Source organism: Salvelinus namaycush, chromosome 23 (assembly GCF_016432855.1).
Source record: "Salvelinus namaycush isolate Seneca chromosome 23, SaNama_1.0, whole genome shotgun sequence".
NCBI classification, from domain to species: domain Eukaryota; kingdom Metazoa; phylum Chordata; class Actinopteri; order Salmoniformes; family Salmonidae; genus Salvelinus; species Salvelinus namaycush.
In genome coordinates this window covers 30,528,982-30,673,160 of record NC_052329.1, presented here as the reverse complement: position 1 = coordinate 30,673,160, position 144,179 = coordinate 30,528,982, and the positions used below count along the sequence as shown (strand labels likewise).

The window sequence follows — 144,179 nt, the reverse complement described above, 5'->3', positions numbered from 1 at the left end:
CAACACATGACAACACAGCATGGTAGCAACACAACATAATAACAACATGGTAGCAACACAACATGGTAGCAGCACAAAACATGGTACAAATATTATTGGGCACAGACAACAGCACAATGGGCAAGAAGGTAGAGACAATAATACATCACACAACGCAGCCACAACTGTCAGTGAGAGTGTCCATGATTGAGTCTTTGAATGAAGAGATTGAGATAAAACTGTCCAGTTTGAGTGCAGGTGTGTAATCAGTGTGCTGGAGGCGTGATGGGGGATGGTTGCAGTAATTAGGAGGAAATGTGACTGGCTACACTGGGCTCCCACTCAGCACCAGCTGTAAGTCAAAGCTTGTCCTCTCTATCTCTATTTCTTATCTCTATTTTACTCTCTCCTCTCTTTCTTTCCTTCTCTATCTCTCTCTCTCGATTTTGCCTTCTCTCTCTCCTTCTACGTCTTTCAGTCTCACTCCTTTGTCCTCTGCCTTTCACCCTCTCTCATCAGAGAACTGAAACCGTAAGGTTTTATTTTTATATCTGTCTAGACTGTCATTGATTGAGGTTGTAATGTCTTGTAAAGTTATATTGGGTTTACATGTCGGGTAATGGGATGAGTGTGTCTGTGTATAGGTACCAACACTGGCGCTTCACTTTGGTCCGTCTCTGGTTTAGTGTTCCTCTGAAGTAAGCTCCGCTAGGCTCATATCGCAGTTGATGCTTAGATGCTTGGACACACCACACACACCACACACACACACACACACACACACACACCACACACACACACACACACACACACACACACACACACACACACACACACACACACACACACACACACACACACACACAGTCTCCACACAAACATGTCCTGCCCCCAGCATCCCTAGCAGATGCTTAATAGTTTTGATCTGATAAAGGACAGTCCATATCTCCATTGAAGGAGACAGTTTGTGTTGCTTGACCAGCACAGACAACAGGATGCCTGGGGAGCCCTGGCTCTGGACATCTGCTCCTGGCACACAGCACACTGTCTCTGACTCACACACTGATCCTCAGTAGCAGGTAGAGCTGCTGTTAACAGTTTTTTTAAATTGCTAACATGCTTTGGTCAAAACTGAAGTCACATTATCAAAACTCTTCACACATTCAGCAAAACAGAAGTGTATGTGGACCAAACTGTGAATCATTTTTCATTGCTTTCACACAAAATACATTCAATGACCACATTCTCTGAAATCCATGAACTCTTTTCTCATTCATACTCCACCACCTGTTAAACTATATATTTGCAGCACATGTTTTCAAATGCTAACACACTGTTTCCAAAACTCTTAAAAACACATTCAAAACAGAATGATGGCAAATGTTGTGCATTTCTGCAGTAACCAGATTGAAACATATAGAAAATCTCAGCAGAATATTTAATCATTCTAAACACAGCTGATTGCAATTTCAGCTGAAAGCCTACCCAACAGACAAAAGAGGACGGCTTCGGAATGATTTAGTTTGGAAACATGGATAAAGGAAGACAGGTTGGTGGGGAAAGAAGAGTGGCAGGGAGAGGGAGAATGTGTGGAGGACAACGGAGAGGAAGACAGGTTGGTGGGGAAAGAAGAGTGACAGGGAGAGGGAGAATGTGTGGAGGACAACGGAGAGGAAGACAGGTTGGTGGGGAAAGAAGAGTGACAGGGAGAGGGAGAATGTGTGGAGGACAACGGAGAGGAAGACAGGTTGGCGGGGAAAGAAGAGTGGCAGGGAGAGGGAGAATGCGTGGAGGACAACGGAGAGGAAGACAGGTTGGTGGGGAAAGAAGAGTGGCAGGGAGGGAGAATGTGTGGAGGACAACGGAGAGGAAGACAGGTTGGCGGGGAAAGAAGAGTGGCAGGGAGAGGGAGAATGCATGGAGGACAACGGAGAGGAAGACAGGTTGGTGGGGAAAGAAGAGTGGCAGGGAGAGGGAGAATGCGTGGAGGACAACGGAGAGGAAGACAGGTTGGTGGGGAAAGAAGAGTGACAGGGAGAGGGAGAATGTGTGGAGGACAAAGGAGAGGAAGACAGGTTGGTGGGGAAAGAAGAGTGACAGGGAGAGGGAGAATGCGTGGAGGACAATGGAGAGGAAGGCAGGTTGGTGGGGAAAGAAGAGTGACAGGGAGAGGGAGAATGCGTGGAGGACAAAGGAGAGGAAGACAGGTTGGTGGGGAAAGAAGAGTGGCAGGGAGAGGGAGAATGTGTGGAGGACAAAGGAGAGGAAGACAGGTTGGTGGGGAAAGAAGAGTGGCAGGGAGAGGGAGAATGCGTGGAGGACAACGGAGAGGAAGACAGGTTGGTGGGGAAAGAAGATTGACAGGGAGAGGGAGAATGTGTGGAGGACAAAGGAGAGGAAGACAGGTTGGTGGGGAAAGAAGAGTGGCAGGGAGAGGGAGAATGCGTGGAGGACAACGGAGAGGAAGACAGGTTGGTGGGGAAAGGAGAGTGGCAGGGAGAGGGAGAATGCGTGGAGGACAACGGAGAGGAAGGCAGGTTGGTGGGGAAAGTAGAGTGACAGGGAGAGGGAGAATGCGTGGAGGACAACGGAGAGGAAGGCAGGTTGGTGGGGAAAGAAGAGTGGCAGGGAGAGGGAGAATGCGTGGAGGACAATGGAGAGGAAGACAGGTTGGTGGGGAAAGAAGAGTGGCAGGGAGAGGGAGAATGCATGGAGGACAACGGAGAGGAAGACAGGTTGGCGGGGAAAGAAGAGTGGCAGGGAGAGGGAGAATGCGTGGAGGACAACGGAGAGGAAGGCAGGTTGGTGGGGAAAGAAGAGTGGCAGGGAGAGGGAGAATGCGTGGAGGACAACGGAGAGGAAGGCAGGTTGGTGGGGAAAGAAGAGTGGCAGGGAGAGGGAGAATGCGTGGAGGACAACGGAGAGGAAGGCAGGTTGGTGGGGAAAGAAGAGTGGCAGGGAGAGGGAGAATGCGTGGAGGACAACGGAGAGGAAGACCAAGAGCGGTGGTCTCTGATGAGATAAGGGCCACTATTATTGACTATGTTGTAAACTATGGTCTCTCTTTGAGAGTGGCCGGTTTAAGGGTGCAACCAAATCTGCAGCGTTCAACAGTTGCATCAATAGTACGAATGTGCATCCTTCAATGATATTTGAACTACATATTACAGTGCAATACAGTATGTTCACATTTTTACATGTACTGACATTTTGAAATATATAGATTTTTTGGGTGTTTTTCAGTCGGATCCAAAGGTTGCCTCCCACAGGAGGGAGAGGCAGAATATTATCAGATGTGCAGGAAATTGCCATTGTTGACATGGTAATTGGCAACAATGCAATAAAACTGCGGGAAATTCGGGACAGAGTGCTGGCAGACAATATCACTTTTGGGAATGTGAATACAGTCAGCACAACGACAGTTGCCAGAGTCCTAGAGAAACATTAAATAAGGATGAAGCAGTTGTACCCTTTGAGAGAAACGGTGAAGTCCGGTATCAATATGTCCAGGTAAGATGTCTGTTCAATAACCAAACAGGGTACTTACACAGCTATGCATAATGTAAAGTACTGTAAAACTGTGGATTTACTGTATTTGAGTGGGTAATGGAGATGGAAGCCAGGCAAACTGCACCTACATTCATCTTTGTGGGTGAAGCTGGATTCAACCTGGCAAAAACACGCCGCAGGGGAAGAAATGTGATTGGACAGAGAGCAACCGTGGATGTCCCAGGCCAGAGAGGAGCTAACATCACAATGTGTGCAGCACTGTCCAATGATGGTTTGCTGTTACACAAACCACTCATTGGCCACTACAATACAGATGTTCATTTCTTTTCTGCATGACCTGCATAATCGACTTGTGCCAGCGGAGGAGAGGGGCAAGAAACTCCCCTACCTTCGTTGTTGTGTGGGATAATGTGGCACCACTCTGCTGCAGTCACAGACTGGTTTACTACACATCCCAGGATGTCAGTACTATTCCTGCCTCCATACTCCCCCTTCCTAAACCCCATAGGAGTTTTTCTCTGCGTGGAGGTGGAAGGTTAATGACCACCATCCACATGACCAGATGTCCTTACTGGATGTCATGAATGCGGGGTGTGGAGACACTTCTCCTGAAGACTGCCAGGGTGTGGAGACACTTCTCCTGAAGACATGCCAGGGTTGGATTAGACATTCCAGAAGATACTTTCCAAGATGCATCGCCAGAGAAGACATAAGATGTGATGTTGATGAGAACTTATGGCCAAATGCAGGAGGGGGAGAACTAGAACCCTCACAGTACTGTACAGTATGAGTGATTATACTATACATGTTGGTGAGAACTAGAACCCTCACAGTACTGTACAGTATGAGTGATTGTACTATACATGTTGATGATGTTTTTTTGTTGTAATTATTATTGCAGCCCTGGAATTTCAGGAATTAGATTTTTGTTTCAACTTTTTATTTTTCACAAGTAAATTACTATATGCAAAGATATAGAAAAAAATAAAGGCTATTGAAGCAAATTGCTGCATTTCTGATTCATTCTTGTTACATATATTTTAGTACAGTCAATAAAGTGAAAAGGTGCTATTCTTATTCTATAATGAAATACTGATTTATGTGAAAAATCATTCAAACTTCAAAGAGAAAAGTGAATAATTTATGTAAGTTCTTAGTGTTTTTTAGGTCAGTGTGTTATGAGTGACAACGTACGCTTTCTGAGGGAGAATTGTTGCCAGTGTTATGGTCGAACAAGCTTATTTTGAGACATGTATGGAGTGTTTTGGTGGTTTGAGTGAGTTTTGGAGGTGAGAATAACTGTTTGGCCAATATGCATGTTGGTAATGCAGACTGTGTGAAGAGTTTTGAGGAAGTGGCTTCAGTAATTGACCGATGCTTGTTAGCAATTGAAAAAAAACTAACACACTGTTACGCTGGAGCCCAGAGGCAGCAGCCGACGTGGATGGGTTGAGATGGACTCTGGTCCCTTTACCTAAGGGGGGAGGAGGGGAGAGGAGAGAAGAGCGGTTAATTGATGTTAGGGAGAGAGCTCACCCTTCTGTCCCACTAGAGCAGGGATCATCAACTACATTCAGCCGTGGGACGCTTTTTCTTCAGCTGATATTCAGGGGGCCGGAACATAATCACAAATCATTTGTAGACTGCAAATTGACCACAAGAAGCCCAAACAGATACAATATTTGACTACATAATAATTTCAAAACTTGCTTACATTTGTATACCTTCACATATTTCTATTATGCGTGGGAATACTTTGGAACAGATTTCCAAAATTAAAATAACTATTTTGCTGGTGTTTTTACAGTGTTTTATGTCCAACATTTATTTAAGTTTTTGTTTGCTCCAAAAACTTGGGGGGCCAAATAAAATCACCAAACTGACGAGTTGGGGAACCCTGCAATAGAGCATCAGTCATATGCTGCTGGACAGGTTAAACATCCTTTCATTGTAGTTTGACAAGGTTTTGGATGTGTTTGTGGAGAAGACAATATTGTGAGTGTGTGTGTGTGTCTGTGAATGTGTGTGTGTGTGTGTGTGTGTGCTTGCCTGTAGAGAATGTGTCTACATGTGTATTTTATGAATGTTGTCCCATGATCTACACACACATATTGTGGTCTGACATAATGGTTTTGATTCATCATAGATGAATTCAGTCATGTCATCAGTCGTGTCGTATGTGTCAGATCCCATTTCAAACAACAAATAGTTGAAGACTTGCTACCTGGATAGAGAAGGACTCAACTTCCGTCCCAGAATAGGGTAGACCTGTGTGTTAGTTTAAAGGATCTCTCTCTCTCTCTCTCTCTCTCCCTCTCTCTCTCTTTCTCTCTCTTTCTCTCTCTCTCTCTCTGATAAACACTCATTCCCAAGAACATTATTAGAATTTTAATCCATAATAACAAATGGTGTCTCTCCGGGTTAGCATTTAGCCAACCCACTCCCTTGCCAAGAGAATCACATAAAATCCAATAAGTATTTGCACTGAGGCACTGAGACGTGGACAATACACATTACTGGACCCGTATCAGATGTCAACACAAACACATAAAAGGAAGAGAACACAAACAAAGCAAACAACAGGAGGGTGGATGGTAAATTCAACTCTTTAGAGGACAGAACAGGGAGTGAGTCAGCAGCACGTCGGACAGATGTTCACCTCAGATTAATATTCTAACTCCCTGTGTGTGTGTGTGTGTGTGTGTGTGTGTGTGTGTGTGTGTGTGTGTGTGTGTGTGTGTGTGTGTGTGTGCCTACCACGGACTCGCTATGTTGTCTGATTTCATGCCTCCTGAGCAGCGAGAATGGAAAGACCCCTCTGCTGCAGTCACGGCACTGTCACAAGATTTTAATAAATGATACTAACAAACGGGAATATCAGTCTCTCACCGGATGACGCGATGCATGCGGCAGCAACTAGGGCTAAATTTAGCTCCATTCCCTCCCTCTTGCACGGCGAACAACGGCGATCACACTGTTTACGACTGGCGCCATTTTATGATTTTTCAATTTCGTTATACATTTTTTAACTACGGAAGTCTTTAGTTCTATAATGTCTCTTTCGGGCTTCAGTTCAACCCTCCTGGCTTTGCTGTTGTTTTGTACCCTAATCAGCACGTGTCCAATGGAAAACAGCATTGAGACAGAAGTTTTTTTTAGACATCCACCACCCGCCCATTCACTGTGGTCTTAATTGATCACAAATTTGATAGCAGGCAATTAATAATTGAGCAGTGTTTGCTAATTAAGTCTTGGAGTAGGCTAGTGGAATACTCTATCCTGTTTCCTAAGGCACATGTAAATTGACACACCTGAGAAATAAGTGATGGGAGTGTTTGATTTCGATTGGCCTCAGAGTCATTTCCTCTCCTGAAAAATGCTTGATCAGATTTCAGGCTGGCGTGTGTGTGTGTGTGTGTGTGTGTGTGTGTGTGTGTGTGTGTGTGTGTGTGTGTGTGTGTGTGTGTGTGTGTGTGTGTGTGTGTGTGTGTGTGTGTGTGTGAATACAAAAATACAAACACACAAATAGATTGTGACCTCCAGCTTCATACTCTAGCTCAGACTAATCTCTCACTATTGTCTTGTGAGTGACTCTTCAGGCCTTTCAGAGTGTTACAGTCTACTGGATGAGAACTTCTATTGTCTGTAAAAGGAAACTCATTCATGTAACACATCTCAGGACTCTAAAATAAAGCCTTGTCATATCCAGACCCATTTTCAAAGCCTAATCCCTGGTCCCTTGCCTTATTCTTACCCCTTTTCAGAACCCATATTCTGGATAGTTTTCATGCTAGTGGCCTGCGTCTCAAATGGCACCCTATTCCATATACAGCAGTGCACTACTTTTGACCAGAGACGTAATAGGGAATATGACCTTTTGGGACAGAGCCAAATCTATTTTGTTGATTGCTTTCTTGCTCTGTTTAATTCTGTTTTGTCCTGTTGCCTGTAAAACACTCGCTATGGGTCTCCCATCCTCCCATCCTCCCATCCGACTGCACTCGACGCCTCTAAGCTTTTTCTTCCTGGGCAGTATTCATGTGGAACGCTTACTTTAGTCAGGGCAGACCAACCACCACACACACAACATGCACACAGAGACACATGCACTTGCTTGCAAGCACACACACACACACCGGCATGATACACACCTCCCTATTTCTCTCAGCGGGAGATTTTCGACAAAAACAAAACCTGTCTGTCCCACTAATCAGAGTAGAGGTAGGATTGATGGACAGTGAGCAGAGTGCCTCTGGTAGTGCTTTGGGCCTGCAGGTAGGCTGGCTGGCTGCTCATCGCTCTCCCTCCCTTGGCTCCATGCCAGCCCCCCTGGCACTGCTTGTATGCTGCAGGCTGCAGAGACACTGACCACTGGGCGACATACAGGGGAAGGGGGCGGGGCGGGCAGGTGATCATGCAAGGGAGCGTTTAGGTAGTTGGACGGTAGGAATGTGACAATTGTCCTACTGGAGGAGAAGGAGGTGGAGGGGGGGTATGCTCATGTTTGATAGCCATTTCTATAAGGGCATTTGGAAGAGGATGTGGATAACTTACAACTGTTTTTGTCACAGTAAAACAGAGGGAGACAGAGGAAGTGAGATAGAAATCATCATGTCGTACCATGTGGAATAAATAGACAGGCCACCCGTGATCCATGTCTGAGGACGTTGGGAGATGATGTGAAAACTGGCCACTAGAGGCAACAGTGTGCACTGTTCCCTTCAAGTAGGCTTTGGTTTTGCTAGGGCACTGTGAATGGAGATGGTGGATGGGCATAAGGACCTGTCTCTGGTTCCAAAGGATGCTTGTTCAAAAGTTGTTTCTGATATTTTTGTTTTAAGCCTACCCCAAACCTTAACCCATACCTTAACCATTTGGAGTTAATGCCTAAACATGACCTTGGAAAGATACAGAGAACTCACCAAACACTTCGAAATTGGACATTTGGAACAACTTTGAATTTTGACGTTTGAGAAACATGGGAGAAGGTTTAATTCGGACGTGAGACTGTAAGAGCTTGTTGATGCAACGTGCTAACATGTACAGTGTAATAAATATATGACTCAACTCCCTCAGAAACCGCTGTAAATGGGTCAACATTCAAGGTTTCTTAGGCAAGCACAGTGAATCACTCTATATCCTATCAGCAACAGATACCAGGCCTTGTCAGTCAGGTTACACACACGTGTACACGCACGCACACACAAACACACACATCACACACGCACAAGCACACAAATCACATATATACATACGCAGAGTCACACACACACCACCCGGGTATACTGGATATTGCATCCATCTCCAAGGATGGGGCTTGGAGGCAGCAGCAGCGCAAACATGTACTGATGAAGAAATAGCATTCATTCCTGATTAGTTGAATCATAATAACAGGAGATCGGCTCTACCCCATCCCAGCTGTGTTTCCTCACCTCTGTAACCGATAGCTATTTTACTCTTTCCAGAATGTTAACCTCTAATATGCCATAGCAATTATGCACGTTCATGTCAAATTTCAGACATGTTTATTACCATGTAGTTTTTGCAGTGCATTCAAAGACTACAGCCTAATTTGCTGTGTCTCAAATGCCACCCCATTCCCATAGAGCACTATGCACCCTGGTCAAAAGTAGGGCACTATTACTATATAGGGAATAGGGTGCCATTTGGGACATACCCCATGACTGCCTACAATATTTTAGTGAGCTTGGTTAACATTTAAAGGGAGCATTCCGTTTTCTCTTCATAATCCTTATTGCTACATGGTTGGCAGCATAATGAAACCACGGGCTGCTCATGGAAATGAAGTTGTAGCCTGTTAGAAAGATAATAATTGATTTGGAGAGTCAAAGCAACCTGGTATTCCATTTGGTTTCAATGTTGATTCTGAACCTTAATTAAGTTTTCCGTGGCTGTCTAGCGTACTTCCTCCTCTGCTTAGAAACTGATCGCTGAATGATTAGTTGATGAGGTTCTGAACTGCAGACTGAGCCCTGTTATGAACATAAGGGTTTATAGCCTCAAAGGACTTCTCACATATAACATCCACACACATGTTTAAAGACAAAGAAGCGAGAAATTGACAGAAAAGGCTTGTGTTGGTGTTTTATACCTCTGAATCATGGTAGTACACCATTGTGGGTTTGTGTTGTTGAAAAGAAAGGAGAGGGGCAAACTGTGCAGTGAAGATGAACACACTACTTGTGTATGTATGTATGTATGTGTGTTTGTGTGCATGCATGCATGTACAGTGCTTTCAGAAAGTATTTATACCCCTTGACTTATTCCACAGTCATCTTGGGTATGTCTGTATCAGCTTTACACATCTGGATTTGGGGATTTCCTCCCATTCTTCCTTGCAGATCTCCTGAAGCTCTGTTAAATTAGATGGGGAGCGGCGGTGAAGAGCAATTTTCAAGTCTTTCCACATACTTTCTATGGGATTCAAGTCTAGACTTTGGTTGGGCCACTCAAGGTCTTTCACATATTCGTCTCTGAAGCCATTCCAGCATTACTTTGGTTGTATGCTTGAGTCATTTCCACTCTAAGGTTGTTTGCACTCTGAAGCAGATTCTCATCAAGGATTTTCCTGAATTTGGCTCCATTCATTGCTCCCTCTATTCTCACCCACCTCCCAGTCCCTGCCACTGAAAAGCATCCCCATAGCATGATGCTGCCACCACTAACACGCTAGCGATGGTGTTAGACAGGTGATGAGCGTGCCTGGTTTTCTCCAGACATAGCACTTTGCATTCAGGCCAAAGAGTTATGATCTCAGAGTCTTTCACATGCCTTTTTGCAAACTCCAGGCATGCTGTCATGTGCCTTTTTTTGATGCTGCCACCACCATGCTTCACTGTGGGGGTGGTGTTCTCAGGGTGATGAGAGATGTTGGGTTTGCGCCAGACATAGCGTTTTCCTCTATGGCAAAAAAGCTAAATTTTGGTCTCATCTGACCTTTGTACCTTTTTCCATATGGTTTGGTAGACTCCCACATGCCTTTTGGCAAACACCAAACGTGTTTTCTTATTTGTTTCTTTAAGCAATGGCTTTTTTTCTGGCCACCCTTCAGTAAAGCCAAGCTCTGTGGAGTGTACAGCTTAAAGTGGTCCTATGGACAGATAGTCCAATCTCCGCTGTAGAGCTTTGCAGCTCCTTCAGGGTTATCTTTGGTCTCTTTGTTGCCTCTCTGATTAATGCCCTCCTTGCCTGCTCCGTGAATTTTGGTGGGCGGCCCTCTCTTAGTAGGTTTGTTGTGTTGCCATATTCTCTCCATTTTTTAATAATGGATTTAATGGTGCTCCATAGGATGTTCAAAGTTTCTGACATTTTTTATAACCCAACCCTTCACAACTTTGTCCCTGACCTGTTTGGAGAGCTCCTTGGTCTTCATGGTGTCGCTTGCTTAGTGGTGTTGCAGCCTCTGGGGCCTTTCAGAACAGGTGTATATATACTGAGATCATGTGACAGATCATGTGACACTTAGATTGCACACAGGTGGGCTTTATTTAACTAATTATGTGACTTCTGAAGGTAATTGGTTGCACCAGATCTAATTTAGGGGCTTCATAGCAAAGGGGGTGAATACATATGCATACACCACTTTTCTTTTTTCTTAGATTTTTTTTAACAAGTTATTTTTTTCATTTCACATCACCAACTTGGACTATTTTGTGTATGTCCATTACATGAAATCCAAATAAAAATCTATTTAAATTACAGGTTATAATGCAACAAAATAGGAAAAACGCCAAGGGGGATACTTTTGCAAGGCACGGTATGCCTCATCATAATTCACAAATCTCGACGGTCTATGGAGAGTTCCTTGGACTTCATGGTATAGTTTCTGCTCTGACATGCACTGTCAACTGTGGGACCTTATATAGACAGGTGTGTTTCTTTCTAAATCATGTCCAAATCATTTAATAGACCACAGGTGGACTCCAATCAAGTTGTAGTGACGTTTCAAGGATGATCAATTGAAATTGGATGCACCTGAGCTCAATTTGGAGTGTCATGGCAAACGGGTGTCAATACTTATGTAGATGTATTTTATTTTATTGAACCTTTATTTAACTAGGCAAGTCAATTAAGAACAAAATCTTATTTACAATGACGGCCTACCAAGAGGTGGAAGGCCTCCTGTCCGGACGGGAGCTGGGATTAAAAATAAAATATAGGACAAAACACACGTCACGACAAGAGAGACACCGCAACACTACATAAAGAGAGACCTAAGACAACAACACAACATGGCAGCAATACAACATGACAACACAACATGACAACAGCACAACATGGTAGCAACACAACATGGTAGCAGCACAAACATTGTTAGGCACAGACAACAGCACGAAAGGCAAAAAGATAGAGACAACAATACATCACGCGAAGCAGCCACAAGTGTCAGTAAGTGTCCATGATTGTTTTTGAATGTAGAGATGGAGATTAACTGTCCAGTTTGACTGTTTTTTTGCAGCTTGTTCCCGTTGCTAGCTGCAGCAAACTGAAAAGAGGAGCAACGCATGGATGTGTGTTTTTTTTGGGGGGATCTTTAACAGATTGTAACTGGCAGAATTAGAGAATGAGGGTTGCAGTAGGAATCTCAGATTGGGGGAAGTGAGACCTAAGAGGATTTTATAAATAAGCATCAACCAGTGGGTCTTGCGCCAGGTATACGTACATAGACGACCAGTTTACAGAGGAGTATAGAGTGCAGTGATGTGTCCTATAAGGAGCATTGGTGGAAAATCTGATGGCCGAATGGTAAAGAACATCTAGCCGCTCGAGAGCACCCTTACCTGCCGATCTATAAATTACATTTCCGAAATTTAGCATGGGTAGGATGGTCATCTGAATCAGGGTTAGTTTGGCAGCTGGGGTGAAAAAGGAGCAATTACGATAGAGGAAACCACTTCTAGATTTAACCTTGGCCTGCAGCTTGAATATGTGCTGAGAGAAGGACAGTGTACTGTATGAGTACTTGTATGAGGTACTTGTATGAGGTGACTACTTCAAGCTCTAAACCGTCAGAGGTACTAATCACACCGGTGGGGCAGGAGGGGGGCATTCTTCTTACCAAACCACATGACCTTTGTTTTGGAGGTGAACAAAAATGGCAGAGAAAGCTTGCTGGACACTAAGAAAGCTTTGTTGTAGAGCATTTAACTCGAAATCCAAGGAGGGGTCAGCTGAGTATAAGACTGTATCACCTGCATATAAATGGATGAGAGAGCGTCCTACTGCCTGAGCTATGTTGTTGATGTAAATTGAGAAGACAGGTGACAGGCAGTGGCTGAGACAGCAGATGTTCTGACTTTACACATTGCACTCTTTGAGAGAGGTAGTTAGCAAACCAGGCCAAACACTCCTCAGAGACACCAATAATACTCCTTAGCCGGCCCAAAAGAATGGAATGGTCTACCGTATCAAAAGCTTTGGGCAAGTCAATAAAAATAGCAGCACAACATTGCTTAGAGTCAAGGGCAGTGGTGATATAATTTAGGACCTTTAAGGTTGTTGCAGTGACACATCCACATCCGGTGAGATATTTCTATATTTCAATTTCAATAAAGTTGCAAAAATTTTAAAATGTTTTCACTTTGTCATTATGGGCTATTGTGTGTAGATGGGTGAGAAAAATAATTATTGAATCCATTTTGAATTCAGGCTGTAACACAACAAAATGTGGACTAAGGGGTATGAATACTTTCTGAAGATACTGTATGCCCACATCAGTGTGCATACAGTGGTGTCTAGGATTAAGTAGACTTAAAGTGTCCTCCTTCGTTTCTATGGCATCCTAGGGGGATTAAAGGGGACAGGCGATAATCAGTGCCGAACAGAGAAGAGAGAGAGTGAGATATAGAGAGACAGAGTCAGAGACACAGATATAGGGATAGAGAGAGCGAGGGAGAGAGAGTTGTGTGTCTTCTCCTCTGCTAACTCCTCCACTCTTCAGGAAAATGAATCTAAAAAAAATGCAGTCTCAAATGAGCGTCGTAGCCTAGTGTTCTGTTGTACTAGTCCTGACTTGGCTTGACTCTGGGCTCTGACTGAGCTTGGCCTCAGCATGAACAGCCACCAGCCGGAAGCACAGGCTGTCACCAGCCATTACCGTAATGAAACCTTTACCATCCTCTATACCGGCTACCAAAACCCCAACCCCCCACCCCTCTGACAGTCACTGTATTGTACATACTGTACCTCTCATTCACTTTACTACTATTTACCCACCAACACTCCACAGTTCCTAATGTAACTCCACCATTTACAGTATCACCCCCTGGCACCTACTGTATACCCACCGCCAACACTCCCCACCTTCCAACCTCCTGTCCCACTGCCTCTCCAGACAGGCCATTGGATGAATGTCAAATATTGACCTGAGCTTGTGAAATCAAGTTGATCCTCCCACTCATCCCAAATCCACTGTGTAAACCTTTATGTACAATAGTGACAACAGTGTCAGCAGAGACCTCTCACCCAGACCCTCATTAACCTCTCCATATGATTCTAATAATAATAATTATCATCTCTGCTAATCACATCCTCTGCTCATTATTCTACGTAAACAGGTGACTAGATGCAGAGGACCAATCATGTGAATGTGCAGGTATAACTGCAGAGAGAGGGGAGCGTGATTAGACTGATTAATGATGTCATTAGCCATAATTGCGGCCAGAATCAACGAGCTCCCATGTGCCGTTTATGTAATGCTGAAATGCACTGTTCCCTGCCACCGTGCATACATTTGGGCGTGCATGATAGGTGTGAAATCGATAGAATGGCCATAAAATGCTAAAGTCCATCTTTCGGTGAAGCTCCGATTTCATGCGTCATTGAACTCTGCGTAGAATAGTTTTTCTCTCCCTTATTTGCATATTTCTCAGAGAAAGGTGGCAGTCATTGGAATGTCAGTAATATCCATAACGGTCTTGTCTGTCAGTGTAATCTTCCATCCAGGGTGCACACACACACACACACACACACACACACACACACACACACACACACACACACACACACACACACACACACACACACACACACACACACACACACACACACACACACACACACACACACACACACACACACACACACACACCACTGTGAAACTCTTATTAATAAAGTCTTCTTCTTGTCCTTTGATGAGGGGATAAAAGCCAGATTACATCAACTGGAGAGATGTGATGGAAATAATAGTCAACTTAATACACTCCTGTTAGTCCAAGCAGTCGCAAATCCTTTTTTAACAAGCACGGCAACACACATACACACAAATAGGCCCACAAGCACTCATGTGCACACACACATACGCAGACAGACACACACACACTTTTACAATTGTCTATTTATTGCTGTTTTCCCATCCTTCAATTACTCTCTTTTTCCACAAACCACCATCTTCTGCCTACAAAACAATAACCAAATCAAACCATGTGTAACCATCTACATATTATGATATTCCATCTCTTCTAACTGAGGAAAGCTAAATATCATATAAAGACCCAGTACAGTCAAAAACATGATTTACCTGGGTTTTATATGTATTTTCACACTATGAGGTTGGAATAATACAGTGAAGTTGTGAAAAGTATAATGATGCCATTTTAGTGTAAGAGCTGTTTGAAAAGACCATCTGAAATTTCAGCTTGTTTTGTTGGGATGGAGTTTTGGCCAGACAGGCAGTAAATTAGTTAGTAGACCAATAAGAAAGAGAGTTCCACACCTCTCTGCCAACAACAGCTAGTTTTCACTCAGACCAAACCCAAACAGTCCTAGCTAAATTCTTGCTTGAGAAATTGCTCTTTGCTAAGAAGCTATTTTTGTTTATTTTTGACCAATTTAATTTAAATCAATCACACTAAGTTACTTGTTACCCAGAAATGATTTGATATTGAGATAAAAATCTCTGCATTTGATCTTTTAAATGTATAGCATTACTGTAGATGCCATTGCCATGAGCAACCACTCACCACCCAGTAAGATATTTTTCTTAGCTGTGGCCTTAGCCTTTACAGTAGCATGTGTTGTGTGTGTCCTCTGGTCCCAGGGGTGAAGGGTCAAACCCCCAGTACTCCTAATGTCCCATAAATATTTATGTCTGTGTCACAACCACTGACTCATTTTGAAACCACTGTAGTCTGTCTCTCATTATTCTCTCTCTCACCCTGCCTTTAGCATCTTTCTCTCTCTAGATACGTATATACATGTCTGCCTACCTCTTCTCTCTCTAGATACGTATATACATGTCTGCATACCTCTTCTCTCTCTAGATACGTATATACATGTCTGCCTACCTCTTCTCTCTCTAGATACGTATATACATGTCTGCCTACCTCTTCTCTCTCTAGATACGTATATACATGTCTGCCTACCTCTTCTCTCTCTGGATACGTATATACATGTCTGCCTACCTCTTCTCTCTCTGGATACGTATATACATGTCTGCCTACCTCTTCTCTCTCTAGATACGTATATACATGTCTGCCTACCTCTTCTCTCTCTAGATACGTATATACATGTCTGCCTACCTCTTCTCTCTCTAGATACGTATATACATGTCTGCCTACCTCTTCTCTCTCTAGATACGTATATACATGTCTGCCTACCTCTTCTCTCTCTAGATACGTATATACATGTCTGCCTACCTCTTCTACCTCTAGATATGTATATACATGTCTGCCTACCTCTTACATTTACATTTTACATTTAAGTCATTTAGCAGACGCTCTTATCCAGAGCGACTTACAAATTGGAAAGTTCATACATATTCATCCTGGTCCCCCGTGGGGAATGAACCCACAACCCTGGCGTTGCAAGCGCCATGCTCTACCAACTGAGCCACACGGGACCTCTTCTCTCTCTAGATACGTATATACATGTCTGCCTACCTCTTCTCTCTCTAGATACGTATATACATGTCTACCTACCTCTTCTCTCTCTGCCTCTTCCCTCCCTCTTTCTCTCGCTCTACCTCTCTCTCTCCTTTTTGAATGTACACATATTTTTCCAACCGCTACTCCAATTGTGCGTTCCTGTTATGTACCCAGCCAGGTTTTAAAATAGCTCATCTGTGACAGGGCTTTGACAGTGAGAGCACTCTCTGCCTGATTTGTTCTGATTTCCACACTGAAATGCTTTGCTCCTACTGGCTCACTCTGATGTGGTTCTGTGTTGATGATGGTGATGAGATGATTTGAGTGGTTGCTTTAATCTTTGCCGTTCCTTCGATATTTTTTAAAAGAAAAGACCTGATGGAATTGTTCCCTTTAAATGGCTTTGGGATTAGGAGACACTGAGAGAAACAGAGGGAGGGAGGGAGGGAGGGAGGGAGGGAGGGAGGGAGGGAGAAGGATAGCGATAGACAGAGGGGAAAATGTGGAGAGAAAGAGAGAGAAGAGAGAGAGTAAAGACAAGGTAAAAAGACATTGGGTCCTGTCTACTCTGAGGCAGACCATCAGTACACTCTTAGAAAAGAAAGTGCTATCTAGAACCTCTCTGGGATATGTGGGGCGGCAGGGTAGCCTAGTGGTTAGAGCGTTGGGCTAGTAACCGAAAGGTTGCAAGTTCAAATCCCCGAGCTGACAAGGTACAAATCTGTCGTTCTGCCCCTGAACAAGGCAGTTAACCCACTGTTCCTAGGCCGTCATTGAAAATAAGAGTTTGTTCTTAACTGACTTGCCTAGTTAAATAAAGGTTAAATGTAAGTCGCTCTGGATAAGAGCGTCTGCTAAATGACTTAAATATAATGTGGGATGCTTGCGTCCCACTTGGCCAATAGCCAGGGAAAATGTAGAGCGCCAAATTCAAAAAAATGATATAAAATCAAACTTTCATTAAATCACACATATAAGATACCAAATTAAAGCTACACTCGTTGTGAATCCAGCCAATGTGTCAGATTCCAAAAAGGCTTTTCGGCGAAAGCATAAGATGCTATTATCTGATGATAGCACAACAGTAAACAAAGAGAGTGTAGCATATTTCAACCCTGCAGGCGCAACACAAAACGCAGAAATAAAATATAAATCATGCCTTACCTTTGACGAATTTATTTTGTTGGCACTCCAATATGTCCCATAAACATCACAAATGGTCCTTTTGTTCGATTAATTCCGTCCATATATGTCCAAAATGTCCATTTATTTGGCGCGTTTGATCCAGAAAAAAAACAGCTTCCAATTTGCGCAACGTCACTACAAAATATCTCAAAAATTACCTCTAAACTTTGCCAAAACATTTCAAACTACTTTTGTAATAAAACTTAAGGTATTTGTAAACGTTAATAATCGATCAAATTGAAGACGGGTCTATCTGTTTTCAATACAGGAGGTCAACAAACTAACGCTACTTTTCTAGTCTTGCGCAACTCTCAAACAGTACACATAACGTTACACTGATTCCAGATGGCCGTTCTTCTTCATTGCACAAAGGAATAATCTCAACCTATTTCCAAAGATTGGTGACATCCAGTGGACGCGGTAGGAACTGCAAACAGGTTGATTAGAAATCTAGTATCCCAATGAAAACTCATTGAACAGACGGTGACCTCAGAAAAAAAAGAATCTGAATGGTTAGTCCTCGGGGTTTTGCCTGCTACATAAGTTCTGTGATACTCACAGACATGATTCAAACAGTTTTAGAAACTTCAGAGTGTTTTCTATCCAAATCTACTAATAATATGCATATCTTATATTCTGGGGATGAGTAGAAGGAAGTTAAAATTGGGCACGCTATTTATCCAAAAGTGAAAATGCTGCCCCCTATCCTAGAGAAGTTAAAAGGGTTCTTCGGCTGTCCCCATATGTAATTTATAGTTCCATGTAGAACCCTTTCTACAGAGGGTTCTACCTGGAACCCAAAAGTGTTCTACCTGGAACCAAAAAGGGTTCTACCTGGAACCAAAAAGGGTTCTTATACGGGGAAAGCCAAAGAACCCTTTTGGAATGCTTTTTTCTAAGAGTGTAGTGTCAGTTGTGTTGGGTATGTTTGAGTGGCCAGTGGGCAAACTTGTGGCCTGTGGAATTCTAAAAGGCCTATGTGAACAGCTCAATGTTCACACACACCCTGACTGTCTGTCTGACTGATTGTCAGCCTGTGAGTGACCACTGTCACTCACAGTCTAACACACAGATAAACATACACACACACACACTCACAGCTGTCACTCACAGCACTCGCTGACTGATTCGAATGCGAGGGACAGCGCTCACCGTTAGCCAATGCAGTCTAACGATCTGACCACTCTGCCACTCTGTCTGTCTGTGAAGAGGACAACACGTCTGGTCTGACTGACAGACACCCACGGCTAATGGCAGAGGGGAAACAAAGCCTGTGAACAATAGGAAGTAGCTGTATTTGAATACAAACAGCTATACTTACGAACAGGTAAGGCCTGTGTCATGAATACTAACACCTGTCTGACTGAGAGAAAGGTGTTTTTGAGATGTGTTTGTTTGGAGGGAAACATGACTGGAGAGAGCAGTAGAGATTGTGATAGAGAAGTAGCAGTCATAGGGACTGATGAGGCATTTATAGCCCTAAATCACAAATAATTATTTGGCATGGTGGAAGCGGTGTAGCAGTGTTTCACAGTGTGCGTGTGTGTGTGTTTGTGTGCTTGCGTGCGTGCGTGCTTGTGTGCGTGCCTGACTGTGTGTGTGTGTGTTCGGTCACACTGGTGCAGGTGAAAGAGAACGGAGACTGAGGGCTACATTAACTTGTAGAATACAATAACGTCTCTGTCTACTGCAGTTTGGACCACTTGTCTTTGGTAATAAAGGTTGAAGGAAAATGACTATTCCTGCAGAGTAGATGGGATGGGAGTGTGTGTGGGTTGAGGTGTGTGCTTGAGTGGAAGGCGAGACGAGGTGACTAGGGAGCCTATGTGTGTGTGTGAGAGAGAGTGAGAGAGAGAGAGAGAGAGAGAGAGAGAGAGGGAGAGAGAGAGAGAGAGGAGAGGGGAGAGAGAGGCTAGAGAGTGTGAGGGAAGGAGGGAGGGAGAGAGAGAGAGAGAGAGAGAGAGAGAGAGAGAGAGAGGAGAGAGGAGAGAGAGTGTGAGGGAAGGAGGGAAGGAGGGAGGGAGAGAGGAGAGAGAGGAGAGAGAGGAGAGAGAGGAGAGAGTGTGAGGGAAGGAGAGAGGGAGAGAGACTTCCAGTATGACTTACCCAGAGGGGAACAGCAAGGTCACTTCACACTGCTTGTCCTCTGTGCAGCCTGGGGACTAGGGAGATTGCCCCTCAGGCTATAGTACAGTTGAACATACGGCTGTGATGGTGATGAATTTGGGGACTAACAATTAGTCTTACTAGATTTACCTTGGTTTGACTGTGGCTGAGATTTATGACTGTGGTGACACTGTGATGAGGTAACTGTAGCAGCCTACGTAGAACATCCATTTACAATACAATATTTGGCAATGTAATTCATATGTCACAACTTACAAGTCTATTTTTATGTGGAGAATGTGACACATTTACAGTACACCCACTACTCTAACACATATACAACAAAACAAGCTACAGCCTGTCAGGACCCTGGGCCCTGCTCTCTACATGACATTCAACCCTCCAACACTCTCACACGCAAACATATACACACACAGGCACACACATACACACCTCCCTTTGCAGACTAATGGTCCTATTACCCTGAAAGGTCGGTTAAATATCCTAGTACAAGGAGGAGAGGGGGGGCGTATTGCAGTGGCCATCGGGTGAAGAGAGCAACATTCCATATCACTCTGGCTGCTCCGCCTGCGCTTTTGGAGTGACTGATGCACCAATTGGTATTCATGAAGAATCCTTAAGATGTTGTTTTCTCAGAATTCCCCCACTGATCATTTCAGCACGGTAATGTGTGTGTGTGTGTGTGTGTGTGTGTGTGTGTGCGTGTGTGTGTGTGTGTGTGTGTGTGTGTGTGTGTGTGTGTGTGTGTGTGTGTGTGTGTGTGTGTGTGTGTGTGTGTGTGTGTGTGTGTGTGTGTGTGTGTGTGTGTGATGGGGGTAAAAATAGGGCGGAGGCTTTTTTTATACATCAAAACGGGTAAAATTGCAGTCATTGTGACAAATAGACACCATAGCTCCACAGGGCTATTATTGTCTTTATAAAGTGAATGATATAAGAACAGTAGGGAAAGACAGGAGGGAAGGTTCGCTTGTTATTAGGATTCATACATGTATGAAAAATCAAGTTGCTACGTGACCACAAAAGCCTTAGGCCGCGTTCCTCAATTAAGGCCGAGGCGGCGCAACAACAGATGGTGGCTTGCCACGTCATCGACCGTGTCATCGACCGACAAATTGCTATAACAGCTGATACTTAAAATACCTATCCAGGCGTTGTAAGATCTTTCAGGCGTCAGCAACATCTAAGCTATAGAAGGCAGCCTTAGCTTCATCTGCTATCTACATTGAGTGAGATCAAGCAGTGAGATATTGACTGACATGGATAGGCTACTCTGATATTCCAGGCTTCTCTGAGCTCTGTCACAGAGCAGTTTCCATCAGAGCTATTAAAGTAGATGTGTCCTGTTGCCTTGGCGTCAGGTCTAGATCAAGCCCTGTTGTGATATAGGGCATATCCTGGTCAACAAAACAGATACATTTTCTGTCTGACCTTGTGCTGCCTGCTGTGGTTCAGGAGCTGACAACTATACTGACACCAGTGGATTACTTAAACCATCCTTTGTTCAACCTTTTTTTAAAGAGGAAAATACCCTTGAGGTTAAACAACTCTTTTGAGAGTGTGACCTTGTCTTAACAATGTTGCATGTAAAATAAGATTAGAACTGTAAAGCAATCTAATATTGTTCGTTTATGGTAAGTAATGAGCAAAACATAATTCAGCATACTACCAATAGCCTAATAAAATACAGAGGCTTTATTTTGTGCCCATGATGAAAATGTAGAGAAGGGTTATTTATCTCTTATCTGTAGCTCTTTTCCTTTTGTTAAGGGGAATCTATTGTGTGTGTATGTTTGTGTGTGCCTGCGTGTCTTTGCTTGTGTGTTTTATATATATATATATATATATATATATATATATATATATATATATATATATATATATATATATATATATATATATATATATATATATATATATATATATATATATATATATATATGCTGGGAGAGGCTATGCTCCCGCTCCTCTTCAAGCGGACTTTCATTTTGCTGCTGGCTGCGCGCTGTTAACGACCGTAGTATACACATTCGCCCTATGAAGTCACGGTAGCGTCACGGTAGCGCTGGAATTTCTCCTCTCCTCGTACGGGGGATGTACATCTGGACAGGACTGTGTCCTCGCGACAGCGACGCGCCGCATTCCTCCGTTCCTCTCCTACCGAGGACATAAAACCCCAGGCTCCGGTAGCTTATCTTGGACGGGATGGCCGGTGCTAAGTGCCTTCTGAAGACGCCGAGGTATGTGTACGGAGCGTGTTAATTAATACCGCGACTGTTGCGAGAGTTTAAACCAATTGCAGATTATCCTTCAATTGAATGGTCCCGTATTGACTGTAAATAAATGTTAGCCTATCTAACCTTTTTTTTTCGTTTCAATGCAATTGGTTGTTTATGTGTAAATTACAGAACTGAAATAATGTAGCCTAAATACGGCAACAATGTTTTGAATTGTATTTTTTTGTACAGTAGCCTGTATCAGCACAGCCTGCACAGAGCAGTAGCCTAAACAAGTGCTGTGCTCCAGCTCTTGAGCTGTCGACTCAGATGACATTAGGAAAAATATACAACTGAAACAGGAAAACATAAGATCGATAATAATCTAGCCAATACATGGAATACAATTTTGCCAAAGATTATGCATTTCATCTGTCTACGTATTTTAAGTATCAATGGATTTTAATAGCCTAGACTACTAAATATGTGTTATGATTATTTGAATTATGAAAAAATTGTGTAAACACTGTGTCATGCAGCTAACCAAAAATGCCCACTTTGCGTGTGCGGTGCCACGCATTTGGAGACATTAGCCTAATACTTCATGCATTAATTTGATCGGTTTGCCAGGGGCAGACTGGGACAAGAATTAAGCCTTGGCATTTTATCCACACCAGCCCACATCACTGAGCATGCAGCCAACCCCCCCCCCCTCTCTCTGGTGTCACTCTGCTTCTTCTTGTTCTCTGTCTGTCGGTCTGTCTGTCAGCTTAAACCACAATGCCTATAGGCTTACATTATAAAAGCCAAGCTAACGACTTAGGCAATGTTGTAAATTAGTGCCTTTCATATGCACTGGCGATTTTAGCATGTAAATCTTGGTGGGGCAAAAAAATAATGTGGGATGCATGCCAGCAAAGCCACTACACAACACTAAACAATACATTAATTGCGCTATACCACTGCTACACCTGGCTATCAGCGGAGCCTTGTCTGGCAGCGAAACAGTTCATTCAGCCTCATTTACTACCTTTAAAAAACATAGCTGATATGGCTGACTTGCTTAAGCAAATGTGGTTTCTACTGACAATTGAGATGTACAAACTATGGCATAAGGAGACGACAAGCGGATAAGAGGCAATCCGTAATTTTGATTAAGACAGTAATGAGTGAGCTAGGACGGACTAGTCAATATAACTATTTGTTCAGCACTTTTGAAATGTACAGTGACAGAATTCAGAACATGGGCCGTTCTTACAGTGTTCTCCCTGTACACCAAGTCAGAACCGTAGGATAAATAAAGGGGGCATATAAGCAGACAATGAAAGCTTTTACAATAATCGATGATTACATTTCTCAAAAACAGGTTATAGGCCACATGTACACCACCAAGTCAGAACAGTTGGCGAAATTAAGAGATTAAAATAGACCAAATTATTAGGGTGAGGCACATGGGCTACAAACAGCTTACTACACAACATACACGTAGTATTACATTCTTAGCTTCAGTATACATATCACATAATTTATGCAGCAGCATACAATACATGTTTGGACTCACCTTGTTGTGCTGTGCTCACTTGAACAGGAAGGTGGCACGGCGTTCCTTCGTGGGCAAATTTTGTCATCAAACTTTGTCATCAAAGTCTGGCATTCTCTGGATTTATGGTGCTTTCAAGACAACTGGGAACTCGGGGGGAAAAAAGGTTGAATCATGATGACGTCAGTGATCTTCGGGTCGTAGCTCTAGAAAGAGACCCGAGTTCCCGATTTACATTCTGATTTACATGCTGAACATATTTTCCCAGTCGAAGCTTGTTTTTCCAGAATTTCCAGTTGTCTTGAACTCACTAAAGTCAGATTCTGCAGTTCTGAGTTAACAGTTGTTTTACGTGCAGCACAAGTCATTCTTCATTGACAGCATGGCCAATGTTAAATGTTTATCATTTTAATCTTGGAAAAGAGACCCTTAAATCTTAGACTTGGGACCCCCACAGCCACTCCACTGAATAGCAGGCTAATGATTGCTTTGCAATGCTTGCAGTTAGCCATCGATTCCTTCCAAACCACTCATTGTTGAATTTCCTATTTCCAACTTGTTGTGTAATGTTTATGTCCAATGGTCGATGAGCACCGATATGTTTTATCTATAATTTCTCTTCATTATTTCTCTTCATATGACAAGGATTAAAAATGATTTGCCAGTAGATTGTCGTCTTGATTCATGATGATGACTGCTAGCTAAGATAGAAAGTATGATGTTGACGTGATCAGTCCAATCAAAGCTACTGTAGATATAACGTGATTTGACGTCATTTTATCTGTGGACAATGTCCTTGAGCCTTCTTGGATGGCCACTTCTAATGTAACTCTATGGCAGCACCCAAGGGGCTAGAATTCTAGAGATCTAACCTTAGACTTGGTGATGACGTAGTGTCCCCATGAGTGACAGAACACTGAGCCAATCATGGCGCAACGCTCCGTATTTTCTGCTGGCTTGCCCCACCACCACAGAAAGCACTGAGCTAGGCTGAAACACCTGCATTTTGGAGCTGCCTTACTCAAGAAAACAAAAAAGAGACCATGTTTGTATGCGGCTTTATTAATTCATTGATACATATATATATTTTCATTGTTTGCAAACTGATATGTGACAGGTATTAATGCTAAAATAACATGCAAAACAGGCAAGCCCCCCCCCCCCCCAAAAAAAAATAATATTTGTATTTTATTTTTGCAAAAAATGTTGGCTCAAAACAGGTGGCCCTAACCTGAATGACGGGTCCCCACTGGTCATATGTGTTCCCCTGAATCAACACTTACCCTAATTGTTAATTACTTTTACAGTGCTCCAGACTAACGTCATTCATTGTCAGGGATCGCCCCCTTCAATTTTTGCCTAAAATTACATAGCCAAATCTAACTGCCTGTAGCTCAGGCCCTGAAGCAAGGATATACATATTCTTGTTACCATTTGAAAGGAAACACTTTGAAGTTTGTGGAAATGTAGGGGTTTATGGTAGAGTGGTGAGACGGTAGCCAGTCATCAGTAAAAGGCACATGACAGCCCGCTTGGAGTTTGCCAAAAAGCACATAAAGAATCTCAAACCAAGATTGAACTCTCTGTTCTGAATTAAGCTTTATTTTTAACTAGGCAAGTCAGTTAAGAACAAATTCTTTGGCTGGCGTACACCAGCCAAACCCGGACGACGCTGGGCCAATTGTGCGCTTCCCTATGGAACTTCCGATTCGAACCAGGGTGTCTGTAGTGATGCCTCAAGCACTGAGATGCAGTGCCTTAGACCGCTGCGCCACTCAGGAGCCCCTGAATGCCAAGCGTCACGTCTGGAGGAAACCTGGCACAATCCCTACGATGAAACATGGTGGTGGCAGCATTATGCTGTGGGGATGTTTTTCAGCGGCAAGGACTGGGAGACTAATCAGGATTGAGGCAAAGATGAACGGAGCAAAGTACAGAGAGATCCTTGATGAAAACCTGCTTCAGAGCGCTCAGGACCTCAGACTGGGGGCGAAGGTTCACCTTCCAACAGGACAACGACCCTAAGCACACAGCCAAGACAACGCAGGAGTGGCTTCGGGACAAGTCTCTGAATGTCCTTGAGTGGCCCAACCAGAGACCGGATTTACATCTCTGGAGAGACTTGAAAATAGCTGTGCACCAACACACCCCATCCAACCTGACAGAGCTTGAGAGGATCTGTAGAGAAGAATGCTTGTAGTGTCATACCCAAGAAGACTCGAGGCTATAGTCAATGCCAAAGGTACTTCAACAAAGTACTGAGTAAAGGGTCTGAATACTTATGTAAATGTGATATTTCAGGTTTTTATTTTTAATACATTTGCAAAATGTCTAAAAATCTGGTTTTGCTTTGTCATTATGTTGTATTGTATGTAGATTGATGAGGGAAAAAAGCTATTTTATCCATTTTAGAAAAAGGCTGTAACGTAACAAAATGTGGAAATGGTCAAGGGGTCTGAATAATTTCTGAAGGCACTGTACTAGAACTTCATATTACAGTGTAAAGTAGTATGTTTGTACCATTTTCCATCTCAGCTGTGGACTCAGCGTTGTGTATCAGGTCCTGAAGCTCGGTTGTTGGTGAGTCGATGGCTCTGCAGGAGGGCCTTCTGTTTGAAGACAGTAGGTCACTTGGGTCTTTACAGACTCTACAGTCACTACAGACTCTGGTTCAATTCCAGGCTGAATCACAACCAGCTGTGATTGGGAGTCCCATAGGGAAGCGCACAATTGGCCCAGCGTTGTCTGAGTTAGGGTTTGAAAATAAGAATTTGTGCTTACTTGACTTGCCTAGTTACATAAATAAATTCAGGAATTTGCGTCACCAAACATCAGTCCAAAATCTTGCTCAATCTACAGACAAGACACACAAAGACAATAAAATCTCAGCTACCAGATTTCTAAGACATGGTCCTGTCGCTTTTTAAGGGTATTAGCTCTGTCAATGACCACCCTGAGACATGGTCATGCTTTGGAAAAAACAATGCATCAACATGTCATTCAAACGTTCTCACACATGCATGCTATGAAGTTGACAGAGTCCATTTCATTCAAACCATACCTGGTATGTCCAGAAACTGTGGAACACGGAGTATGTCAGAGGAGTTCTGTGAGTCATGGACGATTTTTTGACAGTAGGTTGAGGTCAGCTTCATATTTTCTTTTACGGTTGCTTCATCAGACGTGTGTATCATCAGCACGATGGCCTTTCGACACCGCCCTTCTTCCCTCAGCCAGTCTTTGTCCATGAAGGGGTCTCTGTCAGCAGCTGGTCCACCTCCAACCAAACACAAAACACTGGTATAGACAGTCCAACCAAACCCCATTACACTGAATTGTGAGAAAACCCCATAAAAAACAAGTCTCACTCACTCCCTTGAAAACACACATTCACATGCTTACACCCTGGCATGCCTGCACCCGAGCGAGCACAAACCATACACACACAAATAAAAGACTGAAGCTAATTTGTCACTGGTGCATGTTAGAATCTGGAAGAAAAGTTTAACAGTTGCAGGGACTGTGTAATGTTTAATGCTCCTCAGTCACCTTCACATACACAAAGCCTAATTAATGTGTGCAGATCCATAAGGTGAAAGCTCCACGACTACACTGCTTACATCTATCCACACCCTTCAACTCTGCGAACATCAAAGGGTTAGGGCTAAGGGGAAGTGATAGGGAGTGAATTGGTACCCAGATTTATTTTGAACTCACATAGTCAGTCTTGTTTTGTGGTCGGCTAGGTACGGGAACAAGGAAACTATTCCTCTTGCATATGCCTCCTTCACGTCGCGGGGGACTTGTTCTGAACCCCTCCAAAAATAAAAAATATTAGATTGGCAATAATACATGAATGCAAAACATTGAACTTAATGCGTAAAAAAACTTGATGGTTTACCCATGATCCTCTGTCATATTTGCAACCAATATCTTGATCATATCACGCTTGCTGCGGTCAGCCAAGCTTTTTGTCCGAGCATACTCATTCATTCACGATCCTTTCCCCTCCAGCTTTGCTCTGGAAAATGTCCTCAATCATCTAACAAAAAGCACAGCATACACAGACCCTAGTACACCAGGATTCTTTATCAAAATATGTTTTATTGATTCCTCACCTCCTTCTGAAATCCCATTTGATAAGACCTAATGTTCCTCTCCTAATTCATTGTTCTGTAGTTGGTTTTGAGAACGATGAGAAGAGGATATGAGGAGCCAAGGATTGACAAATTGAGAAAGAGCTCAGTGGTAGCCAGCCATCCTCCTGGAGAGCTACTGTGCAGGCGTTGGTTTCAGCCCTGCTCCATCACCTGGCTATATCACTAAACTGCACATTAGGATCTATCAAGATTATTTAAGTCGATTAGAGCAGGACTGGAAAAATCCTACATACACTAAGTAAATCTCTGGGAGTAAGCCAACCCAACATCACAAAGATGGAACCTCAGGAAGATCAATAAAGTTTTTAGTTATAAAAAGACAATCCTAGAAAATAATGAAAGGCTTACTTTGGCTGGACTATCTTCCTCTGCTCTCCTTTTTCTGTTAGGACTTTGTGTCAGGGTAACAGAGTCGTCAGAGTCTAATGAACCACCAACATCCACGGAGCAGCTTGCAGAAGAGTTAACAGAATCTGCCCGTTACATGAATAAATGAAAGCTCGGTTCTCAACAATGCTACAGGGATAATACAACCAAATTGCATATCTGTTTCTTTACATTTTGGTTGTTAGTCATACTCTAAACCCCATTTAGCATGCTTTAAATGTCAGGCGCAAATAATCTGCTATGAAATCCTTAACCTACAATTATATATGGGATGTTGAGATAATTTAATGGGTTCTGATGTGATCTGTGATGCCACAGAATGCGTGGTGTGTGACTCCATCCCTCAAAATCTTGGACCCCTGGCAAACTCCCCCTCCCAAAAGTATGTTTGGCATTTAAATGTCTCAGCGGTGCCCCCTGCAGGCTTTGGGGGACGGGGTGGCCCCTCCTTTACTGTACCATCCCTGCAAACACCAGACCTCCCTCTGGGTCCGGGTGCCAGACCTGGGCCAGCAGGATTAGATCTGGCCTGCCGGACTCCGGGCAGATGTGGGCCATATAATTTGTGCTAGCTGGGATTGTATGAACGAATGCATTGATCATAGCTCTGTACTGTAGAGAAATAACTCGCCATCAGAACTTGTTTCATTGGGTAAACACATTTTTAGCAAACTGAGGTCTGGTCTCTGAAAAAGATACTGAAACACTTCAACTACTTTAGTCCCAGATTCATCATTAACTTTTAAGTCCCTGGTAGGCAGGATACATTTATTGACAAATTGAAAGACATTAAACAACATTTGGATCGCTGTTAGGGTTTCTGTAAACAATTGCAATTGTGGCAATCACTCACCTCCTTCCAAAAAGTCTTTGAAAGTCAATGGCTCTTGTGAAAAAATGAACTTCTTCTCATCTTTGTATTTCACTTGTACAGCCAGCAGCCTAGTCAGCACTACCCTAACACAGCCTATATAAACACAACTACGTTCAACTTCAATACATTCTAATAAAAATAAGCTTAATGAACAACACAGGACACAATATTGATATTCACACTAATGGTTGCATGCACTACATTTGCATATCGCGTGTGGATTTCAGCATATGAGATTGAGATAAGCACCTAGCTAATTTTGCTATGGTTACATAAAATCCCTTCAACCGAACAACATATTCATTGCTTTCTCCTTGCTTTACTGTGCTGCAATTATTAACTATATATTTAGTAACATACATGAGGCAAGCACCACATTTGACTCTACAGTAGATACCGTAGATAGTACACACAAGGCACACACGCCTAGAAAAAGTATCGACAGCTGACAGTTAACAACATCATAGCTACCCAGGCACACATCCATTACTAAGCCTTTGAACTGTGTCATTGCGTTTTGGTACCTCAGGACATTAATTTCCAACGTTTGCCTTGCAGCATTGCATTGCAGAGGCCGTTGCTGTACATTCTGTGTGGTGCATACGTTGGATTTATCAAACGAATGCATCAAGTTGTATGCGTTTACTTGACAGAAAGTAGCAAAATGTGAATGTTGAATTTTTGTTGCACACATATCCAGTAAAAAAATGTGGGATAACATAATAAAAACAGTTTGACTGTAGAATTTCTTTAAATTTTTTATTAATTTATTTGCCAAGTAGCATACATATTATTCCAGAGATGGTTGAAGTCGTGAAAGCGCAGGTCTGTGTGGGTCCAGAGATGGTTGAAGTCGTGAAAGCGCAGGTCTGTGTGGGTCCAGAGATGGTTGAAGTCGTGAAAGCGCAGGTCTGTGTGGGTCCAGAGATGGTTGAAGTCCTGAAAGCGCAGGTCTGTGTGGGTCCAGAGATGGTTGAAGTCCTGAAAGCGCAGGTCTGTGTGGGTCCAGAGATGGTTGAAGTCCTGAAAGCGCAGGTCTGTGTGGGTCCAGAGATGGTTGAAGTCCTGAAAGCGCAGGTCTGTGTGGGTCCAGAGATGGTTGAAGTCCTGAAAGCGCAGGTCTGTGTGGGTCCAGAGATGGTTGAAGTCGTGAAAGCAAGCAGGGGAGTTCCACCGTCTCATTCAAGAGCTTTGACTGTTTAGAGAGGAATTCCGAAGTTACTTTCATCTGGACCGAAGCCAGTTCGATCACCTGCTCCAGATGGTTGAGACAGGATCGCCTGGATGGATAACAACTACCGTGAGCCCATCAGCCCAGTTGAACGCCTGGCGATTTGTCTCCGGTAAGCTAAATTCTAGTACATTTTTAAAGCCTTTGATACCATAATTGATTGATATTAGATATATTTTATGTGCAACCTAGCTAGCTAAAGGGCTCTCTAGTTAATAGCCCATATGTGACAAAGGGTTCGCCTATAGGGACAGCCAGAGAACCCTTTTACGTTCTAGATAGTACCTTCCTTTAGAGTAGAGTTGGCCTGGGCTACAGTTTATTGATATAGTCATAGACTGAATTGTACAGTTTCAAGGCATTGTTAATGATGGTTGATGAGTATTACAATATAATTAGTAGAGCATAATAAACTCTAATGAGGTAGCTATGTGAGTAGATATAATATATGGGTGGAATTCAAGTTACACACAATTTTGATAATTATTTTGAATTATATTTCAGATTCTTGGCGACAGGGGACTCCTACAGGACCATCGGAGTTGGACGGTCCACAGTGGCAGGCATTGTCGCCTCTGAGGCACAAGCCATCTGGTACTGTCTGGTTGGTGAATACATTCCTGTCCCCAAGGAGGAAGCCTGGAGGGCCATTGCTGCCGAGTTCCTGGAGAGGTGGAATTTCCCCAACTGTTTTGGATCCATTGACGGAAATAGTAGTAATCCGGGCTCCACCGTGCTTGGGTTCGCAATTCTACAACTACAAGCGTACATATTCAGTTGTACTCTTGGCTGTTGTAGATGCCATCTACTGTTTTCGTGTCGTCGATGTTGGTGCTTATGGCAAGGGAAGTGATGGCGGGACCCTGCCTTCGGACAGGCACTTAAAAAAAAAAAAGTTTAATTTTTATTTAACCTTTATTTAACTAGGCTAGTTGAGAACAAGTTCTCATTTACAGCTGCGACCTGGCCAAGAATAAAGCAAAGCAGTTCGACACATACAACAACACAGAGTTACACATGGAATTAACAAATATACAGTCAATAATACAGTGGAAAAAGTCTATATACAGTGTGTGCAAATTAGGTAAAATAAGGGTAAAGCAATAAATAGGCCATGGTGGCAAAGTAATTACAATATACCAATTAAACACTGGAGTGATTGATGTGCAGAAGATGAATGTGCATGTAGAGATACTGGGGTGCAAAGGAGCAAGATAAATAAATAAATACAGTATGGGGATGAGGTAGTTGGATGGGCTATTTACAGATGGGCTATGTACAGGTGCAGTGATCTGTGAGCTGCTCTGACAGCTGGTGCTTAAAGCTAGTGAGGGAGATATGAGTCTCCAGCTTCAGTGATTTTTGCAGTTCGTTCCAGTCATTGGCAGCAGAGAACTGGAAGGAAAGGCGGCCAAAGGAGGAATTGGTTTTGGGGGTGGCCAGTGAGATATACAGTGGGGCAAAAAAGTATTTAGTCAGCCACCAATTGTGCAAGTTCTCCCACTTAAAAAGATGAGAGAGGCCTGTAATTTTCATCATAGGTACACTTCAACTATGACAGACAAAATTAGAAAAAAAATTCCAGAGAATCACATTGTAGGATTTTTAATGAATTTATTTGCAAATTATGGTGGAAAATAAGTATTTGGTCACCTACAAACAAGCAAGATTTCTGGCTCTCACAGACCTGTAACTTCTTCTTTAAGAGGCTCCTCTGTCCTCCACTCGTTACCTGTATTAATGGCACCTGTTTGAACTTGTTATCAGTATAAAAGACACCTAAAGGCTATTTTGTAAATGACATCGCCGAAGTCGAGGATCGGTAGGATGGTCAGTTTTACGAGGGTATGTTTGGCAGCATGAGTGAAGGATGCTTTGTTGCGAAATAGGAAGCCGATTCTAGATTTAATTTTGGATTGGAGATGCTGGAAGGAGAGTTTACAGTCTAAGCAGACACCTAGGTATTTGTAGTTGTCCACATATTCTAAGTCAGAACCGTCCAGAGTAGTGATGCTGGACGTGCGGGCAGGTGCGGGCAGCAATCGGTTGAAGAGCATGCATTTAGTTTTACTTGCATTTAAGAGCAGTTGGAGGCAACGGAATACGAGTGTGTATGGAGGTTAGTTAAAGCTCGTCTGGAGGTTAGTTAACCCAGTGTCCAAAGAAGGGCCAGAAGTATACAGAATGGTGTCGTCTGCGTAGAGGTGGATCAGAGAATCACCAGCAGCAAGAGCGACATCATTGATGTATACAGAGAAGAGAGTCGGCCCGAGACCTGAACCCTGTGGCACCCCCACAGAGACTGCCAGAGGTCCAGACAACAGGCCCTCCGATTTGACACACTGAACTCCATCAGAGAAGTAGTTGGTGAACCAGGCGAGGCAGTCATTTGAGAAACGAAGGCTGTTTAGTCTGCCGATAAGAATGTGGTCAGGATGGCACATTGGAGATTCCACCACCTGCATCACTCCCTGGGGCTGGGACCCGCTCCCCACGTTTTCGTCGGTAACGAGCCCTTCCCTTTGATACCCAACCCCATGAGGCCCTACGTTGGACGCCAGCTGCCATTGCCAAAGCCTGTAAGGATCTTTAACAAACGACTTTCCAGGGCAAGGTTAGTTGTTGAATGCGCCTGTGGGATTCTGGCAGCCTGGTGGAGAATGTATCGTAGAGTGCTTGGTCTCAGCCCCTCAAATGTCGATGCCTGCGTGAAGGTCACATGTGTTCTCCACAACTACCTGCGGAGGTCATTCCAGGAGCCGCTCCAGATGAAGATGGGCACGCCAAATGGTCACCTACCTGATGTCACTATGGAAGGTGCCAACAACGCCCCCAGACAGGCACTCCAGGTGAGGGAGAAGCTGACCACCTACTTTTCATCGCCAGCAGGTGAAGTCCCATGGCAGTATGCCGTGGAGTGAAATCACTCTTTTAAGAGCCCCGTAACACAAAGGTTATTTTAAGAACCATCCACCATTGTCCATAAAATAGCATTTTTTCACAGATTATTTTATGTCTCATTGTCTCTCTTCATTTGGAAGTTATATTTAAGTGAAATTTGGGAGTAAAGACCACACCTTAATCCCTTCCCTCTCCCATTAACGTCAGTATTATACACACCTGGCATGGTACATCAGGTGAGCAGGAGCACTAATTAAGGTTATACGACATACAGTATGATAACAAAGGGAAAGGGTAACCTAGGGACCCTAGGTTACCCTTTCCCTTTGTTATCATACTGTATGTCGTATAACCTTAATTAGTGCTCCTGCTCACCTGATGTACCATGCCAGGTGTGTATAATACTGACGTTAATGGGAGAGGGAAGGGATACAAATAGTACAGTTTACCACCATCTTCACTGGTCTGACAAAATGCTGGTGGAATTTATTTTTTAACTTTCTTCTTGTCTTAAATCTGCAAAGGTGTATGGAAGAAATAAGCAGATTAAGTCTAATTGAGATATTAATAAAGAAATGAAACAACTGACTATGAAAACATTAGAATTGAATAAGTATTCAAGTACAGGAAAGAACATGACAGGTATGTGTGTTGTAAAAATTTTACAAAAAATAAAACACCTATTGAAAGAGGTGTGTGTGTGTGTGTGTGTGTGTGTTCATGTATGTGCGTGTAAAAATACAAACATTTATGTGAAGCCTGTAATCTGTAAGAGAACAACAAGAGCACATATTTTTGGCACAACTGCAGACAGATACAGACTACTGATAAAGCCTAGACGTAGTAGGGGAACTTCAGACATGGCCATAAAGAGAGAGAGGGCAGGGCTCTGGAGATCTGAGGTACAGAGAGGAGTGGAGGAGGTGTGTGTGTGTGTGTGTGTGTGTGTGTGTGTGTGTGTGTGTGTGTGTGTGTGTGTGTGTGTGTGTGTGTGTGTGTGTGTGTGTGTGTGTGTGTGTGTGTGTGTGTGTGTGTGTGTGTGTGTGACTTTGTCTCTGAAAAAAAGAAAGTAATGTGTAGCCATAACACGGCTAAAGAAACAAATGGCACCTGGACGTCAAGGACACGGCAGGTAGCCTGGACGTGATTGATGCAGGGTGGCAGGTAGCCTAGTGGTCAAAGTGTTGGGCCAGTAACTGAAAGTTTGCTGGATCGAATCTCCAAGGTAAAAATCTGTCGTTCTACCCCTGAACAAGGCAGTTAACCCACTGTTCCCCGTTACGCCGTCATTGTAAATAAGAATTTGTTCTTAACGACTTGCTTAGTTAAATTTAGAAAAAAAAAATATATATAGTCTTTTAAGAGACCAACAATTCTCCGGTGTGCGAGTTTCAATTCTGTAAAAACACAAATAATGAATGCTGTCCTAAGACTTTAGAAACAAATTACTTTATGAATTGACTGAATTTAAACGGAACTGACATGTGTAAAAGAAAAGGTACAATGAGGAAGGTAAAACTCCTCTTCTTCCTGTCCTTCCTGTGAGCTGGTCAGCTAAATTGACTCCATCTCTAGAAGGGAAGAGAAAAATAACACATACAAGCATTACATAATATAACACCATAAAAGGTGAGATTTATGTTAACTAAATACTGCTTGTATAGTGTAGTTAGTTGCTTAAATATTGGAACAGTGTGGTAAAGTTAGTAATTCTTGCTGTTTACTCATGGAATTTGCATTTTAGATCAAAAGATGAATATGACAGGCAAATATTTAAACAGCAAACTGTTGTTTTAGGATATTTTCTACCCCAGAACCAACAGCTATATATTTGCCTCATATTCATCCTTTGATCTGAAATACCAATTAACCTACATGAGTATACTGTAAAAATGACCTACTTTACTTCACTGTCGCAATACTTATGACACTACCTGTGTTGTGGAGAAGAAAATATTTACCATTGAACTCGGCTTTGAAAAGCAGCTGATACATTTGAACCTTGACTGCTGCTTGTCTTTGCTGAGGCAGCCTCTTCAGTGTTGGCATCAGGCTCATGGCAAAGAGGGTCTCTTCATCCTCCTTCCTGTGAGCATCAGGTTGGGCTGCCGCGAGGTTCATAATGAGGTTCATAAAAACCGTGAGGTTCATAATAATCTCAGGTGGTCCTAGATCCAGAGGTGCTTCCTCCGTTTCCTCATCTTCCATGGCTGCACCGGTGGTGGTCATACTTGTTGATGATGTAGACGTTGTAGAGGGTCTCGCTGCACCGGGGGAGGCGATGGTCTCACTTGTAGATGATGTAGAGGGTCTTGATGCACCGGTGGCGCCCACACTTATGGATGACGTAGTAGAGGGTCTGGCTGTAAAATTGCCACTCGTTGCCCTCGGCACAATAAATGGTTCCAGAAAATAAAGACTGTGGCCGAAGCGCCAAGGCTGCTGACCCAGACCTCTTCTTCTCTTTCTCTGCCCTTCTCTCTCTCTGATACCTGTCCCTGAGTCCTCTCCACTTCCTCCTACAGTCTTCTTATACATAGACATGAACATGATAAGCCAAACCATTACCATAACTATAGTTATTAGATACTGTAGCTATCATGGACATGTCACCTACTGTACACACACTGTTATCTGACCAAATTATCAGCGGTAGTATCTACCATCATTTCTATTACTATTTATCTCACATACACACTCACAGTCTTTCAAATATGATTATTTGGCCAAGTTATCAGGGGTAGTAACTAGCATTATTTATATTACTATTTCTCCTTCACACACACACACACACACACACACACACACACACACACACACACACACACACACACACACACAACACACACCTCATTGGCTAGGTTAGCAAGCTAGCTAGTTAGGTTAGCTAGCTAACTAACTAGCCACATCTAGCACAAGCTCACTACTAAACTGACCTGGCAATCCAACTATCGTGGACACTTGTCTCCAAGCAGCATTTTTTGTATTAAAGTCCCTGTAACTGTCAGCAGTTGTGTCAAAAAGACAAGGTTTCGAGATACCTGAATTCAGTATAGTTGCGTAGCTGCGCAGAATGTTATGCAGCATTGATGCAATGACGCAGTCGGTGACTTCAAAGTGTTAACATTAGCTATTAGCTAGCTACCTAGGTAACGTTAGCTAACTACTGTAGCTAAGTTACCCTGTTAGTGTTAGCAAACTGTTAGCTAACGTTAGCTAATTGCCACGGTAACATTACAAACATTTGGTGTCGAATTAACACACATTTATTGGTTTATTCAACTGTGGTGATACAAAAAAAATAGGAATTTAGCCGCTTCAAGTACCTACCTTTTGTACTATATGTCCATTCTGTCAAACTGAGCTAAAATCATTAGCTAGATAGTTAGCTGACGGTAGCTACGCTTTAAGAATGGCGCCAAGCCTGGCTTGGTTAAAAAAACTGGCTATACTATACCGATCGACTGCTAGGTAATAATTAATATTTGGTTTAATATCTAGAACTAGCTAATGATACATGATAAGAAGGATACGCTAAATGGTTGACATAGGCCACTTTTGAATTTAAAACAATATTACTTACCTGAATGCAAAGACATTCTGTCAGTGTCAGCGTGAGGAAGAAAATATAAATGGCGGCAAAATCAAAATTGAACTGCTAATCTGTGAGCAGGATCACATTGACTCTTGCAATATTTATAAACACTATATTCAAATTATTGTGAAAATTCAAAAATTGTGTTTTACCTCGACTCTAGTGGTCACAATCAGTCACTTAATTCCCAAAATAGTTAAAGCTGCTCTTTTCGAGTCAAATAATAGTAACTCTGCTGTAATGACTGCATTATTTGCTGTGCAGCAAACTTCCCCTCAAAGGAGGGGACTTACTTACCTTGGGCAAAATACAATGTAGGCACACATAAATTCTGAATGATACTGTTATAAGTAGGCTAATTTCTTTAACGAGTCTGACGCGAAGGATATACTGCTTTCTCGGGACTGAGCCCAAATCCCCATAATTTTCGCGAAGAAAAGACGGAGAAAAAGGGGGCGGTGGTCGGGTTGCCTTCTGAGAATTCGTAGGCGAGTGAGTAAACCCCCTCTACCATCAGTCCTATTAGCCAACGTGCAATCATTGGATAACAAAATGGATGCGCTCCGATCAAGGATATCCTACCAATGGGACATTAAAAACTGTAATATCTTATGTTTCACCAAGTCGTGGCTGAACTACGACATGGATAACATACAGCTGGCAGGGTTTTCGGTCCATCAGCAAGATAGAACAGCTGCCTCTGGTAAGACAAGGGGTGGCAGTCTCTGTCTATTTGTAAATAACAGCTGATCCAAGTAATCTATTATTAAGGAAGTCTCAAGGTTTTGCTCACCTAAAGTAGAGTATCTCATGATAAGCTGTAGACCACACTATTTACCAAGAGAGTTTTCATCTATATTTTTCGTAGCTGTCTATTTACCCCCACTAACCGATGCTGGCACTCTGCTGCTACTCTCTATTTATTATCTGTGCATAGTCACTTTACCTCTACCTACATGTACATATTACCTCAATTACCTTGACTAACCGCTGCCCCCGCACATTGACTCTGTACCTCAACCCCCTGTATATAGCCTTGCTACTGTTATTTTCTTGTTGTTCCTTAAGTATTTGATATTTCTATATTTTTTGTTGGTTAAGGGCTTGTAAGTAAACATTTCACTGTAAGGTCAACACCTGTTGTATTTTGCGCATGTGACAAATACTTTTAATTTACCATGAAAGTGATGATCACAGAGCCAGCTGTCTCTCTGGTCTTCATGTACCTCCCTCCTTTTTTATGTGCCAGTTTTATCCTAATTAATACAAACTTCTGATAAAAAATCTGGCGCTTTTAAACATACAAATCACAGATAAAATAATTGAATGAGGAAAATAATTTATTTCCTCCTTTCAATCCTATATTGGTTGTAAACATGCCAATGATCACCATACATTGTCTCAAGCGCCTCAAGACAAATGTGATGGCTGAGTTTACCTTTGTTTTTAGTAAAGATTCACAGTTTTTGTGTTCTTCTCATGCAATTCTCTAATGGCTGGTCCTGTACAGCAGTGGGCATGCCAGGGATGCCAGGGATCATGTCCCCAGGCGAAGTTGTTCACCCATGGGCTAATAGGCTCTCTGAAGCCCAAACAGAGGCCTTGCCCTCGGGTTGTGTACAGTGGGTCCTGACACAGACACACTTTGTTCTCCTCCTGCAGTAACTTCCAGTCGTCAGCCATGTTCGAGAGCTCTGAGTCGGCAGCCGCCGAGGGAGTCAGCACAGACAGCACCCTGGGATCCCCCGTCACCGCCTGCAAGAAGGTAAATACAGGGGGACGGTGTGTGTGTACAGTATGTCCGGTAAATATTAATGTGTGTGTGTGTCCATCTCCCTGGTGAGGGAGAGTTTGTGCCATTGCAACAGAGAGTAATGATGGAGGACCAGGCGTTTCAGTCATCTAGTTGGATTCATCATCTCACTGTGCCAGGGAGACAATGAGAGAAATGGCAAAGAACACTGGTCTCGGGAGATTACATTGAGTTTCAATTCCTCTTGAATAAGGAGCATTGTCAGTCGATATAGCTGCTTGTTCAGTCACTTCATTCGTAGACGGGTTGTCACGTTAAATTACTTCCACTGAGCCTCGCCGCTTTGCCGCTAACATACAAAAATAATATTACATCACAGGAGGTTGGTAATGGCTGGAGCGGAATGGCATCAAATACATCAAACACATGGTTTGATGCCATTCCATTGGTTCCGTTCCAGCCATTATATTGAGCCCTTCACCCCTCAGCAGCCTCCACTGTATTACATGTAGTATTGGTAATAGAAGTGTCTGCACAATGACACAAAACTGTATGGCTTCTAAGTGTGTATTTATAAAGGCAAGATTTCAACCCTAACTCTAGGTCAGGTCCCCTGACTTGACAAAGACCTAGCAATCTAAATATTGCCTGAATAAAATACATGTGGGAGAATAATATTATTTTAACTGGTGAACATTTACTGATATCAAGCTCCTGCTCAAGCTCCTGTATGAAGCTGGGTTATGTTCATTGGTGCACATCGTCGCAAAACATTTTGTAACAGAAGTAAAGGGCAATTAGTGGACAAGTTGAAATAGCACATCCCTGTTTTGGGCGGTTATCTCCCATGTTGTGCCTAATGAACACAAGCCTGCCCTCACTCCAAGCTCTGCCAAATTGTGATGTCATGACCATGAGGCCATCTGAGTGTGAGTCACCTCTACCTGGCGATGGCCCAGAGCAGATGGACAACACCAGAGGGAGATAGTGCAGGACAGGGGCACAGGGGGCATGATGGCATCAGCCTAAAAATACACTACGGAAATTATTATGATCTCCATTGTTTTGTAACCTGACTACCCATCCCATTTCCTCCCTGCTTTCAGGGAGGTTGGGTTAAATGCAGAAGACACATTTGGGTTGAATGCAGTCAGTTGTGCAACTGACTAGGTATCCCCTTTCCCTTCTTATAGAATTTCCTTCAACCTCATGGCTTGGTTTTTGCTCTGACATGCACTGTCAACTGTGGGACCTTCTATAGACAGGTGTGTGCCTTTCCAAATCGTGTGCAATCAATTGTAGACTCCAATCAAGTTGTAGAAACATCTCAAGGATGATCAATGGAAACAGGATGCACCTGAGCTCAATTTCAAGTCTCATTGCAAAGGGTCTGAATACTTATGTAAATAAGGTATTTCTGTTTTTTATTTTTAGTAAATATGCAAAATGTTTTGTCATTATGGGGTATTGTATGTAGATTGATGAGGGATTTAAAAAAATATATTTTAGAATACGGGTGTAACGTAACAAAATGTTGAAAAAATCAAGGGGTCTGAATACTTTCCGAATGCACTGTGCGTGTCCCTCTGACAAAGGTACTCTTGACTCTTGAGTGTCATTGAAAGTCGCACGTCAATAGGACTTGACACTTAACGCATAGGGTCCATTGAAACAGCTCGCAGGGGAAGAGTAAAAACACAGTAAATATGTGGAGAGTAAATAGGCTAACTGACAGGCTATTGATCCCTCTTACAGAGCGAGGTCCCACAGAGCACCTCTTGAACAAAGGGCCCGTAGAGATCTTTATTGCAAGAGGGTAAACACTAAGATTGTCAGCTGAAGGTGAATGGGGGACTCGTGTGTGTGTGTGTGTGCGTGCGTGCATTTGTATGTTATACATTCTGAGAAGGAGTTCAGTCATGTGTCTGTGTGTAAGAGTGTGAGTTATATGTGTCTTCCAGGTGCTGTGCAGTAGCAGTGTGCTGGACTCGTCAGAGTACTGGCTGAGGAATGAGAAGGCACTGTGCAGGCTGGGCCTTCTGGAGGATGACGCTGAGGGGAGATACAACACGGTGAGAAGTGTGTGCCTGTGTGCCAAGGTGCAATAAAAAAATGTTTTTAAAACATATGCATATCAGGATGATTTTAATAAAATCCTATTAAATTATTTTATTTGTAACTATATGACTGCCACCAAATCTATGACAATTTATAGAACTTTGTAGCACAGGAATTCTCCCTTTGGGACTCGACTGGTAAGGGCTGGTGTTCTTACTAAAAAACAAAGGTATCACTCCGTCTGTCTGTCCTTTCCCTCAGTCTCATTCTGTGCTCTGGGTCAATTAAAAAGCGTTTTCATCTTCCCATTGTGTGTGCAAATGAGACAGTGCCGTTTTACACAATGTGTCCAGACTGGATGAGGAGCAGGGGTTAGGTGTGTGTGTGTGTGTGTGTGTGTGTGTGTGTGTGTGTGTGTGTGTGTGTGTGTGTGTGTGTGTGTGTGTGTGTGTGTGTGTGTGTGTGAGTGTGTGAGTGTGTGAGTGTGTGAGTGTGTGTGTGTGTGTGTGTGCACCCTCTTCTGTTAACCAGTATTATCACAATAATAGGCCTGTGGGGCCATATCAGCTTAGTTAATTACAGACTCTGGGCCAGGAGTGAACAGGGTCTGTGTTAGTGAGTGTGTGGAATGCAGATTTAATACGTTTGGCTGGATATGGTATTTCTTTACTCCGCTGAGGGTTTTGGTTGGGGAGCAGGAGAAGGGTTGGTTTATTAGTGTGTTCATTTGTTTCATTTATGGAATCATCTAACATGGTCACTTTTATCAATGTGATTGTTACAATGTGATTGTTACAATGTGATTGTCATTGATTACACACTCAGCGGAAAATTCAAATTAAGCTCAGAGGTCGTGTTTACGACAGGATCAAGTTTATTGTCCCTGAAGGGAAATTGTCTTGACATTGATATGTCATCCTGGGTTGTTTCACAAAGTGTGATATCTTTATTATCCACTCATTTCATATGATGGAGACAATATGGCCACACGAACTGGTTGATTATGTGACAATGACAGTGACGTGTGTTCCTGAATAGAGACAGGAATGTGTGCGTGGAAGGCTCAGGAAGTAGAAAGGACTATGCACTCAGGAGCTCAAAGTGCTAAGATAAAAATCTTGTAAGCTCTCTTTTCACTCCTTACCAAATCTAGGTCTTGTCACTTTTGATCACTCTCTCATGTTTTAAGGCAGGGCCTGAGCTCACAGTGAGATGTTACCTAGTTGCGATAGTCACAGTGAATTTCATCTGAACACATTGACAGAGGGTAAGCAATTTGGAACCGAAGTCTTCTACACCGTTAGTTCTGCTCTGCTAGTTACAGTGAAGTTACGGAGATATGTTTCCAATCCTATTTAACATTTTTGTAGAGATGAGATCTATATCATTGTTCATCTCAGACCCCAGAACCAAATGTTCCATGCACTAATAATCTGTCACGAGAGACTAGCATTCTATGCCATCAACACATAAACTATTCCCAGTTATACTCTCTCTCTCTGCACACTGCCACACACACACACACACACACACACACACACACACACACACACACACACACACACACACACACACACACACACACACACACACACACACACACACACACACACACACACACACACACTGCTGCATCTATGTAGATAATTGAATTGTATTCAATGAGATATGGGGAGCTGAAAAGGACAATTTAAGCTGAATCTTACGGCTGATGGCTAGGACGGAGTTAGTTACAGTGATGAGATAAGATATTCCCATTTCGTATCATTCCTCACTGCTCTAATTGCCTGCTTGGTCCCACAGCAGCTATGTGTCTGCCTGTCTGCCTGCTTGTGTGCCTGGGTCTAGGATTGGGTATGACTGGAAATGGGACATCATTACCAGTTAGTTATATTATGTAATATTATTCCATATTTGGAGGCAAATGCTGAATGGAGAGTTGAACAGGTGTAGACTCTATACACATTAGTGCTGTGAATATTCAATGAGCTCTACAACTCTAATATTCCAGAACTAACTTGTGTAATTTGGTCAGCTAATTGATTTTCTTCAGTTTACGCACAATCTGTCCACGAGAGATTACCACAACCAAGACCAGCATACAGACAGTGCATATGAATAATGGAAGTGCATGTAATGTATCTTGGCTGGTGCTATTGCTTGGAGGTCAGGGGTCAGGAGCCACAGAAGGATACCAAGGATATGTTCCAAATGGCACCGTATTCCCTATTTAGTGCACTACTGTAGTGCATTATTTAGAGAACAGGGTGCCATATGAGACACAGCCAGAGACAGAGCATCCAAGTGGCTCACAGTCACAACATGGCCTGACTGTGGCGGTCTTACATAACAAACACAGGGGAACACACAGAGGATACAGGAAGAACGACTGAGTGTGCTGAGATGACAGCAGTGGGGCATAGAGAGAAAGAGAGAGACAAAGGTTAGAGAAGAAGGGTGTGAAGGTGGGAGAGATTGAGTGAGGGGGAGAGGATTTGTTGTTGAGGGAAGAGGAAGAGAGCTTAGAAGTGGGTGGAGGACGGTGTGCATGTGTGCTTGTGTGCACATGGGTGTGCGTAGCAGCCTATTGTACTACATACCCTGTGAATATTTGTAATCTTTATTGAAAATGAGTGAGACCGTTTTAAGGAGTTTCTGCTCCTGTGCTTGTGTGACCAAGCGTGTGTGTTTGTGTTGTGTGTGTGTGTTGTGTGTGTCTCTGTTGTGTGTGTCTGTGTGTGTGTGTGCTGTGTGTGTGTCTGTATTTTGTGAGCCTGGTTCGTGTGTGTGTGTGTGTGTGTGTGTGTGTGTGTGTGTGTGTGTGTGTGTGTGTGTGTGTGTGTGTGTGTGTGTGTGTGTGTGTGTGTGTGTGTGTGTGTGTGTGTGTGTGTGTGTGTGTCTGTGTCGTGTGTGTGTGTATTGCAATATATTGCACTATAGCCTGTGAATGTTTGTAATCTTTATGGAAAATTTGTGAGAGCGTGTTTACGAGTTTCTACATTTGTGCGTGTGTGTTTGTGTGTGTTCCTGTCCTGACTGTATTTGTGTAACCAGTCCTGTAACCAGTCCAGGGCTCTAACTACACACACACACACACACACACACACACACACACACACACACACACACACAAACAAACCCTACCTTAATATGGTTCTCAATCAGAGGAAACGTCAAACACCTGCCCCTAATTGAGAACCATATCAGGCAACACATTGAACCCAACATAGAAACACATAACATAGACTACCCACCCAGCTCACGTCCTGACCAACTAAACAAAGTTAAACAAAGGAAAATAAGGTCAGGAACGTGACAGTAAATGACTATTGTAGCTGGAAACGGCAGATTTTTTATGGAATATCTACATAGGCAACCATCACTCCTGTGTTCCATTGGCACGTTGTGTTAGCTAATCCAAGTTTATAATTTTAAAAGGCTAATCGATCATTAGAAAACCATTTTGCAATTATGTTAGCACAGCTGAAAACTGTTGTTCTGATTAAAGAAGCAATAAAACTGTCCTTCTTTAGACGAGTTGAGGTTCTGGAGCATCAGCATTTGTAGGTTCGATTACAGGCTCAAAATGGCTAGAAACAAAGAACTTTCTTCTGAAACTCATCAGTCTATTCTTGTTCTTAGAAATGAAGGCTAATCCATTCGAGAAATTGCCAAGAAACTGAAGATCTCGTACAATGCTTTGTACTACTCCCGTCACAGAACAGCGCAAACTGGCTCTAACCAGAATAGAAAGAGGAGTGGGAGGCCCCGGTGCACAACTGAGCAAGAGGACAAGTACATTAGAGTGTCTAGTTTGAGAAATAGACGCCTCACAAGTCCTCAACTGGCAGCTTCATTAAATAGTACCCATTGGAAGACTAATGTGCACACTTGTTAGCCGCTTCCTTCATCAAGATGAAGTCTTTTTCCAAATTTCTCCGGGAAATCCTGAGAAATTTGGAAAAATGGCCAGATATTCCATAAGAGAGCCTTAACGGACACTATGGCAAATCTTCATAGAAGATTTCTGTCTGAGAATCCAAGGCTCAATTCTTTAAACTTAAGCCATTTTGGATTGGCAAGCGAAGAGTCACAGACAGAGAAACATGTGCCTGCAAAACACATGAAAACTTTGACTTGAAGATAAAGAGGCTGCACCAGCTTGGGGTCATAGAAACATCATCCCCAAGGGACACTGTACAGGCCAGTGTGTGTAGTGACGATGACATGTCCTGCATGTACAGGACATGCAGCAATTGCAAGCATAAGACATTTTACACAACACTGGATCCTTCAACAAAAGGAAACATCCTCGTATGGGAGGAGCGGGTCACTAAATCTGTACCAATAACAAAGAAATGCAAAGATGGGTCCACTGAAGAGAAGGACGTGAGGATTGTGTTTCTTGAGATGTGGCATACCTCCATTGAAAAGCTGGTGGACCTCACACAGGACCACCTCTCAAACTTCTCCATACACATTTATAACATCAAGCACCAGTTTGAAAGACTGAGGAGATTGAGAGAGACCCTGACCCAGAATGATGTAGTGGTTCACATAGACTACAGTGAGAACTATGCTTGTAAATACATCAGGGAAATAAAATAAACTCACTTTGGAGGTGGCAACCAGCAGGTAACCCTCCATACTGGAGTTATCTATCTCGGTGGAGTCATTTGCATCGCTGTCAGCCTGTCTTCAGCACGACGCCACAGCCACATGAGCTCACCTTGACCCAGTACTGAGGAGCATACGAGAGGAGCATCCAAATGCCAGGAACATCCACTTCATCTCAGATGGGCCCACATCTCAATATCGGAATAGAACCAACTTTTATCTAGCCTCAACTGTGCCGTTCGTGCGAGGATTTAAGCATGTAACATGGAATTTCACGGAGGCGTCCCATGGAAAGGGTGCTCCTGGTGGAGTGGAAAACCTGGCTGATATAATTGTGTCCTATGGTACTAGCATACCAGATGCCAACACTCTCTTTGAACAGCTGAATCTCAATTCATCTGTGAGGCTCTTCAAAATAACAGGAGGACATCAAAACAAGTGGCAATTAGTACGTACCGCCGTACCTGAAGGCAGTACCTGGGACGATGAGAATTCATCAGGTGAGTGTTTAACTGAATGTCTGTTAAAAACAACCTTTATTTTACCTGGGTTCCTACAGGGAATATTCTGTAAACTGTAAACAAGAGATGGTTTAAAACTGAAGTAAATTGAGTATTAAAATGTAGTTAATTACTGTTTATGCTATGAATGTATAATGGGTGTTACTAAAAGAGATAAACTTATATACTTACCTGGGTTCCTGGAGGAAATATCCTACAAACTCTAAAAGAGAGATGGTTTAAGATTGAAAGATATTGGATCATTGGATTCTAGAAGTTTTGTCAGTATGTGTGTAAAGTGTAAAGATGCAAAACAGTGCTTCAATAAAAGTCTTTATTCTCTGTCTTTATACAAGCATTAGATGTTGCATCATATTAAGCCTTGAGCATCATTCTCTACTTGTGACATATTTTTGCTTTCAGTATGTTATACTAATATCAAATAATGGATGATGTGTATGTCTGAGTTTAATGTCTGAGTTGAATTTCACCTAAAATTATTATTTTCTCCTTAAGCTGACATCGGCAAAACCAGGCCTTATCCACAACCGATAAGTTTTTAAATTTTATTTATTTAACCTTTATTTAACCAGGAAGGGCTCATTGAGATTTGAAATTTCTTTTTCAAGAGCGTCCTGGCCAAGATAGGCAGTACCAAGTCATTACAAAATTACAGACAAACAACATGAAAAACTACAAGTAATCTAATAAAAACCATAGAATTCACAAGAGTATAACAAAATCATAAAACAGAAAATTAAAAAGATTGATAGGTCAGGGAATCAGTCTCAAGATCATTCATCAGTGATTTAAAAAATATCAAATCGGGACAAGTTCTTCCAGTTTAAAAACATTTTGTAAGGCGTTCCAAGACGATGGCGCAGAGTACATAAAAGCCCTTTTACCAAATCCAATTCGGACATTTGGAACAGTTAGCAGGTTAAAGTCCAGCGAACGAAGAGAGTACCCACCACATTTCTTAACAATAAAAATGCCCAAATAAAAAGGTAGTAAACCCAAAATGGCTTTGTAAATAAAAGTATACCAGTGACTGAGCCTACGAGTGACTAGAGAAGGCCAGCCAACCCTGGTATACAAAGTACAGTGGTGCGTAAGGGTTTTGCAGTTTAAAATAAATCTCAAAGCGCCATGGTAAAGGGTGTCAATTGATCTCAAACACTGAGTGGAAACATTCATATAAAATATCCCCATAGTCTAGTAAAGGCATAAATGTACTAGCCTCCTTCTGGCTTCAAAAGAAAAACAGGCCTTATTCCTAAAATCAAATCCCAATTTCAGCTTCAATTTTTTTGTAAGTTGTTGAATATGCCATTTAAAAGACAGGCCGTCATCAATTAAAATTCCAAGATATTTATATGAGGTTACAGTCTCAATCTCATTGCACTGACAGGTAATAATAGGTGAAAGGTTCAGAGGTCTATTTCTTGATTTAGAAAACACTATTAGTTTAGTTTTGTCAGTATTGAGGATAAGCTTCAATTGACAGAAGGTATGTTGAACAGTATAAAAAGCAGTTTGCAAGTTCTGGAAAGCTTTTGTAAGAGACAAGGCACAACAGTAAATAACAGTATCATCAGCATAAAAATGAAGTTGCGCATTTTGGACATTTTTGTCTAAATTATTTATATAAATAGTGAATAAGAGAGGACCAAGTACAGAGCCTTGGGGCACACCATTACAAACAGACAATTTAACAGACCTGAGCCCATCAAATTGAGTGCACTGAGTTCTATCAGACAGATAGTTAGGAGGCTATGCAACTGCATGATCCGAAAGACCTACACTCGACAATCTCTGCCTTAGTATAGCATGATCAACTGTATCAAAAGCCTTAGAGAGGTCAATAAAAAGTGAGACACAGTGCTGTTTTTTGTCAAGGGCTTCAGTGATATCATTTAAAACCTTCATGGCTGCTGTAATTGTGCTATGCTTCTTCCTGAAGCCCGATTGGTACATTGATAAAATAGAGTTAGTAAATAAAAACTATTTTAGCTGTTCACTCACAAGGGTTTCAAGTATTTTCACCAGGGGTGACAGCTTTGAGATTGGCCTACAATTATTTAAAAGAGTTGGATCTCCCTCTTTTAAAAGTGGTAGTACAAATGCTGATTTCCAGATCTTTGGAATGTCATTACATTCCAGGGTTAGATTGAACAGATATGTAAGTGGTTCAGTTATGAAATCAGCTGCCAGATTTTAAAAAGCAGGGATCCAGAAGATCAGGACTTGCAGGGTTTCTCTGATCTAAGGATTTCAAGGCTTTCTGTACCACCTGCACTGAGAATGGCAAAAAGCTAAATGTTTGACCAGCTCTCACTGGTTCAACCACACAGGGTTGTATAAAGACAGAGGACACTGAATCAAACAGCCTACCAGATGATACAAAGTGCTCATTGAAACAATTCAGCATTTCAGTTTTGTCATATACAGCAACAAAGTCCTTCAATACACATGACGGTAATTCATTAACATCACTGTTTCCAGACATAGACTTAATAGCCTTCCAAAACTTTCTAGGGTCATTCAGGTTATCGGTGGTAACAGATATAAACTATTCAGACTTGGCCTTCCTGAGAAGAAAATAACACTTATTTCATAACTGCCTAAAAATAAGCCAATCAGCATCAGAACAGGATTTCCTTGCTTTAGCCCAGGCTAGATTACGTTCGTGAATAATACACGACAACTCAGAAGAAAACCATGGATTATCCCACCCTTTAACCCTGAACCTGCAGAATGGGGCATGTCTGTTTACTATTTGGAAAAAACATAATGAAAGAATTTCCAGGCAGTTTCCACATCAGGGATAAACTCAATCTTGCTCCAGTCAAAATAAATCAAATCATGAAAGAAAGCCTGCTCATTAAAACACTTCAAATTTCTCTTACGAATAAAATGTGGGTTTGTCTTAGGAACCTTAATATTTCTAACACCAACAACAGCACAATGGTCACTTAAAGTGTCCTGCTTTTGTGATTATGCCTGTGGATGCTTCAGTTCAAAAGAATTTGACTTCTGAGACAATGTGGAGTCAGAAAAGGAGAATGCTGAGCCAGTTTTGGAAGTGGGAAAATGGGTCCTCGTATAATATGACGGAGAACTGTTCCCTGGCACAATCACACAGGTATGTACAAATATTTGGTGGTATGGACATGTCATGTTGTTGATGATACATCCTGAGTCCTATTAAATCTTTTTTTGTTTTACTTTCTTTCCAGATTAGAAATGGTCAATATGAGGTTGACACTATGAGTTGTGCTGGAGCGAACACATTTGTAATTCCATCCATCAGATTTGAGGGTGAAAAAGTATGGTACTACTTTGACGACATAAAAGCCATCATCCCAGAGCCACAACCTGCCACATCCTCTGCTCGACACTTCTGTGTGTTGCCTGAGTTCTGGGCAAAGTACACAAACAAACGTGTGTAAAACACTGGAATTGGAAGGGGATAGAGAGGGTAGCAGGGGTGCTAGAACTAGACTGTGATGGTTACCGCCATACAGCGGCCATGTGCACGCTACCTCCAAGATGATCTCATTACCGTGAAGCGGAGGGCCATTTAACCCCCTGGAGTGCGATTAACTGATTTTCTACTAGTGCATTATCCTGCTTGTACCACAGCTACCTTGCCAAAGTAATTAATTCACAATCGTTTTGAAGTTTAGAAACGAATGTATATGAGACACAACAAATCAACATTGGGGGGAAAAGTAGTACCTGCTCCCAACTGAACTGGACTATTTCCATGAATTAGAAGTGTATGGTGTGCACAGTATGGTAAGGGCATCATTTGTCAGTGCCGTGGTAAAATTGTTTACGTGTTTTTAGAATATGTTCTAATGTTGTCCTGTTTAGTACTGTTCTAATGTTTTTGTATGTATTCTTTTTATGTGTTCTCTGTTTTTAGCCTATGTATTTTATGTACTTTTAAGCACTGCAAAATTAAATTGATTGAACTTTAATCCATGATTGTGCCAATATTATCTCATTTATTTTCTACATTAAATGTAATGTTTTTAACCATACCTCAGTCTTAGTATACTTATTGTCATTATCAAACCTATATATCATTACCGCAACAGGTGTTCATTTAATGTTAATTTAATGAATGGAAATATAGTAGTTTGCTTTTAAATGCATGTGCAGAATCTCTACGTTATGTTATTTCAGGTTTGCCACATAATTTTGAAAATATGTCAGGTTTCAATGAAATATCAAAAATATTAGGTTGTAGATTGCGGAAGGTGTTGGGGTAATGTTGGGGTAATGAGAGAAAGGTGTTGGGGTAATGAGGTGTTGGGGTAATGAGAGAAATCAGTCAAAATAAAATAACAATGTTAATTAAAAAATATATATTATTTCAGCATTTTCAAGTAACTGTGCATGCCTGTTAGTAATCAATTTTTAAAACATTTGAAAATGTATTAGCTTTCCTAATGGTCTTGACGTTTTCAGACAGTTGCGGTAATGAGATTTTTAAGGACTTGTTTTGGAAAATATGTTCAAAAAGGTGTTAAATTGTCAGTAAATGTTTTTAAATTAACGCTCACAAACACTTCAGACCTTGTTATTATCTTTTTAAAGAGTTGTTTGAAATCTTTGAAACCAAGATTTCGTGAGAATCACCCCCATATATTTTTGGGGTAAATATATATCTATATACATACACGTACCCATATACAAATATATATATACATAAACATTTATTCATATACACATACACATATACATTACATACAGTTAAAGTCAGAAGTTCCCATACACTTAGGTTGGAGTCATTAAAACTAGTTTTCAACCACTCCACAAATTTCTTGTTAACAAACTATAGTTTTGGCATGACACAAGTAATTTTTCCAACAATTGTTTACAGACAGATTATTTCACTTATAACTCACTGTATCACAATTCTAGTGGGTCATAAGTTTACATACACTAAGTTGACTGTGCCATTAAACAATGTCATGGCATTAGAAGCTTCTGGTAGGCTAATTGACATAATTTGAGTCAATTGGAGGTGTACCTGTGGATGTATTTCAAGGCCTACCTTCAAACTCAGTGCCTCTTTGCTTGACATCATGGGAAAAGAAATCAGCCAAGACCTCAGCATTTTTTTTAGACCTCCACAAGTCTGATTCATCCTTGGGAGCAATTTCCAAACGCCTGAAGGTACCACGTTCCTCTCTACAAACAATAGTACGCAAGTATAAACAACATGGGACCACGCAGCCGTCATACCGCTCAGGAAGGAGACGCGTTCTGTCTCCTAGAGATGAACGTACTTTGGTGCGAAAAGTGCAAATCAATCCCAGAAAAAACAGCAAAGGAAACAGGTACAAAAGTATCTATATCCACAGTAAAACGAGTCCTATATTAACATAACTTGAAAGGCCACTCAGCAAGGAAGAAGCCACTGCTCCAAAACCGCAATAAAAAAGCCAGACTACGGTTTGCAACTGCACATGGGGACAAAGATTGTACTTTTTGGAGAAATGCCCTCTGGTCTGATGAAACAAAAATAGAACTGTTTGGCCATAATGACCATCTTTATGTTTGGAGGAAAAAGGGGGATGCTTGCAAGCCGAAGAACACCATCCCAACTGTGAAGCACGGGGTGGCAGCATCATGTTGTGGGGGTGCTTTGCTGCAGGAGGGACTGGTGCACTTCACAAAATAGATGGCATCATGAGGGAGGAAAATTATGTGGATATATTGAAGCAACTTCTCAAGACATCAGTCAGGAAGTTAAAGCTTGGTCGCAAATGGGTCTTCCAAATGGACAATGACCCCAAGCATACTTCCAAAGTTGTGGCAAAATGGCTTAAGGACAAAAAAGTCAAGGTTTTGGAGTGGCCATCACTAAGCCCTGACCTTGATCCTATAGAAAATGTGTGCGCAGAACTGTAAAAGCGTGTGCGAGCAAGGAGGCCTACAAACCTGACTCAGTTACACCAGCTCTGTCAGGAGGAATGGGCCAAAATTCACCCAACTTATTGTGGGACGCTTGTGGAAGGCTACCCGAAACGTTTGACCCAAGTTAAACAATTTAAAGGCAATGCTACCAAATACTAATTGGGTGTATGTGAACTTCTGACCCACTGGGAATGTGATGAAGGAAATAAAAGCTGAATAAATAATTCTCTCTACTATTATTCTGACATTTCACATTCTTAAAATAAAGTGGTGATCCTAACTGACCTAAGACAGTGAATTTTTACTAGGATTAAATGTCAGGAATTGTGAAAACTGAGTTTAAATGTATTTGGCTAAGGTGTATGTAAACTTCCGACTTCAACTGTACATATCCACACTTTTTTTTAAATATACCTTTAATATTCCCCGCAAACCCTACCACGCCTTCCCCAATTGGAGTAAACTAATAAACAATAACACTTAGGCTTCTACCTTCAGTTTATACATATTATACATATTTTACAGACACAATATTTGTTTGTTTTTAGTCTTGGCTTTCCTCTATTTCTGACATCCATCCACTTTGATATTCTATTTGTAACTGCTATTTCACAAAAGTTCTGAACCTACATACATTTTACAGACTCCATATATTTTACATTTGTTATCTTGTTGTTAATTAGTCCCACCCATCCCTCTTAACAACATCCATTTTAGATTTCTATTTGCCATATATTTTTCAACTGTGCTGTGATGCTTCACAAAAGTACTGAACCTTTCTATTCTCATAGTTTCTACAAATTGTAAATTAAAGATAAACATTTTTGCTAAAATAATTATTATATTATTGATCGATTGACTATGACTTTTCAAATCACCCAGTATTGCTATCTGCAGCGTTAGTTCTAGGTAAATGTTGCAATTCTTCAACCATTCCTGGACCTGTGTGTCACGGCCGTTGAATGAAGAGGACCAAAGCGCAGCGTGGTGAGCGTACATATTCCTTTTTATTAGGATGACGCCGACAAAAACAATAAACAATACAAAAACGACCGTGAAGCTTAAGACTATAGTGCCACAAACAAAGACATTTTCCCACACTGAAAGGAGGGAAAAGGGCTACCTAAGTATGGTTCCCAATCAGAGACAACGATAGACAGCTGTCCCTGATTGAGAACCATACCCGGCCAAAACATAGAAATACAAAGTCATAGAAATCAAAAACATAGAATGCCCACCCCAAATCACACCCTGACCTAACCAAATAGAGATAAAAAGGCTCTCTAAGGTCAGGGCGTGACACTGTGACCAAAAATGAGCTGTGGACAGTACCAAAATAAGGGATCTAATGACTCTGCCTCCTCGCAGCAAAATCTGCAGAGCTGGGAAGATTGTATCCCCCAAATATATAACATTCTATTGGTTGCAAGAATTTTGTATAATGATTTATATTGAGAAATTCAAAGTTTTGAATCCGGCGTCGTTTAGAGTGTCAATTCATAAACCATGTGCCATGGAATGGGTACATCAAAAATCTCTTCCCAACTATTTTGCAATTTATATGGCACAGCTGTAATTTTTTTGGTCCTTAAATGAAACTGGTATATATTTTTATTTATCACAATTTTCTTTAAACATTTTTGGTCTTTAATGCAGGGCTGACAGACAAGTTCCTTACTTTTTCCACCTTCTACTTGCCTCTTCCATTTTTGAGGTAATGCTGCAATAAGTTGGTTGTAATTTTGGGTAGAGCAGGCATTTCCATATGTCTGTGTTAGCTGCATGTATGACATAACTCCTGCAGTCCTATTTATGATATAATGTACAAAGATTATACCTTTTTTTAAATCTAAAAATATATATTTTTTATCATGTGGAATATATTACCTGAATGTGTTTTTATACCTTTTTCATACATTTGTTGAAGTTGATTGTCAATTAGGTAATTAGGTTTGCGAAGGGTTTGTGATGCATTCTGGGTAATGGGTATTGCTACAAGAGGCATGTCATTGCGTTGTTTGTAGTACAAGACAGATAGGGAGGAAAAAGATGACGGAAGTGGATGCTGAGTTCGAATCAAGCAGCATGTCGAGAAAAGTTGGTGAAGATTAATGTTCTGAGTGGACAACAGTAGTAGCGAAAACTGGAACAAAAAGGAAATTGTCTAAAATTGGAGTGGAGGATACGTGCACAGTATGAATGATAATGAATTGCTTCTTGTTGGGTTGCGTTTGTTGAGGAGGATGCATATGTGGGAAACCTGTTTCAGGTGTGAAATGGTAAAGTATGCGCTGGGAAAAGTGGAGTCTGTCAGTGACCAGGAGTGGTCTTATTTTGATTAATTGTATTTCTGAAGAACAGAGGAAGATTGCAGTGAGCCTCAAAAGAATCGGAACAACGGAAGTTTTGTGTTTTGAACTTCAGAGTAGAGAACCTGTCAAAGGAGTCATCTCAGGGGTGACGACAGATGATCGGGTTGAATACTGGAAGAAAATTCCTGAAGGGGTTGGTGCCCGGTGTCTGACCCGCTGGGTGAATTGTTTTTTGATAAAGAGCAAATACCCATGCATGTGAAGCCTGGTTATGTAAGATACGCTGTAAGAGCTTTTGTCCCCGAACCATTGCTGTGTAAGAATTGTGAAGGATTTGGCCATGTTTCAAGTGTGTGCAAACGGACAGAGTATATTGAAGAATGGTGTGTAGAAAGATGACGGTGTTGCAATTGTGGTGGGAATTATGATCGGGAGTTCCTGGAGTGCCCTGTAAGGGTGAAGGAGATCGAGGTGGCAAAAGTTAGAGCGGTCAATCAAATCTCCTATGCGATTAAAAGAATTGAGAAAACAAGTGATGCTAGTGAAGATATGGTAGTGGACACACCACAGCCTGTAGTAAATGGTTTCTGGCAGGTAAAAGATACCCTGTGTGTTACAAAGTTTGATTTTGTGTCATTCATTGCCACAGTTATGCTGTATGGCACAAGTCTCAAAGAAGTCTAAGAAACTGGACATTATTGTGGCTGCGGCAGAAAAGTTTTGCGGTTTACATCTGAAGACTTTCACGGGGTACTGGCACCAGAAGACCCGCCCTCCCAGGTTCCCCTTGAGCCTGTGTAGGGATCAAATCTGCAAGATTGAAGCCTGGGTTTTCTTTTGTTCGAGCTATTTTTGATTCCGATTAGTTTATTAGGCCTACCTTTTGTTCATTGTCCTGTTTATTTTTGGGGGAAATATTTGTACAGTTTTCGCCCGCTTATCTTCACGTTTGCTAATAAAAGTTAACTGGGCAAGTCTAGATTTGTTGTTGCCTCCTCACTGTTAAAATCCTACTGCATTGCAAAACAGACAAAAACAGTCAGGAAGGGACTACCAAAAAATTGGCAAAATGGCAAAATGTTTCGCTACAGTGTTTTCTAATGAATGAATACCAGCATGTTAACTGAGACAGAGAGGAAAGTGTAGTTGTATTGTTTTTACTCTAAACTGTCCACCACTGTTTGCCTCATGGCTCCTCGCTGCAACAATCACCAGGACGCCGCCTCAGCAGGGGCACAACACGAGAGGACATGCACACATACAGTACCAGTCAAAATTTTGTACCAGTCAAAAAGGGTTTTTCTTTATTTTTACTATTTTCTACATTGTAGAATACAAGTTTTGATGTCTTCACTATGATATAGCACATATGGAATCATGTAGTAACCCAAAAAGTGTTAAACAAATCAAAATATATTTTATATTCTTCAAAGTAGCCACCCTTTACCTTGATGACAGCTTTGCACACTCTTGGCATTCTCTCAACCAGCTTCACCTGGAATGCTTTTCCAACCGTCTTGAAGAAGTTCCCACATATTGTATGCTGAGCACAATTTGGCTGCTTTTCCTTCACTCTGCGGTCCAACTCATCCCAACCAACTCAGTTGGGTTGAGGTTGGGTGATTGTGGAAGCCAGGTCATCTGATGCAGCACTGCATCACTCTCCTTCTTGGTCAAATAGCCTTTACACAGCCTGGAGGTGTGTTGGTTCATTGTCCTGTTGAAAAACAGCACTAAGTGCAAACCAGTTGGGATGGCGTATCGCTGCAGAATGCTGTGGTAGCCTTGCTGGTTAAGTCTGCCTTGTATTCTAAATAAATCACAGACAGTGTCACCAGCAAAGCACCCCCACACCATCATACCTCCTCCTCCTTGCTTCACGGTGGGAACCACACTTGGAGATCATCCACTCACCTACTTTGTGTCTCACAAAGACACGGCGGTTAGAACCAAAAATCTCTCATTTGGACTCATCAGAACAAAGGACAGATTTCCACCGGTCTAATGTTCATTGCTCATGTTTCTTTGCCCAAGCAAGTCTCTTCTTCTTATTGGTGTCCTTTAGTAGTGGTTTCTTTGCAGAAATTCAGCCATGAAGGCCTGATTCACACAGTCTCCTCTGAACAGTTGATGTTGAGATGTCTGTTACTTGAACTCTGTGAAGCATTTATTTGGGCTGCAATTTCTGAGGCTGGTAACTGTAATGAACTTATCCTCTGCAGCAGAGGTATCTCTGGGTCTTCCTTTCCTGTGACGGTCCTCATGAGAGCCAGTTTCATCATAGCACTTGATGGTTTTTGCGACTGCACTTGAAGAAACTTTAAAAGTTCTTGAAATTTTACAGATTGAATGACCTTCATGTATTTAAGTAATGATGGACTGTCATTTCCCTTTGCTTATTTGAGCTGTTCTTGCCATAATATGGACTTGGTATTTGACCTCTACCTTGTCACAACACAACTGATTGGCTCAAACTCATTAAGAAGCAAAGAAATCGAATACCTCATGAAGCCGGTAGAGAGAATGTCAAGAGTGTGCAAAGCTGTCATCAAGGCAAAGGGTGGCTACTTTGAAGAATCTAAAATATAAAATATATTTTGATTTGTTTAACACTTTTTTGGGTTACTACATGATTCCATATTTGTTATTTCATAGTTTTGATGTCTTTACTACTATTCTACAATGTAGAATATAGTTAAAATAAAGAAAAACCCTTGAATGAGTAGGTCTGTCCAAACTTTTGACTGGTAATGTAGATAAATTATGAGCCAAAATTGCAACATTTATCATTAGGCCCGGGATGATACCAGTATCACAATACTCGTTCGTATCGTGGCAAGGAAACTAAACACGAAGCGGATTTAACTTCTTTAAGAAAACAGCCCTATTGTTGTAAACAAACATTATGTTGTCATCCAGAGTTACATTTATTTGCCAAGCTATAGCTCCCAATATTTTACATACAGCAGGTTTTTAAAGGACCAAATAGTTTGGCCTGCTTTGTGTTTTAATTTTTGCCATGGAAAAAATATTGCAATACCGGTATTGTCCCGGCCCTATTTATCATACATACATACACGCACGCACGCACGCACGCACGCACGCACGCACGCACGCACGCACGCACGCACGCACGCACGCACACACACACACACACACACACACATTGCACATCCACAACACACAACGTTGTGTACAACCAATAAGAACCCCTATTCTCTAGCATCCATGTTGATTTTTTTTTTTAAATCTCTTTCCGTCAGTTAGTCAGGCAGAGATTAAATGGCTGTCTGCTCTGAAAACTTAGTGGTGGAGCCTCTTTCACATCTGTGGTCTCTGCCTCATTGACAGAGATGGCTAGATGGCACACAGTTCTCACCCCGAAACCCATTTTTGGAGCTGCAGACTATTGCCATCCCCACCTAATGGTGATGGTTTGTCCTTGGGAAGGGCACCATATCTCCTATTTTTTTTGACTGTTTCTCCCTCGCTCTTTCTCAGTCTTCAACAGTCATCTCCTTACTTTTCTCTGCAATTGCTTTGACCTGCATGGAAGACACAAGAAGCCCAAATAATGTGATAACCTTCACAACACCTCAGCTCGCACGGGCTTGATAGAACCATCATTATAATAAGACAGCTTCAAAATCGGTTATACAGGTACCAGAGTGGGCTTTCTTGAAAAAAGGTAGGGAAAAGACTGAATGTGATATGTATGTAATAATGTATTCAGGGGTGAAATGGTGAAATTGCAATGTTCTGTGTTGTTTCACTGCGGTGGACATTTTGACTCTCCTGATAAAGAGCGCCACTCCAATTTTCAAGCTACTCCCGCCATTTTGTTTCCTCCGTTTAATTCTGTCCCCTTTTCAGCTTTGGGGTGGTTAGCTCACTGTTTCATCCTATAGGCTACTTTTTATGAAAGATCAATGAAATAGGCAGAAATGATGTAGAAAACATGGGTAAAGTGCAAGATTCCTTTGTAAAAGAGGGAAATAAAAAAATCAAATCCACTCATAACAGAGACTAACATCCATGATGTCACAGAGTAACAAACTACAGATTCAGCCTGATTGGCAGACAGAACAGTTTTATCTCTAAGCTGATTGGGCCATTCGATCCAGTTCCAGTCGCTGCATCATTTACCTCTGTTTGTATTTCTCCTTCTGCTTCTCTTTTGATGTTAGTCAGAAGCGTCCATGCCCTCTTCACCCCGAGAAGACCCATTAACATGGAACATGGACACGAGTGCCACGGAAAAGAAAAGAGGAAGGAGAAAAAACATGGTGGGGAGCAGGGGAATAAGATGCTGAATATAGCCCACAGGCAAACCAGACAGTCATATTAGTCTAATTGACATGTGTGAGGAGAGATAAGAGGCCTACAAGATGGACCCCACAAGCGTTTGTTCTTTTACTTAATTGAGTCACATAGGGAAGTTAATCATAAAGAATAGCTCTTACAGAAACCATATGAATTGTGGGTAGCTAAGCTCTTTGAGCTTTGAGGGCTTTCAGCATGACGTACATCAGAGAGGGTATGTACGATGATCAAGGAGGTTATATCAACCGCTGGGATTTACAATGATTGGTATGTTGATTAATACAGGAAATAGTTTATTTCTCCTCTCTAGAAAATAGATATAATATGTTCTCTGGCTGAAGCGTGGGGGCAGAATATTGGGTTTGGAGAGATGGACCTGGTATGTACAGTGGCAAGAAAAAGTATGTGAACCCTTTGAAATTACCTGGACTTCTGCATAAATTGGTCATAAAATTTGATCTGATTTTCATCTGTCACAACAATAGACAAACACAGTCTGCTTAAACTATCTGTGTTTCTCCAAAGCATTTGTAGCTGAACTTTTACATACCGCACTGGCACGACAGAGTCACACTTATGAAAATCGATGTTTGACAGGGCAGCCAATCTTCTATGCGTGAACGAACAACATTCGTAGCACTTTGCTGTTCTATAGTCTGGGTCAGCAATTGAAATAACATACTAATGCAACTATGAATACTTTGGAAAACCCACCCCTGAATGAACAATGGCAAAGCAATTTAGTGAAATTATTCTCCATTCCAAATTGCACCGTATTCCCTTCATTCTTTTGACCAGGGCTAATAGGGGTCTGGTCAAAAGTAATGCACTCTATAGGGAATAGGGTTTAATTTGGGACCTATTCAGTAAAATTCTATCAGTCTGTATGTAGGGACTGTCGCTCGCTCCCTGGGGACTGACTGACTGGGTGCCAATTAGCCCTGTTGTGTCCTGCTTATTCTCGCGTTGCCATACCTCCAAAATCACGTCCTGCTAGAGGCTTGTAATGGCCAGTGAGGGCTAACACAGCATGATTGCTTCCTCTGTCAGACGAGTAATCATGCTTATATCTGGGTAAAGTCAGGTCATTGGAATGGGGAGTAAGGTTGCCTACATCACAGTCAGTATTCTGAACTATTTGATGCTAACCTCTCAGGTCTCACTATGTTTTTTTTGTAGCTTTACATTACCACTGTTCTGAAGCTTTTTCCCTCTCATTGCAGGTCTGCTTTGTGAATCTGGACCAGCAGAAGGTGGATCGTCACGACAACAGCTGCGTCAAGGTGTGCTGGGTCCCCTCTTCCCTTGTCATCTCTCTTTTCCCCCCTACCCATGCTTTCCTCTCATATCCTCTCTTCCCTCTCCTCCCTCCCCCTCTCATCTCCTTTACTCCCTCCTCCCCTTTCCTCCCCCTATCCATTAACCCCTCTGCTCCTTCTCTCATCCTCTCTCCTTGCCTCTCCTTTCCTCTCCTCCCGTTCCCCCAGAGTCTTTCTTAACTATCATAAACACTGGCTCTGTTGCCATGGATTCAGGATAATTAGCCTGGGTGTGAGGGGTTGATTTGTTTAGGTAATTAGCAGGTTTGTTCTGGTGATGACTGCCTGTGTGACTGTCATTGTGACTGTGGGCGACGTCTCTCTCTCCTCTAGAAACTGGCCTCAATCTCTCCAGACCTGCCCAAGCTGGTCGACTCTCTGAGCGTGCGACAGCCCAAGGTGAACGAGATCCTGCTGCTCGGCGGTTTGGAGACTCCGGACCCCTCTCACCCTCATCAGTACCCCACCCAAACACAGGTGAGTGCACGCACGCATGTACGCACGCACGCACGCACACACACACACACACACACACACACACACACACACACACACACACACACACACACACACACACACACACACACACACACACACACACACACACACACACACACACACACACACTTCATCTTCAATGTCATTTTGTATTAATGGTTTGTTGAGATCCCTCCATCCCAAATCCATCCACTGTCTGACTGTCTCATCAGCTCTGAGTATTACACGAGCAGACAAGGTAGAATGCATCAACCATTGAACTCTTTACCGGGAGACCCATGGGGCGGCGCACAATTGGCCCAGCGTCGTCCGGGTTAGGGGAGGGTTTGGCCGGCAGGGATGTTCCTGTCCCATCGCGCACTAGCGACTCCTGTGGCGGGCCAGGCGCAATGCACGCTGACACGGTTGCCAGGTGTACGGTGTTTCCTCCAACACATTGGTGCGGCTGGCTTCCGGGTTAAGCGGAGGTTGTGTCAAGAAGCAGTGCGGCTTGGTTGGGTTGTGTTTTGGTGGACACACGGCTCTCGACCTTCGCCTCTCCCGAGTCCGTACAGAAGTTGCAGCGATGGGACAGGATTGTAACTACCAATTGGATATAACGAAATTGGGGAGAAAAAGGGGTAATATAAATATTAAATTAATACAAAAATACAAAAATGTGTGTGTGTGTGTGTGTGTGTGTGTGTGTGTGTGTGTGTGTGTGTGTGTGTGTGTCTGAGTGTGTGTGTGTATTTGTACCTGCGTGTGTGTATTGTCTCCAGGGCCAGAGGGGTACAGATGTGTGCCTGGTCCAGTGTGCTGGGGGCCGGCGGCCCACCAGCATCATCTATGAGATCAACAAGTTCCTAATCGGGCTACAGTGGGGTCAGGAGAGGCAGGGGTCCCAGGGGATGATGATGGCAGGGCAGAGGCTGGATGATGACACCAACCGCTCTTTCTCATCCATAGAGGAGGACTTCCTCACTGCCTCAGAACACCTGGGGGATGACAGCGAGGATGACGGCTTACGAAACGGTGATTTATTCTGATCCTTTTGAATACCCATGTACTGTATTTGAGTTCAATGTATTTTACTGACATATGTGGTGAATATTAAAGTAGAGTAATGTAGTCCTAAGTTTGAATAGCATGAGGATAGCAAATATGAAAATGTCGATCTCAGTTACTGTTCTAGTTCACTTTTGACAAAAGTGTCTGCTAAATGGGATAAATCATATATTATTTACAAATATACTAATGTGAAGCACTCCTTTTGGGAGGAAAAATCTGACATTTTTGTAAGGTATTACATTATTCAGTAGCCTACTCTCAAAACAGGTCAATGCATAGGTGCTGTAACCACTTTTGCCGATAACAACTTCAATAAAAATCAAAGTTGTTATTGATGTAGTGTTATTATAGCGTCTTCAGTATGTACAGTGCATTCGGAAAGTATTCAGATCCCCTTGACTTTTTCAACAAAAAAAATATCGTTACAGCCTTATTATAAAATTGATTAAAAAAATTATAATTCTCACCAATCACACACAATACCCCATAATGACAAAGTATCGTAACAAAATATGGAAAAAGTCAAGGGGTCTGAATTCTTTCCGAATCACCAATAGTCTACATGTTCCTTGAATACTATACTTACCACTGAAGATGTCCCTCGTCTCGTTTCAAAAGGGAACGACAGGCATTCAGCTGTTGTTCTCTTGTTCTCTTGTGCCTGTCAGTCTTCATCTGTAAAAACACTTCTCTGTGGCTGGCTGGCTGTGTAGCTCCTTAGAGCGTTTGTGCCTCGCATGGTGTGCCGTGCAGCTGAGGGCACATACAGTAGAGTAGATCAATGCCTGTCATGATTGAGATTAATATATAGTATATGGCCCTGAGTTTGGCGGTGCTTTTCTGCACAGTGACAAGTCTCCCCTTATCTATAATATGAATCTCCTGTAAGCAGAGATTGGCAGTATTTCTGTTACATGTATTTGGAATACTTATTTGAATTACTTATGAGTATTTTGTCATTTGAATTACACTGGGCTGAATTACACTCCAATATATTTTGTATTTTCAAAATACTGTCATTTATAACGGTTCACATTTTGTGGCCCCCCTTTCACCCTCCATTGCTATCAGAAGTCTGAGAGCACTATAGTGTGATAAAAGCATCTGCTAAATGAACTAAATATAAATGTATATGTAAAAATGACCAATTGCAAAGCATGCTGAGTATTATTCTAATGAGCTCCGCCCCGAAACAATAAACAGCCTGCTTTGCAGTTCATTTTGGTTTGTTAATTTTCACATATGCATTTACATTTTGGTCAATTAGCAGACACGCTTATCTAGAGTGACTTGCTCAACGAAGGTAGTTAAACAACAAGATATCACAGTCATTGCAAGTAAAAATGTTTTTGTAACCGATACTGAGAATTCTGTTGTTCTTCGGGCCGGCTACTTGCAAATGTATTTTTGTATTTTAATTAAATACATTACAAAGCATTATTTTGTTGTTTATTTTGATACATTGATCTTTATTGCATTTCGTATCTGTATTGTACCCATCCCTGCCTGTATGACTTTAGAACCAACACTGTGTGAAGGTTCTCCTTTGAGTCAATGTACCAGTAATATTCATTATCAGATCAAGCTTCGGATAGGAGGTTGCTCTTTTTTACTTTGCATGGGGGTAAGTTAGCCTGTTCCCAGATCTGTTTGTGTTGTATTGTAGCCTGTGTAGCCAACTCTTATGGTCATTGGTAAGACAGCACAAACATAACTGGGACCAGCTAGGGTTTGGTTGGTAGCTATAGTCATGTTTGAGTGGGTAAATGCTGCTCAGTGAAAGTCTGGTGTTATTGCTAGCTTGGTTAAACCAGAGCTGGATTGTCATCGCTTTTGCTCTGGCACATTGGGAATTTGATGGAAGTACTTTCTAACAGGTCTGGACATGCCTCTCTCTCTCTTTCTCCCCTCAGAGCCAGAGTGCAGTGATGTGGCAGAGGACTTGTCAGATGTAGCACACAGCGACAGACCAGTGTGTCAGAGGGGACACCTGGGCCAGCACCAGTGGCAGGACAGCGAGGACTCCGAGGTGACCATCTGCGCCCCCCCAGCCACCAAGAAACGAGGAGGAAGGGCACCGGCGAGAGCTAGCAGTCATCACACCAAGGAGTCGGCTGGCCACTACGCCACCAACCTGGCCGAGTCGGTACTGCAGGACGCCTTCATCCGCCTGTCTCAGGACGAACCTTCCTTCGCTCCTGAGGCCGCTGTGAGCATGTCCACCGGCAGCCACCACCCCCCCACCGGCCTCGCCTGGACAGGAGCAGAGGAGCCCTGTCGGGCACGCGCCTGCTCTTTCGAGCTCCCCAAGATCGTCATAGTGCAAAGCCCGGATAGCTGTGAGGGCCTGCCAGAGTGGCTGGGTACTCAAGCCTCTCACGTGGCTCTGGAGCATGGTGTTGGTGGTGATGGTGGTACTGCCAGGCAGGTACCGGCGAAACACGGACCAGAGACCCATGACTTCCTCCCTACCACCACTACCACTGGACGCCACCCCACCAAACCCCTGCAGCGAGCCCTGGCATGCGCTGCCAGTGTCATCGGCACCATCTCCAGCCCACAGGTAGCAGAGCAGCTGGCAATGGAGCCAACAGAGGATGACATGGAGAGAGAGGGACAGAGTGACCCTGAGGGCACTGACTACTCCTTCTCCTCAGCCATGTGCGGGATGGCCCAGGTGGCGGGGGCGGTGGCTGTGGTGGAGCTAACTGAAGAGACCGGGGAGGTGGTCTGCGAGTCAGAAGACGACTCCACCACCGAGGTCTACTCGGCCGCCTCCGTGGGGCTCCTGTCTGCAGCGCAGGCCTCCACAGCTATCACCCTCCACTGCAGCGTGGCTGAGGGGACCAGCATTGAGGCCTTCCGCACCAGCATTGCTGAAGTTCTTCACAAGGAGGCAGCAGGGGTGCTGGCTCAGCCCCAGGACTACAAGAGTGTGGCCCATCTACTGGAGTCCACCCACAACAGGATTGTAGACGGCATCACTTCTCCCAAAAAGTCATGTCTGGACACGATGGACGAGACGGAGGTGGACAATTTCATCAGCGAAGTGGCCGACGGCCTCTTCAAACACGCGTTCGAGAAAGCGAAAAAGAAAAAAGAACTGGAAGGCCCGGGCAAAGACGTCACTGATATCCAGGGCTTTCTGCAGGAGAGCGTGAGCAATGTGCTCTTTGACATCCTTTGTCTCACTTCAAAGCGGATCGGTGACATTTCCAAATGTGATATAGGGTCGTTTGACAGACAAGAGGGTGATGTCGGCTTCAGGGACTACGAGGCGGCCGCCACCACCAAGGAACCATTAAGCCAATTACAGTGCTTCGTTGGCTCCAGCCAGCCCGATAATTGTGAAGCCCAATGGGCAGATAAGACACCCGTCTACTCAGGGATGAGGGAGGAGAAATATGGACTGGAGGAGAGGGAGAGTGAACCTTATGAGTCTCACAGCTCGCCACATATCACAGAGCAGCAGCAGCGCAGACAAGCTCCGACTAAAGTCTCGTCCTCTATTAAGGACTGCTATGACCTCCAGGGCCAGCAGGCCAGAGGAAACATCAGAGAACCTTTTCCAGAGAGCTTAGCCCACCAGGTCTCTTCATCACTGGGAACAGAGAAAAGATGGATAGCCAGTACAGACAGCAGACAGTCTTCACTGACCCCTCAGTCCCCTTTTAGCTCCTCCTCCACAGGGGCCATGGTCTGCCTAAAGATGGACTCAGAGTCCAGAACTACCCCCGTCAACTACTTTGCTGATGATCTGGCCACCACCGTGGTCTCCATGGCCACTGAGCTGGCCGCCATCTGCCTGGAGAACTCCAGCGGGAAGCAGCCGTGGTTCTGTGCCCTGAAGGGTGCAGCCGGCTACTACCCCGAGGGGAGCTACCTGCTGCCCTCCTGTTGCACGGCCCTCCGCAGAAAGGAGGGCCAGAATGGTGGTGTGGCATCCAAAAAGCACCGGCCACCGCGCCTCAGTGAGATCAAGAGGAAGACTGAGGAGCAGCCCGAGTTGATGGAGTGCCTGGTCAACCGCGTGGTGGACGAAACGGTCAACCTGGATGACATGCCCCAGACTCTTGATCCCTTCGCGCTCTTTGCCTCCGAGGTCACCGCCCACATCATGAACTGCCCCGAGCTCAATGTGGTTGACACTTCCAAGCCCGGCCAGCAGACCCGCAGCCGGCTGCAGTGTGAGCGGTGGAGCCGAGGCAAGGCCGCCAGCTATGAAAGCATCCCAGAGGAGGACGCAGGCCCCCCGGGTACCCCCAACACCCTAGGCCCCGGCAGCCGGCTGGGCCAGAACCTGAGCAGGGGAGGCTCCATCTCCAAGCAGTCCAGCTGCGAGAGCATCACTGACGAGTTCTCCCGCTTCATGGTGAACCAGATGGAGATGGAGGGCCGGGGCTTCGACCTGCTCCTGGACTACTACGCCGGGCAGAACGCCAGCAGCATCCTGGCAGCAGCCGTGCAGCAGGCGGCCACCAAGAAGAACGGCCACCTCAATGTGAGGACCACCTCCTGTCTGTCGAAGCAGTCCAGTACGGAGAGCATCACTGAGGAGTTCTACAGGTTCATGCTCAAAGACATGGACAAGGAGAGCAAAGACTACAATATGGGCAGAACTAAAGAGTGGAGCAACAGCCTATTGCCTCCATCTCCCAGAACCCTCTTCTGTATCCGTCAGTCCTCCGTGCCGGACAGACGTTTCTCAGACTCCAGGCTGACCGTCAACTCACCCATCAAGGCCAACTCCTTTGACGGCTTTGTCCGCAATGTGCACGGGGACACGCTCAACATCTACCCCACCAACTCAGTACAGGTGTCTGCCACGGGCCTGTGCAAGTCTGACTCCTGTCTGTACCAGAGGGGACAGACAGACCAGATCACTGACATGCTGATCCACGAGACCTGGTCCAGCTCCATTGAGTCCCTGATGCGGAAGAACAAGATCATTGCGGACCCAGAGGACAGCATTGACCTGGTGGATGCAGAGTCCCAGACCCAAGTGCTGCAATATGCCAACCACCTGGCCGCAGACATCGTGGAAACCGGGAAGTCTGTCCTGCAGGAAGGGGATTGGGCCGGAGGAGGTGGCATGGTGGGGCGACAGCAACACATGCCCGTGGGGGAGAGGAGGAGGGGCTTCAAACAGTCCCGCCCTGGCTGCACTCGGAGCAGAGCCAGTCAGGAGCAACCAGGAGGGGGCGGAGACAGCACATGTACAGCAGCGGGGCCCCCCATAAAGGGACCCAGGGAGGTCCCTGTACCGGTGATCCACATCGAGACAGATCAAAGGGACGATCCAGAGTCTGGGGACCCGGTGGAAAGGGCCGGGCGCCACCCCTGGGACCCAACGCCCCCTGAGGGGACAGCCCAGTGGCGTGCTGAGAGGGCCTCGGTGAGGAGCAGCAGGTAAGTCCTCTCTCAGTTCACGTTTCCCCTGTGAGTCAATCCCACCCCCAAACACACAAACAGGCTCTCACAGCTCTTCACAGCAAAGGGGCATCATCAGTGGAGATGAGAGCATCACAAGGCTATCAAAGGCTGCAGGCTCTCAAACTGCTTTTGATGAGAGAGAGAGAGAGCGAGCAAAGAGTTAAAGAAAGATGAGAGCAGACAGACAGACAGACAGACAGACAGACAGACAGACAGACAGACAGACAGACAGACAGACAGACAGACAGACAGACAGACAGACAGACAGACAGACAGACAGACAGACAGACAGACAGACAGACAGACAGACAGACAGACAGAGAGCGAGAGGACAAATAGTTAAAGAAAGATGAGAGAAGACAGACAAAGTGAGAGAGAGCTCATGATGGAACAATGTTCACTTGCATGGTATTATTTTTTCACAGTCCTCCTTGGGAATCATTTTCCGAAACACCTTGAATTGTGACTTAATGTAGATGTAAATAGTAAATAGAAAACCATCCATGTGTTTTTAAACTATTTATAGTGTTGGGTATCAGAGACCCAGCCACATAATGGCTTCTACTGCATCCACAGAGAGAAAGTAGTCTATTGTGAAAGTCTCTTGTATTATACAGACTCACAGCCAGGTTATGAGTCATGTTGCTGTGTTGGAGGCTACAGCTTTTACCTCGAGCTAACCTTAATCTTCAAGGTGGCATAGACATGCCTCTAGTCACGATAACCGGCAGATTCTCATTAACTTCTTCTGGCTGCAAGCCCGACATCGGTACATTTATGACAACAGCCGGCTCAAGTGCAGGGCGCGAAATTCAAAATATATATTTTTAAAATATTTAACTTTCACACATTAACAAGTCCAATACAGCATATGAAAGGTACACATCTTGTGAATCCAGCCATCATGTCCGATTTTTTAAATGTTTTACAGCGAAAACAGCACGTATATTTATGTTAGCTCACCACCAAATACAAAAAAGGACAGACATTTTTCACAGCACAGGTAGCATGCACAAAGCCAACCTAACTAACCAAGAACCAACCAAACTAACCAACAAACAACTTCATCAGATGACAGTCTTATAACATGTTATTCAATAAATCTATGTTTTGTTCGAAAAATGTGCATATTTCAGGTATAAATCATAGTTTACATTGCAGCTACAATCAGGCTACAAGCAGCCATAATAACTACAGACACCAACGTCAAATACCTAATTACTCATCATAAAACATTTCTGAAAAATACATAATGTACAGCAAATGAAAGACAGGCTTCTTGTGATTCCAGCCAATATTTCCGATTTATTAAGTGTTTTACAGCGAAAACAGAATATAGCGTTATATTAGCTTACCACAATAGCCAGAAACACTTGGGCGCCGACGACTAGTTCACATCTACGACAGATATATGAAATAGCATCATAAAATGTTTCTTACTTTTGCTGATCTTCCATCAGAATGTTGGACAAGGTGTCCTTTGTCCAGAACAATCGTTGTTTGGATTTAGAACGGCAACTTTCCCTCTTCATTTAGCATGCGCACTAGCCAAGTGGCACGGATCTCTCCAACGTCAACAAAGTCAGAGAACGGAACACGGCAAAACTCCCGAAAAAATTTCAATAATCTGATTAAACTATATTGAAAAAACATACTTTACGATGATATGGTCACATGTATCAAATAAAATCAAAGCCGGAGATAGTAGTCGCCTATAACGGCAGCTAAACAAAAGGCAATCCCACTGTCCACCTCGCGCTCCCCAGAGTACCGGAAATGAGGGACACGTCATACAAAGAGCTTGTATTCCACTTCAGACCAAGATAAACACTAAATTTCTTCTCTCACAGCCTCTTGACATCCAGGGGAAGGTCTATGAAGTGCACGTATACTCTTACGTATCATGCCCATGTATAGGCAGGAAGAAGAACAGAGCCTCGATTTCAGACTTTCCACTTCCTGGTCAGGAAGTTTGTGCCAAATGAGTTCTGTTTGACTCACAGATATAATTCAAACGGTTTTAGAAACTAGAGAGTGTTTTCTATCCAATAGTAATAATAATATGCATATTGTACGAGCAAGAATTGAGTACGAGGCCGTTTGAAATGGGCACCTTTTATCTGGCTACTCAATACTCCCCCTGCAGCCAGAAGAAGTTAACATTCATACAAACACACATACACACACACATATATATATATATATACTCCCCCATATGTATTTGGACAGTGAAGCAAACATGTTTGGTCCCGTATTCCTTGCAGGCAATGACTACATCAAGCGTGTGACTTGTTGGATGTATTTGCAGTTTGTTTTGGATTAGGGCAATTCCAACAGAATGATGCTCAGATTAAAATGTTTGTCAAACAAAAAGCAATGGTTTGTGCCATCATTCTGTTACCAAACTTTGCATCTGCACTGTTCTTCAAGTAAATGTTTTTTGTAAAAATGTCTGTGGAAATTGTTAAATTGTCCTTGTGCATAGAGTTGTATGGTTTGTTTAACTTTTCAATTATTGTTTTTTGTTTGGCATACATTTAAAGTGAAAAATCTCAGCATCATTCTGTTACCCTGGAATTATCCGTGTCGTGACGTGACTAGCATTAATGTGATGACTGTTATTCATTGAATAATTCCCTACTATGTTTAATTGTTATTAGATTAAATTAATCATGTAACAATGAACTAATTAGGAATTTTGGGCACCAATTTGGGGCACCAAAAGTTGTTTAACGAGTTAACGTCTCCTGAATTAACTCAAGAATATAAAGATATCATAACAGTCACTAATTAATCATTTCCTCATATCAGTCATATTCTGAATGTCACAGACTTCGTGAATCTGCACAAACCCGAGTCTTACTAATCATTCCGTACCACACAAACTATATGATAACATGGGTGTTAGCGGAATTTCATAATTCCTTTATGTGCTCATTAATTAAAATCACTCTGTCTGTTTCTAAGAATTTGTAAGATCCGTATTTACATAAAATAGACAGGGAACAGTCTTATTAAAAATAGATAATAGTATTTATTATCGGAGCACGCTCCCATTTAACCATAAACAACAGTTTATATACAAAATATGACGTCATTGGTTACAGAATAAATCTCCTCCTCTTGACCAAGATAAAACAGGTTCGAAAGTTCATTCCAACTCACCAGCGCACACACATGACACACAATATCATTTATTCTCCTGAAGGCTCACTATAATTTATTACCACTTTAGCAGACAACTCAAGATAATGGAAGACCTAAAAAGTTACTCACTGCCTTATCTAAACATCTCAGGGCTAAGTTGGGTCAGTTCAACCATAGTTTAACGATCCTTTTTGCTTACTTTATAACCCTCAGCACAAATCTCTCTAACTAAGTTGGAATGGTGTTTATTATGTTTTAATTCCTCCTTGTACATACTACATAATCCCTTCCTTATGAATTAACGTTATTAATCAGATATAATAATAATAATACAGGGTAGAGTTTATATTAGTTATAGTTTTATCTAAATCTAGAAATGATTTAGTCATTATTCATAAAATTCCTAACAATGGGATACACACACACACACACACACACACACACACACACACACACACACACACACACACACACACACACACACACACACACACACACACACGGTATAGGTTATTGATTATAAACTTAATACGATGAAAACAAGTCCCTAGCGGACTAACAAAATATGACACTTGTTACACAAGATGGAGAGTTAAAGAGAGCGAGAAAGCGAGAGAGAAAGAGAAGCAACACTTGGATACATTTGGGAACTACACTCACAATAACCATAATACCTTGCCCCGAACTGCCGCTCTTTTGGGTAAGAAGTAATGTATGTATATTTACGTGTTGAAGATCTTCGTCGGGTATCTCTGTTGGGCCCAGGCCTTTGTGGAAAGGGTTCCGCTTTTGAGGAGGGTCGATTGGGCCTTCTCCTTTGGAGGGCCTTCTCCTTCGTTCTCAGGTGTATGTCTCTGATTGTCCACAAGAGGTCACGGTGTCCTTCTTCTTAGTTGTCTTAGTTACTCGCACTAGTTCGTGAAGAGTGGTCTCCTGAGGACAGCTAATCAGCCTTGTCGGTGATCCCAGAGTGGTGATGAAAGCATTGTAGGCAATTATGATTTGAAGAGAATAACCGGATGGTCCTGCTTACATTCACCTTCTTAGATACAGTACTTGGATTGTTAGAGGTTCCTTAGCATTGAATTGTTAGAGGTTCCTTTGTCTTCTGTAATGCAAAACGCACTGTAACCCAAAACACAGCCAAATCAAACTGTAAATGCGTCCAACGAGTCAAGTTACAAGCTTGATTTAGTCATTGCTTGCAATGGATATGGAACCAAATACTAAACTTTGACTATTTTAAAGTGGAACTGACAGCGTTTTAACTAATTTGCAGATATGAAACAGACTATCATAATATCAATAAAAAATATCAAATTCCCAGTTTATGCTTCAAAACCAACTTTATAAGAGTTTCAAAAGTAATAGGTTCTATTTTACTAAAAATTCCATGACGGACAGTAAGCCATTGTTGTCAGAATATATGGATGCAGTTCAATGCAGGATTAATATAATTCAACAATACATTTCTTGGTAGTCCCAAAAAATTAGGTTGTAAATCACAGCTGGCCTGGTACATTGTTTGCTTTCTCCACCAATTTGGGATGCACTGTTTAAGTTTCCATGTCAATATAATCAAACTAGCAAGGGCAATGATCACAAGCCAGGAATAATGTGACTAACAGGCTAATGGACATGTGTCAAACATAAGGCCCGTGGGCCCAAACATAAGGCCCGTGGGCCCTCTACTTCATGAAATTACTACCTGATGTGCTCGCATCGGTGAATTCAACTTCAATTGCTTTCGTGTGTCCCGTTTACAGCGTGCAGCCGAGGGAAAGTATACAGACCACGTGCCACAGTCCTAGCTAGGCTACTAAAATGTTGCTGTCTGGCTTGGGTTTTAAAAGCTTGACAATGAACAACCAAAGAACTAAACCTGCAACAAACCACCATGCAAAGGAGAAACATGTAGCCTATTACAACAACATTAGAGCAGTAGCCTAGAGTGGCTACACTGCTACAATACATTTTGTGTGCACCATACAGGAATGGTGCATTCAACCACACCGATGATCCATGCTGTACAAAAAAACAAACCATGTTTTAAGTTTAAACGTTACAACAATTTATAGCTACGTTTTTGTTATTTGGAAGTATTCAATACTATTGATTAAGGTTGCATCATGTTATGCACATCTGCAAGCAGGGAAGCAAAAGCAAATATTACTTATCTCTTCTTTTGTTTTAATGTTAAAATTATATTTACATCATCCTATGTACATCAGTGGACATTATCATTTTTTCAAATAAAACAATGGCCAGTTTGGGTCGCAGTTGCACGTAAAAAAATAATAATGCCCACTTATGTATATAGGATGTACATAGGTCTGGCCCGCAAAATCGTTTTTTTTATTATGGCCCGTGTGCTGATTGAGTTTGACACCCCTGGGCTAGCCTATCTATTTATTTGAAATAAAACAATGACTACGAGGTTAAAGTGCAGCCTGATTTGAGGATATTTTCATCCATATTGGGTGAACAGTTTAAAAATTACAGCACTTTCTATACATAGTCCCCCCATTTTAGAGGAGCAAAGTGTTGGATTAGGACAAATTCACTTATGTGTATTAAAGTAGTAAAAAGTGACGTATTTGGTCCCATATTCATAGCATGCAATGACTACATCAAGCTTGTGACTCATTTGCTGTTTGTTTTTGTTTTGGTTGTGTTTCAGATTATTTTGTTCCCAGTAGAAACTCATGGTAAATAATGTATTGTGTCATTTTGGAGTCACTTTTATTGTAAAGAAGAATATAATATGTTTCTAAACACTTCTACATGAATGTGGATTCTACCATGATTACAGATAATCCTTAATGAATTGTGAATAATGATAAGTAAGAAAGTTATAGACGCACATATATCATACCCCCCCAAAAATGCTAAAAATGTAATGGTGAGAGGTAAGAGGTAATGTCTTGGGGGTATGATATTTGTGCGTCTGTAATCCAAACGTATGGAGTATAGAGCCAAAATAAGAAAAAATGCTTCACTGTCCCAATAAGTACAGAGGGCACCGTAAAAGGTGACATTTTACTTGATCTCAAATCTTTAAAAGTATAGACACACATTTTTTTTAATTACTTCCCTGTCCAAATACATATGGATGGAAGTGTATATCACACATACAGTATATTATGTATATAAGAGACACAGGCTACATACAACAGTGGCATCATATTGTCCTGTAATTTGGGTCTGACATTTCACTCAGAGGAAAATTGTGTAACAGGGTGAGAAGGTGAGAAGATTCACACAGACCTTCTTGGTAACGTGAGAGTGGCCTTTAGGGGAGCAGTGAAGTGTGAATATACACACTGCAGGGAGGCCTTGTACTGGAGGAGGTGGGCCCCACAAGGAGGAGGTTACAGAAAACTTCCAAAGTACTTCAGGTCACTTTATTGGTGTTCCGGGAAATAGTTGCTCATCTTGAGCTCATCAGCTAAGCGACAAACATTTGCAGACCACGTTGACATGCTGTAGATGACAACACAAGGTCTCACAAATAGATAGAGCAGATAAAATATAGAGTGAAGTGTTTAGAAAGGAAAATAAACAATGGTGTTTAAATACTTTGGAGGTAATTGACAAAACAAACATAGTATCATATACAGGTAACTGCCAAAATAAAGGAAACACCAATAGGGTGTTGGGCCATCACAAGCCAGAACAGCTTCAGTGCACCTTGGCATATATTCTACAAGTGTCTGGAACTCTATCGGAGGGATGCAACACTATTCTTCCACGAGAAATTCCATAATTTGGTGTTTTGCTCCAGAATCTCCTAAAAGTGTTGCTTAATTGCTTAACTAACTCATGAACCCAACCTGTGTGGAAGCACCTGCTTTCAATATACTTTTTATTCCTAATTTACTCAAGTGTTTCCATTATTTTGGCAGTTTCCTGTAGATTGGATTGACACATGCAATAAATTAAATGAAAAGGAAAATAGTTGGAAGAGATTTATATTTAAGCTGCTTAATGATTGCAGGGTTTGCTGGTTTTTCACTTAACACTTAATAAACTCCAATTAGGGAACAATTCATCTCCATCTGGGTCTTTCCCTGGTGAAAACGTGAGGCTCATTGACATTGACAAATAACACCTTAACCCACTATGGGAATCTGGCAGCTTTCAATCATCTAATCAGGATTTAAATGAATCCGTTTCTCTGTTGCATTAAAAAACCAGCCAACACTGCAGCCTTTCATGTAATTTTTTAATCATGGTTAATTTGGATAGGCACAAATACAAAACATACTTTACACAACTAAAGGACCTGGGTTATCCACCCTCTATAAAAGAGGCCCATATTTTAGAAAGGCCAATACTTGGTGGTGGTGGGGGGTTGTATGTAATATGTGATGAACAGGATTTCATGGTCCCAACACAAATGTAGAATGTATATAGTCACAGTACGTAGCACACTTTAAAAAAAACTACATTCTAGAATCAAGAAATGTACAATCTGTATCCCCTGAACAAGAATAGAACCAAATCAATAAATGAGGGGAAAGATCACATCAGAGGGGTTGAGCTCCTCCCAGTCTCCCAGCCTATCACATCGTATGTACACTCTTAGAAAAAAATGGCTAACTAGAACCATTAAAGGTTCACTTTATGAACCACTTTATGAATCATTTTTCTAAGAGTGTATACAGTAGGTGACCCTGCTGTTTGCTCTCCCCAGCTGTGAGAGAGACAGGACGGCAGTGCCCTCTGCGGCCGCTGCAGTACCCACTGTAGGTGAGCAAAACAAGCGCTCTCTGAGTGCTAGCAGTGAGGACAGTTCAGGAAGCTGGTCCCAGATCGCCCCCGACGACGACCCCCACGAGGAGACCAGTAGTTTTATCCAGCTGAGCGAGGGGTCAGTAACCTTGGCAACCAACTGCTGCTCCGTCCCATCATGCACTGCTCCGAGCACTCCTACCGCTACTACTGCCCTCGCCGTCCGTCGCCCTCTCATCAGCCCATTGCTGCTCACACTCACTCTTTGCTGTCCTGTGCCAGTCTTCGGCTCTTGCGGCTTCAGTGGAATAGCTGTATGCCCAGGGGCTTTCCTCTCACTGGTAGAGAGCTCACCTGGTGCACTGAGCCCCACTCCAGAGCCAGCGTGGTGTAGAGCTCTGGGGGCCTGCAGCCTGCGCTGCAGCCGCAGTAGCATAGGCATGACGTCACACTGCTTCTCACACATTAAAGGCCCACAGAACATTAGCTTTATCATTCCCTGCTTCAGCTACTGTAGTGCCATTTCTCAGTTCCACTAGCTAGCCTCATACTGACACACAGCCAAGCCAAAAACCTGAGGTAGTTAGTCTATTACTGCCATTCCTCTAAGCCAGGAGAAATGAGACCAGGGTATAGATAACAAAGAGTGGGGTGGATACGTTTCTAGGCTCCAGAGGACTAGGAGGAGGGCTGTGTGGCTGGTTGGCTTCAGCTTGGCAGTAGTGGTGATGAAATGTGTGCTGCTTGCTGCTTTTACCTGCCAGCGTAGACAGCTGTGGCATAAACGGACACCTGGTGGCTGTTGCCTTCCTGACCACATCATCCCCGATTAACTCCACGGTGACACTGCTGACACTGGACATGGTCGCCCACTCCGCCCAACTGCTCAATCTTTCCACACCCCTCATCTCCACAAGGAAGGGCCCATTGCCAGTCTGGCTCTCTCTTCCAGCCCAGCCATCCTGATCAGCTGCAGCTGCGGTTTCTATGTTAATCACCAGCTAATGAACAACATTGCTCGCTTCACCGCAGCTCCTTATTGTTCCATTCACAAGTCACTGATCGTGTCGCCTTTCGAGAGACAGGATATGAGTTTTAGTTCTGTTTGGATTTGCAGGAACGGGAACAGCAGCACTTCTAGCCTGGGTCTGGCAGACCTGGAGGGCTTCTCTGACATCCCCACTCAGAGCACAGTAAACAGGTAACTGATAACTCCTAACGACATGCAAACAACACTCCTACAACACAGTGCTGAGGCTTTAAACAAGGCCCTTTGAACAGGAGAATTCAGTCTCATAGGTTCCAGTCTGATTCTCTCTCTAGTCTCTACCCTGTTTATGAAGTGTGTACTTGTTCACTCCAACTCATGAAGAGATCAACCGATGTAGTGTAGGAAATGTGGTGGATGCTACATCCGGCTACCTACCCCATGCATACACTAATTAAATGTTTTTAAATCCATGACAGGGAATAAGTTCACACTTACAGCTAGATGAACTAAGCGTTTGCACCTATTTTTTATAAAGGAAATGAAACATTCAGGACAGAACAAAAAGGTAAGGAGAAAGATTAAGATCAATAGAAAGGTTTTTTCTTTGTTTTTGGTCTGTTATCAGTTATCCCTTACTGAAAAAAACTGATGCTTAGTAAATCTGGCCTAAGGGTAGAAAGTGAGAATCTGAATGCCACCTACTGTATTGTCTTAATGTTCATGCTCTCTGTTCTCAGTGAGGAGGCAGAGAAGGGTTACCTAAGGGAGAGCAAGGAGAACGTAGACGGTGAGTAGCGTCACCCTGTCTGAGTCATACACACACACACACTACATCACACTGTCTCAGTTCCATGTCATTACTGTCTACATTATATGTCACAAAGGAAACTCAACTCTCGCTGTCTCCCCTACTGTCTCATCTTTGTTCTCATTCGTCTTCACGATAACCTCTATTCAACCTCTTCACTGAGTATTGTATGAGTCACTCACATTAGCTACTTGGTGTGACTAATTCCCAAGATGCTGGAGCTTTAAAAGCAATGTAATGTGTAACTCAAATGTCGAAATGGTAAATATATCACTGCTTTATCTCTGCAGTGCTGCCACTTAAGCATTTTAGGTCAATATAACAGCCTTACATATAGTGTTGTGGAAGCTACTCTGAAAATATAGTTTACCAAGCTAAAAATGACTTCACACTGGAAGAAGTTAAGCTACCCTTAAGCAAAATATACAGTTGAAGTCGGAAGTTTACATACACCTTAGCCAAAAACTCAGTTTTGAACAATTCCTGACATTTAATCTGAGTAAAAATTCCCCGTCTTGGGTCAGTTAGGATCACCACTTTATTTTAAGAATGTGAAATGTCAGAATAATAGTAGAGAGAATGATTTATTTCAGCTTTTATTTCTTTCATCACATTCCCAGAAGTTTACATACACTCAATTAGTATTTGGTAGCATTGCCTTTAAATTGTTTAATTTGGGTCAAACGTTTCGGGTAGCCTTCCACAAGCGTCGCACAATAAGTTGGGTGAATTTTGGCCCATTCCTCCTGACAGAGCTGGTGTAACTGAGTCAGGTTTGTAGGCCTCCTTGCTCGCACGCTTTGTCAGTTCTGCCCACAAATCTTCTATAGGATTGTGGTCAGGGCTTTGTGATGGCCACTCCAATACCTTGACTTTGTTGTCCTTAAGCCATTTTGCCACAACTTTGGAAGTATGCTTGGGGTCATTGTCCATTTGGAAGACCCATTTGCGACCAAGCTTTAACTTCCTGATTGATGTCTTGAGATGTTGCTTCAATATAGCCACATCATTTTCCTCCCTCATGATGCCATCTAATTTGTGAAGTGCACCAGTCCCTCCTGCAGCAAAGCACCCCCACAACATGATGCTGCCACCCCCGTGCTTCGCGGTTGGGATGGTGTTCATCGGCTTGCAAGCATCCCCCTTTTTCCTCCAAACATAACAATGGTCATTATGGCTAAACAGTTCTATTTTTGATTCATCAGACCAAAGGATATTTCTCCAAAAACTACGATCTTTGTCCCCATGTGCAGTTGCAAACCGTAGTCTGGCTTTTTTATGCCGGTTTTGGAGGAGTGGCTTCTTCCTTGCTGTCGATATAGGGCTCTTTTTTACTGTGGATATAGATACTTTTGTACCTGTTTCCTCCAGCATCTTCACAAGATCCTTGCTGTTGTTCTGAGATTGATTTGCACTTTTCGCACCAAAGTACATTCATCTCTAGGAGACAGAACTCATCTCCTTCCTGAGCGGTATGACGGCTGCATGGTCCCATGGTGTTTATACTTGCATACTATTGTTTGTACAGATGAACGTGGTACCTTCAGGCGTTTGGAAATTGCTCCCAAGGATGAACTAGACTTGTGGAGGCATACAATTGTTTTTCTGAGGTCTTGGCTGATTTATTTTTATTTTCCCATGATGTCAAGCAAAGAGGCACTGAGTTTGAAGGTAGGCCTTGAAATACATCCACAGGTCCACCTCCAATTGACTCAAAAGATGTCAATTAGCCTAACAGAAGCTTCCAAAGCCATAACATCATTATCTGGAGTTTTCCAAGCTGTTTAAAGTCACAGTCAACTTAGTATATGTAAACTTCTGACCCACTGGAATTTTGATACAGTGAATTATAAGGGAAATAATCTGTCTGTAAACAATTATTGGAAAAATGGCTTGTGTCAGGCACAAAGTAGATGTCCTAACCGACTTGCCAAAACTATAGTTTGTTAACAAGAAATTTGTGGAGTGGTTGAAAAACAAGTTTTAATGACTCCAACCTAAGTGTATGTTAACTTCCGACTTCAACTGTAGCTGACTTAACGAAAGTTACTGAGAAAAAGTAGTTCACTACATCCAAACTACATTGTGAGAAATTCTATATCTGAAATGTCATTGACTACAAATTGCAAGAACAGATCCCTCTGGAGTCAAATGGTAACAGAATGTGTCATTTAGCCTATTAAAGACAAAGTGAGAATTAGGCACACAAAAAGTGTTTCATGTGAAAATTAGGCAGGTCTGATGCCGTAAAAGATTCTTGTCTACTTCACCCATATCGTATTTTTGCAAGTGTGTAGTTCCAGTAGTTACATATATACATAACTGTATGGCAAAAAAAGTTATTAACTACTAAAAACACTACCAAGATTTTAATTTAGTTGAACTACAACCAAGCTACTGAAAAATGTAATTAAATAGTTTAATGAAATGTACCCCAACACTGATGGTATCAAGCCCTCCTTACCCAACCTATCTTGAACCTATTTGGTGCCAGATCCATCCAATGTGCCATCAGACCTCAACGTAGCTTTGGCATTGAAACTACATTTACATTTAAGTCATTTAGCAGACACTCTTATCCAGAGCGACTTACAAATTTACCTTTTTTTTTTATTTAACTAGGCAAGTCAGTTAAGAACAAATTCTTATTTTTCAATGACGGCCTAGGAACAGTGGGTTAACTGCCTGTTCAGGGGCAGAACGACAGATTTGTACCTTGTCAGCTCGGGGATTTGAACTTGCAACCTTTCGGTTACTAGTCCAACGCTCTAACCACTAGGCTACCCTGCCGCCCCCTGCTAACTACAGGAAGTTAGCTTGATGTACAGAAAGTGGGCGTGATGTATTTCCTGTGTGTGTTGCAGAGGGCATCTCACTGCGGTCAGTAGTGGAAAGTAGCAGCCACAGGGAGCTTCTGGTGGTCAACTGTGACTTGGATCCAGAGTGTGTGGACTCAGAGCTGCGCTTGGCCCTGCAGTGGATCGCTGCCTCCGAGCTGGGCCTGCATGCCGTCTACTTCAGGAAGTGTAAAGACAGGAGGACGTCGAAGGTGGGTGCAGCACAGCACATCCAGGTACACAGGATCTGATCATGCCCGTACATGTGTGTGTGTGTGTGTGTGTGTGTGTATTGTACTCTGTTATCTGCATGTCTTGTGTAGTGCACAAGGAGCATGATAATCTGGCTGAGTGTGATGTCTCAGTTCCAGAGGGTGTTGCAGCTGGTGTCTCAGAAGGCATGGAGGATCGGAGATCTCTTCAACGCTGTCATCCAGTTCTGTAAGCTCCACCAGGAAGAGGAGGGCGGAGGCAGCTCTCTATCCAGCCTGTTTGACTGGCTACTGGAGACCCACTAGGCTCTGCCAACACCCCCCATCTACACAAACACACACACACACACACACACACACACACACACACACACACACACACACACACACACACACACACACACACACACACACACACACACACACACACCAGCCAATGTCTCCAACTGTGTACGCCCAATGCATCAAACCCAACCATCAAGCCTAGTGTTTCTCAGCACACGTGTGAATCATGAAAAACCCCTAGCCTGGTAGCCAGATCTGTTTGTGCTTTAGCCAATTCATCTTTCATTAATTGTGATGTAAGCCATGACAAGGAACGCTAGAAGTTTTGGCTAAAGCATCAACAGGTCTGGTACTAGGATAGAAACCCTTTCCTGGTCCCAGAATAGTTTGTGCTGTCTTGCCAACTCTTATGGTCAATGGACCAGGAGTAGAAGATTTGGCTGACGCACAAACAGGTCAGACCTTCAGGCTAAAAACCCCATCACACCTGTGATATTACACACCCTCTTATAGGACTGGCTATGGGACTGAGGACTTTCATTAGGCTGCAGTGAGCAGACATGTCTCCCTTTAATAAGATAAGCATGTTTCTCATTTTCTGATGCACGGTCCCTAGTTAGACGAACCCAAGGACAACCCAGCATCAGTTTGGGATGTAGGCCTTATTTATTTAGTGCAAACAAATCAGCCATCTGAGATTTCTAGCCTGCAGAATTTGTATTCCTTTCGTTGTTATATATCCTATACATTACGTTTTCACAATCTGATGTGTTAATTTATAAATGATGTATTTATTATACATAAACACAAACAAGGCACCAATAAAACCCTGTACCCCATTCCTTCAACCCAACGAACTCAAAAAGACACCAGGTGATGTTTTAATGTACAGTAGCTATCTTGTTGAGACTGTCAGGCAGCAGCCATCGTTCCAGTTAGGCTTTGCTGAGATCACTACTACGCTTGACAGTTGCCCAGAGCCTGTATTCACAAAGCATCTCAGGGCAGGAGTGCTGATCTAGGATCAGATCCCCCCCCATCCTGGTAATCATATTTATTATGATCTAAAATACAAAACTGATCCTATAGCAGCCCTCCTAATCTGAGATGCTTTGTGAATACGGACCCAGATGATAGTTGTCGTTTACATTGGCCAACATTGTCTACTTCTATTGTAACTTTGTTACTGCTGAAGTTATCTGTCATTCTTCATGTTATCTATTGTTCTTAAGTAAGTTATCTGTCGTTCTTCATGTTCTTTGAGAATTGTTTATTTTGGATAGCTGTACATATTGTAGATTCTTGAACTGCTTCACCTTGATGTAGAAAGACTGCTCTCTATCATTTCATTTTTACTACTTTCAGAAAGACAAAAAAGGTTTAATGTCTAATTTGTACGTGAATCTGGTTTGTCAGGTTTTATCTGCGTAGTGGTACTCTAGTGTTAAATCGTCGGCATTATAAAGCACACAATTCAACTCTGTTGCTGTAGAAACTGAATGTATCTTTATCTTTTGAGATCAATAAATTCATGTAATATGTGAGCATGAATAGTTTTTATTGAGCAAAAGATGGGTACAGAAAACATTCTTCCGTCCGGCCCATTCACCAATTAACACACAAATAAACACTGATTATCAACACTGAACATGACAGAGGACCAAAGTGACCAGTCCAGGTCAAATCCTAACTGGTGAATGCAGGCTGAAAAGCCCTATAGGCCCTGCTCAAAGTAGTGCACTTAATAGGGATTGAGTGCCATTTGGGACGCACCCACCGCGCTAAAATGTCTGTCTACAGTGCCTCATAGTAAAATGACAGTGGGACCAAATTAATTCACCAAAGCTATCCGGTCTACTGAATCTTACTCCACAGAAACTAGGAGGTCACATGCATTGGGTCAGTGATAACTTCCAGGAGGGGCATCTTCAAATAAGGCCCTGTTGGAGTCATCTTCTTGTTGGGGGATGGACATCAGGAGTCAGACTGGAGTCACCTGTCCAGATGGCCTTCCCTTCCTCACACAATCTACTGACCATAGGACGGGTCAGCGACAAGTGTTGTCCTTGCTGCCTGCAGCAGAGAGAAGACAGAGACAGGTGGTTGAAAAGGAGACAGAAGCTCACCTCATCCAGCTGTGGTCTGTTCATTTGAACTTTGATAAAGTGCTTGTGAGTGGATAAAAAATAATGCTTGTTTGGCTGTGAAGAGTTTGCTATGGCATCTTAGCATTTTAACTAGGTATGATTATATAGAGGGCAGGGTTGGGCTCAATTCCATTTCAGGCAATTCAGAAAGTAAACTGAAATTCAAAATCAAATTTTGCTAACTCAATGCTGATTTGAAATGGAACTGACCCCAGCCCTGACAGAGGGTACATATTACCTGTGATGGTGTCACCCTCGCAGTTGAAGGCGGAGGAGAAGATCTCATCCGTGTGTCCCTCCAGGACCTGAAGATAGATGCCAGACTGGACATCCCACAGGCGAGCCATCTTGTCAGCGCTGGCCGACAGAACTCTACTGTCTTGTGCGTTAAAACAGATCTGCAAGGGAGAAGAAGGGGAGGTTGTAATTGACATAAGTGTGTGTGTGTGTGTGTGTGTGTGTGTGTGTGTGTGTGTGTGTGTGTGTGTGTGTGTGTGTGTGTGTGTGTGTGTGTGTGTGTGTGTGTGTGTGTGTGTGTGTGTGTGTGTGTGTGTGTGTGTGTGTTATGAAAGTGAAAAGGAGTGACGGAGTGAATGGCTGGATGGAGTGTGCAAGAGGAGATAGGAACCACCAATGAGCAGAGCATGGGGAACTTTCAGCACATCAGCACTCTATTCTTAAAATACTATTAACTGTAAATGGAGCAGGTATTTCCTATGGAGGAATGATTCTAATGGAACAGATAGACAGACTTCAGAGAGATCGACAAGCACACACAGTGAGGTGAAGAAATAAACATGGGGCTGGGATGGTTAAATGACACTGGCTCTGCATTGTCATAAAAGTAAAGTGTGTTTTTATTAAAAGTCTCACGCTGCAGGATTGGAGAGAGGGAGAGAGAAGGGGGGAGCAAAGAGGAGGAGCATGGAGGAGAGAAGGAGAGCACAGAGGTGTACAATTTGGAGAAAAGAGGACACGAGGGAAGAGAGTGGTGAAAACAGAGAGGAAAAAGAGAAGAGAAAGATGAGGCAGAAGAAGATGGAGTAACTGAATGGTCATGAGAACACCCACACGGATTCTGTTAAGATAATTACATTCCATATCAATTACTATTTTACATTTTTTCCTGCATATTTAATCAACAAAACAATTAATTTATTTAGCAGTATTTGGTTCTATGAAATTAATTCTACAGATATTATTTTAATTTAATGGCCCAGTGCAGAAAAAATTGATATATATTTTCACACTATGACGTTTGAATAATACTGTGAAATTGTTAAAATTATGATAATGGCCTTTTAGTGTAAGAGCTGTTTGAAAAAGACCGCCTGAAATTTCAGCCTGTTTTGGTGGGATGGAGTTCTGGTCTGCCTGGTGACATCACCAGGCGGTCAATTAGTTAATAGACCAATAAGAGAGTTCCAAACCTCTGCAAAAAACAGCTAGTTTTCAGTTTTCCCCTCCCCACTCAAATTACTACTTGAGAAATTGCTCCTTGCTAAGAAGTTTTGACCATTTTAATTGAAAACAATCACAGTAAGGTACTTAATTGTTACCCAGAAATGATTTATTATTGAGATCAAAACGGTTGCATTGGACCTTTAAGAAAAATCTGGAACAACAAAGAGTGGGGGAGAGGGAGATGGTGGGACGACAGTGGAAAATAGAATGGAAGTAAAACAGGGACCGACAGAGAGAAATAGTGGGAGAGAGTGATGAAAAAAGAGATGACAGAGTGGTTAGGAGGCGGAGGGAGGGGAGAGAGGTGTCCTGTTAAGGGGAGATTAGTGTCATAATCCTGTGAAATCATCCTCCTTCCATCCTATTACCGAGGCTGGGCCCTGATGGCTTTCAGTAAACACAAGACAGGCAGCCCAATGAGGCAGCTAGGGGGGAATTGCAACCTGAGTTTAGCACGCCTAAATAGAACATAATTCACTTTTTATGCACTTTTCTCTCTAAGCGTATTCTGACCTTGAATTTAAGCATGAGAATAACATGTTCTTCACCCCCTATCCGTTAGGGCTGGAGATCAAATAAAACGCATTTGGCGGAGGTGTCTACAGATGCGCAGTATTCTGACCTTGACTCCCTGATAATTCCACCACCTTTACGCGCAATGAAATGATGAATAAAGTCGTTCTTTAAGATATATTCTACTTTATGATCATTGGAGCCAAATGTTAAACCAGTCATATGGCAGCAAACTAAAGCATTTAGACATATCGGCAGGTAGCCTAGTGGTTAAGAGTGTTGGGCCTGTAACCAAAAGGTTGCTGGTTCAATTCCTCTACCCGACTAAGTGAAAAATCTGTCGATGTGTCCTTCAGCAAGGCACTATCACTAACTGTTCCTGTAAGTTGCTAAATGTACAGTATATTAACTTTTCCACAGTGAAGTTCATGAAATGCTGTCCTTATAATTTGGGATGACATTTGGAGACTATATGATTTCCAGAATGTTTTAATTATAATATTATTATTAATTATATGCCTAGATTTTTCTCAGTATTTTTACCATTTGTTTCATGTTAAATATTAGTCACTATTGGTAGCCACCATCACTTATACATACCCACATACACTGACTTTAGTGTTAGTTTGCTTACATTTTGCATTTCTTTCGTCTGTCACGTTTGTATGGTTGTTCCTGAGGATCGCTAACAATAGTGGATTACGGTATATTAGGCTAACGGATTAAAAATTGTGCAATAATTTGGGACATTTGAATAATTACTTGAATAATTATGAAACGCAGACCATATGTAGCAGTTTTCATATGTAGCAGGGTTTTCAGCAGTTTAATACATGTTAACCACGCCTGCAAAGTCCATTACGCATCTGCATAAGGTAAGTCTGAATACCAACTATTGAGAAGTGTGTAGGAAAGGTGTGTGTAGGAAAGGCATACATTTCCTACGTCTGAATCAGGCACCCTAGTGGCTGTGGCTCCGAGCAACAAACACGTACACATACACACACAACATGCAGGCATGGGCACACACACACACAATAACAAATATGCACATACACACACAAACGTACACTGGCAGAACAGTCAAATGGCAGAGCCTGGTAAAATCACACACACATTCAGGTTACAGCTGGGTCACCTACAACACAGGCCCAGGTCACATGTGGTTCTATACAGCCGTGGCTAACGCAGTTACACAGTGAGTAGGGGCAGACTGTGTCATGGTGTTTGGTTAATAAAACAACCAAGGTGTGACATTAAAGGGCTCAAGGTATGACTCTATAGGGAACTGAGATAAGAGCAAATGAAAAGTGCCAATCAAATGAGACTACCGGGGGAAGGGGGAATCACAGGTAGACCAGGAATCAGCCTGTATGTAGAGCAGTTCAGACGGACCCGGATGTTTCTGGAACGCTCTGGCCTGAGGGACACACACCTTCAGGGTCACGTCTCTCTATGTCATCGTCAAGATGGGGTTGACCTAGAAACTGACACAAGAATCAGTAACAGGAGGTAGAAACATCCCCCCGGCAAGCGGACTGCCGTCCTCATCCCTCCTGTCCAGTCCTGTACCCTTGTGAGTCTGACGGATGCTCCGAGGCAGACAAAGAGACAGATAGAGAGAGGGGCCATTTTGGATCCTGATTGAACCATTACCTGTCTCAGCGACTCACCTTGGGTATCTCTCCCTCGTGGCCCTCCAGTCTGGAGATGCACTGGTAGCTGGCAGCGCTGTACACTCTCGCTGTGCCTAAGAGTCAGGGGAAATATTGATTTCTCAAAACATCCGGAAGTATTGCTTGAGCAAAGATGAAGTTTAACCTTAAAATAAAATTAATTAAAGTGAGCTGGCCTGGTTAGTCATACACCATAGTTGCCGGAGCTGTGCTGGAAAGGACAATGTGAAAAATACATTTTCAAGCCACCACAGTATGATCTGGGTTGGCATGATAGTGTGAAATGGGGGTGTCTGGGTACAGTACGGATATAATTGTTCAGTGCCTGGGACATTGTTCAATCCAGGATCTTTGTATTGACAGTCATGGAAACAGCAGAGATAGAGGTACCCCATAATTAAATAGAACACCATTAGTATGATATACTGTGTACTGTATCTCTGTGGTCATACCGTCAGCCGAGGCAGTGGCTATGAGTTGACCGGTGTAGTCAAAACACACATCCAGCACCTCGTCTTCATGGCTGCTAGTGTGGCCATTCACTTCCCACTCGCTGCCTCCCACACCTGGGGAAGCAGAGACACACACACATTCCGGTACACAAACACATACTGTAAAGACACAAACACACACGTGCACACACATAAGCACACACACACACACACACACACATACGCATTCACAAACACACACAGACACACGTACACACGCACAAACACACACAATGGGAAAATGTCAAATGTTAATGAATCTATTTTTAAAAAACTTTAACAAAAACAACCAGCTTGGTTAGCGCTCTAACAACACAATGGTCGTGTTTTCCCCTCTTCACAATCTCCTCTTCAAGAATGCAGCCATGTGAATAATTCACACAACTACCCAGAACACGTGACTCATCTTGGAATGATTAAAGGATTTCAATTTCCTTTTTAAAAGATGCAGAGCTTAATTTCTTTGGGGTAGGGGGCAGTATTTTCACTTCCGGATGAAAAGCATGCCCAGAGTAAACGGCCAGCTACAAAGCCATAAAAGCTAAAATATGCATATTATTAGTAGATTTGTATAGAAAACACTCTGAAGTTTCTAAAACTGTTTGAATGATGTCTGTGAGTATAACAGAACTCATATGGCAGGCAAAAACCTGAGAAAAAAATCCAACCAGGAAGTGGGAAATCTGAGGTTGGTTGATTTTCAACTCAGCTCCTATTAAAGATACAGTGGGATATTGGTAATGTTACTTCCTAATGCTTCCACTAGATGTCAACAGTCTTTAGAACCTTGTCTGATGGTTCTACTTTGAAGTGGGTCCGAATGAGAGGGGATTGAGTAAGGTCTACCATGACCTGAACATGCGCTGACCATGCGCGTTCATGTGAGAGCGAGCTCTGTTCCATCGCACTTCTGAAGACAAAGGAATTCTCCGGTTGGAACATTATTGAAGAATTATGTTAAATACATCCTAAAGATTGATTCAATACTTCGTTTGTCATGTTTTACGGACTGTAATATAACTTTTTTTACTTTTCGTCCGTACCTTCCGCTGGACTTGCCCGCACGTCGTGAGTTTGGAAAGTGTACTGTACGCTAGAACAACAAGGAGAAATTTTGACATAAATGATGGACATTATCGAACAAAACAAACATTTCTTGTGGAACTGGGATTCCTGGGAGTGCATTCTGATGAAGATCATCAAAGGTAAGTGAATGTTTATAATGTTATTTCTGACTTCTGTTGACTGCACAATATGGCGGATATATTTGTGTCTTGATTGGGCTCTGAGCGCCGACTCAGATTACTCCATGGTTTGCTTTTTCCGTAAAGCTTTTTTGAAATCTGACACAGCGGTTGCATTAAGGAGAAGTGCATCTAAAATTCCATGCATAACACTTGTATTTTCATCAACAATTATAATAAGTATTTCTGTAAATGGATGTGGCTCTCTGCAAAATCACCGGATATTTTGGAACTTCTGAACGTAATGCGCCAATGTAAACTCAGATTTTGGGATATAAATATGAACTTTACCGAACAAAACATACATGTATTGTGTAACATGAAGTCCTATGAGTGTCATCTGATGAAGATCATCAAAGGTTAGTGATTCATTTTATCTATATTTCTGCTTTTTGTGAATTCTCTCTTTGGCTGGAAAAATGGCTGTGTTATTCTGTGAATAGGCACTCACCTAACATAATCGTTTGGTTTGCTTTCGTCATAAAGCCTGTTTGAAATCGGACACTTTGGCTGGATTTACAACAAGTGAATCTTTAAAATGGTGTAAAATACATGTATGTTTGAGACATTTTAATTATGGGATTTCTGCTGTTTTGAATTTGGCGCCCTGCAGTTTCACTGGCTGTTGAAGAAGTGGGACGCTACCGTCTCACGTACCCTAGAGAGGTTAAATGATAGGAGACTCTACTAGAGAAAGAGCGAGAAAGAGAGAGAGGATGTGAGAGAGGATGAGAGCTCACCCTACTGCTTTTGTCCATGGAGCCGGTGATGAGAAGGGAGCAGTCCCAGTCAAACTGAACACTGCTGATCTCCCCTCTGTGACCTATCAGTGTGTGGACACGCCTTGTAGAATGAGAGTAGGGCGGTAATGGTGGTTAGACAATGACACAAACACATGGATGGACACGCAAACACACACACACACACGGATGGACACACAAACACTCCACACTGTCCTTTCCCACCTGGACAAAAGGAACACCTATGTGAGAATGCTGTTCATTGACTACAGCTTAGCGTTCAACGCCATAGCGCCCACAAAGCTCATCACTAAGCTAAGGACCCTGGGACTAAACACTTCCCTCTGCAACTGGATCCTGGACTTCTTGATGGGCCGCCCCCAGGTGGTAACGGTAGGCAACAACACATCTGCCCCCCTCGGGGGTGCGTGCTTAGTCCCCTCCTGTACTCCCTGTTCACCCACGACTGCGTGGCCAAGCATGACTCCAACACCATTATTAAATTTGCTGATGACACAACAGTGGTAGGCCTGATCACTGACAATGATGAGACAGCCTATAGGGAGGAGGTCAGAGACCTGGCAGTGTGGTGCCAGGATAACAACCTCTCTCTCATTTGTGAGCAAGACAAAGGAGATGATTGTGGACTACATTAACATCGACGGGACTGAAGTGGAGCGAGTCGAGCGTTTCAAGTTCCTTGGTGTCCACATCACCAACAAACTATCATGGTCCAAACACACCAAGACAGTTGTGAAGAGGGCACGACAACACCTTTTCCCCCTCAGGAGACCGAAAAGATTTGGCATGGGTCCCCAGATCCTCAAAAAGTTCTACAGCTGCACCATCGAGAGCATCCTGTCCGGTTGCATTACCGCCTAGTATGGCAACTGCTCAGCATCTGACCGGAAGGCATTACAGAGGGTAGTGCGTACGGCCCAGTACATCACTGGGGCCAAGCTTCCTGACATCCAGGACCTATATACTAGACGGTGTCAGAGGAAGGCCCAAAAAATTGTCAAAGACTCCAGTCACCCAAATCATAGGCAAGCGGTACTGGAGCGGCAAGTCAAGGACCAAAAGGCACCTTAACAGCTTCTAACCACAAGCCATAAGACTGCTGAGCAACTAAACTAATCAAATGGCCACCCAGACTATTTACATTGAACCCCCCCCCCCTGTTTTTACCCTGCTGCTACTCACTGTTTATTATCTAGGCATGTACCACCGCACATTGAGTCGGTACCGGTACCCCCGTATAGCCTCGTTATTGTTATGTAAATGTATTGCATTACCTTGTGATTGATCAGATTTTTTAAAACTTTTGTTTATTTAGTAAATATTTTATTAACTCTATTTCTTAAAACTGAATTGTTGGTTAAGGGCTTGTAAGTAAGCAATTCACGGTAAGGTCTACACCTGTTGTATTCGGCGCATGTGACAAATACAATTTGATTTGATTTGATTGTAAGACACACATGGATGGACACGCAAACACACACACACACAAACGCATGAATGGACACGCAAACACTCACACACATGGATGGACACGTGAACACACACACACACACACACAAACACATGGATGGACACGCAAACACACACACACACACACATGGATGGACACGTAAACACACACACACATATGGATGGACACGCAAACACACACACATTGATGGACACGCAAACACACACACAAACATTTGGGCTCTCACCTCCCAGATGGAACATCCCACAGAGAAACAGTGTGGTCAAAGGAGCCAGTGACTAGCTGGTCACCCACTGTGTTAAACGACAAGGAGATGATCTCTGCTGATTGGCCCTGAGAGAGGAAGGAGAGAGAAGGGGAGGGAGAGATGGAGGGAGAGGTGGGGGAGAAGGAGGGAGAGAAGGGGGAGAAGGAGGGAGGGAGAGGGGGGGGGGAAGAGAGAGGGAGGGAGAGAGAAAGAGAGAGAGAGGGAACAAAAAAACAAACATGAAAGAGAGAAGAGAATTCGATTCGTTACACTTGCAGAGTTCACAAAAGAACAGTCAAATAAACGAGCTATTCTTTCTCCTTTGAAAAAGCTAAATTGCACAATTTCATCCAATTCAGTTCGAGGAACACATTTTCCTTTTTGTGCTCGAGTCACCATATTCACCAGCATGACTAATGTAGGAATAATTGAAGTAGGAGATGTAGAGAAGAGGTAGAGAGGAGGCATAGAGAGGAGCACACAGAATCGCCTCTCTGGAACACATAGCCACATAGTTTGCCCACGTGCAGCAGGAAACTGCTGCATGTCCTGTAGTTGAGTATGTAGATAGATAGATAGATAGATAGATAGATAGATAGATAGATAGATAGATAGATAGATAGATAGATAGATAGATAGATAGATAGATAGATAGATAGATAGATAGATAGATAGATAGATAGATAGATAGATAGATAGATAGATAGATAGATAGATAGATAGATAGATAGATAGATAGATAGATAGATAGATAGATAGATAGATAGATAGATAGATAGATAGATAGATAGATAGATAGATAGATAGATAGATAGATAGATAGATTACTTAATGACTGCATTACAGTCACAGCTTCATACACACATATGATGGTAGAAAAGAACACAGTAAGCAGGGTGACTGCTGGACCAGCACATGAATGATCATATAAAAAAATGAATGGATGAATGCATATCAATGACTGAATTAAGTAATTAATGAATGGATGTGGACTTGGATGATTGTGAGAGTGTGTGGTGATGAGAGGAAAGGAGAGAAGAGAAAGGCGAGTGAGAGAGAGAGCTAATTTCTGTCAGTGTAGCCACCTCCTCTCCAGTCTGGACGTCCCATAGCTTGGCCGTAGTGTCCATGCTACCCGTGGCCACCAAGGTTGGTTAAACGCCAAACATACCTGGTCGGCACCGAAAACTGTGTTAGCTGCCATTCACATAGAAAATCAGATTCGAAACTCACTGCAATCCTATTTATACTGAAAGACAAGTCCAATCTCTCAGAAAGTCCAATCTTTAGATTAGAAAGTCCCTCCTACTATTTCCACAGTGTGTCCTCGGAAGGTGTGGAAACATTTGCCCGTCTTGGCTCTCCACATCCTGCAGGTCTTATCAAAGGACCCAGTGGCAATCTTGTCCCTGGATTAAAGAAGAGAAATTAAGGTAAGATTTGAGATAGGAAAAATACTTTCTTTTGACCACCAAAAACACTTTCCCAACGGAGGAACATAGGATAGGCATTAGGCTCTCTGGGACCTAAGAGTCTCAGAGTCGGAGTACTGATCTAGGATCAGTTTAGCCTTTTAAATCATAATGAATCAGATTATATGGACAGGGGGGGACCTGATCCTAGATCAGCACTTCTACTCTGAGACGCTTTATGAATACAGGTCCTGGTGTTTTTATACCTGGGGTAGATTAACAGGAAGGTGGTTACCCCTAGGGGTTGTTGAAGGCAATGGCGTACACCACGTACCTGTGGCCCTCCAGTGTGTGCAGTCCCTCGCCTGACGCCGTGTCCCATATTTTACATGTCCTGTCATAGCTCCCAGTTATAAAACTTCAGTCACACGAGCGCCTGCAAGAGAGAAGGGAGGAGGACATTTCTTTTTACTCTGAGGCGGTTTACTTGACTGCATTAATCCAATTTACATCTATACGTTTGACCGTGTAATACCCATACATAATACATCTGGCTTTGATGTGCTGAGGAAGAGTCCTGAATTCTACAATTCCCACCCACTGCTGCCATCTAGGGTTCAAATGAGGAATTACAGGATGGCTGTACTGCATTACACAATGCACTGCAGTGTGGTCATACCAGTTAATGGCTGTCTATGGCTGCATCCCAATTCTTCACCGTTTTCCCAGTGTGCACTTGCACACAAGGGTGGATGATGTGTCAGGCAATGACATTATCATTAAGAAGAGAGCCTAATGAAAATGAATAGGTAGCTCAGAAAGATGGAAACTGTATTTGACCTTGAAGAGGTAGAACCTGCAGTTGTCCTGCTGACCCAGTTTCTCCTGCAGTCTGAGGATCAAGAGTTTGACTTGTTCGATGCGTGATACTGTGATCAGTGGCTCCGATTCCCTGTGCTCTGATATCAACTCCTTGGTCTGTCCTGTATGGATAGATATGTGTCAGAGTGATGCATCACGGTCATTGAAAATAGGGGAATAGACGCCATACTGTATTGCAGGATCAGTGACGAAGTTGTGAAGAACTAGTGGGTGTGTTTTTCTACCTGTATCATCATCATCATCATACTACACTAGCACTAGTATAATAAATTGCATACATACAGAGCTGCCAACTCTAACGCATTGGCCATGAGACACGCATTTGACCCTCTTCTTATATCTCATGAATTGAACATTACTTTTTTTATTTTTCTAATTAGTCTATTGTATAGTCATCGCATTAACTTTTCAACTGTGCTCCAAATCGTTTTGAAATCGGAGCATCAGCGCCTACAATTTAACATCACGAGCGGAACCTCTATCATTGCCCTGTCTTGCCCCAGTACTGTGAACCGCGTCACATTGAAGCGTATGATTGGTCTAGTTATGTGAGGGATCAAGGGGATTGGATGCATGTTTTAAAGAAACGCCCCTCAAGATTGGAGTGGAGCTGAATGGACAAAGAGAACATTCTGCGCTGAGTTTATAAAACTGTAAAAAGAGAAGCATGGTAGCATTTATGTAAAATGTTGTCAACAAGATGTGGTTGATGTTACTCCCGTCCATGAATCTATTGCAGAATGCAGCCTTTTGACAGTATGTACTAAGGTCAATCTAGTCCATACTTGCATTAGTCCCCTCGTTTGGTATTTGGCATTTAGGATGTGACAACAAAAAGGCAGCAGACAGACAGACATACAGTATGTTTTAGCAGGAAAGTTTGGTAGGGTGACCTTTTGTAACTGTAAAAATGATTTTGTCAAACAGATTGTGAACCCAAAAGGGCATGTTTGATTCTAGAGTGGAAAAATAAATATACAAATAATTTGGTTAGGGTGTAGTAGCAGCTTTATGTCACCTTGTCTTCAGGAGATTTACTTTATTTAGTCTGATCAGTGGAACAATTATCATTCTTAACAATGGGGTAAAATATAGGGTAATTACTGTGCATGTCAGCAAGAACACTACTGCTTCAAGTTCCTCGGTGTACACATCACTGACAATCTGAAAGGGTCCACCCACACAGACAGTGTGGTGAAGAAGGCGCAACAGCAGGGCTCTCCAGAGGGTGGTGCGGTCTGCCCAACGCATCACCAGGGGCACACTGCCTGCCCTCCAGGACACCTACAACACCCAATGTCACCAGAAGGCCAATAAGATCATCATGGACATCAACCACCCAAGCCATGGCCTGTTCACCCCACTACCATCCAGAAGGCAAGGTCAGTATAGGTGCATCAAAGCTGGGACCGAGAGACTGAAAAATAGCTTCTATCTCAAGGCCATCAGACTGTTAAATAGTCATCACTAGCCGGCTACCACCCGGTTACTCAACTCTGCACCTTAGAGGCTGCTGTCCCATATACAAAGACATGGAATCACTGGTCACTTTAATAATGGAACACTAGTCACTTTAATAATGATTACATACTGCTTTACTCATTTCATATGTATATACTGTACTCTATTCTACTGTATTTCAGTCAATGCCACTCCAACATTGCTCGTCCTAATATTTATATATTTCTTAATTCCATTATTTTACCTTTAGATTTGTGTGCATTGTTGTGAATTGTTAGATAATATTGCACTGTTAGAGCTAGGAACACAAGCATTCTGCTCCCTAAAAAAATCCATTCCTTTGCGGCCAGTGGCCGTTGCGCCCTTGAGCTGAATATGATCATTATAATTCCCTTCTCCTGGTTGCTTGATCCAAAGCACCTCTCACTCACATACCTCAATTCTCATTAGCCAATGCCCGTCATGTGATCGGGTCTTTCTCACAGGCTACAAGTGAAAACAACTGCACCCTTCCTTATCCAATTCGGAGGTGCATATTGAAGATATTGGAAGAACTGTCCACATTTACTTTTCATCAGCCAACAAGATGAGTAGGCCTAACAAACAGGAAAAGCACTAGCCTATGTCAATCTACTACCCTCCATAGTACAAAAGTTGACTTATTCTATTTTGTGAGAGAAATAAATATTCCAAACGTAGTCTGGGACAGTTGTGGGATCCGATAGAGCCCAAATTAATACAACCATTAGCATTAAAAAAACTTGTTTAAGCAATGAGGCTGACGCAACAGATCAGAACGTTTAGCTTAAAATGTTGACAAACTATTTGTATCAGGAATCAAGGTAAGACCCAGATGCACGTCGAATTGGCAATGATTTAATATTCCAATAGGGGTAGGCAATAGACAGGTCAAGGCAGGCAGGGGTCAGTAAACCAGAGGTGGGGCAACGATACCGGACGGCAGGCAGGCTCAGGGTCAGGGTAGGCAGAAGTCAACAATCCAGAGGTGGGGCAAAGGTAAAGGATGGCAGGCAGACTCAGGGGCAGGCAGAGTGGTCAGGCTGGTGTGCTCAGAGTCAGGACAGGCAAGAGACAAAGGACTCTGAGACATAGGTTTGACTCTGGACACATGAAAGGTGGGATGTATACAAAGGGCAACAGAAGACAAACAGCAGAGGGGCTAATATTCTTGGAAATGGAAAATGGGCCGATAAACCGGGGGGAAAGTTTGCAGGATTCCATCCGGAGGGGCAGTTCCCGGGTGGATAGCCATACTTTCTGCCCGAGACGATACCGGAGGGCCAATGTCCGATGGCGATCCGCTTGTCGTCGATTTCTGGAGGTGGTCTTGAGGCGGGCTGACCGGGCTCTCCTCCAGGTACGACGACAGCGGCGGACAAACATCTGGGAAGAAGGTACGCCGGCCTCTTCCTCCTGCTCGGGGAAGAGTGGGGGCTGATACCCCAGGGAACACTCAAACAGAGATAGGCCCGTGGCAGAGCAAGGAAGGGTGTTGCGGGCATACTCGACCCACACCAGCTGCTGGCTCCAGGAGGTGGGGTTGGCGGAGACCAACGGAGACCAGAGTAGTCTCAAGATCCTGGTTGGCACGCTCCGACTGGCCATTGGACTGGTGGTGGAACCCAGAGGACAGGTTGGCCAACAACCCAGTGCAGAACGCCTTCCAGAACCCGGACGAGAACTGAGGCCCCCGGTCGGAGACCATGTCCACGGGCAGTCCATTGGTCCGGAAGATGTGCTGCACCATGAGCTGGGCTGTCTCCTTGGCCGAGGGTAGTTTGGGGAGAGGAACGTCTTTGGAAAACCGGTCGACCACAGTCAGGATGGCAGTGTTGCCCTCAGACGGGGGGAGACCCGTGACAAAATCCTGGGATATGTGGGACCAGGGACAGTGAGGGACAGGCAGTGGTTGCAGAAGACCTGACGGAGCTTGCCGAGGAGTCTTATTCTGAGCACAGACCGTGCAGGCGAAGACAAACGTGGCGACAGCCGGGAACCATCGTAAGCCACCAAAAGCGTTGTCACACGAAGGCCAGGGTCCGACGGGAGCCCGGGTGGCAGGCAAGCCTGGAGGAATGGCCCCGCTCCAGGACCGCGGAGCGGACAGCGTCAGGCACAAACATCCAATTATCAGGGCCCCCCCAGGGTTCAGCTGGGACAGCTGCGCCTCCCGGACCTGTTTCCCTATACCCCAGTTGAGCGCCGTCACGAGGCACGAGGTGGGAAGGATGGTCTCGTGTTCCGGGATGGTACCAGTGGGGCTATAGCGGCGGGACAGTTTATCCGGCTTGACATTCTTGGATCCCGGCCGGTAAGAGAGGAAGAAGTTGAACTGTGTGAACAGCAGGGCCCATCTGGCTTGCCTGGAGTTGAGGCACTTGGCGGTGCGGAGATACTCCAGGTTCTTGTGGTCAGTCCACACGATGCATGGGTGTTCCGCCCCCTCCAGCCAGTGCCTCCATTCCTCCAACGCTATCTTCACAATGAGAAGCTCGCGATTCCCCACATCGTAGTTATTTTCCGTGGCATTGAGGCGGTATGCAGCTTGAGGTCCAGGGCAGAACGCTGGGACAGGACCTCCCCCACTCCGACATCAGAACCATCGGCCTCCACCACGAACTGACGGTAATGGTCCGGATGAACTAAGATGGGAGCTGTAGTGAAGCGATGTTCAAGGTCCCGGAACACCCGGTCAGCAGCTGGAGATCACATGAACAGAACCTTGGGCAAGGTGAGTGCGGAGAGGGGGGAAGCCAGGATGCTGTAACTCTGGATAAAGCAGCGATAGAAGTTGGCGAACCCCAGGAAGCATTGCAGCTGCACCCTGGAAGTGGGCTGGGGTCAATCCACCACCGCTTTCACCTTCCCGGGATCCATTTGCACACTCCCTGCGGCGATGATGAAACCTAGAAAAGGGATGGTGGAACGATGGAACTGGCACTTCTCTGCTTTTACAAACAGCTGGTTCTCCCGTGAGCCTCCCTCATTGTCATCACATGTCATCAGAGTGCGCAGCTGAACACTGTATGCTGGAAAACACCCAGTTTGTTATTTTGATTAAAACAAAACCTATATGAATTAAATAAGAATACCAAACTTGTTTTTGCAGGGATTCCGTGACGCGTTTAGCTTTAAAAAGCTAGGAAACACTACTAACCAAACAATAATGCTAGGTGGCTGTACTACAGACACCGGTCGTCATCGTGGGAAAGACGCATTGTTAAAAACTTTTGAAAAACAACTGGTTGCAGTAAAGAGCCAACCAGGATACTAAGGAGATCCTGAGGGAAATCGACGAGTACCAACAACTTTACACTATGGAGGAACAACGTACTCCATCTTGGAAAGATCCGACTACCTCACAAAATAACTCAAACCCAACAAAAAAAGAAAAACAGATTAATCTACGGACACGGACGATTTACTTACCATTGAAGTAGAGGCTAGTGCTCTGGCTGAAATCCATTTAACACTGGAAAAGTTGTGTGAGGAGGTAGCAGGGCTGAGGGGGAGTTTGAAGTTTAGCCAGAGTGAAATTCTCACGCTCCAAGGAGAGAACAAGGCACTCACAGCCAAGGTAAAAATCCACGATTCTAAAACGGATTGTCTACTCAGGGAAAACAGGCTGATGAAGGAGTCGCTGCTAGACATACAAAGTCGTAGAATGTGTGAAAATCTAATATTTTCTTGGATTCCTGGGGACGCATCCAATAATCCAGAGGGAGCGATCAGAGAATACATGCAATCCGCCTTGAAACTTCCTCTAGAGACTGTAAACAAGGTGGCTTTCCACCGTGTACACAGACTTGGAGCTCGGAGCGACAATACCAATGGTCCCTAACCGATCATCGCAAAATTTGAACATTACCAACAAAAGGAGCTGATCAAAAGCAGGGGAAGGGAGCTTAAAAGAACCCAAATTCGGTGTCAATGACCAATTTCCACAGGAGATAAACAAATGTCGCAAGAGACTGTAAGCTGTACAGTGACAATAGAGGGAGAGGGGTAAGCGTGCCTTTCTCATTGTGGACAAACTCTTTATAGATGGACAGCTATTCCGAGACAGCTCCATAACACCATGGCTGTACTAAATTCTACAGGGACTTCAGGTTACGAAAAAAAGAAAGTATTGGAACTGTAAAAATATCTGAACACTATTAAGTGGATATGAACACACACGTACTCAATTGTTCACTTAAAAATACGGACTAATACATACACATACACACTTGATCTCACTCTCTTCTCTTACTCTCTCTCTCTTTTCTATTCTCTTCTCTCCCTCTCTCTCTATTGTTGAGAACTGTTCTATAATTGAATATGTTTCTTGTTTGTCTTTTCTGTCTTTGTCTACATGTTTATCTATGTTTACAACAAGCAAGGGGAAGATATATATCAGAATAGGGACATTGGGGAATAATAAGATATAGTACGGGATACATTTGTACTGTAGTGAAGCCGTCTCTATAGTAATGCAAGGTCTCTCATGAAACATTTGCTATTTCCATTGCTATGGAAATGCTGGAATGTGTTTTTCAATGATGTTATAGGTAATTATGATGCAACTATGATGGTGATGTGATATAGTTTACAATTATCATCATGAATATTAAAGCTATACGCACTACATGTTACACACAGACACTCAACCATGCAAATTGCGGGGTTATTATTTATTTGGATATCATACATTATAGTCTTACTCTTATACAGACATTGTACACAATCTCACTAAATCACATCCAATATCATACACATATCTTGTCTCAATTCTTCTAACATCTGTGGCATAGGCTCACAGGCAAACAGGCAATAAAACATATATTGCTAGAACCTATTTTTAAAATTCTAAATATCAAACATTTGAAAGCTCTAGTTTTCACCGTTATAATACCTCTGATGGAAGTAACTTTACAAGCACTAATTATGGTCAATTTAGACTGAGAATAATATCTAGTTATGGTAAGGTGTGAAATAAGTATAGCCAGTTATAATTGTAATGGTTTAGCAGATAATTGTTTTAAATCTGTCTTTACGTGGCTAAAAGAAAAGGAATATAACATTTGCTGTTTACAGGAAACTCACTCTACATCCTTATGAAGTCCTGTGGGAAAAGGAATGGGGTGATGAAATCATTTTCTGTCATGGACAAAGGAACTCAAAATGTGTGATGATATTAATTAACAAATATTAATTAAAAAAAATCGATCTGAATGTGCAAATAGTTAGGAATGATTCTCAAGGAAGGTGGATCTTTTTTTAATATAAAAGTGAATGAAAAAGAGATTTGGATCATTAATCTATATCAAAATATTTATACCAATTTATTGAATTTACAGGCAACAAATGATCAAATTATTATGGTAGGAGACTATAACACAGTGTTAAGTACCTCAATGGACCGTAAAGGAAATCACTCTACAAACTATCATCACCGTGCCCTTAAGGAAATCACAAATACTATTGACACATTAGAAATAGTGGATATTTGGAGACAAAAAAAACCCGACCTAGTGAGATATACATGGAGGAGACTTAATCAAGCTAGTCATCTTGACTACTTTCTTGTCTCCTTCTCTCTTTCATCAAAGGTTAAAAAAGTTTTAATAGGAGACAGAGTGCAATCGGATCATCATCTAATTGGCCTTCACATAACTCTCATAGAATTTCCACGTGGACGGGGATATTGGAAATTTAATCAAAGTTTACTGGAGGACAACTTATTTTTAACTAACACAAAATCATTTATATCGGATTTTTTCCAGTATAATATAGGAACAGCAAATCCACTTATTGTTTGTGATACGTTTAAATGTACCTTCAGAGGTCATTCAATTTAATATTCATCAATAAAAAAAATTAAAGCAGTTTCTCGCTAGAGACAAGACTAACAAGGGAAAGAGATACAAAATAAGTTAGAGGAAAAACAAAAAGAACTTGAAGAAGTTATTCAAGAACAATCTAATGTAATCTATTATAAAATAAAGAAAACTGTATGGAATATAGAGAAAAATGCACAAAATTCTTCCTGAATCTCCAACACAGGAACGCTAACAAAAATAATTTGCAGAAACTCGTTACTGAAGACGGAGTTATCTATGATTCTCCGAATGATATTTTAAAAGAGGAAGCTAAATATTTGAAACAGATGTTCTCTTTTCTGTCTCATCCTCTCTCACTGAATGAAGATTACGGTCTGGAATTCTTTCCAAATAATACAAAAAATTTAAAATGAATAAATGTACATAAAGATCAGTGCAAAGTCCAAATTACAGAGGAATAACTTTTTGAGGCTATTAATTAAATCCTTTCAGTCTGGAAAAACTCCAGGGCTTGATGGCATCAACCCTTTTATTGATATACTTAAAGCTCCATTGTTAGATTGTTTTAACTACTACTATACAAATGGTAGTCTGTCAGGTACTCAGCAGGAAGGTCTGATTTCACTATTATTAAAACAAGACCCAGATGGCAAATATAAAGATCCAGTCTATCTAAAAAACTTGCACTTCAATGTTGTGATGTAAAAACACTAGCGAAATGCATAGCACTCAGAATTAATAGGGTTTACCAGGTATTGTTCATCCTGATCAGACAGGTTCTTTACATGGACGATACATTGGAGATAATGTACGACAACTACAAGAGATAATAGAGCATCATGAAACATCTAAAAAGCCATGCCTGGTATTTATAGCAGATTTTGAAAAGGCATTTGATAAAGTAAGACTGGATTTTATTTATAAATGTCTGGATTTTTTCAATTTCGGTGATTCTCTTATAAAATGGGTAAAAGTAATGTATAGCAACCCCAGGTGTAAAATAGTAAATAACAGCTACTTCTCAGAGAGTTTTGAGATGTCAAGAGGAGTTAAACAAGGGTGTCTGCTGTCACCATATCTATTCGTTATGGCCATCGAAATGCTAGCTATTAAAATCAGATCCAATCACAACATTATAGGATTAGAAATCCAAGGCTTAAAAACAAAGGTGTCCATGTATGCCGATGACACAAGTTTTATATTAAGTCCGCAAGCTAGATCCCTGCAATGTCTCATTGAAGATCTAGATAACTTTTCTGGACTCTGGACTAAAACCTAATTATGATAAGTGTACAATACTACGTATTGGATCTTTAAAAAATACAACTTTTATATTACCCTGCAGTTTACTTATAAAATGGGCTGACGGTGAAGTAGACATACTTGGTATTCATATCACAAAGATATTAATAAGCTCTCCACAATGAATTTCAATAGAAAACTTGTAAAAATAGACAAGATCCTGCAACCATGGAGAGGTAATATTTAGTCATATCTCAGTTTACTCACTTACTTATGGTGCTGCCTACTCCTGATGATTCGTTTTTCAAATCATATGAGCAAAAAATATTTTGCTTTATCTGGGACACTAAACCAGACAAAATATAGCGTGCCTATCTATATAATGAATATGAATTGGGTGGGTTGAGATTATTAAATATAAAAGCACTAAACCTCTCTCTAAAAGCTTAACTTATTAAAAAGTTTTTCTTGAACCCTAAATGGTTCTCAAGTAGATTACTAAGAAAAACTCATCCATTGTTTAAAAATGGCCTTTTTGCAGATTGCCATGTCTCATTTTCGATTAATTGAAAATGATACTTTTGTCAAAGTATCTCTCTTTAACAAACAAGCATTGCAGAGATGGCTACAATTTCAATTTCATCCCCCTGAAAAGATAGAACAAATATTACAACAAACATTATGGCTGAACTCAAATGTGCTGGTTGATAAAATACTGGTATTTATGGATATCTTTTTTAAAAAGGGTATTTTGTTCTTAAATTATATTGTAAATTGGAAAAGTTGAGTTATGTCTTTCATGGAACTTTAAGAATTGTACGGGAAGGTCTGCTCAATCCAAGAGTACAACCAATTGGTTACAGAATTACCCCCAAAATGGAGGAGGCAGGGAACTGGTCTGTCTGCCCAATATAAAGGATTAAAACTGGCGGAGGAATAAAAATAGCATAAATAGGCAAGTATACCAGTTTCATTTGAGGACCAGTATGTTGACCACTGTGCCATACAGATTGGTAAATAGTTGGGGAAGAGATTTTTGATGTACCGATTTCATGGTACAGGGTGTATGAGTTGATATATAAAACAACGCAAGATTCAGGACTTTGTGCTTTTCAGCTAAAATTATTATATAGAATTCTTGCCACCAATTTTTTTTTGAATATTTGGGGCATAAAATCATCGAAACTGTTTGCTGTGAGGATACTAAATCAATACACCATTTATTTCTGGACTCAGGTTCAGGAATGGCTGAAAATGCATAACATTGATCTAAAATTGACCCTAGAAATAGTACTGTTAGGAGATCTGGAGAGACCGGGTCAGTCAATTACTAATATACTAATACTCTTAGTAAAAGTATTTATCTTCAATTCGTAATCTGGGGATTCTATTCGATTAGATAGATTGAAATTGTATGTTCAAAATCACAGCATAGTTGAAAGACATATGTTGCGTAGAAATCCAAAGAGGTTGGCCAGCAGAGATAGGTGGGATGGCCTGAGGGAAGCTGAAGTTTGGGATGTGGAATTGGAGACAAGTGGGAGTAGAGTTGCTGGGCGGAAGATAGAATGATGGTCAAAGATAAAGTATAGAAAGTATAAAAAACAAAGTCCCAATAAAACATAATAAAAAGTAAGTTTGAATGACACTGAGGGGCAGGGTTTTTACTGCTAATGCCGGTTTGCCTGAGGCTGAGGTGTTTGTACACATGCATATACACACACTCTCATTCAAATACACACATACACGAACACACAATATGTAAATAGTGCCAGACATGCACTCAAACTAGTGGTGTAACAAACCTTAGTTGATCCGTGATCCGTACGGATCACCCCCCACGGTTCGGCACGCATGTGAACCGCGGATCAATTGCAAAGTTTAACAATCATAGTGTGAAATACAGTTTTAATGCCGCTGTTACTTTTTAAAGTAATACTTCCCTAAATCTCGATGCAGAGTTGCAGTGAAAAGATAAAGACAAGAGATGCGTGTTGTGTTTTGCTCTGAAGCCTGAAGGTTGATTTTATTTTTTTTAAAGCAGTTGTGTGTGCTGTTCACGTGAACGTGGCCTGTTGAATCCCAACGAATCAATCCTGGATGCTCGCGTTGTAAAAAGCAAAGAAGAAAAAAGAGCAGATACAGCCATGGCTGGCGGAGGAGCTGAAGAACTGGAAAAGCCTCCTGCTTCATTTAAGTCTCATGTATGGGAGCATTTTGGCTTCCCTGTCAAATATGATGACAGAAGAAGGGTGGTGGACAACACCATTATGGTGTGTAGGCATTGTGCCACAAGAAGCCGTATGATCATGGAATACATTGAGCATGGCCACACATTTAAAGCGTCATCACCCTGGTGTGTCAGTGACGGGAGCCAACTCAGCCAAGAGACAAACTTCTCACCGCGACATTTAAGCCCTTTGCTGCAGAATCAGACTGGACTAAAGCCATCACCAAATCTATTGGGATGTTTATCACTGCAGACATGAGGCCGTACTCTGTTGTGGAAAACAAAGGGTTTAAAAATATGGTGAAAGTGCTTGAGCCAAGCTATGAAATCCCCAGGCGCACCCACTTCCGTATGAAGATCGTGACAAATCTTTATGAACAGGAAAATATCAAAATTGTCGACGAATTATCCAAGGCATCCTCTGTTGCCCTCACCACATTCGGGTGGACCTCCAGGGCAACGGAAAGCTACATGACTGTGACTGCTCACTACACCACAGAGATGTGGGAGATGTGAAGTCCGGTGCTACAGACACGACCCCTCTATAAGAGTCACACAGGCACAAATCTGGCGCAAATACTGCTAGGAGCAGTAGCAGAGTGGAAGCTAGAGAGGCCTAATAGCAGTATCCCAACCACCACAGATAATGCCAAGAACCAAGTAAATGCAGCGATAGAAGCTGGACTGGGGCCACAGATAGCTTGCTTTGCACATGTGATCATGTGCATCTAGCATTTCAAAGGGGAATCTCAGTGAACCAGATGGGAGGATCAGGAAGGTGGTTTCCTTTTTTCACCGAAGCACAACAGCCGCTCAGGTTAAGACCAAGCAAGAAATACCACAGCTATCGACCCACAAGCTCATACATCATGTCACAACAAGATGGAACTCTACTTATGACATGTTGGAGCGCTATCTTGAGCAGCAGGCAGCTGTATACTCTGCACTGACAAACAAGACCCTGGAAAAACATTGAGACATCGTCACCTTGTCTGATGATGACATGAAAGTGGCAGAGGAGGTCCTCCAGGTGCTCAAACCCCTCAAAACGGTTACAACCCTATTGAGCACTGAAACAGCACCGTCTGTGTCCATGATCCTACCTCTGAAAACAAGGATTCTACAATTAATGGCCCCAAGTGAGGAAGACGACACCATCACTAGAGATGTCAAGGCTGCCATTAGAGAGGACCTGAACCCCAGATACCCCCCTAATGTACAGGACTACCTTCATAAATCTACTGCACAGGTTCAAGTCCCTGTCTCACATAGACCCTGCCCTATGCGGAAGACATACAGTGATCTCACCACTGAGATTGTGGCCACTGAAGAGGTAAAAAATAAAAAATAAGAGTGAATTACTTACATAATAAATATTCTGCAGTCTAACTTAGTCTATGCTATTGCTATTATAATCATCCATTTTTTATTTGGAATAATAATAATGGCTTTTATTAAATGTTATTGCCACAATTATAGTTCTATGAAATATGAAAATAAATAATTAGTTAGTTTAATAGATCAAGTCATTTTTTCTGCAAGGTCAAGCCACAGAGCCGACAAGAGCAGACTCAGAGGCATCTCCTCCACAAAATAATTTGGCCATGAAGGAGCTTTTCGGGGAGACCTTTGCGAGCAAGGACACAGACAAGACGTTTGCCAACACCATCAAAGAGGAGGTGGCATCCTACAAGGCAGCAAGCGGCATTCCAGTGGATGGTGATCCACTGGGATGGTGGAAAAGCAATGAGTGTAAATACCCTCACATTGCCATAATGGAAAGAAGCTACCTGGCTGTGCCTGGCACTTCAGTTCCGAGCGAGAGGGTGTTCTCCACGGCAGGGGACATATGTTGACCCCAAAGAGGTCTACCCTCTCCCCAGACAATGTAGACAACCTCATCTTTTTGAAATGGAATTTGAAGTTATAAGCTCAGGTCTGCTTTGCTTTCTTTTTTTTAATATGGAAACAGGCTATTTTTTCATTCACTATTGTTCAAAGGAAGAAGGTATCATGCCTCATATTGCACTTTAATTTAACAATTGAGTATTGAATATTTTTAGATATTATTTAAACATTGAACAGTTCCTTGTTTTAAGTGTTCTTTAAGTAATAAAGCAAAATTATATTTGTCTCCCTTTTTGTTTTTTGCTGATCCTAAAATAATCAGATCCGTTGAACCACTAACTCAAACATATACAGTTGGCCTTGCTGTTATGATTTTAGTTGTCCTTGATGTCCTTTGTTTTTTTGCATAGTTTTTTTCTGTTTTCTTTTACTCGTGAGTTCATTTACTTGGTTGTTGGTGCATGGGGGTGGGGAATGGGGGTGGGATAATGGAATACATTTTTTTTTTTATTATTTTCTTTCCTCTTTTCTTTATTTTATCTTGGGGAGGGTGACAGTGGGAGGGGTCTCGGATGGTTGAGGGACAGCTATGGGGAACTGTGTGGGGGATCATGAAGGGTTCAAGTCCCCATTTTTTGGGGCCCTGTGGGAGATCTGTCGACGTGCCCTTGAGCAAGGCGTTGACCCTGGATGCTTCTGTGTGTCGCTCTGAATGGGAGTCTGTTGGATGACTGGTGTGGTGTAGTTGTTGAGCGTCTTCACTGCAAGTATATTGTATGTTTTGGATATTCAATAAAAATAAGAATATTTTTTTTTTAAAACAGCTGGTTCTCCAGGAGGCGTTGGAGAACCTATCGTGAAGCACATGTTCTTGGGTGGAACGGGAGAAGATGAGGATGTCATCTAGGTAGAACATCATTGACCAGAGCCTTGAACACAGCAGGGGCGTTGGTAAGGCCAAACGGCATGACCAGATACTCGTAGTGACCACTGGCCGTGTTGAAGGCGGTCTTCCACTCGTCTCCTTCCCGTATCTGCACCAGGTGGTAGGCGTTCCGTAGATCCAGCTTGGAAAACACAATGGCCCCCTGGAGTGGCTCGAAGGCCGAGGAGATGAGTGATAGTGAGTAGTGGTTCTTAATCGTTATGTCATTGAGACCCCGGTAGTCGATCCACGGGTGCAGGAGCTTGTCCTTCTTCTCCACAAAGAAGAACCCTGCGTGGGCGGGAGAAGAAGGATGAATCCTGCAGCAAGGGAGTCCCCAATGTAGGTCTCCATCGCCTTGGTCTCTGGTCCTGACAGAGAGTACAGTCGACCCCGGGGCGGAGTCGTGCTAGGGAGAAGGTCAATCCTGCAGTCATAAGGTCGGTGCGGCGGGAGCGAAGTGGCACGGGCCTTGCTGAACACCTCCCGGAGGTCCTGGTACTCCGAGCCCCAAGGAAGACGTCCCATGGCAGGTTGTGCTGACTTTAGGCAATAGGAGTGGGTTCCAGCCCATGATGGCACCAGTAGACCAGTTAATGAGGGGATTGTGTCACTGGAGCCAGGAGAATCCCAATACCACGGGAATCAGAGGGGACTTGATAAGCAGGAACTGGATAGCCTCGATGTGGTTCCCTGACACACGTAGGTTGATGGGAGTGGTGCTGTGGGTGACTCAGCCTATAATGTCCATGGGAATGGAGAAGGGCTGAGTGGGGATGTTCAGCTCGGACGTCAGGGTAGCGTGCAAAAAGCTCTCGTTGGCCCCAGAGTCAGATTTGGACGGACCAGATTTGGACGGATCTCCCCACAGCAGAATGGCATGAAAAGGGGTGTGAGCAAGGGAAGCAGGAACGTTCTCCATATGGCCCACCAGAGTACTCACTCCTACCGGTGACCCTGTTTTTTTTAAATGACCAAGAGTCCCGCAATACAGACAATTCTTCGTGTCAATCCTGTATTGCCATTCTGCTGGCGACAGCCCAGCTGTGCCTAGTGGCATAGGCTCAGGAGGTGGTGACTCGACCGTCTTCGGCAGTCCTCGGAGCAGGTCGGGAAGCCTTGGGTTCTCTTGGCGTACGAGCGAAGTCCAATTTCCTCTCCCTCCGTCGTTCCCGTAATCGCCCGTAGATGCGAATGGTCAAATGGATAAGGGAATCATGCTCTGTAGGTAACTCCCGGGCTAAAAGCTCCTCCTTGACCTCCTCCGAGACGCCGTGCAGGAACATATTGAACAGTGCCTCTTGATTCCAAGCACTCTCTGCTGCCAACGTCCAGAAATCCACCACATAATCAGCTACACTGCGGGAGTCCTTCCGGAGCTGGATTAGCTTACGGGCGGCCTCTCACCCAGAGAACAGGGCATCAAAAACCTTCCTCACTTCTCGAACACCTCCAGACTAGGCTGTTGTTCCCACACGGCAGTAGCCCAGGTGAGGGCCCTCCCGGACATCAGCGTGATGAGGTAGGCTATCTTGGAGCGATCCGAGGGGAAGGAGGAGGGCTGAAGCTCGAAGATGAGGGCACACTGGTCAAGGCAGGCAGGGGTCAATAAACCAGAGGTGGGGCAATGGTACCGGATGGCAGGCAGGCTCAGGGGATAGGCAGAGTGGTCTTGCAGGCGGGCTCAGAGTCAGGACAGGGAAAGGTCAAAACCAGGAGGGCGAGAAAAAGAGAGACTGGGACAAGCAGAAGCTGAGAATAAAAACGCTGGTTGACTTGACAAACAAGACGAACTGGCAACGGACAAACAGAGAACACAGGTATAAATACACAGGGGATAATGGGGAAGATGGGCGACACCTGGAGGGGGGTCGAGACAATCATAAGGACAGGTGAAACAGATCAGGGTGTGACAATTTGGCTATTTCATCACATTATAAGCGGAGCAATTCGCACACGGCAGTAGGCTATAAACACATATTTTTCAAAATGCAATCAATTAGCTGGAAAACACCATTCTCAAAAGTGACAGCAAATGCAATATAATGCTTTTATTATAAAGGTGCATTTTTATGGTGAAAATGACCTTCCCCAAACATGAAACTCACACGCTGCTTATGTATGCCAGTTAGGCTCTACACCCGTTGTAAAGCGGATTAATGTGCTTAATTTTAAGAAGTAATTTGGCCACTTTAGTTGTGATACAAACCTTATAAAAACATATAGGCCTATGGTCTTAGCTACATGAGGTGTGCAACTATGATTTTAAAAAGTTGCAAAAAAAGGCATGCGCTGTTTTTTGCCTTACTGCACACAAGCTGGGCGTCATTCACAAGTGATAATATATAATTCACAAGTGATAGGCTAATATTGTCACCCATCAGACTATTCTTTATTTAATCTTGTCTTTACATATACTCAGGGTTGGGGAGTAACGGATTACATGTTACATGTAAGGGATTACAAAAAACGGTAACTGTAATCCGTTATGTTACCAGCAAAAATATTTAAATCAGATTACCGATACTTTTGAAAAACTAGATGATTACTTCGAGGATTACTTCTAAGTTCATAAAGGATGTTTGCGGAAAAAAATCTTTGACACTTCTCTGTTTTCTCAATGACATTCAAATCAGCATTGAAAAAAGGCGCAAATGTAAGTTTGTTTCACCTGAGCGAGTCTGACCAAAAGTCAGAGGCCACTATGATGACACACCAAATGTGTTTGATGGATCGCGGGAAAAGAGCAGGAATAGGCTTTTGTAGGCTACAGTCCAAGCTGTCTACCAATGGTGCGACTGCTGTTGTCAGGGGTTCACCTAGGGGTCATGATAGGGGCTGTACCAAATGTTTGATGTATTATAATAATTGATTATGCTTATGTTGTATTAATAGAAGGGTAGGGGTTATAAGACCCCGCCCTCCTTACTTTTATAGGGTCCTAGACTACAGATTAACAATATAATAGGTTTAGTATTGTTCCACAGTTGTTTTCTAGTCTCTCTGCCTCTTATAAAGAGACCCCTCTGAGAAATGTGTGACTGAGACAGAACTCTGCAGGGGAGTGTAGGAGATAAGAGACTAGTCAGACATTCCACAATAAATCCACTTTGGGGAGTGGACATTTATTGCCTAGGCCTTAGAAAACACCGGAACTATTGTATCTCTCTTGCAAGTTTATATAGCAGTGTATGCATGGGCTTGGTCTGATGAGTAGAAGGTAATGACGTATGCAGTGACATCACAAGGGCTGGACTTCAGGTTTAATAAAATAACTTGGGACCTTTTATATTTTGCAGAACTTACTCGGAAACATGCGTTATGTTACTGTTGTCAACTTCTGTCTGCAATTGCATTAATAAAGGTTTTTGAATTATTTAATTAAAGATATTGTCATAATGCTAATTTCACTAATGAGTCAATGATTGACAAGGAACGAGGAAACGAACCCCAACACTGTCGGCATCCAACGATTATCCAACTTGAATAAACGCTTGGAGGTAAGAATGACAGTAGTGGTGTAGTCTACGGCGATACAGATATCACTTATTATTGATATCTACATAACGTTAGCGCGTTGATGTGAATCACACTGCTGCTTTCTCATTTAGCTATTTGCTCCTTAAGGATTGTGGTTGTTGTGAATGGCTGTTCACAAATCTAAATGTGTATTTGAACCCAACAATGGTTGAATTCAATCATTGTTTTTGAAACCAGTTGACAGCAAGTGAAAAATGCGCTCTTGCAACAGCTGCAGATTGCGGATCCCAGCCTGTGGAATAAAAGTGGGGCTTTTATTGCTCAATCTAATTAATTCTGATAAAATAAATAAATCCATAGGTCTAATGGACACATGCTCAAAATTACACACTTTTGAAAGACTTAAAGGGACAATCTGTAGTTGCCACATCTATTTTTGGACCTATACATTATATATACAGTGCCAGTCAAAAGTTTGGACACACCTACTCATTCAAGGGTTTTTCTTTATTTTTACTATTTTATACATTGTATAATAATAATAGTGAAGACATCAAAACTATGAAATAACACATAAGAAATCATGTAGTAACCAACAAATCAAATATATTTTAGATTTTAGATTCTTCAAAGTCGCCACCCTTTGCCTTGATGAAAGCTTTGCACACTCTTGGCAAAGAATGCCATTCCATGAGCGCATAATTTATTTTTCAACTCGAATCAACGAGCCCAATCAGTCCTCCATGACAACAAAATCATAAACCAGACAGTTGGGCTGGCTAATAAGTCCTTCGTTTTGGGGCCATGCTCAGGTAAAACAATTTGGCTAATCTATACGTCCATATTTCCAAGTCCTATTCTTGAAGATCAAGGGGTGTAACATTTATTGGAATGACTGGAATTCCGATAGACTTTGGTTTTTAATGTACAGATATAATTTTATCGTATTATTATATGTAGTAGAAAGCGATGGGTTAGAAGAAGCCTACATAACCATCCCATAAAGTAAAATGTAACATCCATATATGGCCAGCTATGTAAACTTTAACATTGATTTATCCTGCAATAGATGTTGTTCAATTGGTAACATACATTTTTGTCTTCTTATAATACCTCTTAAGGGGAAAGTAATCTAAAAGTAACCGAATGTAATCAGATTACGGTACTGAGTTTGGGTAATCCAAAAGTTACGTTACTGATTACAATTTTGGACAGGTATCTTGTAACTGTAACGGATTACATTTAGAAAGTAACCTACCCAACTCTGCATATACTAAATAATATAAGTGTGACATTTGTTTTGATTTAGAATGGACCATTGTCATGCACCTGTCTCATAACAGGGGTAGGGGGGAAAAACGTAATCTATGCACTTAAATAGCGAATGTAGGCAGTGGCGGCTGCTGAGGGGAAGACAGCTCATAATAATGACTGAAATGGAGCAAATGGAAGGGCATCAAACCATGTGTTTAATGTATTTGATTACATTCCCCTCATACCGCTCCAGCCATTACCACGAGCCCATCCTCCCAAATTAAGGTGCCACCAACCTCCTGTGAATGGAGGAAACTTTTTCCAGGTTAATTTTCATGCCAGGCAGGCTATACTCCTGTTGCAAAGAGAAGCAATGTGCTTAATATTAGGAAAGTTGAGAAACTTTTTCTCACTCAACTGCATAGCCTATAGAAATGTTGCACAACATGAGCTCATGGGCTCTCATGAAGTGTGATTAGATTTTCGATAACATTTGCATTGAAGTCATAGTGATTAGAGGGACGATAGAGTGCTGAGTACCAGGCAGTTAGCAAGTTTGGTAGGCTACTAATGACCATCAGCAGCATCAAACAACCTAAGAAATGTCATCCCCCAAAGTCGTCAAGTTTTGAGTGTTCAAGTAATGTTCAAAGCATACTGAATACAGCTGGCCAGTGTTTTTTATTTATTTATTTGGTCATAGGCCTAAGCTATGTCAAAATACGTAGAATTGCAGGAAATGAGCCATGAAACAGTACAATTTTCCTGAGGGAGGACCCCCAGTCCCCCCTCTAGGAGTTGTACCAGAGGGCAATGAAATTCACATAGCAAATCTCACTCCAAGGTTTCTTCAAAAGTTGGCAGCCCTGTACATATCATGATCACTAACACAGCATCTCATTCATAAACATGAATTGTACTATTGTCTACTCCCTTGCTCACACCCCTTTTCATGCCATTCTGCTGTGGGGAGATCCGTCCTCCTTTTTCATATTCCAGGATGATACCTGTGAACAAAAGGCATCAATTCAATATTCGAAACCAGACCAATTGTGAGATACAAGTTGCTTTAGGCCTACTTGTAACTTCAACTTGTGCGCCATGCATTAAATTGCTGTTACAGTTAACTGGTCTGGCTAGCACAGAGACCTAAGGTTATGGCTCTGGGCTAGCCAGTTAGCTCTAGGTCAGAACAGCACTACTGTTATAGTGTCTGTGTAGTTGCACAAAATGGTACAAATAATTAGCTACCTACTTGTCCAAACATTCATTAGTATCTTAATTATCAAGTATTTTAGCATCATCAACAACATATTCATTACCTGGTGGATAATATCTGAGAAAGAATCGTTTGAGTTTCATTTCGCTCCTCCAGCAGAAATCCCTTGTAAACAAAGCGTTGTTATGGCGACAGACTAGCTGGAGCTCGGCCAGGTTGCATGTGCAGATGGACTGAAACACACAACTCACCCACAACTAACCTGTTAAAAAAAGACAGAACTTGTTCCATAACTGTGCACAAAACATGTACATAAAGTCAACATTAGAGACCAGAAAAACGTGGTAAACTCAGTGTCAACAACTGAGGCTGACGTAAGCTTTCATTTTACCATCAGTGGGACTATTTCCCAATAGCTCAAAGTCTCCCTCATATAAACTTGCATTCTCAGTTATAAACAATTAGTTCATAGACAGACAAAATTCATACATTTCCCCGACAAGGACTTGGCCAAGTGATCTACTGCTGCCTACTGCCAACAGATCCCAGTGGTACACAGGACTCAGACCCAGAGGTAGTACGTGTGAGGGGGACATAAAGGGTAGCCTACCAGGATGGGTTCCTGGGCCAAGCTGAAGTCCACTGGCTGGGTGTTTCCCACAGCCGTTTTGTCACTCTATGGGTTCTTCGCCAACTGCAGACCAGCTGAGCCCTTCCTAACACCCTACCTTATTGGACCATACAAGAACATCTCAGAGGAAGTGGTAAAGTAACCAGCAGCATGCTACACATGAACAGTTTTGAATGGAGTTGTTAACAAGTTTGTGATAAGAAAGTAAATGATGCACACTATAACGATAGAATGAAACACTACATTACCAAAAGTATGTGGACACCTACTCGTCAAACATCTCATTCCAAAATCATGGGTATTAATATGGAGTTGGTCCCCCCTTTGCTGCTATAACAGCCTCCACTCTTCTGGGAAAGCATTCCTCTAGATGTTGGAACATTGCTGCAGGGACTTGCTTCCATTCAGCCACAAGAGCATTAGTGAGGTTGGGCACTGATGTTGAGCACTGATGTTGGGCGATTAGGCCTGGCTCGCAAACGGGATTCCAATTTATCACAAAGGTGTTTGATGGGGTTGAGGTCAGGGCTCTGTGCAGGCCAGTCAAGTTCTTCCACACCGATCTCGACAAATCATTTCTGTATGGACCTCGCTTTGTGCACGGTGGTATTGCCATGCTGAAACAGGAAAGGGCCTTCCTCAAACTGTTGCCACAAAGTTGGAAGCACAGAATCGTCTAGAATGTCATTGTATGCTGTAGAGTTAAGATTTCCCTTCGCTGGAACTAAGGGGCCTTGCCAAAACCATGAAAAACAGCCCCAGACCATTATTCTTCCTCCACCAAACTTTACAGTTGGCACTATACATTCAGGCAGGTAGCGTTTTCCTGGTAACCTCCAAACCTAAATGTGTCCGTCGGACTGCCAGATGGTGAAGCGTGATTCATCACTCCAGAGAATGCGTTTCCACTGCTTCAGAGTCCAATGCTTTACACCACTCCAGCCGATGCTTGGCATTGCGCACGGTGATCTTAGGCTTGTGTGCGGCTGCTCTGCCATGGAAACCTGACGTTGCTTCTAGAGGCAGTTCGGAACTCAGTAGTAAGTGTTGCAACCGAGGACAGATGATTTTTACGCGCGACACACTTCAGCACCCGGCGGTCCCATTCTGTGTGCTTGTGTGGCCTACCACCTCGCGGCTGAGCCGCTGCTGCTCCGAAACATTTCACAATAACAGCACTTACAGGTGACCGGGGCAGCTCTAGCAGGGATGAAATTTGACGAACTGACTTGTTGGAAAGGTGACATCCTATGATAGTGCCACGTTGAAAGTCACTAATTTGGGTGTCCACATGTAGCTGTCCACATACTTTTGTATATACAGTGTATCCTCAGGTTACTGTATACAGTGGGCTATGTAGTGTTTTTGCTTCATATAGACGACCGGTAGGACTATTCAGTATCCCTGTGCATATTGAATAGATCTAGTGATAAATTAATCACTCCTCTCCCTGTGCCTCCTAAGGTGACCAACTACCTGTTCCCCATCTGGACGTACTCCTACCTGGCCGTCCTCTTCCCCGTCTTCCTGCTGACAGACTTCCTGAGGTACAAGCCGGTGATCGTGGTCCAGGGCCTCTTCCTGGTCACCAACTATGTCCTGCTCTGCTTCGCCCCCGGCCTGACCGCCATGTCCTTCCTGCAGTTCAACTATGCCGTGGTGACCTCCACGGAGGTGGCCTACTTCTCCTACATCTACAGTGTGATCCCTCCGGAGAGGTACCAGCGGGCCACCGGCTACCTCCGCAGTGCCATGCTGACAGGCTCCACCCTAGGGGCCACCATAGGCCAGATGCTGGTCTCCCTGGCAGGGCTGGACTACTTCCACCTCAATGCTATCTCCCTGGGGATTCTCAGCATTGCGTTCCTCATCTCCATCTGGCTACCCATGCCCCAGCAGGGGATGTTCTTCAGGGGGGAGAAGGCTGCCCTGGGCCTGAGCGCCAAGGGCCAGGTGGAGGAGGAGGCGAGTGCAGTGGAGGAGGCCCAGGATGCAGAGGAGGCCGTGGAGGATGGTGCTGGGTCGGGTAGGACCCAAGGTGCCGGGGGTAGTACTGGCTGGTGCAGCCTGCATAATGTGGTCTATGCTGGCAGGCTGCTCTGGAGCAGTTTCAGAGAGTCCTACTCCTCTAGGAAGCTGGTCTACTGGTCTCTGTGGTGGGCTCTAGCCACGGCCGGCTACGGCCAGGTGTTCAACTACATCCAGCTGATGTGGGACCACATAGAGCCATCCAGCACCTCCTCTGTCTACAATGGAGGGGTCGAGGCCATCTGCGCAGTAGTAGGTAAGACAATCTCAGAACTGTGTGTGTGTGTGTGTGTGTGTGTGTGTGTGTGTGTGTGTGTGTGTGTGTGTGTGTGTGTGTGTGTGTGTGTGTGTGTGTGTGTGTGTGTGTGTGTGTGTGTGTGTGTGTGTGTGTGTGTGTGTGTGTGTGTGTGTGTGTGTGTGTGTGTGTTCAGTGGAGTAGCTGTGCTTTGGGGTTTAACCAGGTTGGTGAATTTTATATTCAGATAAAATGTTGCATTGCTAATATTTATTTTATTACTTAATAAAAATATACTAATAAAATTCAGAGAAGAAATGCAGAGAAGAGTAATTGCTTCAATTAAGGTGATAACTTGGGTAACGATTTCTCTGATTATTGCTGATAGCTCGGGTTTGAGAGATAGTGACTTATCGGAACAAGTCAATCGGACTCTGGCAGTAGATCAAGGGCCTCATTGTCAAAATCCTGAAGTATCCCTTTAATTAAATCAAAGCCCTGTCCTCTATCCTATGTGTTCAGGGATAGAGACGTTATACTGTCCTGATACATTATGGTAGGAACACTTCCCCCCTAGGAATACAATGAGGGTCCTGTTCCAATTCGAAAGCATCCATCCTTGCTTGGGGTAATGACTGATCTGATATGACTGGATCGTTCTCTTATAATCTCCACCCGGCACAGCCAGAAGACGAGTGGCCACCCCTAGAGCCTGGTTCCTCTCTAGGTTTCTTCCTAGGTTCCGGCCTTTCTTGGGAGTTTGTCCCAGCCACCATGCTTCTACATCTGTATTGCTTGGTCTTTGGGGGTTTTAGGCTGGGTTTCTGTATAAGCACTTTGTGACAATTGCTGATGTAAAAAGGGCTTTGTAAATGCATTTGATTGATTGATTGATTGATTGATTGATGAAAGCCATGTATTGAATCCTATGCTTTAATCCAGCCAACAGCGTTGGATCAGTGATTTCTTCAAGGAAGGGAGGAAGGATGCAGTTTACAAGTATTTAAACAGTTTTAAAGTATTTACTCAGGATCTAAAAAGGAAATCATCCACTGTTGTCCCATCCCTGTCCTATAGGTGCAGCCGCAGCCTTCTGTGTGGGTCATGTAAAGGTGACCTGGGATGTCTGGGGGGAGCTGTCACTGGGGGTGTTCTCTGCGGTCGGGGCAGGGGCCGTGTTTCTGATTGGGCTGACCAGCAACATTTGGGCAAGCTATGCTGGCTACGTCATCTTCAAGGCCTCCTACATGCTGCTGATCACCATCACTACGTAAGTGAACACTCTGTAGGCCATACATCAATGAACTCAGCTATATTTATTTCATACACCTTCCATGCATCCCATAGACATTCATCAGAAATGCACAATGAAAATATTCAGTACATAGTGTTATCTGTTTGGTCATTACAGATTCCAGATTGCATCCAACCTTTCCATGGCATGCTATGCTCTAACGTTCGGAGTCAACACTTTTGTCGCCCTCTTGCTGCAGACCATTCTCACAGCCATCGTTGTTGATGAAAGTGCACTGGGGTTAGACATTATCACACAGGTATGGTTGCACAATCCAGAGCTAGACAGGCCATTGTCCATTCCTTTAACTGATCACTGCACAAGTTATCAAAAGTGGCAAGAGATTGACACCTGGTGGCAAATTATTACTGCATTGTTACTGTTCTTAACCCCTCTAATAAAACCAAAGTTTAATTTCCCTTTCCCCAGTTCATCATCTATGGCAGCTACTATGCCGCAATATCTGTGCTTTTCCTGATCCGAGGGATGTACACAGCCTGTGCACACCACTGCCGTCCTAAACAGGCAATGGACCAGGAGCAGAAAGAAGAACCCGAAGTGGAGATGCCCTCCTCAGACCGGTTCTGTTCTGACCACAGACAGTAGTCTATCAGAGACTGAGGGGGGCAAGGCGTCTTCAGGGGTTCACCCTAAAATGTAATGGCATGGTGTTACATACTTGTATTTAGAATCAAAATAAAACAAAATGTTGCGTAAGCATTGTTTTGTCCAACTTCTCTTCAAGTCATCCAAAAGATAAGGGGTTTTCAATTGATAGGCATGGCCATGTTAAATTTGCACTATCTAATGTTTTAGTTATTGCATACATTTATTGAGCAGGTTGTTGATTGACAGACTGAGCTCAGTGATTACACAAACAAACCAAGGCGACTTCCGTATGGGGACTAGATTCAGGCTGGATTAAGGGTAGTGTGTGAGAGCAGACTAACCTGAGCAGGTAAAGCGTTAAACCTGCTTTTTGTATAAAGTATAAAAATGTGTGTGGGTGATAATAGTGGCTATCGCTGTTTGTGGATCTGTGAGGATGGAGGCTGTGAAGCGGTGGAGGGCAGGATAGGGCTATCCCACCACTCTGCTGTGCATCTATGGGTTCTTCGATACAGTGAAACCTCCTGTACCCTTCATCTACCCTTACCTGACTGGTCCAAACAAAAACCTGATGGTGGAACAGGTACAGTAGGCTTCAGGACAAACATTTCAATGCATTGTATTCATGCTCTTATACTATCTTTAGAGGGGTGTAACGATTTCCTTCATTGTGTATTCGTGCCTTTACAACGTTATCAGTAATATAACCATGTTATTGACCACTTTATTACCTACCAGCTTGATAAAGAAAAGGAAAATCAAGGGAGAAAATGCTTGTAACGAACGTCGTCGGGAGAAGGAGAGGAGGACCAAAGTGCAAGCGTTGTACGTATCCATAATACTTTTAATAATGATGAATACGCGAACAAAAACAACAAAACGACCAACGAACAGTTAGTGCAACAACAGTAGGTGCAACAAACACTAAACAGAAAATAACCACCCACAAACACAGGTGGGAACAGGCTACCTACGTATGGTTCTCAATCAGAGACAACGATAGACAGCTACCTCTGATTGGGAACCATACCAGGCCAAACACATAGAAATACAAAACAAGGACAACAAAGAACACCAGACATAGAATGCCCACCCAAACTCACGCCCTGACCAACCAAAATAGAGACATAAAAAGGATCTCTAAGGTCAGGGCGTGACAATGCTCACACTTTTCCACATGTTTTTGATGGCAGCAACAGGTCAGGAAGTAGTCTGGACCAGGGTTTGAACTTGTGAACTTGTGGCTGTCAACCCAACACCTTAGCCTTTACGGCAAGAGATCTGAACCTTTTGATGAGGTCGCGGCATCGCTCACTAGATGTTGGGTTAAGGTCGCTACAATCAATCAATTAATTTTCTATCTGAATGTTGCAACCTCCCAAACAGACAGCAATGTTGCACTCTAACTGAGGTGACCAACGAGATCTACCCTGTGTGGACCTACTCCTACCTGGCTGTGATGGTGCCAGTCTTCCTGCTCACCGATTGGCTGCGCTACAAGCCCGTCGTGGTGTTTCAGTGCATCAACCTCTTCATAACCTGGGCGATGATGCTATTGGTGCAGGTGGTGGCAGCCTTTAAGGCGATGCAGTTCTTCTATGGCGTGAAGTCGGCCTGTGAGGTGGCCTACTTCTCATACATCTACAGCATAGTGGACATGAAACACTACAGCAAGGCTACATCCTACTGCCGTAGTGTACAGCTGCTAGGCTACAAGGTGGGCTCTGTGCTGGGACAGCTGCTGGTCTGTTTCAGCCTCATGTATTACAACAATAACATCTTGGTATTTAATCTGGTGATGATCTCCATTGACCTGGTGACTTCCCTCTTCCTGCCCATGTTCTTCCATCAGAGTCAAAGTGAACCACCACAGACCCCAGAAGGAGGTAACAGGTGTGCAGGTGATGTGTCCACTGAGGGGCCAGTGAGGGCTAGGAGCTGCAGCCAAGTTTTCCTGCTGCTGTTGGAAAGACTTTCTCCAGTGCTACTCCACCAGGGCACTGCTGTACTGGTCAGTGTGGTGGGTACTAGCTACCTGTGGCTACAATGAGGCAATCAACTATGTACAGGTGTTGTGGGAGCACATACAGCCATCCCAGAAAGTCACAATCTACAACGGAGGGGTGGAAGCTGTGTCCTACCGGTTTGGTGAGTATTGAAGCACCAACTGTTGGAGTACACATGACAATTGGGTATTTGTAGATGTTTGTCTGGCATTAATAAACCATCATCATCAACAGTCAATCTGCAGTCATACTACTAATATGTACTTAAAGTGGACTGGGCCCAGTGGGGAGAGTTGTTCCTGGGCTCTTTCTCTGGCCTGGGGGCCTTATCATATTTGCCATGTGAGTTTGTGAGTTACTGCCATTAGAAAAATGTAGGTGCCAAACTTGAATGATCATTAACCATGTTCCAAATTGCTACTGACCTCTCTACGGAGAGATAAGCACTGATCTTTGGAGCAAACAACTTTGGGTCTTTGGTACTTCAGACTATCATCACATCCATTGTGGTGGATGGCATGGGGCTCAGCCTGGGCATCATCCCACAGGTGAGATTAAGGTTCAAGTGTCAAAGGAGGCAAGTCCCTACAAACCATTAGATCCCAACTTTTCCACCACAACCCCAGTGTCATAATCCAAAGTTAGGAATAGGTACCTTGGACTTTTGCCTTGGATGTTATGAACTGTCCTGGATCTTTGACCCAAAAAAGGAATACAACAATATTAAGTATCTGGTTCATTCAAAAAGTATTTTATTTTTTATCTGAACTGTGTAACTGGAGAATAATCTTAATGCTTTTCCACTCTTTCTTGCAGTTCACCATTTATGGAAGCTACTTCTCAGCCATCACTGTCATTTTCTTTCTGAGGGGTGTGTACATGATTATGACAGGGCGGTAAAGCCACAGAGATTCCACCACTGCAGAGGAGCCTCCAAGCCCAACCATGTGTTCACCCTGCAGAGGAGCCTCCAAGCCCAACCCTGTGTACACCACTGCAAGCTTGAACATGCAGTGGACCAAAAAGAAGAACCCAAAGTAGAAGTGTTATTATCTGACCGGTTCTGGCCACAGACAATAATCTGGTCAAAACTGATGAGGGCAAGGTGTCTCACCAAACTTTTACTTTAAATTCTAACGTCATGTTGCTCTGTATACTTGTATTTATAATCAAAATAAAAGTTGACACTGACTGGGCATAGACGTTCAACCTCTAGTTTTGATTTACATTTGGTTGAGTTGTCAACTAAATGTGAATTCAAACTTAAATCAACAACAAATGTCACCAAGCTTAGGTTAAAAGTTGGGTAAAAAAAACTATGAAATGCCCTTTTTGCAAATCCAATAAGTTTTCCATGTTGATTCAACATTAGCAGTGGAGAAGGTGAAGAGCTTCATGTTCCTCGGTGTACACATCACTGACAATCTGATATGGTCCACCCACACAGACAGTGTGGTGAAGAAGGCTCAACAGCGCCTTTTCAACCTCAGGAGGCTGAAGAAATGTGGCTTGGCACAGAAGACATTCATAAAATTCTACAGATACAGCATTGTGTACAGCGCCACCCAGAAGCTCCTCGACCCGTTTCAGTTTGCCTATCAGCCCAGCAGAGGAGTTGATGATGCCCTTCTTACTCTCTTCGACATGGTCTATAGAGATCTAGAGGGTGCCAAATCCCATGACTTTTCTTCTGCCTTCAACACAATCCAGCCTTACATTCTGGCACAGAGATTCATTAGGGACTACTCCTTAGATGGGGGGCTGGTTTTGTGGCTGTTGGACTTCCTGAGCCAGAGGTCACAGTGGGTCAAAATAGGTCCCTACGTGTCGGACGTACGCACCACAAACACAGGCTCTCCTCAGGGATGTGTTTTGTCCCCACTTCTGTACATCTTGTACACTAATAGTTGTACTAGTTCCCATCCTGACAGACACCTCGTTAAGTTCGCTGATGACACTGCCTTGATCAGCCTGTTGCATGCTGACGAGGAACACCATGGCCCGGTCCTAAATGACTGTATAGTGGTGTAACAAATCACACTTGGTCCTCAATACCAACAAGACCAAAGAGATGTGCATAGACTTCAGGAAGCATACAACACCTACATCTGCAACATCTATCAGAGGTCAGAACATAGAGATTGTAGAGGAATACAAATATCTGGGTGTCCTCTTGGACAATAAGCTCCAGTAGAGTAAATGTGCAGACCTGATCTACAAAAAGAGTCAGAGACTGTACTTTCTCAAAAAGCTGAGATCTTTTAATGTTGACTGTACTATACTGAATCTTTTATTGAGATTATTTAAACTTTTTGTATTGTTTGTTGGTTTGGCAATGCCACTGTCAGCCAGAGAAATATGCTGAGAAGGATTATCACCACAGCAAGCAAGGTACTTGGAGTCAAACATACAGGCCTGGATAAGATATTTAAGGTCAGGGCCCTCTGCACAAAATCATTTTAGACCCAAGCCACCCCCTGTACCCGGAATTTGAACTACTCCCCTCTGGGTGCAGGAATAGGGCACCCCTTTGGCAGGAAAAACAGAACTAGACAATAATTTGTGATATCCATCCTACATAGCTCGGGCTAATGTTCCTATCGACCCAGTAAGGCCAGCAGGCTAGTCTCTTTTTATTGGTATGTAACTGTTATGAAAGTTGTATTGTCAATTCTTTTTGTATTTAAACACCACTTTAACCTCTACTTCCTCCCAATCCCGGATCCGGGAGCACCCCCATCAGTAAAAAAGCTGACTAGCATAGCCTAGCATAGCGTCACAAGTAAATACTAGCATCTAAATATCATTAAATCACAAGTCCAAGACACCAGATGAAAGATACACATCTTGTGAATCCAGCCATCATTTCAGATTTTTAAAATGTTTTACAGGGAAGACACAATATGTAAATCTATTAGCTAACCACGATAGCAAAAGACACAACTTTTTTTGTCCACCATTTTTTTCCTGCATAGGTAGCTATCACAATTTCGACCAAATAAAGATATAAATAGCCACTAACCAAGAAACAACTTCATCAGATGACAGTCTGATAACATATTTATTGTATAGCATATGTTTTGTTAGAAAAATTTGCATATTTCAGGTATAAATCATAGTTTACCATTGCAGCCACCATCACAACTCTCACCAAAGCAACTAGAATAACTACAGAGACCATCGTGTATTACCTAAATACTCATCATAAAACATTTCTGAAAAATACACAGCGTACAGCAAATGAAAGACAAAGATCTTGTGAATCCAGCCAATATTTCAGATTTTTTAAGTGTTTTACAGCGAACACACAATATAGCATTATATTAGCTTACTACAATAGCCAACCACACAGCAGCATTGATTCATGCACGTTAGCGATAGCGAATAAACCAGCAAAAGATATTACATTTTTGACTAACCTTCTCAAAACTTCATCAGATGACAGTCCTATAACATCATATTACACAATACATATAGAGTTTGTTCGAAAATGTGCATATTTAGCGGCACAAATCGTGGTTATACAATGAGAAAAGTAGCCAGGCTGCCAACAATATGTCGGGAGAAATCTTGGGAGAGGCACCTAATCTAATCGATAACTAATCATAAACTTGACTAAAAAATACAGGTTGGACAGCAAATGAAAGATACATTAGTTCTTAATGCAATCGCTGTGTTAGATTTTTAAAATTAACGTTACTACAACATACAGCGTGCGTTAAAGCGAGACCGCACCTAGATTATTGGCAGAATATCTGTTCTACATTTTTCAACAGAACAACGAATTAACATCATAAATACTTCTTACTTTTTGATGAACTCCCATCAGAATCTTGGGCAAGGTGTCCTTTGTCCAAAAGAATCGTTGCTTGGTTGTAGATTGTCCTCTTCAACGTTCGAATTAGCAGTAAACATTAGCCATGTGGCAAAGACGTGTCCGACTCACTAAAACGCAGGACAAATAAATATCCGAAAATCGCAATATACCGATATAAACTGATATAACTCGGTTTAATATAACAACATTATGATGTCTTTAACACCTATAACGAATAAAAACAGAGCCGGATATATCTAAGGCCTATAACCGGAGCGTTCTAGAGCCACAGCCAGAGCTCCTTTCTGCGTCAGGGCGAAGAGGAGAAAGGGGGAACCCCATGTTGCCAGGCCATTTATAACCTCTCAGTTCTGCCTAGCAAATCCATTTCAATTCTCACTATTCGCTGACACCCATGGGGAAGACGTATGCAGTGCATCTCAACCAATAGAAGACAGGCAGATTTATAAACAGATCTCAGAACAGCAAGCAGATTTAAGATTAAAGATTAAACATGCACATGACATTGCAACAAAATGTATTACAAAACAATAAAGTCAGTAAAGTACATCCTTTCGGGCTGTATCACTGCCTGGTGCGGCAACTGCACTGTCCGCTACCGCAGGACTCTCCAGAGCGTAGTGCTGTCTGCCCAACAGATCACCAGGGAAACACTTCCTGCCCTCCAGGACATCTACAGCACTGGGTGTCACAGGAAGGCCAAGAAGATTATGAAGGACCTCAGCCACCCGAGCCACAGCTTGTTCACCCGCTACCATCCAGAAGGCGAGGTCAGTGGAGGATCAAAGCTGGGACCAAGAGACTGAAGAACAGCTTCTATCTCAAGGCCATCAGACTGTTAAATAGCCACCACCAGCCTGCCTCCGCTCGGTACCTGCCCTGAACTTTAGTCACTGTCACTAGCCGGCTACCACCCGGTACACAACCCTGCACCTTAGAGGCTGCTGCCCTATGTACATAGCCATGGGACATTGGTTACTTTAATAATGATTACTTTAATACCGTTTTTTATGTATATACTGTATTCTAGTCAAGGCCTACCCTATTAACTATTGCTGTAAATATACTATTCTATCCTAAGTATTCTACAGAAATACTACATAGTATATCCATATTATGTCCTTATATCCCATCATATATATTTATACTACGGACTCCGACATTGCTCGTCCTAATATTTCTAATATTTCTATTCCATTTGTTTACTTTTTAGATTTGCATGTATTTTTGTGTATTGTTAAATATTACTGCACTGTTGGCGCTAGGAACACAAGAATTTCGCTACACCCACAATACCATATGCTAAATAAACTCAGCAAAAAAAGAAACGGCCCTTTTTCAGGACCCTGTCTTTTAAAGATAATTAAAGATAAAAATCCAAATAACTTCACAGAAAAGGGTTGTAAAGGGTTTAAACACAAAAGGGTTGTAAAGGGTTTAAACACTTTCCCATGCTTGTTCAATGAACCATAAACAATTAATGAACATGCACCTGTGGAACGGTCATTAAGACACTAACAGCTTACAGACAGTAGGCAATTAAGGTCACAGTTATGAAAACTTAGGACACTAAAGAGGCCTTTCTACTGACTCTGAAAAACAACAAAAGAAAGATTCCCAGGGTCCCTGCTCATCTGTGTGAACGTGCCTTAGGCATGCTGCAAGGAGGCATGAGGACTGCAGGTGACTGCAGACAACTGCCCGAGTTACACCAGGAACGCACAATCCCTCCATCAGTGCTACGATGGTCTGCAATAGGCTGACAGAGGCTGGACTGAGGGCTTGTAGGCCTGTTTTAAGGCAGGTCTTCACCAGACATCACCGGCAACAACGTCGCCTATGAGCACAAACCCACCGTCGCTGGACCAGACAGGACTGGCAAAAAGTGCTCTTCACTGACGAGTCGCGGTTTTGTCTCACCAGGGGTGATGGTCGGATTCGCGTTTATCATCGAAGGATTGAGCGTTACACCGAGGCCTGTACTCTGGAGCGGGATCAATTTGGAGGTGGAGGGTGTGTCAGTAGACCAGAAGTAGTGCTCTTTGAGAAAGTTCTTTTGTTTTATTGACAAAAATTAGACCCTAAAATAATATCATTATTTCTCTCCGTTTGTATAGTTGATGACAATAATTATTGTTGTATTTTCTCACAAGATTTAGATCATTACAGGCTAGTGGGGCGTTAGTTGTAATAAACCTTACATGGTATTTAGACACATTCACATGATGATATAAAATGTCGCTTCTTTACAACAATTTTAGCAGTACAACTAAAAGAATACCTTAAAAAATTAAAAAATAAGGTCAAATTCATACTTTTGTATGCTAATATAAATAACCTACAGTGCCATGAAAAAGTATTTACCCCCTCTCTGATTGTCTCTATTTTTACATATTTTTTATACTGAATGTTGTCGTGGTAATTTCCTGTATTACTCAATGATGAGTGATTCAACCACATACAAGTCGGAGTTAAATTATAAATTCCATCTTTAAAAATATATGAGCTTCACCATAGCCCTTTTTGACTCTCAGATCAATTCAGTGTCTATAAATGAATTCTCTGAGAGTCCCTACAAAACAATTCTTAGTATCATTTATAGCCAAGATACACCCCTCTCAACTTACAAAGAACCTTTTACTTGAAAGAGGAGTATCCCATAGCTAGATAGCATTAGCTATAAATTATCCTTCAGTTTGGTCTCCTAAAACGAGATTTCAATCTCATGCTTGGTACCACAACATTACCTCATCCAATGGCATATATCAATTGTCAATTCTAGATACTCCCATCTAAAATACACCCCCTCCTGGATAAGCTCAGAAAAGACAGTGAGCCTCTTAGGTCATATACTAGGTCAAGATAAGGGCAACCTCAGAGGGGACATACAATGGTTCCAGACACTGCCATACTCCTTCCCCCAATGAGAAAAGTAGGGAGTGACTGGCGTACAGACATTGTATGAGATAACTAACTGGTTCCCCATTAATAACGCCATCCCTTCACATGGTTTAGGAATAGTTACAGACACATTCCCATAAGAAGACAATGTTCCATTCTGTCCTCCTCCCCTTCTGATATTCTACATAGCACCACATGGTTTAACAGATACATTGACATATGAAGACAAGCCTGACCTCTCCCCTCTCTGAGCCCCAAGTGACTAAGCCCTAGCTGATTAAGGGAAAATGCAACTGCCAACCCTATAGTCCAAAGGGAACCATTCTAATGACAAGTATCTCACAAGCATATGATGAAAATAACATCTTATCTATCTATGTTACCTAACTAATTATGATTCAGCCACGACAATGTTAACAGATCTTTAACCAAAACCTAATATTTGATAAAGGGAACGTGAATTTACAAATAACGAAAAAATATATACTTATTTTATTTATTTAATTAACAAAGCTATGTAACACCCAATTCCCCTGTGTGAAAAGGCAATTTCCCCCTTACACTAAATAACTGGTTATTCCACCTTTAGCTGCAATGACTGGAACCAAATGCTTCCTATATTTGTTGATCAGTCTCACGTCGCTGTGGAGGAATTTTGGCCCACTCTTGCATGCAGAACTGTTTTAACTCAGGGACATTTCAAGCATGATCTGCTCGTTTCAAGTCCTGCCACAGCATCTCAATTGGGATTAGGTCTGAACTTTGACTAGGCCATTCCAAAACTTCAAATTCGTTGCTTTTTCATGATTGTGTGTTTTGGATCATTGTCTTGCTGCATGAACCAGCTGTGCTTCAGCTGTAGAATTATCTGATACAGAGCAGAATTCATGGTTCCGTCTATTAAGGGAAGTCGTCCAGGTCCTGAGGCAGCAAAGCATCCCCAAACCATCACACGACATCCACCATGCTTGACCGTTGGTATAAGTTTCTTACTGTGGAATGCAGTGTTTAGTTTTCGCCAGACATAAATGGGACCCATCTCATCCAAAACGTTGACACAAATTTGCTAAAAAGCACCTGGATGATCATCAAGACTCTTGGAAGAATGTTCTATGGACAGATGAGTCAAAAGTATAACTTTTTGCACAGCATGGGTCCCATAATGCCTGGCGAAAAACCAAACATTGCATTTCACAGTAAGAACCTTAAACCAACGGTCAAGCATGGTGCTGGTAGTGTGGTGGTTTTTACTATTATTTGTATTTATTATTAAAACATACTATCTACCTGTAGTGAAGCAGCTCAATATTTACATTACATTCTGTCATCTAACCGTCTCCTGTCCAGAGCGACCCATAGGAGCAACCAGAGTCAAGAGCCCCGCCCAAGGGCACGCCGATATATCTCCCACCAAGTCAAAACGGGGCCCCGAAATAAAATAAGTATGCAACTGTTGTTTTATTTGTTCACTCAGGTTCTCTTTATCTAATATTATGTTTTGGTTGAAGATCTGATGACGTTCAGTATCAAAAATACGCAAAAATAGAGAAAATTAGAGAGAGTGCAAATACTTTTTCACAGCACTGTATATTAAATGCTGGTCAAATAAGGGTTTTTGGTCAATATGAAATTCCTAAAAGATCAAATGGAATTTTGTTAATGTAATTTATTTTCATCCAAATATCAGTTTCAAAATCATAACATCAATAACAAACATTTCAATTACCCTTCTTTTTTACTATGGAAGACAGTGTTACATTAATGTTAAATAGCTAAGTGTCTTTGTGAGACTCATTGTACAGTTGGTACAAATCGCACATATACCATTGACTTATTAATGCGGCATGACAACTTGTCAAGCATTAGCAAAAAAAAAAAAACTAAAACAATTCAGAGTATGTAATGTATCTTTAATTTCAAAAGCAGAATTAGCAATATCACACAGTTTCATCACAAGCTTAGCTAATGTTAGTTAAACAGAAATGTTAGCCTAGCTAAACAGTAGCTAGCTAACAGCAGATAATGACTTAGTATAAAAGTCTGCATTGAGCTTCAAAGACTGTTTCTTCGATAGCTACAATTTTTCTGTTTGCTGTTTCTTGTAAATTCCTCTGTCATTATTTTTAACTGTTAGATATGGCTCGTTAGCTAATTATTAGATAGGTGGCTAGCTTTTTTTGTGAATACAGGTTTTATTTGTCATGTTGGTGAGATGCAGTGAGTGGCAGATCTTGGTTTGATTATTGAAGTGTAGACTGTTGACCCCTGGAGGTGGAGGTGAAGTAGCTGTGGCATTTCCTAGCCTACATTCTTCTGGAACAGAGCGATGCAAACTTCCACTCACAGGGCACGTCAAACCAGAGCTTCGCACTTGCAGCGTTCATATGCAGACAGTCCTCTCCTTCTCCAGCGTTATTGGGCTCATCGGTGTCCCAGTTAGTGTAATCAAATCTGGACCCATCTGACCACATCCATGTGCCCTCCTTGATTGCATCAAAACCTCCGAGCCAGGTGCTATGTAGGTCGCCATTGGTATCCTTTGTCAGTGCTTGCATAAACTGGTACTCTAAAAGGCTATGCACAGATGCTAGGTTTCCACCAAGTGCCAAACAGTTTTGCTCCGAATCTACGAATGATTGCTGAATGCTGACAAACTTGAAACAGTGTGATCCATATGTGTACCAGTCTGAGGGACATGAACTTTCCTTTATCCCCTCCTGCACTGCTGCCACGTGAGCCTCGACAGGAGGAGTCTGTTCCACCTTAGTCTTCAGTAAGGGTTCTAAACCAAGGAGCTGGATCAGGTTTGCGTCGCCCAGTGCAATGGCAGCACTCAGAAGCAGAAGAATGGCCAACTTTTCCATGGTAATCTTTTCCTGTCAGAGAAGGAATCACAGGTGGTAGTCTGTAGGTTCTGTTCAGCTTGAGAAAGAGGAACACTTTTATACATGTAGCTCACCAAGCCACAAGGACAATGTACAAAAAAGCATGTTGACTGATTCCACATCCTATTGGGAAATGTATCCTAATCCTTCTGCCAAACATACACAGAGTGTACAAAACATTAAGAACACCTGGTGAATCCAGGTGAAAGCTATGATCCCTTATTAATGTCACTTGTTAAACCCACTTCAAACAATGTAGATGCTTAAAGAAGGTTTTTTAAACCTTGAGACAATTTAAACATGTATTGTGTATGTGTGCCATTCGGAGGATGAATGGGCAAAACAAAATAATTAAGTGTCTTTGAACGGGGTATGATAGTACATGTAGGTGCCAGGCGCACCTTTTTGTGTCAAGAACTGCAACGCAGCTGGGTTTTCACGCTCAACAGTTTCTGGTGTCTACAAAACATTAAGATCATCTTCCTAATATTGAGTTCCAGCTCCCTCCCCCTTCCCCCCTTCTCCTTCATCTATAGAGAGAACATCTGACATCTTTAGTCAGCTGACACAACTACCTAGACAATTTACACACACATCCCTATACCAGCCCACAAACTATAACCATGCTGGTGGTGTGATCCTATTTGAAACCACTCAAAAGCCAAGAACACACAAACACTTGCAACTACCTAAATTAAACAATCAGACACATGAACAGTGAAAAACCTGAATGATTGAATTAATGTTTTATTTCAGTGTCAAATTGTCAGTTGGCGACCCATCCGTTACAGGATCAATTGACACTTTAAAAGAAAATGACAATGATTCTTACAAAGAGTCCTCTGGTGTGCTGTGCAGTGTGCACCGCATACAAAGAATCAACATGATTACAAGGTTGTCTAGGCAAAAACAACTACCTTTAAGGAGCAAATACAAAAATAAATAAATACAGATGTATAAATACAGGTAAATGAAACTGAAAAAAACGATTTAAACACATTCGGGCCCCAAGAAATAATTAAAATGTGAAAGCTGTATAAACCTATGCACAAGCCATACGTACATGGACCTGATATACGCCTATAACTAAATATGTAATTCAATTATAGGTTTATATAACATTTTCATCGTAGCTCAGCCACATAATGCCAGGGTATACCTGGTGGGCTTTCTGGAATAGAAAGACACGTACATCATGTTTTAAAGGGCAATAGAGTATTGAGTGAATTTCATTCTCTACCTCTTTGAGGTCACAGTAGTTACAAAGTCTCTCCTATACTATTTCACCACAATACCAGCCTGTTTACACACACAGGCGCAATATCCCTCTTCTTACCTATGCACATAGTGATCTCCGGCTGTAGGGTGTACATAACCTTTCTGTCACACATGAATTCGCTCTTAATCAAACAAAAGTTTCTCAATTTACGTTTATGATTAATCTCCTCCACCAATTTCTTTTCATATTGCATCATCAGTTGTTTTTTAATGTTTTTTTGATTTGGTTTTCATACAGATGTTCATAGTCAGACTGTTCTGAAAGGTTTAGATTGGATGAGCTTATTAGTCACTTGTATAGGGACACAGATGTAATTATAGGGTACAGTGAAAATCTTGTTCTCCGGGCTCCAACAGTGCAGGTAAAAATAACATAAATAAAAAGAGAATGAGACATAATAATAATATATACACATTTACAACAGTAGCAGTTATAAATGACCGTTGGGTGTTGGGGGCAGGGTGAATGAAGTCTGTCGGGTATGGGGGCTATTAGGGGAGGGGGAAGTGAGAAGTGAATGAAACAGTAATAAAAAAAAGAATAATAAATAAATATGCGTAAATATGTATATATTAACAATGATCCATTGGGAGGTGGGGTGCAGGGTAACTGTCTTGCAGTCAGTGAGTGTGGATTGCAGTCACTCAGACTTTTCCAGTAGACTGCTTTCAAGGTAAGGAAACAAATATCTAAATATGTCCAACGCTGAACTATCACTTTAATGTCATCATATAAATTGTAGCCTTACTTTTGTACATTTCAATGTTCTAATACAAAGTAAAATAAAAAATGATATTTTGGAAGTTTGAAAGACATGCCCCAACCCCTCCCTGTGAGTTCCACTGAATGTTTTTAAAGGTCAATAAGGTATGAGTGTCAAGTAAATAAGTTATTCTGGTAACTGTTATCCACCGTTGTGTCAAACTACCAGGAAGTTTGATAAGGTCGCGAAGCTCACCCTGCCTTAAGGTTCTTTGAAAACGCCTGTCAAGCAACATGGACGAAGTGTTGCAGTGAGATTAGGTCAAGCAAATGAGCTGATACACAAACAAGTCAAACAACATTGGCATTGCATGCATAGAGTAGCAGGTAGCCTAGCAGTTAAGAGCGGTTTGAATCCCCGAGCCGATTTGGTGAATAACCTGCTGATGTGCTTTTAAGCAAGGCACTTAGCCGTAATTGCTCCTGTAAGTCGCTAAGGATAAGAGTGTCTGCTAAATGACTAAAATCATTAAAAAAATAAACATCCAATCCTGTCATACACTGAGTATGCAAAACATTATCAACACCTATTTCCATGACAGACTGACCAGGTGAAAGCTTTGATCCTTTACTGATATCACTTTCTAAACCCACTTCAATCAGTATAGATGAAGGAGAAGAGACGGGTTAAAGAAGGATTTTTAAGCCTTGAGACAATTGAGACATGGATTGTGTGTGTGCCATTCAGTGGGTGAATGAGCAAGACAAAATATTTAAGTGATTTGAACAGGGTATGGTAGTCTACCAAGCGCATCGGTTTGTGTCAAGAACTGCAATGCTGCTGGGTTTTCACACTCAACAGTTTCCTGTGTGTATCAAGAATAGTCCACACCCAAAGGACATCCAGTCAACATGACACAACTATGGGAATCATTTTTGACACCTTATCCATTTGACACCTTATCCATGTCCTGACTAACTGAGGCTGTTCTGAGGGCAAAGGGGAGTGCAACTCAATATTAGGAAGGTGTTCTTAATGTTTTGTACACTCAGTTTACATCACATCCTGGTTTAACAAATATTTTTTTAATACAAATGTTTGGGTATTATAACAGCATCACTGAGTGTACAACACATTGTAAATACCTGCTCTTTCCATGACAGACTGACCAGGTGAATCCAGGTGAACGCTATGATCCCTTATTGACGTCACTTTCTAAATCCACTTCAATCCGTTTAGATGACGGGGAGGAGACAGGTCCAAAAAATATTTTGGAGCCTTAAAACTGTTTAGGGATAGGGGGTAGCATTTTCACTTTGGATGAATCCCATAGTGAATTGCCTCCTACTCTGTCCCAGATGCTAATATATGCATATTATTATTACTATTGGATAGAAAACACTCTGAAGTTTCTAAAACTGTTTGAATTATGTCTGTGAGTATAACAGAACTCATATGGCAGGCAAACTTCCAAACAGGAAGTGGAAATTCTGGGGCTGGTTGATGTTAAACTCATCGTCTATTCACATCCCAGTAAGATATGGATCTGTTCGCACTTCCTACACCTTCCACTAGATGTCAACAGTCAGTAGAACGTGGAATGAAGCCTCTAGTGTGATGTGGGGCCGGATGGCAGCTATTTGAGTCAGTGGTCTGGCAGAATGCTAGTTCCTGGTCATGCGCGCTAGTCATGATATGGCCATGTGTTCCATTACTCTGTAGACAAAAACGAATGCTCCGGTTGGAACGTTATTGGATATATATGATAACAACATCCTGAAGATTGATTCTCTACTTAATTTGACCAGTTTATTCGACCTGGAATATAACTTTTTTAAGTTTTCGTCCAAGTTCGCCTGGACCGGCGCCAGCGTTTGGACATGTGAACTAAACGTGCTAGCAAAAGTAGCTAATTGGACACTAGTAATGGACATTATCGAACAAAACAACAATTTATTGTGGAACAGGATTCCTGGCACTGCATTCTGATGAAACATCATCAAAGGTAAGGGAATATTTATGATGTAATTTCGTATTTCTGTTGACTCCAACATGGCGGAGAAATGTTGTTAAATCTGAGCGCCGTCTCAGATTATTGCATGGTGTGCTTTTTACGTAAAGTTGTTTTTTTTTAAAAATCTGACACAGCGGTTGCATTAAGAACAAGTGTATCTTTAATTATATGTAAAACATGTATCTTTCATCAAAGTTTATGATGAGTATTTCTGTTATTTGACGTGGCTCTCTGTAATTACTCCGGATATTTTGGAGGCATTTCTGAACATGGCGCCAATGTAAACCAAGATTTGTGGATATAAATATGCACATTATCGAACAAAACATAAATGTATTGTGTAACATGATGTCCTATGAGTGTTATCTGATGAAGATTATCAAAGGTTAGTGATTCATTTTATCTCTATTTCTGCTTTTGTGACTATCTTTGGCTGGGAAAAATGGCTGTGTGTTTTTTGGATTTGGTGGTGATCTAACATAAATATATGTTGTGTTTTCGCATTTTAAAAATCGGACATGATGGGTAGATTAACAAGATGTTTATCTTTCATTTGCTGTATTGGACTTGTTAATGTGTGAAAGTTACATATTTCTAAAAAATATTTTTGAATTTCGCGCGCTGCCTTTTCAGCGGAATGTTGTGGGTGTTCCGCTAGCGGAACCCCTGGGCTAGAAAGGTTAACGCCACAGCCTATCGCATATAATCAAACTCCTAGGTCAATTGTAACATTTCACTTCAGCCACTTTTGGTTGAATCGTAAAGGACTGGTAGTTCCAAGAAACTTGTTTAATTGTAGATGAGATACAGTTGAAGTCCGAAGTTAACATACACCTTAGCCAATACATTTAAACTCAGTTTTTCACAATTCCTGACATTTAATCTGAGTAAAAATGTCCAGTCTTAGGTCAGTTAGGATCACCACTTTATTTTAAGAATGTGAAATGTCAGAATAATAGTAGAGAGAATGATTTATTTCAGCTTTTATTTCTTTCATCACATTCCCAGTGGGTCAGAAGTGTACATACACTCAATTAGTATTTGGTAGCATTGCCTTTAAATTGTTTAACTTGGGTCAAACGTTTCGGGTAGCCTTCCACAAGCGTCGCACAATAAGTTGGGTGAATTTTGGCCCATTCCTCCTGACAGAGCTGGTGTACCTGAGTCAGGTTTGTATGCCTCCTTGCTCGCACACACTTTTTCAGTTCTGCCCGCAATTGTTCTATGGGATTGAGGTCAGGGCTTTGTGATGGCCACTCCAATACCTTGACTTTGTTGTCCTTAAGCCATTTTGCCACTACTTTGGAAGTATATTTGGGGTCATTGTCCATTTGGAAGACCCATTTGCAACCAAGCTTTACCTTCCTGACTGATGTCTTGAGATGTTGCTTCAACATATCCACATCATTTTCGATCCTCATGATGCCATCTATTTTGTGAAGTGCACCAGTCCCTCCTGCAGCAAAGCACCCCCACAACATGATGCTGCCACCCCCGTGCTTCACGGTTGGGATGGTGTTCTTCGGCTTGCAAGCCTCCCTCTTTTTTCTCCAAGCATAACGATGGTCATTATGGCCAAACAGTTATATTTTTGTTTCATCAGACCAGAGGACATTTCTCCAAAAAGTACAATCTTTGTCCCAATGTGCAGTTGCAAACCGTACTCTGGCTTTTAATGGCGGTTTTGGAGCAGTGGCTTCTTCCTTGCTGAGCAGCCTTTCAGGTTATGTCGATATAGGACTTGTTTTACTATGGATATTGATACTTTTTGTTTCCTCCAGCATCTTCACAAGGTCCTTTGCTGTTGTTCTGGGATTGATTTGCACTTTTTGCACCAAAGAACGTTCATCTCTAGGAGACAGAACGCGTCTCCATCCTGAGCGGTATGACGGCTGCGTGGTCCCATAGTATTTATACTACAACATCCTGGTACTTATCCTGGTGTTGATCTCCATCGCCCTGGTGACTTCCCTTTTCCTGCCCATGCCACAGAGAAGCATGTTCTTCCAATGGAGTCAGGAGAGGCATACAACTGGAAATGCAGAAGAAATGGACGCCCAAGAACTACCAGAGGCCCTAGGAAGAGGGGACATGTGTGCAGGTGAGGGGACTGAGAGCTAAGAGCTGCGGCCAGGTTCTTATCCAGCTGTGGAGAGACTTCCTCAGGTGATATCTTCCAGGGAGCTGCTGTACTGGTCAGTGTTGTGGGCACTGGCCACCTGTGGCTATAACCAGACAATCAACTATGTACAGGTGCTGTGGCAGCACATAGAGCCATCCCAGAACTTCACAGTCTACAATGGAGGCGTGGAAGCTGTGTCAAACCTATTTGGTGAGTAGCGAACAACACTATAGATCTGTTATGATACGTTGTGTGCTCAGTTCGAGTTGGGTCTGACTGCGACCCGTGTCCTGTGCCAGGCCAGAATCGCCCAGGGATGGACCACCCAGGGAGGCACGTTAGTTAACATAACGACCACTGCACCAGTGTTTAATGGAGGTGTAGCCAGCGGTAAATAACATGTCGACCAGTGCACCGGTGTTGTATTGAGATGCCTGTCGACCTGAGGTGCGTTCCACTGGGCAGCTGTATCACGGTGTCGCCGGCGGTAACGCTTGCCAACGTAGCAACCAGCGCACTGATGTTGTATCGAGGTGCCTGCGGATCTGATGTGCTTCCCACTGGACAGCTGTATCACGGTGTAGCCAGCTGTAGCTAGTAACGTGGCCCATTTTTTGTCCTTCCCTGTATTATATTTCATGTGGGATAGCAGTTTACACAAGAAATAACTAATTGGTAGTCATCTAGATGTCACCATGATACAGTCTACTCAATGGGGTGAGCATGAACGGCAAAACCACCTGGACACAGTATATTTCGCTCCCGTTTGCCAAGCACTGCAGTCCCGCAACAGGGTGGGAAATAGCTACTATAGTGTAGCTAATGTCAAGGGGTGACAGTCACAGCAAGCACATGCATGCAACACATTCAAGCAACAGTACACTCATCATCAGTTTTATTAAATGAAAGTGTACAATTATGTTTTGTGTAAAACAGTGAAATGCGACCCCGACTCACCCGCTCAGGCTTCAAAACCAAGCTCTTGTAGTAGTTCTGCTGCTAAGTGAAATTTGACTCTGCAGACCCGTAGAATGAGGAAGTAGCCAGGAGCCAATAGAAAGAGAAGCATCCAAGAGCCAATAGAAAGAGGGGCTGGTTTTCCCTGGTCGGTCCAAGAGAAGCATCCAGGAGCCAATTGAATTAGGGGGTTGGTTTTCCCTGCGTGGTCTTTCCCTGGACGTGGGTCGCAGTTGGATCATTTTGCGCAGTTCGTCATCAGAAACCTTGTTTACCTAGCAATGGATACAATCACATGCAACTTCACATGTAATCAGATGGTTCTATATCGTGGAGCGCTGCCCCACAGGCTTCACTCCTATTGGTTTACCCTGCTGCCTAGGCGGTGCAGCCTGATAACAAAATGATGCATGCGCTAAAGACAATGGGAGACCAGCTGGCCCTATATATTGGAGCACCCCCTATCCATCAGCCTCCCTTTTTCTTCAGCGAGACTGAAGATTGCCTTGAAGAGAAGCACTGCTGTTGATGTAGAATACACTCAACGTTGTCGGCTACTGCAGACCCCCATGACCTATGTCATGTGTGCTTGGGGGGAAGTTGAGAGTGCTTATGGTGAATTTGAGTGTGGTGACGGGACCGCAGTGCTTGAGGAGATAAATGACGCTGAGGGTCTCTCCATGCATTCATCTGTTCCTCCTGCCTCTGCGCTCTGAATTCCTGTGGCTCATTGAGGGGGCCGCAAAGCATCTCGAGATACCATATGCACATGATGCAGGAGGGTCCATGGAGAGAGCAAAGACACAGGCTCTTTTTACGCTGGCCATGCCTTCGCTGGACAACTATGCAGAGGGTTCCTGAAACTAAACCACTGATGGAGAGACTCCCTACCCAGGCCTACTTGCCATTAACTAGAGTGGCGGGGCGGCAGAAGGCCATTGTCAATGGCATCTTACGACTTGAGAAAGCTGTGGCGGCCTACCTGGTCCCGAGCTACACACTTCTCTAAACTCCTCAGCTCAGCTCTGGCTCAGATAGCAACGAGGAAAACGTCTATCTGTCTGGTGCCACCCTCCACCTCACACGCCACTGGGCTTCAACAAGCTATGACATTGTCACAAAAGAGCCTATCTTCCATGCCAGTCAGACCAACTCTCAGGTTCTTCCACTCTTTCTTTCCAGAGGTGTCACAGCCCCATACAGGGGTGCGGCTGTTGAGTAGGACAGTGTTTGCGCTGTGCCACACAACTGAGCGGCGTTCTCATGAGCCTCCAATTATGTCGGGGCTGGGGGCCAGCGATTTTTGTTTTGTACGCCCAGCGAGATCTGACACTGGGGTTATGGACGTAACCGTCATGTCGATGCCTCCGATCCCCTTTCGGGGGAGGCGCTCCTTGGGCTGTGCTACTGTTATACAGTCGGCATTCAGCAGCGGTCAGGACCATAGGGGAATACAGACGTTTTCTACTGAATACTCCTCAGCTTCGCGCTGTCCCGCTTTCAAAGCATTATTGGGAGTACTCTGCCCACCTGGCTAGTTGGAAGTTGAGGCGTACCCCTCCACCCTTTGCAGTGATCATGGAAACGGTGAAGGCATCTCCAGAGAAGGTTGCAGCTCTGAACAAAGAGATTGCAGAACTCCTGGCAAAGGAGGCGATTACAGTAGTTCCTCCAGAGCAGAGGAAAAAAGGGCTTTAATCGCCCTACTTTCTCATGCATTTGATTTTGGATTTACGTGTCCTGAACAAGAGCGTAGCCAAACAGACTTTTCTCACATGGACTGTCACGTTCCTGACCTTATTTCCTTTGTTTAGTCTTTGTTTAGTTGGTCAGGACGTGAGCTGGGTGGGCATTCTATGTTTTGTGTTTCTATGTTGGGTTTGTTGTTTGGCCTAATATGGTTCTCAATCAGAGGCAGGTGTTTGTCATTGTCTCTGATTGGGAACCATATTAAGGTAGCCTGTTTGCACTGTTGGTTTGTGGGTGATTGTTTCCTGTCTTTGTGTTCTGCACCAGATAGGACTGTTTTCGGTTTTCACATTTATTGTTTTGTTGCTTGTAGTGTTCACGTTATTATCTTTATTAAATCATGTTGAACACTAGCCGCGCTGCGTTTTGGTCCTCTCCTTCATCCCAGGAAGAAAGCCGTTACATGGACACAAAAAACTTCAGCATGAGCATCGACCTGAAGGAAGCACCCTTCCATGTGCCAGTGCTTCCGTGCCACAGGAGGTTTCAACTCTTTGCCTTCCAGGGAAGTAGCGTATGAGTACACAAGGGTGCCTTTAGGTATGACCTAGCACCTCATACCTTTCCCAAATCAATGGAGGTGGCTATAGAGCCTCTACGTCGCCAAGGAGTTAGGATTCTGACCTACTTGGTCGACCTGTTGGTTCTCGCCCCATCAGTAGAGCTGGCAATAGCACACACGGCCTGGCTTGTGATGAATTTCACACACCTGGGTTTCGCTGTGAACAGCGGATTGTTTATCTGGGTCTCCAGTTTTACACTGCGAACATGATGGCATGGATTTCGGATCCTCGAAAATCTGCGATGGGTCCTCGGGAGGGAAAATCCGAGAGGGTCCTCGGGACAACGAGTGGCGTCTGCACCCCAAAGTTATTCACATGCTGGTGCGACAGTAAAACCATCAACCCTATGTGTTGCCGGATGGAGAGAGTTCTCTTTTTCTGCAATTTCTCTTTGACAGACAACATTCGCTGTCCACCGGAAAGTTTTTTTGCCTGTTATAAGAGATTTGGCGGGGTGTCTGTTTTTAGCCAACCTCTCGTTGGCAAAAAATATTTTGTTAGGGACATGGCGGCTCATGCCTGTGGCCCGAGCCCCGGCTCCACAGTGGGATTTGGCCTTGGTGCTTGAGAAGCTTTGTAAGCAAGATTTTAAGCCCTACACATGCCCGCAATGTTCAGACCCTACCCTACACTGGCCCCAATAGCTTCTGCCAAATTTAAGGCCCGGTCCTGCCCAAAATCTGAAATAACCATTAGTAATAACTGTTAGTAAATCCATTAGCTGCTCCTTTCTACCAGTCACTCGCTCCCTGCACGCAGCTCGCTCTGCATGCGCTCTACTCATGGTGGCTCTGAGTCTGAGTATCCATAGCAACGGCTCTGCTTGGGCAGCTCAAGGAAGAGACATTAGAAAGCAGTTAGCGGATAGTTACTTTGTCACTCTAAATTCCGACAAAACTCAAGGAACATTATTTTCTGTGAAATAATTTCTCCCGTCTTCTATTTGATGAGGTTGAAGCACGTCTGACTCCATGTTATGATCTTAGTCAGATATTACTGTTCTGCGCAGCAGAGAATGCGTAAATGGCTCAGCTTCAAAGCATTTATGATCAATTTAGTGATACCCGAGCTCTGCCCACACTCTTCTTATTGATGAAAAATCAGGCCTAACACAGCACTAACTCAATGTATGATATCGGGGCCGTTGGGCTAGGGTTGGGTAACAGAGCTCTATTGTAAGCCGCCATTCGAGCCATTGGCCCAGATTCCATTGAAGTCAATGAAGACAGCATTGCTACTGGCTTCGAACTCTTCCAAATGCGTCAGTGATCTGTGCGCTCTGTCGACATGACCTGACTATCTCACTATTAAAAGGCAGGTTGCGGATCCTGGAGCTATGGGCTTTATCCCTTCCTCCACATGAAGGGGCCAGAGAGGCACGGTTCCATCGTCTGTGTTGAGTTCACACGTTATGTGGAATTCGGTCATCGCTTCAGCTGTATGTGTGCTATGGCGCGGCTGCGCTTGGCAGGCCACTTTCTAAGTAGTGTTTGTCTCACTGGCTTTGCGATTGCATTGAGATAGCCTATGCGACTGAAGGGTGTTCCTTGCCTTCGGGCATCACGGGCCACTCCTCACGTGGAGATGCAGCCTCCACTTGCCGTTTAACTTCTCTGGGATATGTGGGACGCTAACGTCCACCTTTGGTAAATTCAATTGATTGGACATGATTTGGAAAGGCACACACCTGTCTATATAAGGTCCCACAGTTGACAGTGCATGTCAGAGCAAAAACCAAGCCATGAGATCAAAGGAATTGTCCGTAGAACGCCGAGACAGCATTGTGTCGAGGCACAGATCTGGGGAAGCGTACCAAAACATTTCTGCAGCAATGAAGGTCCCCAAGAACACAGTGGTCTCCATCCTTCTTAAATGGAAGAAGTTTGGAACCACCAAGACTCTTCCTAGAGCTGGCCACTCGGCCAAACTGAGAAGGGCCTTGGTCAGGGAGGTGGCCAAGAACCCGATGGTCACTCTGACAGAGCTCCAGAGTTCCTCTGTTGAGATGGGAGAACCTTCGAGAAGGACAACCATCTCTTTAGCACTCCACCAATCAGGCCTTTATGGTAGAGTGGCAAGACGGAAGGCACTCTTCAGTAAAACGCACATGACAGCCCGCTTGAAGTTTTCCAAAAGGCACCTAAAGGACTCTAACCATGAGAAACAAGATTCTCTGGTCCGATGAAACCAAGTCTGAACTCTTTGGCCTGAATGCCAAGCGTCACGTCTGGAGAAAACCTGGCACCATCCCTATGGTGAAGCATGGGGGTGGCAGCATCATGCTGTTGGGTTGTTTTTCAGCGGCAGGGACTGGGAGACTTGTCAGGATCGAGGCAAAGATGAACGGAGCAAAGTACAGAGAGATCCTTGATGAAAACCTGCTCCAGAGCGCTCAGGACCTCAGACTGAGGCGAAGGTTCACCTTCCAACAGGACAATGATCCTAAGCACACAGCCAAGACAACGCAGGAGCAGCCTCGGGACAAGTCTCTGAATGTCCTTCAGTGGCCGAGCCAGAGCCCGGACATGAATATAGCTGTGCAACGACGCTCCCCATCCAACCTGATAGAGCTTGAGGGTCTGCAGAGAAGAATGGGAAAAACTCCCCAAATGCATACAGGTGTGCCAAGCTTGTAGCGTTGTACCCAAGAAGACTAGAGGCTGTAATCGCTGCCAAAGGTGCTTCAACAAAGTACTGAGTAAAGGGTCTGAATACTTATGTAAATCTGATATTTTTTATTTTATTTTTTATACATTTGCAAAAAATTCTAAAAACCAGTTTTTGCTTCATCATTATGGGGTATTGTGTGTAGATTGATGAGGAATTTAAAAATATATATATTTTAGAATAGCTGTAACATAACATTTGGAAAAAGTCAAGGGGTCTGAATACTTTCCGAATGCACTGTAGCTACTACACGCCTCATGCCCAAATTAATGGAGAAAATAAGCACTGCAAATCTGGAAATGACATGGGGTCCGATTCAAACTAATAGTTACTTTTCAGACTTACCTTATGCAGGTGAATAACGGGCTTTGCAGGCGTGGTTCCCTTGCACACACTGAATACATTTAACTCAACCACTGAAAACCCTCCTACTTGCTGGCCAACATTTTCACATGGAGTTTTCATTGAATAGGGTTTTCAGTACATTTATCTATAGCCATCCCTTTAAATTTGGTGTACCTTTAATTTGAATTCACTCCACAGAGTCACTAGAACATATGGAGAGAAATCAAATTTTATTGGTCACATACACATGGTTAGCAGATGTTAATGCGAGTGTAGCGAAATGCTTGTGCTTCTAGTTCCGACAGCGCAGTAATATCTAACAAGTAATCTAACAATTCCCCAACAACTACCTAATACACACAAATCTAAAGGGATGGAATAAGAATATGTACATATAAACATATGGATGAGCGATGGCCAAGCCGCATAGGCAAGATGCAATAGATGGTATAAGATACAGTATATACATATGAGTAATGTAAGATATGTAAACATTAAAGTGGCATTGTTTAAAGTGAGTAGTGATCCATTTATTAAAGTGGCCAATGATTTGAGTCTATGTAGTCAGCAGCCTCTCTTAGTTAGTGATTGCTGTTTACCAGTCTGATGGCCTTGAGATAGAAGCTGTTTTTCAGTCTCCCGGTCCCAGCTTTGATGCACGGTTCAGAATATTAGGGATCAATGAAAGAAAGCCTTGTAAACACACTCATATTCATCTCCTTTTCAGCACCAAATGGTAGACTTAAAAATACTCTGATGATTATTTAGGGAAGTATTTATGAAAAAAACAGGGGAAAAAAACAGGTTACAGTGCCTCTACGCACTAAATGTATTGGTGAATCAAAAATAGTGGTTTGATTCATCCTGAAAGTTTCCATATTCAATTGTTTAATTCATGAAATATTGGAAGGTGAGAAAAGGGTACAATAGAAGTAGAACCATGTTCTTATAAATCCACCTTAATAATCCTCACTAATCATGGGACTGTGATGACAACAGTCCAGTCATCGTGAACCATGCGCCAGACTCCAGGTTTAAACTGTTAAGTATGGTCTGCGTTCCATAATGATTCAAATAGGCTATAGTCCCAAATTATTGCTGGTAATACGTTAGCCATCCACTAGTGCTAGCGATCCTCAGGAACAGTCACACGAATGTGACAGATGAAAGGTAAACTAATGATGTGATGGAATGACACAAAATGTAAAGAAACTAACATTAAAGTGAGTTCAAAATGTATTGGTATAACTGACGATGGCTACTGATAGTGGCTTATATTTAACACCATAAGAATTGGGAAAAAACCCTGAAAAGTCAAGGCATATAATTAAAACATTGTAGAAATCATAAATAAACTCGGTAGGTTTGGCACTATGCTGTCATTTGTGCATGGCTACAGAAGCCTATAGTTTGGGTCTCCACAATTCATCCCTGAAGGTTATAAGGCCAGCATTTCATAAATCTCACTGTGGGAAAATTGATGTGCTTCAGTTTTCTGCCATATGACTGGTTTTACATTAATTTTGTCCCCAGCAATCATAGGGTAAAATATATTTACAATCCCCTTATCCACACAACTTAATAATTTACCTAGCGCTTATCAATTTGTAAGTTACAGTGCACAGAGAATGGTGCTATTTCTATTGGAAAAAATAAAGTAGGCCTAGATGTTGCTCCACTTAGAACAGACAGGTTGCTCGACATTATTCATTGTTTCATCACGCATAAAGGTGGTGGAATTATGAGGAAATTAAACCAAGGTCAGAATACAGCATATCTGTAGACACCCCTCTACCAAACCTACATTTCTGTGATCTCTAACCTGAACCCTGATAGCTGGCTGAAACATGTGGAGTAGAGGAAAGGGGATAAAAATGGAATTAAGTTCCAATTGCGTGCGTATAACTTGGGTCTGAATCGGCCCCATGGTGTTGATCTATTTATTCTATTAATTTTAGATTGTGGGATATAGCTGGATCTAAAAACAAAACTAAATGGCCTGGGACGTGGACCCCTTTTTGGATCTGAAATGTTACAAAATTACCCTTTAATATTTGGTAGAGGGAAAAACATGTGTCCCCTTTCCTTCCAGGTTCCAACTTGCTACGGAGATCTCCACGGAGCGATATGCAGCGATATGCAGAATGGGAGAAAACGTTTTGAAACGGGGAGTTTCTACCTGAATGTGTCCAAAAAGAAAGCACATTTTTGTTTTCGGTTGCACCATTTTGTGGTACATTGTGCCCTGCTGAATTAAAGACACTGATGACAGTCAGGTCTGATTGTTTGATATTCTTTACACAGTCTATACTCCTGAGCAAGAGTAACAGCTCCACAGTATTCAGACTGCAACATCTTCATCGTGATAGAAATCTTTTTATATACAGTATATCAAAAATATTTCAATATATGAAAATGGAGATGTACAGTGCAGCAATACAAAGACATGGTTTGGTCATTCTTTTTAGTTAAAATTCATTTTAATATATATACACATTAACTTAAATGTCTTTAACACCCAACATCAGTGGTATTCAGTCTATATTGTGGTAAACCACTTGGACAGCAGACAGGTGAGAGCCCATCCCCTTCCAGGTGGAGTCTCTGCCCTCGAGGCCAATCACAGAAGAGGAGAGACTCCTCCCCCTCTTCTGTAACAAATGATGAAACGCATGTTCACCTCTTATTCTCTGTAAAAATAGTCCTACCGATACCACGCTGTACAAACCGCTTTTGGTTCTTCTTTACAAATACAGTAACTCACAGTAGTCCTCTAAGATTTTCCAAGTAACAGTTCTGCCTTAAACTCGTGTTAAAGATACAAATACTGATATGCACAGAGCTAATTTCCCCTAAGAAAAAAATATTTACAGAATTGCAGCGTAATGAATGGGAATATTTTGCAATAACTTAGTATCAGCCAGTTTGAATATACTTTTGGCTCAGCTGAGGTCGGGCCAGATCACAGGTTAGATGGAGGACGAGAGGAAACTCAGCCCCTTTAAGACATTTACATGTGAGTCATTTAGCAGACCCTCTTATCCAGAGCAACTTACAGGAGGAGCTATTAGGGTGAAGTGCCTTGCTCAAGGGCACAGACATATTTTTAACCTAGTCAGTTCAGGGATTCAAACCAGCGACCTTTCGGTTACTGGCCCAACGCTTAACAGCTAGGCTTCCTGCCACCCCTAACACCACCCCCCCTTCCCTCTACACACCTTTAACTTGTTTTGTTTTTTGTTGCCATGGACGGTGTCAGTTACGTCACTTAATACAAAATACCAGTTTTAGAAACATTGGGTTTGTCTTTTTTAAAGCGTCTTGTGAAACAAAACAGTGCAAGAGGTGAGAGCGGTGCACGCCAGTTGACAACACCCTAGTGGTGGAGTTCAGGTGGAGCAGTGCTATAAGAAAGGATTCGTTGAAGAGCTTCCTGAGGGGTAGTGTCCTGAAGGGGCGCCCGCCTGGATGGACGACAAAGACAGAGAGAGGGAGAAAGGGAGCCATTAAATCACCACTAGCGAAACTAACACAAGTTTTATCAAATGGAGACTGTGGACACTTGGTTTTCAACCAATGGTCCCACTCACCAAGAAGGGGTTACTAGAGACCCCGGGTGCAGCCATCGCCTGCCCAAAGGGGGTCACCACAGCCTTGGCCTGTCCATAGGCTGAAAACCCCCCTCCTGGTGGACCAGAGAAAGAGGTGAATACTCAAGGTTTAAATGAAAAGGGGTACACTACACAAATTCATGCAAAGCACACATACACCCATGCAAACACCCACACACACCGTTGGGTTGCTGGGGATAGGCCGGAGGCTGGGGGAAGGGGCCCTGGCCTGGGAAGGGCTGTTGGAAGGTCCCACTGAAGCTGGTGGGGAGGTTGTAGGTAGCAGCGTTCCTGAATCCGGCTGGCATGCTCATGGACCCTGTGCCAAACGTGGCTGCAAGATAGGCGGGAGAGGAGAGGACACTCACAATCTACAAAATATCACATCAGTTACACAGAGCTCACGCTACACAATTTCTGCTAAGTGCTAACGCAGACCACAAAACATCTGAAGCACCCACCTAGCCACCTAGTCTAGCTATAATCACACCTGACACCAGGTTAACATTTGCACACAACCTGAACGAAAAACACC

At 42.8% G+C, this 144,179-nt stretch overlaps 5 protein-coding genes and 1 pseudogene across 7 annotated transcripts in view; 3 read left to right on the top strand and 3 right to left on the bottom strand.

Annotated features, from left to right (window-relative positions):
• The first annotated feature begins 30,143 nt into the window (after nucleotides 1–30,143).
• On the top strand, nucleotides 30,144–79,418 carry LOC120018634 (A-kinase anchor protein SPHKAP-like). Its single transcript, XM_038961836.1, has 14 exons — nucleotides 30,144–30,202; nucleotides 30,595–30,831; nucleotides 38,249–38,351; nucleotides 40,301–40,411; nucleotides 59,307–59,366; nucleotides 59,736–59,879; nucleotides 60,668–60,914; nucleotides 62,864–64,388; nucleotides 64,431–66,359; nucleotides 74,227–74,403; nucleotides 75,382–75,465; nucleotides 75,993–76,042; nucleotides 78,928–79,112; nucleotides 79,266–79,418. The coding sequence occupies exons 1-14, from the start codon at nucleotides 30,144–30,146 to the stop codon at nucleotides 79,416–79,418; spliced, it is 5,064 nt and encodes a 1,687-aa protein (XP_038817764.1).
• A 2,026-nt stretch (nucleotides 79,419–81,444) lies between these two features.
• Nucleotides 81,445–106,540, bottom strand: LOC120018633 (annotated as a pseudogene).
• A 5,128-nt stretch (nucleotides 106,541–111,668) lies between these two features.
• On the top strand, nucleotides 111,669–116,112 carry slc19a3b (solute carrier family 19 member 3b). Of its 2 annotated transcripts, XM_038961995.1 has the most exons (5): nucleotides 111,669–111,971; nucleotides 113,303–114,122; nucleotides 115,179–115,371; nucleotides 115,513–115,654; nucleotides 115,825–116,112. In XM_038961995.1, the coding sequence occupies exons 1-5, from the start codon at nucleotides 111,822–111,824 to the stop codon at nucleotides 115,999–116,001; spliced, it is 1,482 nt and encodes a 493-aa protein (XP_038817923.1). In that variant the 5' UTR covers nucleotides 111,669–111,821; the 3' UTR covers nucleotides 116,002–116,112. The 2 variants fall into 2 exon arrangements, with proteins under 2 accessions (XP_038817923.1, XP_038817922.1); XM_038961994.1 differs by having other exon boundaries at nucleotides 115,513–115,989.
• Nucleotides 116,113–116,476: 364 nt separating this feature from the next.
• Nucleotides 116,477–118,054, top strand: LOC120018632 (thiamine transporter 2-like; the record flags this gene model as incomplete). Its single annotated transcript, XM_038961834.1, has 2 exons — nucleotides 116,477–116,587; nucleotides 117,416–118,054. Coding segments are annotated over 2 exons (750 nt in total), but the record flags the coding sequence as incomplete, so codon positions are not given.
• An 8,584-nt stretch (nucleotides 118,055–126,638) lies between these two features.
• On the bottom strand, nucleotides 126,639–127,679 carry LOC120018289 (ladderlectin-like). Its single transcript, XM_038961409.1, has one exon. The coding sequence runs from the start codon at nucleotides 127,611–127,613 to the stop codon at nucleotides 127,053–127,055; it is 561 nt and encodes a 186-aa protein (XP_038817337.1). The 5' UTR covers nucleotides 127,614–127,679; the 3' UTR covers nucleotides 126,639–127,052.
• Nucleotides 127,680–142,381: 14,702 nt separating this feature from the next.
• The window catches only part of LOC120018288 (arf-GAP domain and FG repeat-containing protein 1-like), a 36,193-nt gene continuing 34,395 nt past the window's right edge, over nucleotides 142,382–144,179 (bottom strand). Inside the window, exons 10-12 of one of the 2 annotated variants that reach the window (XM_038961408.1) lie at nucleotides 143,826–144,015; nucleotides 143,624–143,718; nucleotides 142,382–143,497 (exon numbers count right to left, since the gene is read on the bottom strand). In XM_038961408.1, coding sequence (XP_038817336.1) covers nucleotides 143,637–143,718; nucleotides 143,826–144,015 — 272 coding nt within the window. In that variant the 3' untranslated portion in view covers nucleotides 142,382–143,497; nucleotides 143,624–143,636. The remainder of the gene's footprint in view (nucleotides 143,498–143,623; nucleotides 143,719–143,825; nucleotides 144,016–144,179) is intronic. The other variant, XM_038961407.1, reaches the window with a different exon arrangement.

Bases quoted from the DNA above. Each gene is read 5' to 3' on its own strand.
- LOC120018634 (XM_038961836.1), top strand. From the start codon at position 30,144: ATGGATAACAACTACCGTGAGCCCATCAGCCCAGTTGAACGCCTGGCG. The intron at 38,352-40,300 runs GTAAATACAGGG...TGTGTCTTCCAG, and splicing joins CCGTCACCGCCTGCAAGAAG to GTGCTGTGCAGTAGCAGTGT. The intron at 76,043-78,927 runs GTGAGTAGCGTC...TGTGTGTTGCAG, and splicing joins GAGCAAGGAGAACGTAGACG to AGGGCATCTCACTGCGGTCA.
- slc19a3b (XM_038961994.1), top strand. From the start codon at position 111,822: ATGGGTTCCTGGGCCAAGCTGAAGTCCACTGGCTGGGTGTTTCCCACA. The intron at 111,972-113,302 runs GTAAAGTAACCA...GTGCCTCCTAAG, and splicing joins AGAACATCTCAGAGGAAGTG to GTGACCAACTACCTGTTCCC. The intron at 115,372-115,512 runs GTAAGTGAACAC...TGGTCATTACAG, and splicing joins CTGCTGATCACCATCACTAC to ATTCCAGATTGCATCCAACC.
- LOC120018289 (XM_038961409.1), bottom strand. From the start codon at position 127,613: ATGGAAAAGTTGGCCATTCTTCTGCTTCTGAGTGCTGCCATTGCACTG.